Source organism: Bufo bufo, chromosome 4 (assembly GCF_905171765.1).
Source record: "Bufo bufo chromosome 4, aBufBuf1.1, whole genome shotgun sequence".
NCBI classification, from domain to species: Eukaryota; Metazoa; Chordata; class Amphibia; order Anura; family Bufonidae; genus Bufo; species Bufo bufo.
The window spans coordinates 126,580,243-126,724,421 of NC_053392.1; the positions used below are offsets into that span (position 1 = coordinate 126,580,243).

Here is a 144,179-nt window from a genome sequence, read left to right on the forward strand (position 1 = left end):
CTTTATGTGTTTCACGCTGCTCATACCTGGATACGGCTGAACCCCAGGCCTTGGCTCCGAAGCAATAAATAGGGGGAATAATTGAGGGATTTGAGAGAAAGATTGAGTCCAGACCTTGTATGTAGTTGAACAGCACACAAGTGTCCCTGCTAAGCACTTGCCAGCCCTGCACAGCCAGGAGTGCCAGTCACAGAAGGAAAGCACCTCTGATACAATCATGGTGCTTTAGGACCCAGACAGCAGCACAGACTTCAGGCATGGACGAGGTTGCTCATCCATGGCACGTGCAGGGATGGACCAGACAGGCAGCTGTGAGAGCAGGACAGGAGGGGGCGTGGCTGCCAATAGCAGGAAAACCAGGCAGATCTTCTTAAGAAAATATATTACTAAGTATAATGTCTCTCTACTTTATTTATAGTTTTAATAAGTGCTAACAGAGTGGCCAACCCCTTTAAATTAATTAAAATATTTTTTTACGATTTTAAAACTGATTGGTGGGGGTCCGACACCTGGGAGCCCCGCCTATCAGCCATTTGAGAAGGCACCTGCACCCCTGCCTTCTCGTTGCTTTCCAAGCACAGCGCCGTACATTGCAATAGCGGCTGTGCTTGGTATCTCAGCGGCGCCCCTTTCACTTGAATGAGGCTGAGCTGCTCCTAGGCCACGTGACCGATGAACGTGTTGTCGCTGGCCCAGTGGCGGATCCAGAACCTGGTCTCGGGAGGGCACTTCCAGATTGTTTTGTGGCAGCGGACAGAAAATAATGTGGTGCTTATAGAACAGACTATTTTATTTAACCTATCATACAGCTCAAACCTTATTTAAAAACAGTCACACTGTTATGGGCATCTGTGGGGATGACACTATTATGGGCATCTGTGGGGATGACACTGTTATGGGCATCTGTGGGAATGACACTGTTTTGGGCATCTGTGGGGATGACACTGTTATGGGCATCTGTGGGGATGACACTGTTATGGGCATCTGTGGGGATGACTCTGTTATGGGGGGGAACAGGGGGAGGAAAGAGAAGAACTTGTGGAGGGGCCAGGGGTGTCTTGGAGGGGCCAGGGGGTGTACTGGAGCCAGCCAGTCCCCCTTTCACACAGTATTTATTAACCCCTTTCAGCAGTCCCCCGAGGGGTTAATAAATACTGTGAATGGGGGACTGCTGAAAGGGGTTAATAACTACTGTGATGGGCCTTTCACAATAGTCATTAACCCCTCTCAGCAGTCCCCCATTCACAGTATTTATTAACCCCTTTCAGCAAATGTCTGTGAAGGTTCTCATTTATCCAGGTCATGGTATACCTGTAAAGAATAAATCAAGGCAACTGGACTTACTGTAGATTTCTTGAAAACGTTTCACTCGTTCTTCCAACGAGCTTTCTCAATTCTGAGTGACTGTACAAGAATTCTCTGGGAATAAATATGTGACTGAATCAACATCTGGTAATTATACCCAACATGGGGTCAGAGGTCAGAGAATTCTTGTACAGTCACTCAGAATTGAGAAAGCTCGTTGGAAGAACGAGTGAAATGTTTTCAAGAAATCTACAGTAAGTCCAGTTGTCTTTATTCTTTACAGATATACCCTTTCAGCAACCCCAGGCAGCACAGACCAGTTAGTAGTACCTAATTTCCACCCTACACTAGTTATTACAGTCAGTCCCCCACTACTCCCCCCATGAACAAACTCCCCCCCGGCCCTTTCAGTTTCAGCAATCCCCATTCCCCGGTCACAGCAAAGTCTTCAGTCTTAGTCTCAGTCCAAGTTGACAGTGACACTACCTCAGCGCAGCTGTGCTCCTGAGAGTCCTGAGACTGAGTTTGTTCCTCTTGCTCAGAGCTGCTCCTTCCTTCCACTTCCCACCGGGTCGCGCGCCTGCAAACCAGAATTGACTGGTCTGGGGCGAATCTGCAGGCAGCGTGTGACGTTAGTGCACTCTGTGTAGTGACTTGATTCGGATAATCGGATCATGTGAGTATATGGGCGATCGGAAACTCTCTCTCTCTCACAATATTCTCTGGGGTGGGGGGGCAATTGACCCGTTGACCCCCTACCCCCTAGATCCGCCAGTGCGCTGGCCTAGGAAAAGCTGAGAGAAGGCCTATCCTCTTTTTCAGCTTTATGAAAACCATGATATTTTTATTTTTCCAACAATGGCACTATTTTGGGGGACATAAGATTTACTCTACTTATTTTTTTATTTTAATTTATTAGCTTTCCTAAGGGGAAAAAAAATGTGCCATTGATTTATTTTTTTTGTTATAAAATGTCTCATACTGTACATGTATTATCAATTTTGCACCATTCACTGTGCAGCATAAGTAACATATTGCTTTTATTATTTTAGTATGATTACGGCAATACCAAATGTTTAGCTTTTTGAGGGTTTACTTCTTTTGCTCAATAAAAGCATATTTCATTAGAAAAAAATATCATATTCCTGTAGACTCATTCCAAGAGCCATAACGTAACTGTGATGTGGTGAAAATATGACTCTCATCATGCACACTTGCTTGCCTGTTCTCACAGAACTCTTATAGAAGTGAATAAAGCATGCTTTGATAAGCTCAAAATACCAATAGTATTATCATGTCTCAGTAAAACCTTACATGCCCTTGGCATGGCCAAATAAGCAGATGTCCATGGAAGGCCTGGGTCATTTGCTAGGCCTTCACTTGTCATGGCAACTATCTGTACCCTCTAATCAAGGTCGTGGGTGCACATTGGGACAGAGGAATTCCCTTCCCTGTCACGGTTACTATTGACTGTAGCATCTAAGGGGTTTAAAACTGCAGGTATCAGAGGCAGCTGACACCTGCTACTAATGGTGTAGGCTGCGCTCCTAAGCCTGCACTATTCACATGACGTTATGGTACACCCATTTATAGTAAAACACTTGCAATCTGGACCTACAGGTATGTATTTTTGCGCATTGTAACGCATTGTTTTGTGCATTTGCCTCAAGTGTGAATAAAACACAGAAGTTTTGTGTTAAGAACTTGTCTTTTGCCTCTGTACTGCGTCTGCTTACCCTATCTACCAGAGTAAAACCCCACAGTACCTACAGTACTGTCTGTTACAACTGTGTGATGAGGGAAGTGCTATGTATGCAAATTGTACGTGCACTAATGATTCACAAGGAATATAATAATGCACACTACTCAAAACAATGTCATCATACAGTACAGACCAAACGTTTGGACACACCTTCTCATTCAAAGAGTTTTCTTTATTTTCATGACTATGAAGGCATTAAAACTATGAATTAACACATGTGGAATTATATACATAACAAACAAGTGTGAAACAACTGAAAATATGTAATATTCTAGGTTCTTCAAAGTAGCCACCTTTTGCTTATATTACTGCTTTGCACACTCTTGGCATTCTCTTGATGAGCTTCAAGAGGTAGTCCCCTGAAATGGTCTTCCAACAGTCTTGAAGGAGTTCCCAGAGATGCTTAGCACTTGTTGGCCCCTCTGCGGTCCAGCTCACCCCAAACCATCTCGATTGGGTTCAGGTCCGGTGACTGTGGAGGCCAGGTCATCTGGCGCAGCACCCCATCACTCTCCTTCATGGTCAAATAGCCCTTACTTTCAAAGTTTTCCCAATTTTTCGGCTGACTGACTGACCTTCATTTCTTAAAGTAATGATGGCCACTTGTTTTTCTTTACTTAGCTGCTTTTTTCTTGCCATAATACAAATTCTAACAGTCTATTCAGTAGGACTATCAGCTGTGTATCCACCTGAATTCTCCTCAACGCAACTGATGGTCCCAACCCCATTTATAAGGCAAGAAATCCCACTTATTAAACCTGACAGGGCACACCTGTGAAGTGAAAACCATTTCAGGGGACTACCGTATTTTTCGCTTTATAAGACGCACCTGATGATAAGACGCACCTAGGTTTTTGAGGAGGAAAATAGGAAAAAAATATTTTGAACCAAAAGGCGTGCTTTTGAACTAATGGTGGTCTGTGGATGACACTGTTTTGAGGGGTCTGTGGATGACGCACTGTTATGGGGGGATCTGTGGATGACGCACTGTTATGGGGGGATCTGTGGATGACGCACTGTTATGGGGGGATCTGTGGATGACGCACTGTTATGGGGATCTGTGGATGACGCACTGTTATGGGGGGATCTGTGGATGACGCACTGTTGGGGGATCTGTGGATGACGCACTGTTATGGGGGGATCTGTGGATGACACTGATGGGGGGATCTGTGGATGACGCACTGTTATGGGGGGATCTGTGGATGACACTGATGGGGGGATCTGTGGATGACACTGATGGGGGGATCTGTGGATGACACTGATGGGGGGATCTGTGGATGACACTGATGGGGGGATCTGTGGATGACACTGATGGGGGGATCTGTGGATGACACTGATGGGGGGATCTGTGCATTACACTGAGGGGGGATCTGTGCATTACACTGAGGGGGGATCTGTGCATGACACTTATGGGGCTCTGTGGATGACACTTATGTCATCCACAGATCCCCATAAGTGTCATCTACAGATCCCCCATCAGATGCATCAGTGTGGAGGGAGGAGGCGGGGCCCGGTGTAGTGACTCTACTCTAATACACCGGGCCCCGCAACTGTAAACATTCAATCTGATAGTATATGCTCTGTACGGGCGGCTCTTACTTTAGTACCGTAAGTATAGCGCAGACCGGCATCTCCATCGGTCATGCGCCACCTGCCGCAGCTCCTTCTGTCATGCGCCGTCTGCCCCAGCTCCCTCCTCATGCGCCGCCTCACTTTATGAATGAACAGGCAGGCGGCGCATGGCAGAGGGAGCTGGAGCAGACGGCGCATGACAGAGGGAGCTGGAGCAGACGGCGCATGAGGAAGGAGGTGCGGCAAGCGGCGCATGACCGAGGCAGATGCCGGTCTGCGCTATACTTACGGTACTATAGTAAGAGCCGCCCGTACAGAGCATATACTATCAGATTGAATGTTTAACAGTTGCGGGGCCCGGTGTATTAGAGTAGAGTCACTGCACCGGGCCCCGCCTCCTCCCTTCACACTGATGCATCTGATGGGGGATCTGTACTGATACTTCGCTGGCCGCGATGTGCAGGATAGCGGCCAGCGAAGTATTCGCTTTATAAGACGCACGGCCATTTTCCCCCCACTTTTGGGGGGAAAAAAGTGCGTCTTATAAAGCGAAAAATACGGTACCTCTTGAAGCTCATCAAGAGAATGCCAAGAGTGTGCAAAGCAGTAATCAAAGCAAAAGGTGGCTACTTTGAAGAACCTAGAATATGACATATTTTCAGTTGTTTCACACTTGTTTGTTATGTAGATAATTCCACATGTGTTAATTCATAGTTTTGATGCTTTCAGTGTGAATCTACAATTTTCATAGTCATGAAAATAAAGAAAACTCTTTGAATGAGAAGGTGTGTCCAAACTTTTGGTCTGTACTGTATATCATATAAAACAGAGCAATTGCACAACCATGAACTCTGAAACCTTTGCCCTTGTTTTCAGAAATGTTTATCAGACATTATTCCTGTTCAAAGTTCCTGTGTTCAAAGACACTGTGTTCATGAGCTAATCAGCTCTCATGTATAAGCTGGACTGTTTGTTTCATCCCTTGAGAAATTGATCTGTATACTGTCGCTCTTGGTAGGTCTCTCTAGCGTGCTGCAACCTGTAAAAGAGCTATAATTTGTTTGTTTGCTTGTGTACTGACTTCTGCCTGATTCCTGGATCCTTACTGTGTGCCGTCTGACCTGACCTGTGCATGTTCACTGTACTGATCCAGTGCTTCATGCCCTGACCTCAGACTATTTCACAGATTTGCACGCATCTCATCTATTATTGACTTTGAGTTTACCAGTTTACTTGGTGCCATACACTATTGTCTGATTCCCTTGGGTCAACAGCCAACCAAACTGGGACTATATTCCAAGAGGTAGGGGCCTGGTGATTTCTCTGCAATGAAGGCCAGATCACTGTATAGGGAATAAAGGGTGAAAACTAAGATAACGACCTTAGGAATAATCCAAAGTCAAACCGGTTGGTTGGCACGATGGGTCCACACTCACTCCTCGTAACAATTTGAGTATCCTATTCTATATAACATCTGCATCTGTGTGGTAACATCAATCATCTGTGCTCAAGGGTTATCCATTCCTGCCTATGTTCTATATGTGATCATACATTCTGTATTTTGAAAAGTCAGAATCGCATAACTGGATTCAGTTTCACTTACACAATATACAGTACAGACCAAAAGTTTGGACACACCTTCTCATTCAAAGAGTTTTCTTTATTTTCATGACTATGAAAATTGTAGATTCACACTGAAGGCATCAAAACTATGAATTAACACATGTGGAATTATATACATAACAAACAAATGTGAAACAACTGAAAATATGTCATATTCTAGGTTCTTCAAAGTAGCCACCTTTTTCTTGGATTACTGCTTTGCACACTCTTGGCATTCTCTTGATGAGCTTCAAGAGGTAGTCCCCTGAAATGGTTTTCACTTCACAGGTGTGCCCTGTCAGGTTTAATAAGTGGGGTATTCTTGCCTTATAAATGGGGTTGGGACCATCAGTTGCATTGAGGAGAAGTCAGGTGGATACACAGCTGATAGTCCTACTGAATAGACTGTTAGAATTTGTATTATGGCAAGAAAAAAGCAGCTAAGTAAAGAAAAACGAGTGGCCATCATTATTTTAAGAATTTAAGGTCAGTCAGTCAGCCGAAAAATTGGGAAAACTTTGAAAGTAAGGGCTATTTGACCATGAAGGAGAGTGATGGGGTGCTGCGCCAGATGACCTGGCCTCCACAGTCACCGGACCTGAACCCAATCGAGATGGTTTGGTGTGAGCTGGACCGCAGAGTGAAGGCAAAAGGTCCAACAAGTGCTAAGCATCTCTGGGAACTCCTTCAAGACTGTTGGAAGACCATTTCAGGGGACTACCTCTTGAAGCTCATCAAGAGAATGCCAAGAGCGTGCAAGGCAGTAATCAAAGCAAAAGGTGGCTACTTTGAAGAACCTAGAATATGACATATTTTCAGTTGTTTCACACTTGTTTGTTATGTATATAATTCCACATGTGTTAATTCATAGTTTTGATGCCTTCATAGTCATGAAAATAAAGAAAACTCTTTGAATGAGAAGGTGTGTCCAAACTTTTGGTCTGTACTGTACATACTCTAGTTTGGGGGTGTTTTGGAGCTGACAGATCCCCTTTAAAGTGACTCTGCAGTCCATCCCTAAAATTTTACTATACAATACAAATGTATAGTTATCATACCTGGATCAGGGAGATGTTTCGAACTGACAGATTCCCTTTAAGGTTTTTAAGGTCATTTTAAACTTTTCGAGTTTGTATCATGCAGCTTTTAGTGGCAAACAGTCAGGGGTGCACCGCCAATGAGGCGAGGTGAGGTGATTGCCTCAGGCAGCACAAGGTAGGGGCAAGAGAGGGCAGTGGAAGGTCCATTCCATTGTGGAAATGTTCATCTCTACATATTCAACTGCATCCCTGTACTCAGGACAGTAATACAATTGAATGCTGTGACGGGGAACCGGAGCGATTTCTCCACCGTTTCTTCTAACAGGCTTTAGTCCTAGTTCCTGTAGTTTTTCAGAGGCTGGTGTCATCATTATCGCGCTGCCTGACCCAGTCTCCATAGAGCTCAGGGCACAGACTAGAAGAGGTCTGTGTCTTGCATTATTTTTTTTGTTGGCCCACAGTGGGATGGAGATCATTATTTTTTAACTGGAGAAAGTACTATGGGGACATTGCGGCTGTAAAAAGGAACATTTTTGTACTGGCACACATTATAAGGGGACCACTATGGGGGCATCCGTTCTACTGGGGGCACTAAAAGGGAGTTGTTTTTGTACTGACAAATGTTATAACAGAGCATTTTTGTACTTAGCGTACATTATAAGGGAGCAGTTTTTTATTGGCACACATTCTAAGGTGGCCACTATGGGGACATTTGTATTGACATGCACAAGGGAGTAGTTTTGTACTGCCACACATTACAAGGGAGCATTTTTGTACTGACACACATTATAAGGGGTTATTTTCTGTACAGAAACACATTAGAGGGGGAATGATTAATACTGCGGGCATTATGGGGGCATTATTACTTCTGGAGTAAAATGAGGGACATTGTTACTATTGGGTGCACTGTTACCACATAGTGCTTTCTGGCAGAGAATTATTACTATTGGTGGGACTTTTGGGAGGACTGTTACATTGGGAGGCACCCTGGCACAGTATCAACTTAGCAAAATAAATTTTTGAGGACACTGTTTACGTCACTATAAGTTCCAGGGACACTATTTGCTTGGCACAGTTATTTTTTAGTGCACTGTGTGCCAGTAATTATTGAAGGGGAACTATCTGTGTGGTACTTATATTTTCAGGAGGAATATCTGTTTCTGCAGTATAGTATTGGGAAGCAAAGAGGTGGCAGGATGGGGTGTTAAGACGGTGGGGAGGAGGATGAAAAATTAGGAAACTAACTGTTTGTCAAACTGCAGAGAAAAGAGATGGGTGAAAAAAAATCATCATGGCCGTCTGGTCTGAATGGAGAAGATAATGAAAGAGAACATCTACATCAGAGGACACATCACTGGATGCAAGAGGTATGTGGCGCTGTATTACCCTGTATGTTTTGTAGCTATGTATGTAATGTTTTCCAAGTGTGTCTTGGAGGGAAGGGGTTAGTTTAATAAACTGGCATTGGGTATGGCAGCATTTCATTTTTCGCCTCAGGCAGCAGAAAGGTTAGGTGCACCCCAGCATCCAGTAAATACAAAACTACAGAAGAATGTGGTCCTGCATGAAAAAAGTGAAAATACATTTTTCTTTCAGATTCAGTCTCAGAATATACTTTTAATAAAATGTAAACATATTCAAACTATATACACACACTGGAAAGTTAAACACTGCTGGGAAATAAATAAGCAAAAATACAGTAATAAATTAAAGATTAAAACATGCACATAAAACAGATTTGTTCTAGCCTTTAAACCTCACTGTACCTTTAAACCGCACAATTATGTCAAAAACATTCTTTATTTTGTTTAGTCCAATTAAAAACCTTTTAACCCCTTAAGGACCTCCCCCGTATATGTACGACGGAAGTCCGATCCCTAAACATGGCGCCCACTCGCACGTGCGGCGGGCGCCATAGCCGCCGGGTTTCTGCTATTTTAAATAACAGAGACCAACGGAACATGTATGCAATCAGCCATAAGGCTGATCGCATATATTTTACCCTTCAGATGCGGTGGTCAAATGTGACCACCGCATCTGATCAGTCTGGAGGCGGGAGCCACACGCTTCCGCTCTGGTAACATCGTTCTCCGAATCGAGTTTGCCTATTTCAGGAATATACCAATACAGGCCACTAGGTGGCAGCATTGTATTGTTATATTGCAAATGAAGTGTTCAATGATGGCTATATAGCCATCAATGAACACAATGGGGAATCTAATGATTGCCAGTTATTGTCACCCAAGGTTATAAAAAAAAAAAAAAGTTTTTTACAAATATAAAAAAAATAAAAAACCTAAAAGTTCAAATCACCCCCCTTTCCTTAAAATAAAAACAAAAATACTGAACCAATAAAAAAAATAAACATCATGGGCATCGCTATGTGCGAAAATGGCCATACAATTAAAATATAACAATATTAATGGCATACGGCAAATGGCATAACGGGGAAAAAAAATAAAAACAGGTAATTTTCCATTTTTTGTCACCTCAACTACCCAATCATTTTTTTATAAAAAGTGATCAAAAAGTCACACACACTTCGAATTGGTATCGCTGAAAAAAACAGATCGTCCTGCAAAAAATGAGACCTCACACAGCCCCGTACACGTAACTACAAAAAAGTTATAGGGGTTAGAATATGGTTATAAAAATATTTCTTTTCTCAAAGGTTTTAATTTTTTTTTCTGTATTAAAACACAAGAGAAATGATACAAGTGTGGTATCGTTGTAACCGTACTGACCTGGAGAATAAAGATAACAGGTCAATTTTACCGCATGGTGTACAGTGTAAAAAAAATAAAAAAATAAAAAACCTTTATCAGAATAGCGTTTTTTCCCAATTCTACCCCATTTGGAATTTTATTTCCGCTTCCTACTACATGGTATGCAACCGTAAGTGGTGCCATTAGAAAGTACAACTTGACCCGCAAAAAATAAGCCCTTAATAAGGCTATGTGAATGTAAAAACAAAAAAGTTAGGACTATGGGAAGGCGGGGGAGTGAAAAACAGAAACGCAAAAAAGGAAAATCTCAGGTTCCTTAAAGGGTTATATACACAGGCCTAGATTACAATCTCAACATAATTGTGCATTGATGTATGATGCATGGTGCATGGAACAGTCTATGACATAGTGTGTGCATGCAGAGAAGTATCTTGTGATATATGGTTTGTTAAAGCCATATAAAGGGGTTCTCTGGGAATAATGCCCGCAGCATGCCTCTGTAAAAAGAAGATTCAAACGTACCTGCTGCCCTCCACTCTGGTCCTCCAATCTGGCTCTCGCATGTTCATGTTCTGGTCCCCAGACTGCTTTCATCCTGCAGTGCACTGGCATGATCATATGCTCTGCTGCAGCCTATAACTGGCTTCAATGGTGATCTGCAGCTTTGGCCAAGGCACCACTGAAGCCAGTTTTTGGCTGCAGCAAAGTATGTGACAGTTCGGGGACCATAGTGCCAGGGAGCAGTTGAGTGTGAATCTTCTATTAAAAAATAAAGTATTTATTCTCAGGGAACACTTTTAAACCTTAGTCAGTATTCCAGACTACACCCAATCTATATACTAGATTCATGTGTTTGGTCCTGAATTAGTTGTTTTTTCCATTTTGGAAACAGTGAAGCATTTTCCCAGAATTCCTTTGCCACAAAGTAATAGCAGATGCTATCAAGGCAGCAATTTAGGTCACTTAGGCCTTGTGTGACATGTACAAAATCATTTATCCACTTCAAGAATCCGCATTCTAAACGTATGGATTCAAAGACAAACCTTACAATATTTCCAATACTAAGAGGCAGGAAGCAAAATAAAAAGATTGCCAGATTAGTTTTTACTATGCTGATGGTTTTCTCGATGTTCTTTTCTTCATTCATGCTCATTTTCGTCTTCTTTTTTAGGGTCCATATGATTTGTGTCGAGCAGAAAATTAATATGACCATTGGGATACAAGAGCCAAAAACAGTAAAATACAAAGTTCTCTTCAAAGGTTTTATTGACACTTTTCGGAAGCAAAATCTTGACTCTCTGAATCGTAAATCCGTCCCAAGCTCAAGGTAGAGACGAGTTGAGATAAAAAGTAGCCAGATAATCCCACAAGCCAGTGCTGCCTTCTTTGGAGTACGTAAGGTTCTTGCTCTCAATGGAAACTTGATAGCCACATATCTGTCTACGGATATTAAAGTGATGATAGCAATGCCCATGTATGTGTTCATAAAATAACAAAAACGAATAGCATCACATAATATATTGCTCAAATGCCATTCATACTGAGTGGTATATATACGGAAAGGGAGCGTGAACAGCAGGCAGCAATCACTAAATAGAAGGTTCATCATGAAGACTCTTGTCTCGGACCACTTCTTCATCTTACAGCAGAAAACCCAGACAGCAAACGAGTTAAATATTGTTCCAAAAATAAAGACACCTATAAGAAGGATCATCAAGAAAATTTCTACTTTTGGGTTCCTCGCCCTCATGATTGCATAGCAATTTGTGTCGTTGTAACTGGCTGCAATTAAACAAAGGTATATAGTTAGCACCATTGAAAGAGGACATTTCTGTGCAAGGTTCAAGCAGTAGAGGGTATAGGATGTAGCTAAGGAAAGTGGGAGGGATAACGCTGAAGAACTTTTTTTCTATTGCTTCAGAATAAAGCAAAAACCCCAGAGTGCACAAGTCTGTTTACCCAATAGTGGCAATAAGAATTCTACACATTTTCATACGTTTTGATGCTGTTTTTTTTCTCCTAAGAAATCAAATGCGCCTTTCTTGAAGGCACCAAATGTTACTACTAAAACTATTTCCTAATTTGACTATTTCACATTTTCCAAGGTGCCTGCTCACATCTGGAGACCAAATGTTTCTCTCTGCAGCAGGAGTTAGATCCTCCTTGTCTAATTATACAAATTTAGCGTGTCCTCCCTTCCAATGACCAAACAATTACTGGTGATGCTAGATATTACAAATGCAATATTAAGAATAGGCTGATCTCCCCTATATTAAAAGAAAATTTGTGCAAATGCTTTTTATTTCTATGTATCCCTTATTGTAGAAAGGAGGAGAAGGATGGGAAATAGGGTGAAGTAAAAAAATACTTTTGCATGTTCTCAGAATAAACATTTTGAGTCAGTTTGTAAGCATTTCGTTTTTCACTTTGCTCCTGCTAGACCATTATTTCTCAATAGCTTTGATGAAGCAGAAATGTTAATTAACCAGTGTTAGGCCTGCAGCCCATGTGTGGAAACAGCACCCGTCACCATGCCATTCGTTATCTTGGTCCTCGGTATCCTATCTATGTTGCTGCCTCCTTGATTCTGCCTCCTTCCTTAGGGCATGTATGCTAACCTGCGGCCTCTTACAAGGCCAGTGTACATGCTCCCAGATTCTTCCCCAGCCAATGGCTGAAGGTCCTCTCCAGGCAGAGGGTGCCTGAGCTTTAGGATCCCTGGTGACCAGCAAAAATAGTCTAGCATAGCCTAGCACCGATTGGTTGGCACAATGGGTTCACACTCACTGATCCATAACAACATGGATTCACGGGTTATTACATAAATAATGCTAATGATATGATTTAATCCTCCTTTAAAATCCTTTTTGCAAAGAAAAAACATTGCACTATAGTCCCAATCCCTGATTTGTTACTGTTTTGGATAAGATTGACGTAATGTTAGAACATGACATGAATTTTCCAGTATTTAGATATGGATGACCTATTCCTGGGATAGGAGATCAATATCAGATTGGTAGGGGTCCAGCTCCTAGCACCCCCACGATCAGCTGTTTCAGGCAGTCACCGGCAGCAGAATTTATATAGGAGAAAGTGCCAGAAGCAGAAGGTTTCATCCACTGTGTAGTGGCTATGAATGGGAGCTAAGCTCCGGTACGATGCAGCTAGAAGCTATTCAGTGGACAGAGCCTTCTGTCTATGGGCTCGTTCACATGAACGTATGAAGCCCGTGCCTGTGCTGTGGACCGCAAATTGCAGTCCGCAATGCACGGGCACCGTCCGTGGGGCAGGCGCATGGGGATCGCAGACCCATTCACTTGAATGGGTCCACGATCCTTCCATTCCGCAAAAAGATAGAGCAAGTTCTTTCTTTTTGCGGTGCGGAAGGACGGAACCCCAGAAAGCACTCCGTAGTGTCCCGTTCCGCACCATTCCGCATCTCCGGATTTGCGGACCCATTGAAATGAACTGGTCCGCATCCGTGATGCGGAATGGACACGGAACGGTGCCCATGTATTGCGGATCTGCAAATGTGGTCCACAATGGGTTCATTCAAGATGCCAACACCTAAACATTAGCAATTTGCTACATATAAATATAGAACCACTGTTATGAAGTAAATGCTTTATGGTAAACCCATACTACTATGTTATACTGTACATACACCATGCTGTATTAGGCTTAAACATCACTTGATATATAAGCTGGGAGATATACATTAAAGAACCAGTCCCATGGTTTTTTTTTTCTTTTAGAATAGCTTTTCAAATATATATTAAGCCTCTTTTACATTTTTAGATGCTTAGTTTATACAGAATTTCACATCTTCATTTTAATTTACGGCATCATGTGATGTAGGACTAATCATTCTGTCCTTAGCCAGTTTCTGCCCTTTCTGTGCAGATGGAAACTACAAGCAGATACTGAAGGAAGATTGGCATCTGCTGTATCTCCACCCCTCAGCAGCGCATCATTCCTCCCATTACACCTTTTGACATCACATGTTCATGTTACCAGATCAAGTGACATGGGTTACACGTAGCAGAAAAATGAAACAACCAGCAAATGCATGGTAGATATGTTAGCTATTCTATAAGCCCCTTTACATTAGGAAACTAAACATAAGAATATAATCAAATAAGTGTTTTGATGTTTGGAAGTCTGAAAACAGGTGTCACATGACCGAGTGACATCATAAGGTCCTGCAAGGACGATGAGAATACAGACTGCCAGGAGGCGGATCAGTGGGTGGAAATAACATTATGGAGGAAGCGCCCAGCCTCATTTACACTCCCCCTTAGGACAGCAGTATTCTCAGACTTGTAGGTAAGACTGCAGCAACATGGGAAGGAATTTTGACACTACAGCAGCAGCCATTTTTAATTAATATAGTAGAGAGAAAAGGCAGATATAAATGGCAGGAAAACCAGAAAAGAGACTTGTAGTAGGGATGAAGCAACAGTAAGAACTGTTTTGGCATACTTGTAGAGATATAGTTCAGAGAAAAAAACTGTTTGAGTGCTTCTTTAAAGGCTATGTACACCTTCAGAGGCAATTGTTGTTTATGATTGCATTTTACTCATTTTTGCCAAAAAATTCTATTTTGACTTGGCCTTTTTTAAATATATTGAGCCATTCTGTCACATAGGGTTAACTGTTTTTCTACCTGTGTGACTGGTCATCTAATAAACCTTATCTCTAAGCTACTAAGAGGCCATAAAAACTTAATAAAGCCAAATTCTTATCAGTAAGGTCCCTTTCACACCAGCAAGTTTTCAGCGCGGGTGCAATGCTTGACGTGAACTCATTGCACCCACCCTGGATCCTGACCCATTCATTTCAATGGGTCTGTGTACATAAGTGTTTTTTTTTTCACGCATCACTTCTGCGTTGCGTGAAAATCGCAGCATGTTCTATATTCTGCGTTTTTCATGCAGCCCTGGCCCCATAGAAGTGAATGGGGCTGTGTGATAAACGCATCGCATCCGCAAGCAAGTGTGGATGTGATGTGTTTTTCACTGATGGCTGCTAACAGATGTCGTTTGTAAACCTTCAGTTTTTTATCATGCGCGTGAAAAACGAATCAAAACGCATTGCACCCACGTGGAAAAAACTGAACGCAATCGCAGACAAAACTGACTGAACTCTTTAAATGGATGCCTAATAATAAAATATACTTAAATGCAGTATGAAGTGCCAACATGTTCCACAGCTCTTTACAATCAGAGGGTACATGTACAGACAAAATTAGACATTGCAGAATAACATAACAAACAACAATTAATCCAAATAGTAGGAATGTATTCTACAATGGTCCAACCACTTCTGTAAATAGGGGAGTGCATAGAAAGCTGTATGAGCCAGCCAACTTGCCTCAGTTGCAATGGTCACGTTGTAAAACAGCATTTACTTTTTATATATACTGTACTTTTTTTAACCAGATAAAATAGTATGGAATATTGTAGTCTATAACATTATTCCTTTTTTTTTTTATTCCACAATTTTTTTGTATACTAACATACCAGCCATACAGAGGCCAAACCAACACTCTTTTGCCCTCTACCTTGCATATGGACATGTTTAGCATGTATGCCAGGAATTATATGAACATAGCCTTACACTACACTGTACATATATTGTGCACTTTGAAATCTAGTGTAATTAAGTGTTCTTGCATGGCAAGACCACTTACTGTTATCTCACATATATATTATTATTATTATTACAGCCAAATTTACCACCCTAACTCCTCCCACAGTTTTTACACTACATAGACAGTAATGGTTCACGAAATATCAGCATTTTTGTGGCGGAATTGGTCCCATAGGAATGAATGGCGGAATGTTCAAAACTAGAGTGGGAGCTGAGAAATCAGGACATGATTTCTAAACTGCCACCACTCCCTCATTTTCAAGCCCACCTACACAAATCTTATATTAAGACGTTCAGCTATCCCTGCTGCCACTAAAAAGTCCACGGCTAAGCCATAGCCTGATAGTTTTCACAATATGACCATTTGTTTGCAACTCACGCCGCCCATTGACATTCATTAAAACTCCACACTAGCCAAATGTGAAGGGCAATTTCTAAACTGCGACTGTGCCTTCATTTTCAGAGACATACTATGCAACAACATGTAGGTCTGGGTCTTGTGATTCTCACAATATAAAGCTCTTCGCTGTAGGATTTATAACCGTTTGAAGATGGCAACCGCCAGTGAAGTGACCTCTCTTTACTGCTGGGACTGGGGTGGGCTTCCTATTGCTGTGTCTGTACAGAAGTCTGAGGGGCTCTTGTCTCTATAGGAACAGAGGTGGGCGGGGATGTCATGTGACTGCTCCTCTGAAGATGCTTGCTGCAATGCATGCTGGAATATTTACTTTCACTTTGCAGCTGCTCCGCCCACACAGCCTGTCTGAGGAAGCTCCTCAGGGGAACATGTCATGCGCTGACCTCGTCATGTGCAATGTGTGGAGGGAGGGAGAGAGCAGCCATCAGGTCCCCGAGCTGCTGTGACGGGGACCCGATGGCTGCCTTCCATGACAGCCTTTGAGATCCAACCCCCTGGATCTCACAGGCAAACAGGCTGTAAGTGTATTACAGTCTGTAATACACTTACAGCCAATGCATCACAATACAAAAGTATTGTGATGCATTGTAAAGGGAATCAGACCCCCAAAAGTTGAAGTCCCAGAGTGGTACAAAAAATAAAGGGAAAAAAGTGAAAAAATTTAGTTTTACCAAAAAATCGTCCTTTTCCCAAAATAAAGTAAAAAAAATAGGCAGAAAAAGAAAAGTAGACATATTAGGTATTGCCACGTCTGTATCGACCAGCTCTATAAAAATATCACATGATCTAGCCCCTCATGTGATTTTTTTTGTCACCTTACATCACTAAAAGTGCAACACCAAGCAATCAAAAAGGCATATGCCCCCCAAAATAGTACCAATCTAACTGCTAATCATCCTGCAAAAAATGATACCCTACCTAAGACAATCGCCCAAAAAATAAAAAAAACTATGGCTCTCAGACTATGGAGACACTAAAACATGATTTTTTTTGTTTCAAAATTCATATTATTGTGTAAAACAAATAAATAAAAAAAGTATACATATTAGGTATCGCCGCATCCGTAATAACCTGCTGTATAAAAATATCACACGGCCTAACCCCTCAGGTGAACACCGTAAAAAATAAAAATAAACCGGGGCATTCGCAGCATCAAACATTGCTATTAGGCGGATTTGTTCATCTCTTTGTTGTCTACTTCTGGGGTTAAGAAGAGACTCCCTTCTACATGCTAACGAATGTTGGTAAGCCGATGCCAAAACACTGTGGGGATAGCCACGCCTAAGTCCCTGGCCTTGGTATGAAAATCTGAGATGGAGAAGCAGTTGCGACGAACCCGAAGATATTGTCCCCTAGGTATTCCTTTTTACAAGGGAAGGAGATGACAGCTCTCCCAATGTAGGAGGCTGTTGGTCGCAGTTTTCTTACGATGTAAGCTAGTGTGTATCTGTCCCTCTGCTGTCTTGGAAATAAGATCCAAAAAAGTTATCTCTTTTGAATTGATCTCAGATGTGAAATAGAGACCATACTTGTTGATGTTTAAGGCCTTGACAATTTCACAGAATTCTAGCTCGGATCCTGTCCAAAAGATCAGGACATCGTCAATGAACCTTAACCACAACGAGACATGAGAGGACCACCTCACAAGTTCATCTTCGAATACCACCTCTCTTTCCCACCAGCCCAGGTATAAGTTGGCATAAGATGGTGCACATGAGCTTCCTATGGCCACACCCATGAGCTTGTGGTAAAAACGACGGTTGAAAAGAAAAATTTTATGATGTAGTATGAATTTTACAAGGCTGATCACAAATTCATTATGCGGCCAAAATTCTCTACCACGTTCCTGTAGAAAATAACGTACTGCATTGATGCCCCCCTCATAAGGGATGGAACTGTAAAGGGCCTCAACGTCAAAGCTGGCCAACAGGGTATTGCCATCAACCTGGAGGCCATTAAGTTTATTAACAATTTCCATTGAATCCCTAACATGCGAGGGCAAAGATAGAACAAAGGGTTTGAGGATAACCTCTACTTAATTACTAATCTGATGTGTCAAGCTATTCGTACCAGAAACAAATGGCCTGCCTTTAAGGGGATTCAACCCTTTATGCACCTTAGGCAAACTATAAAAGCAGGCCAATTGAGGATGTTTGGGTAGGAGTGCCTGAAATTCAGCCTTATCAATGAGATTGGAGGCAAGCGCAGGACTGAGGAGACTTTTTAGCTCAAGTAAATGTTGTTCCATGGGATTTCCCGATAATAAACCGTAGCAGTTTCTGTCCTTCAAAATGTCAAGGAACATGTTAAGATATTGATTTTGCCCCAACACTACAATGTTGCCACCTTTTTCAGCTGTCTTTATTACTATAGACGTGACCTTTTCAAGAGAAAACAAACCCTCTAATTCTTCCTTGGTTATGTTGATTCTGCATCTGGCTCCATATAGTTGTCTAAGCTCATCAATGACCAAATTCAGAAACACATCCACAGGGGTGGTATCATTAATTGGAGGGCTGGATAGGGAACGTTTTTTTTATTGAGGTAAATGGTCCCTCATTAGGAATTTTCTCATTCTCACACATAAGGTCCACCAGATTCCTCATATCCCCTAAGTCGGCAACATCAATGCCGAGCTCGGCACATTGGTGTCTATCATGGTTCATAAAGAACTTTTTCCATTTAAGTTTCCTAGCAAAAAGTTTTAGGTCTTTCACCCAGCTGAACAAATCAAATGCATGTATTGGGACAAACGATAGCCCCTTTTTAAAGATGTTAAATTCTGCTACAGAAAGTGTCCTATCCAATAAATTAATTATCTGTAATTCATCAGATGAAGCAACAGATGGAGTTGTTACTGGGCACATATTTAAGGGTCCTTTCTCTCCATCAACAAATACGTTAAGATGGTAGCTCCCTGGCCTAAAAAATCCCCTCTTGACCTTCCTTCTCTCCCTCGTCGTGTGTTACCCCTACTCTGACGACCCCTAGAAGATGAGGGGGATTTGGGGTGTCTGGGATTCCTAGATGATTCTGTATCGGTCTCCCCTTCTGAGGAGAAAGGTTCAGTCTCTGCCTCAAGTCCCTTTGCTGGTAGAGTATTGTAATCAAAGAGTCGGCCCTCTCTAAAATCTGTGGTATCTCTAAGATATTGATCGTGTTTCCTCTCTTTCAGCTGTGCTGTATATTTATTTACTGCTTGTTCCAGAATCTGCTCTTTATGAGCAAATTCTGTATGACTAAAGAATTTCTTAACAGCTTTGATTTGTTCCTGAAGGATCACCGTGCTCTTCTCATAAATGGATTTTTCTTCCTCTAAAAGGAGGCCCATTAAGCAGAGGGACGATTCGATGGATTCCGTCTCCCATCTCTTAATGATCTCAGCTGTGTTAGACTGTCCCCTGTATGGACTTTGCCTCCAGTCTGTGGTTAGGCTGCCTAATCCAGTCCCTATCTAATCTTTCTTCAAAACAAAGGGTGGGTGGCTTATCTTGTGACATCAGTGTGATGCCGGCGAGCTTTCGTGCGTTAGCTCCGCCTCGCTCGGCTCCCATTGGCCTCGCGCCTCTCCACCCCTCCTGGGGGTGTGTCAGGTCCCCCTACTTATATCAGCGCGTTGAGCGTTTGTGCCTAGCATCTCTGTCTGTAACAAATTGCTGCTCCTGATGATTCTAAGATGAAACATGTCGAGCACTAGATAGATGCTACATGAGGGAGAACTAGTCGTGTGGAACGATAGTCAGGGTAGTAACTGGGCTTGAGGGTCATTGGTATTGGCTACTATGCCCATTGACTCCTTTGATCTGATATAGTGGTCTGATTATATATATCAGCCAGAGGCATTATTGATCGCCCCATAGACCCTCAGTACTACCGTTCCTCCTGCTGTGTGCAAAGCATATATATGCCAATTGTTGGTAACTGACATTAACCTTCACAATTGGCATATACCGCACTACACCGTGCTGCTTGTCTGTGGCACAAATCGCCGTCTTCAGGGCTATAGCCTGAGTGATTGTGGTTCAATTGAGAGACACCACTGCCCCTCCATACATGCATTCACTCGGCTATTACTCTATATATGTTGTTTGAGAGTTTTAGTTATCACATTCCTCTAATTATCTTTTAATAGCAACTTACAAAAGTATAAGTTTTAGCGCCTCTATCCTCCCGTGATTCTCTGAAATATGGCAGGGTCCTTAAGGGGTTAATCTTATGAAGACTGGCAACATCTGGTTTGCTGCATCACAAAATAACTCACTTGGACAAGACAGCTGTGAAAGTGAATTCTAACAAGGGGAGGGTAAAGTTCATTTCAGTTTGTTCATGATATGTTTTTTTATTATTTAAAGCACACAATACTGTGCTGAAGTTAAGAGCTCATATTTTCTTTTATTTCCAGCTAAGATAACCATACAAGGGGTTGTCACACAGAGGCAATCGCTTTCTTTTATCAAGATATTGGAACTGCTTTCCTATGGCCCTTTTTACAGACACCAATGCACAGGCAATTATCACGAACAAAGCAAACATTCCTGATAATTGCCTGATCCTGATTGGAGGTGAGAACTTTATTTACATGGAGCAATCATCTCCTCTGTAAAGGGAAGAGCAACGTTATTTTAGACGGAATAAAAGTTCTCCAAGACTTTTTTCTGAATAAAATAAAAAACTTAAACTCCCAGTCCAAGAAAGAAGGTCAATGAAAGTGAAGGTGAAGGACAAGAAATGCTAAATACTTTGGTATTAATATGGTTGTTGAACATTTAGAATTTTACTCACAATGCACCAAACTTTCCGGGAGTGCAATATTGAAGGCCTACCCAAAAGATCATCAATATCTTATCACTGAGGGTCCAACTCACATTACCCTCACTGATCAGTTGCTTGAAGAGTCTGTGGTGCTCCATACATAGCCTACCAGCTAATCAGCAGTGGTGCTGGGTATCAGATATTGATGACTAGGGGCTTTTGAACACATTTCAGTCGTTACATCTCATTATTCCTGGCACAAAACTTGCAAACAAATAAAAGGGTTGTCTCTGACTTTTGCACAGTGCACAGTACTATCTGACTGTCTGTCAGTCTATCTCCTATACAATATCTTTAACCCGTTAAGGACCGGATCATTTTTCACTTTAAGGACTAGACTGATTTTTGCAATAACATCTGACATGTGTCACTTTATGTGGTGATAACTTTAAAACGCTTTTACTTATCCAAGCCATTCTGAGATTGTTTTCTCGTCACATATTGTACTTCATGACAGTGGTAAATTTTAATTAAAATATTTTATTTTTATTTATAAAAAAATACCAAATTTACCAAAAATTTCCAACAATTCGCAACTATACAAATTTCAATTTCTCTGCTTTTAAAATAGATAGGGATACCTCATATAATATTTATTACTTTACATTTACCATATGTCTACTTCCTGTTTAGATCATTTTGTGAATGCCATTTTATTTTTTGGGGACGTTAGAAGGCTAAGAAATTTAGAAGCAAATCTTGAAATGTTTCAGAAAATTTCCAAAACCCACTTTTTAAAGACCAGTTCAGGTCTGAAGTCACTTTGTGAGGCTTACATAATAGAAACCACCCTAAAATGACCCCATTTTAAAAACTATACCCCTCAAGGTAATAAAAACTGATTTTACAAATGTTGTTAACTCTTTAGGTGTTCCACAAAAATTAATGGAAAATGAAGACGAAATTTCAGAATTTCACTTTTTTGGCAGATTTTCCATTTTAATAATTTTTTTCCCCGCTAACAAAGCAAAGTTAATAGCCAAACAAAACTCAATATTTATTGCCCTGATTAGTTTACAGAAACACCCCATATGTGGTCGTAAACTGCTGTATGGCCACATGGCAGGGCGCAGAAGGAAAGGAACGCCATATGGTTTTTGGAAGGCAGATTTTGATGGACTGTTTTTTGACACCATGTCCCATTTGAAGCCCCCCCTGATGAACCCCTAGAGTAGAAACTCCAAAAAAGTTACCCCATTTTAGAAACTACACCCCTCCAGGTATTCAAAACTGATTTTACAAACTTTGTTATCCTTTAGGTGTTCCACAAGAATTAATTGAAAATGGATATGAAATTTCAGAATTTCACTTTTTTGGAAGATTTTCCATTTTAATCATTTTTTTCCGCTAACAACACAAGGATTAATAGCCAAACTAAACTCAATATTTATTGCCCTGATTCTGTAGTTTACAGAAACACCCCATATGTGGTCAAAAACTTCTGTATAGCCACATGGCATGGCGCAGAAGGAAAGAAATGCTATATGATTTTTGGAAGGCAGATTTTGATGGACTGGTTTTTTGACACCATGTCCCATTTGAAGCAACCCTGATGCACCCCTAGAGTAGAAACTCCAAAAAAAAGACCCCATTTTAGAAACTACACAAGCAAGGATTAACAGCCAAACTAAACTCAATATTCATTGCCCTGATTCTGTAGTTTACAGAAACGCCCCATATGTGGTCGTAAACTGCTGTACGGGACAAGGCAAGGCACAGAAGGAAAGGAACGCTATATGATTTTTAAACGGCATATTTCACTGGGATAATTTTAACTTGCCATTTCACATTTGAAGACCCCCTGATGCACCCCTAGAGTAGAAACTCCCAAAAAAGTGACCCCATTTTGGAAACTACAGGATAAGGTGGCAGTTTTGTTGGTACTATTTTAGGGTACAGATGATTTTTGGTTGCTCTATATTACACTTTTTGTGAGGCAAGGTAACAAAAAAATGGCTGTTTTGGCACTGTTTTTATTTTTTGCTATTTACAATCTTCATCTGACAGGTTAGATCATGAGCTATTTTTATAGAGCAGGTTGTTACGAACACGGCAATACCAAATATTGGTTGTTTGTTTGAGTTTTAAATAATAAAGCATTTTTGAAAAAAATTATTTTTTTGTGTCTCCATATACTGAAAGCCATAGTTTTATTTTTTAGGCAACTGTCTTATGTAGGGGCTCATTTTTTTCTGTATGAAATGATGGTTTGATTGGTGATGTGGGGTGCGTATGACTGTTTGATCGCTTGCTGTTACACTTTTTGTGATGTAAAGTGACAAAATGGCTTTTTGATACCATTTTTATTTTATTCACCTGAGGGGTTAAGTCATGTGATATTTTTATAGAGCAGGTCATTACGGACGTGGCAATAGCTAATATGTATACTTTTTTTTATTTATTTAAGTTTTACACAATAACAGCATTTTTGAAACAAAAAAAAATCATGTTTTAGTGTCTCCATATTCTGAGAGCCAATTTATTTTTTGGGCAATTGTCTTAGTTAGGGGCTCGTTTTTTGCAGGATGAGATGATGGTTTGATTGGTACAATTTTGGGGTGTATATGACTTTTTGATTGCTTGCTATTACACTTTTTGTGATGTAAAATGACAAAATGGCTTTTTGATACCATTTTTTTTTTTTTTATAATGGTGTTCACCTGGGGGGTTAAATCATGTGATATTTTTATAGAGCAGGTCATTAAGGACGTGGCGATAGCTAATATGTATACTTTTTTATTTATTTAAGTTTTATACACTAATATCTTTTTTGAAACAAAAACAAAATCATGCTTTAGTGTCTCCATAGTCTGAGAGCCATCTTTTTTTTATTTTTTGGGCGATTGTCTTAGGTAGATTATTATTTTTGCGGGATGAGATGACGGTTTGATAGTACAATTTTGGGGTGTACAGTATATGACTTTTTGATTGCTTGCTATTACAATTTTTGTGATGTAAGGTGACAAAATGGCTTTTTGACACCATATTATTATTTTTTTTTTACGGTGTTCATCTGAGGGGTTAAATCATGTGATATTTTTATAGAGAAGGTTGTTATGGACGCGAAGATTCCTAATATGTATACTTTTTTTTATTTATTTAAGTTTTATACACTAATATCTTTAAAAAAAAAAAAATAATAATCATATTTTAGTGTCTCCATAGTCTGAGAGTCATAGATTTTTTTAAATTTTTTTGGGCGATTATCTTAGGTAGGGTATCATTTTTGCAGTATGAGATGACGATTTGATTGGTACAATTTTGGGGTGCGTATGACTTTTTGATCGCTTGCTATTACACTTTTTGTGATGTAAGGTGACAAAAAAATGGCTTTTTTGACACAGTTTTTTTTTGTTCACGGTGTTCACCTGAGGGATTAGGTCATGTGGTATTTTTATAGAGCAGGTTGTTACGGAGGCGGCAATACTTAATATGTATACTTTTTTTTTTTTTTTTTACATTTAACACAATAAAAGCATTTTTGAAACCAAAAAATTATGTTTTAGTGTCTCCATCGTCTGACAGCCATAGTTTTATTTTTTATTGACGGGGTGGATCATGTTATATATTTATAGAGTCAGTCGTTACGGATGCAATATCTAATATGTGTGTTTTTTCTTTTTTTTCTATTTTTTATTAGAAAATCAGGGGAAATGGTCATTTTTTTCTTTTTTTAACTTTAAACTTTATTGAAATGTATTTATTTTTTATTAAAAACACTTTTTTTTAACTTTTTTTTTCAAACTTTATTTCTGTCCCACTCTGGGACTTCAACTTTTGGGGGTCTTAACCCCTGCAGTGATCGTGCGTGCGCAGCTCCTGCACCCGCCCGATCAGCCCGCCGTGCATGTACGGCGGAATGCATTCTGACAATGCATTCCCCGTCATACATGCACGGTGTTTTGCATTAAGGGGTTAATCAGAGCGTAGTTCTGACACTGAACTGCAAGATAATCTAAAATCTAAATAAAAACAAACCAGAAGACTCGAGAAGACTAGTCTACTTTCACACTCTCATTTTTGCTTTCCATTTGTGAGATCCGTTCAGGACTCTTACAAGAGGTCCAAAACGGATAAGTTTTACCCTAATGCATTCTGAATGGAAAACGATCCGCTCTCAGAAGGCATCAGTTTGCTTCAGTCTCCATTCCGCTTTGGAGACGGACATCAAAACGCTGCTTGCAGCGTTTTGGTGTCAGTCTTATGAAACTGAGCCAAACGGATCCATCCTGGCACACAATGCAAGTCAATGGGGACGGATCCGTTTTCACTGACACAATCTGGCACAATAGAAAACGGATCCGTCCTCCATTGACTTTTAATGGTGTTCAAGACGGATCCATCTTGGCTATGTTAAATAAAGATAATACAAATTGATCCATTCTGAACGGATGCAGACGGTTGTATTATCTGAACAGATCCGTCCATGACGGATCCGCACAAAACTCGAGTGCGAAAGTAGCCTTAAACAGAACTTCTTACTTCGCTGAGGTGATACTACAGGGGTTTTCTGCGATTTTTATACTGATGACTAGTGTTGGGCGAAGAGAAGCTCGAAGTAGAATTCGATCTGAAGGCTACGTCATCTGTATAAAAATCTTGGAAAACCCATTTAATGGTGTTCCCAGAAATGTTAGTCATTCAGTGATACGTAATCAGATGACAGGTTGTCTGTATAGTGTTCACGCCTGTGCTTCCCTATATCTACATGTAATACACATACAGTTAGGCCTCTTTCACACGGGCATCGAGTGTGAGGGCCGGATAGGATGCGGGTGCGTTGCGGGAAAATGCACGATTTTTCCACGCTAGTGCAAAGCGTTTTAATGCGTTTTGCACGCGCGTAAGAAAAATCGGCATGTTTGGTACCCAGACCCGAACCCGGACTTCTTCACAGAAGTTCGGGTTTGGGTTAGGTGTTGTGTAGATTTTATTACTTTCCCTTATAACATGGTTATAAGGGAAAATAATAGCATTCTTAATACAGAAGTAAATTAGGGATGGAGGGGTTAAGAAATAAAAAAAAATATTTAAACTCACCTCATCCACTTGTTCGCACAGCCCGGCTCATCTTCTTTCTTCTTCTTTGATGACCTGGGAGGAAAAGGACCTTTGGTGACGTCACTGCGCTCATCACATGGTCCGTCACATGGTACATCACCATGGTGGTGGACCATGTGATGAGCGCAGTGACGTCACCAAAGGTCCTTTTCCTCCCAGGTCATCAAAGAAGAAGAAAGAAGATGAGCCGGGCTGTGCAAACAAGTGGATGAGGTGAGTTTAAATATTATTTTTTATTTTTTAACCCCTCCATCCCTAATTTACTTAGCATTCTGTATTAAGAATGCTTTTATTTTCCCTTATAACCATGTTATAAGGGAAAATAATAATGATCAGGTCCCCATCCCGATCGTCACCTAGAAACCATGCGTGAAAATCGTACCACATCCGCACTTGCTTGCGGATGCTATGTTATTTCCACTCAGCCCCATTCACTTCTATAGGGCCAGCGTTGCGTGAAAAACGCATAATATAGAGCATGACACAACGCACAAGTGATGTGTGAAAGTCACCGCTCATGTGCACAGCCCCATAGAATTGAATGGGTCCAGATTCAGTGTGGGTGCAATGCGTTCACCTCACGCATTGCAACTCGCCCGTGTGAAAGGGGCCTTAGGGATAGCAGTGCCCTAATGACTAGTGGATGATACATTTTGTTGAAAAACATTTATAAAAAAGAGGCCCTTTTGCCCCAGCAGACATCTCAAAAAAGCTAAAAAATAAAAAAAACAGAAAGGCAAAAATAACAAATACCTCACCTTCTCACCCCAATTAAGGCCTGTTTCACATTTGTGTTGTTGTTTTCTGGTACTGAGAACCGGCAGAGGATCTCAATACCGGAAAAAGAAAACATTTCCGTTTAGTCCTCATGCATTCTGAATGGAAAGAGATCCTCTCAGGATGCATATGGGGAAAAAAACGGATCCGGCACTGAAAACATTGTAAGTCAATCGTAACTGATCAATTTTTTTTAGAAGTCATCTGGATCCTCTGCTGGATCTCAATACCGGAATTAACAACGCAAGTGTATAAGAAGTAGTCCCCCCCCCCAAATCTGACTTAGGCCTACTCTCTGCACTGATGAGGGGCAATCACCTGAAACAGCTGTCTGCAGATGAGGCGCTGGCTTATTTGATATCCAAGTCATGTCTCAAAGCTTATTTAAAGGGTCAAACAATGAGTTATAGGATATCTGCCTTACATCTGGTGGCATCAGAGGCAGAGCTTGTTAAGAGCTCATTTGCATCCCTTTCAGTGCCTCACCTGAAATGATCACATTCTTTCTAGTTCATGATTCTTATACGCCCAAGTCACTCTCACTATATATCAAACCACATACACATCATCCAAAAACAAAAATTACAAAAAGTTTAGTATTTTCTGTATTTGTCTGTCCATTTTTATCTGTTCTTACCCTAAACAGTACAAGCCACAAAAAAGCAGTTTTCATATGTGATTTCGGGGATGGAGATACCATTAATTTAAAATGGAGACCATTGTTCTCATGCCTTTTAGATATGTCAGATATTACAGGTCAGTGTAATTGATGTTACATTTCAGAATTGGTTGATTCTTTTTGGGATGGGGGGGATCTGCTTAACCCCTTCAGCCACTGTGATGTACCGGTACGTCATGGTGGCTGAGGTAAGTCATGGAGCGGGATGCTGCAGTGAGCACGCGGCGGGTGCCGGCTGTATATTACAGCAGACACCTGGCTGCTATGACTGGGAAAGGCGATTACGCCGAACGCCATCATTTAACCCCTCAGATACTGTAATCAACACCGATTGTGTCATCTGTTAGCTAAGACAGAGGAATGCGGCTCCCTCTGCCTTCTGATTGGAGCTCCCGCAGTGAAATCACAGGGCTCCAATCAGTTATCATGGCCGTTTTTTAGTCTCCTTTCCTCCCCCACAAAAAAACTAAAGTTTGTATCGCAAAAATCAAGCCCTCATACAGCTCTGTGGACAGAAATATGAAAAAAGTTATGGCTGACAGAAAATGGCGATGCAAAGACAATTTTGAGTTTTACAAAGGTTTTTTTTTTTAGAACTAGCAAAACAAAAAATAAATAAATAGATATTTCATATTGCCAGATTTGTATTGAGCAGCAGAATAAGGACATCATGCTATTTTTAGCACACAGTGAACACCGCAATGTCACAACCACCCCAAAAACCTTAGTGGAATTGTGTTTTTTTATTTTTTATTTAACCCCACAAGGATTTTTTTTTCCCATTTTCCAATAACAGACATGGTACAATAAATGGTGCCCTTAAAAAAATACAACTTATCCCACAAAAAACAAGTCTAGAGAAAAAAAGACAATGCAACAGCACCCTGCAAATCAGATAAAGTACAATAATGCCATAGTCACAAAAATTATAGTGCTAATGCTACGCTTATTTATAAAGTGAGATGCTTGGCAAGCATCTCACTTTATAAATAAGCGTAGCATTAGCACTATAATTTTTGTGACTATGGCATTATTGTACTTTATCTGATTTGCAGGGTGCTGTTGCATTGTCTTTTTTTCTCTAGGTTTTTTGCAAAGTGCTGACTAACCCCCTTTTCTTTGCGCAAAAAACAAGTCCTCATATGGCTATATAAATGGAAAATTAAAAAAGAGTTATGGCTATTGGAACGCGGGGAAGAAAAGATGAAAAAATGCAAAAGCAAAAATGGGCTCGGTACTTAAGGGGTTAAGACAAATTGCATAAGACTCTCTGTATTCTTTGAGGATAGTACACATTGACCAATCTACACCACACCGATATCTATGCAGAAAAAGCTCTGTGTGAACTCACCCCAAGAATACATTATTCCAAAAAGTAAGGGTTTGCCTTGATCACAAAGGAGTTAAAATAACACTGGACTTAGGGTACTTTCACACTAGCGTTATTCTTTTCTGGCACTGAGTTCCGTTCAAGGGGATCAATACCGGAAAAGAACTGATCAGTTTTATCCTAATGCTTTCTGAATGGAGAGCAATCCGTTCAGGATGCATCAGGATGTCTTCAGTTCAGTCTTTTTGACTTTTCAGGACGGAGATAATACCGCAGCATGCTGCGGTTTTAACTCCGTCCAAAATTTCGGAACACTTGCCGGAATGCCGGATCCGGAATTTTCTTCCATTGAAATGAGTGTTCCGGCAAAACGGATCCAGCATTGCGGTCTGTGCAAGCTCAGACTGCCAAAAATGTGAAAAAAAATAAATGCCGGATCCGTTTTTCCGGAGAGAGGATCCGGCATTTCAATGCATTCGTCAGACGGATCAGGATCCTGATCCGTCTGACAAATGCTATCAGTTTGCATACGGTTTGACGGAACTGCCTGCCGGAATCCTCTGCCGCAAGTGTGAAAGTACCCTTGTATGGTTTCTCCTTGGTTGTCGTGGGCTTGTCAGTACTAAGATTATTAATCTCCAGGGGCGTAGCATGGGGGAAGGGGTCCAGGGGGGCCATTGCCCCGGGCGCCAAATTGTAGGGGGCGCCAGGCAGAAGGCAGTAAAATGAGGGTGATGGAAGCCTATGGCTCCCATCCCCTCCGTTCCGCCTGGCCTGAAGCTTTAAGACGCAGTAGAGCGGCGCAGGAGCCCAGGAGATTGCGATTATATCACCGTGACCTCCTGCACCGGGTCTCGCGAGATGACGTGATGACGCGGCACAGGAGGGCAGGGTGATGTGTTCCTGACTGCCTGCGCCGGGACGCCCAAGCAAAGACTACAAGAGGTGATGAAGATAGGTGAGTATTTTCTTTTTTTTATGTAAGTACTGGGGGCACTATGGAGGTGGGCAGATGAGATACAAAGGAGGCCAGTATATTTAGAAAGAATGGGCACCGTTTTATATTATACAGAGGGGCCATGATATATTATACAGGGGGCCATTATATATTATAGTTATACAGTGGGGCCATAATATATAATAATTATGCAAGGGGGGCATTATATATTAGAATTATACAGAGGGCCCATTATTAATAGCCTCTCTTTATAATTATAATATATAATGGCCCCTATGTATAATATACTGTATAATGGCTCCTTGTATAATTATTATATTTAATGGCCTCTCTGTATAATATATAATGGCCCCTTTGTATAATTATTATTTATTATGGCCCCTCTGTATAACTATAATATATAATGGCCCCCCTGTATAATATATAATGGCCCCTCTGTATAACTATAATATATAATGGCCCCCCTGTATATTATATATAGTGACCCATCTGTAATATTAGGATATAAAATGCCCCTCTGTATAATTCTCATATATAATGACCCCTCTGTAATATTAGGATATATCATGGACCCTCTGTATAATTACTATATATAATGACCCCCCTGTATTATTATAATATATAATGGCCCCCTCTGTATTATTAGGATATATAATGGCCCATTATATATCCTAATATTACAGAGAGGCCATTATACAGAGGGGGCCATTATATATATTATAATAATAATAATAATAATAATAACTAATAATAATAAAACTCTGCAGAGATGAGACGCGGCTAAAAGAAGGTGTCATGGCGGTCTTATCTCCGAATGAAGACGCTGAGGAAAGTCTACATCACAGGAGATGTCACTGGATGGATGAGGTATGTGGCGCTGTATTATACTGTTTATTTTGTAGTGATGTATGTAATATCCAAACACATATTTGTTTCACTGTAGGGTTGGGGGGTGGATTGAGAATTTGGCCCACCCTGCCACATCCTGGCCCCAGACTTCAGGTCACACTGTGTGTGTGTTCTGAATTCTGGGGCCTTACGCCCATCTACTACATCATCTGTACTTAGAGAGTTATCACCATGTTATCTGTGGTGTTATATGGGATGGTTGTCTCACCGTTTAATTATAGAGGGGGGGGGGAGTTTAGGGTTGTTGGTGTATTAATATTAGATCCAGTGTAAAGTCTGATCTCCAAATATGAAAAATAAAAGAAAAAAAAATGTATGAGTGTGTAGCAGGAAAACAAAAATGCAATATATTGTATTATGTAAACATGTACATGCTGATGTATACTGATATATTTATGATTCCAATGCTGTACTCTCAATAAAAAATTACACTGAAAATAAAATCTGTGGTGTTATATAGGACTACTACATTATCTGTAAAAGGGCCGTGTCCACAGGTTGGGGGGGGGGGGGGGGGGGGGGGGCGCAGAACATGGCTCGCCCCGGGTGCTGGCAACCCACGCTACGCCACTGTTAATCTCTAACACATTTACATGGAAATAAGTCATATTTTATATTTTTTTCCCATTGCCCTTGACCTATTGTACTCTGAGAATATACAAAGCTCTTACCGGTGGTAGTTGAGAGCTTCAGGATCTGTGTGGTCATAGCCACCGAAGCATTGACCGGGGTGTTCCTGTAAAGAGTTGCAAAAGGTTACCCGTAACATTTTGAAATATGCATATAAAAAGCAGAGAGTAAGTCTTATGTACAGTCAACTCACCTTCGATCCATGATCTGTCTCTACATCCAGCAATGACCAGGAATGATCTCAGCCGTGTGGGATGATGCAGTCTCTTTGAGTTTAGGGAAATTCAGAACAGCTGTATGGTTTGAAATGCACAAGATTCAATCTTCACATTCTTCCTGTCTGTAGTATTTCTTAAACCTACCCCCTGTGCAAACAACTTGGTGTGTTTCCCCCCCCCCCCCCCCCCCCCTTTACTTCTAAACTGAACTTGTGAAAAGAGTCTCTGTGTACTGGAAGCTCTATAGGTTTCACTAACATTTCAGGGCAGTTTATTGCACAAGTGTCTTGTGACTCGCCCATGAATCAGATACGCAAAGCATAAAGGTAGTAGCAGAAGCTGGAAACGTGTCAACATTCTGATGCTATAGGCATAGGAAATACAAACAGAAAGCAGATGCAAGATTCAGAGCTAAAATGATTATTTCTCCCTCCCACTCAAACAAACTGCAGCTGGAAATCTAGTTGAAATTCATTAGGCATAACCTGGTTTAGTTGGCACAATCACGTCATATTTATTAAACTATCTATCAGATTTTTATGATATGTGTGATTTGTCTGCCAGTTTTTTATTATTTGGGGAATTAGGGCAGTAATCATTTACAATGAAATACTATCAAAGGGGTATTCAGAGCATTTAATATTGATGGCCTATCCTCAGGATTGGTCATCAATATCTAATCGGTGGGGTCCAACTCCCGACACACCCGCGATCTGTTGTTTGAAGAGGCCATGGTGCTCCGGTGAGCACTGTGGCCTCTTCCTAGGTGACGTCATGTTCATTAGTCCCATGGCCTCAAGTGAATGGGCCTGGGCTGCAATACCAATTATAACCACTATACAATGTACGGCGCTGTGCTTGGTAAGCTGCAAGGAGGTCGCAGCACTCGCCGGAGCCTTCTGAAACATCTCATCAGCGGGGGTGCTGGGAGTTGCACCCTCACTTATCTGATATTGACGACTTGATTGAGCCTAGGCCATCAATATTGAACATCTGGAAAACCCCTTTAACTACATTGGTCTTAGGAAAATAGTTTTTATATCCATAAATAAGCACTATAAACTCTGTGGGGTGGATTTACTAATGCTGTATAAAAGCAAGACAGTATAAAAGTAGGCTACATTTACATGAAAGAGAAAAAAAACGGCCTTTAACAATGGATAAACTCTCAGTTTTTTCACAGCCATTTTGCATCCGTGTGTGCATCCATTTCCTGGTCGTCAGTTTTTTCTGTCCATTTTGAATCCATTTTGCATAACAGCCTTTAAAAATGTCTGAATTTCATTGGCTTTTTTTAACCCCAACCTCCGCAGTGCCCTCAGTACATATTATGCCCCCACAGTGCCCCCAGTATAAATAGTGCCCCTCTGTAGTGCCCCCGAGACATACAATGACCCCCATAGTGCCCCCAGTTATATAATACCTCCTCCTCACCCCACCCCCAGACATGTGCACTGAAAACAAGCCCATTGATTTCAGTGGGGTCCATCTAGATATCAAAACAACCACAAATATGAAATCCTATTTTTGGACGTTGGTTATTCAAGGGCCATTAAAAAAATGGTGATGTGAATAGCCCCATAGACTCAATGGTTTGGAAAATGCGGTTTTTCATTGTGACACGAATACAGCAGATTTATAAAACAGTCCAAATGAAAAATTGACTTTATTGCCCATAGCAACCAATCACAGCACAGCTTTCATTTCTAATAGTGCATCTGAAAAATTAAAGCTGAAAGCTGGGCTGATTCACACAACCGTACGGTTGCTATGCCCATGTTGCGGACCGCCATGTGCACAGGCACCGGCCATGTGAATCCAGCATTGCGGTGCAGACCCATTGACATTGTCTGAGATCGGGGCAAGGTTGAAGTATTAAGGGCAAGGTGTTAAGGTAAGAAAAATATCTAAAACACTTATAAACACAGTGAAAAGCAGCAAAAATCGAGCAATTTTAATAGTAAATCTGCCCCTCGCGTTTACTCGACAACCTTTTACCTCTCCTAACATGTCTATTTAAGTAAACACTCATATTCCCATTAAAATAACAGTAATGGAGCATCTTCTGTTATAACTCTTTATAGTGCTGTTCCTCTTTTATTCCACCTAGAAACTCAGGAATAAATTTACAACTGGGTGTTACCATTTCCCTTGCCAAAATCTGTCAAAAAACTGTGAGAGAGTTTGCAGGGACACCCCCTCTACCAATCTGGTAACATCCAGGTGACAATTTATTAATAAATTTGTGGTAGCAATGTTAAAGCACAGTTATTAGGATTAGAATTACTATATTATAGGGAACACAATTATTTACTAGAACAGATATGTCATTTTAAAGGGGTTTTCCAGGAATAAAATATACCGTATATACTCGAGTATAAGACGAGTTTTTTGGCACATATTTTTGTGCTCAAAAAGCCCCCTCGTCTTATACTCGAGTCTAGGTCTGTATTATGGCAACTTACATTGCCATAATACAGACCAACAGTGGCGTAGCTATAAGGGTCGCAGCGGTCGCAATTTCGACCGGGCCCCTAAGTCATGGGGGCCCCCCAGGAGATAATGAGTAAAGCCCTGGATTATTTATTTGGCTATCTTACTTTGTTTTAGCTCCGGTAATAGCAGGCAGTGCGGGGGGCGGCGCTCACTCACTGACGTCACGCTCCTGCGCCGCCTAGTGGGAGAAGCAGGCGCGTGACGTCAGTGAGTGAGCGCCGCCCGCCCGCACTGCCTGCTATTACCGGAGCTAAAACAAAGTAAGATATCCAAATAATCAGAGTAAAGAGCTCAGCAATGAGCAATGATTAAAGTTAAAGTAGTTACTGATTAGTTTATAAATATACTGCTGTGAGTGTCGGGGAGGGGGATCTGTGGATGGCACTGTAGGGGGATCTGTGGATGGCAGTGCCATCCACAGATCTCCCCCCTAAACAGTGCCATCCACAGATCCCCCCTAAACAGTGCCATCCACAGATCCCTCCTAAACAGTGCCATCCACAGATCCCCCCTCCCCTAAACAGTGCCATCATGGCACTGTTTAGGGGAGGGGGGATCTGTGGATGGCACTGTTTAGGGGGGATCTGTGGATGGCACTGTTTAGGGGGGATCTGTGGATGGCACTGTTTAGGGGGGATCTGTGGATGGCACTGTTTAGGGGGGAGATCTGTGGATGGCACTGTTTAGGGGGGAGATCTGTGGATGGCACTGTTTAGGGGGGAGATCTGTGGATGGCTCCCTGTATTTAATGCAGAGTGTGTGTGTATATAATGCACACACTCTGCATTAAATACAGGGAGTCAGAGTCAGACTCCCATCAATCTGAGTCACCCTCTTGCAGATGTGTGTATATAATGTAGAGTGTGTGCATAATACAGGGAGTGCAGAATTATTAGGCAAGTTGTATTTTTGAGGATTAATTTTATTATTGAACAACAACCATGTTCTCAATGAACCCAAAAAACTCATTAATATCAAAGCTGAATATTTTTGGAAGTAGTTTTTAGTTTGTTTTTAGTTTTAGCTATTTTAGGGGGATATCTGTGTGTGCAGGTGACTATTACTGTGCATAATTATTAGGCAACTTAACAAAAAACTAATATATACCCATTTCAATTACTTATTTTTACCAGTGAAACCAATATAACATCTCAACATTCCCAAATATACATTTCTGACATTCAAAAACAAAACAAAAACAAATCAGTGACCAATATAGCCACCTTTCTTTGCAAGGACACTCAAAAGTCTGCCATCCATGGATTCTGTCAGTGTTTTGATCTGTTCACCATCAACATTGCGTGCAGCAGCAACCACAGCCTCCCAGACACTGTTCAGAGAGGTGTACTGTTTTCCCTCCTTGTAAATCTCACATTTGATGATGGACCACAGGTTCTCAATGGGGTTCAGATCAGGTGAACAAGGAGGCCATGTCATTAGATTTTCTTCTTTTATACCCTTTCTTGCCAGTCACGCTGTGGAGTACTTGGACGCGTGTGATAGAGCATTGTCCTGCATGAAAATCATGTTTTTCTTGAAGGATGCAGACTTCTTCCTGTACCACTGCTTGAAGAAGGTGTCTTCCAGAAACTGGCAGTAGGACTGGGAGTTGAGCTTGACTCCATCCTCAACCCGAAAAGGCCCCACAAGCTCATCTTTGATGATACCAGCCCAAACCAGTACTCCACCTCCACCTTGCTGGCGTCTGAGTCGGACTGGAGCTCTCTGCCCTTTACCAATCCAGCCACGGGCCCATCCATCTGGCCCATCAAGACTCACTCTCATTTCATCAGTCCATAAAACCTTAGAAAAATCAGTCTTGAGATATTTCTTGGCCCAGTCTTGACGTTTCAGCTTGTGTGTCTTGGTGGTCGTCTTTCAGCCTTTCTTACCTTGGCCATGTCTCTGAGTATTGCACACCTTGTGCTTTTGGGCACTCCAGTGATGTTGCAGCTCTGAAATATGGCCAAACTGGTGGCAAGTGGCATCTTGGCAGCTGCACGCTTGACTTTTCTCAGTTCATGGGCAGTTATTTTGCGCCTTGGTTTTTCCACACGCTTCTTGCGACCCTGTTGACTATTTTGAATGAAACGCTTGATTGTTCGATGATCACGCTTCAGAAGCTTTGCAATTTTAAGAGTGCTGCATCCCTCTGCAAGATATCTCACTATTTTTGACTTTTCTGAGCCTGTCAAGTCCTTCTTTTGACCCATTTTGCCAAAGGAAAGGAAGTTGCCTAATAATTATGCACACCTAATATAGGGTGTTGATGTCATTAGACCACACCCCTTCTCATTACAGAGATGCACATGACCTAATATGCTTAATTGGTAGTAGGCTTTCGAGCCTATACAGCTTGGAGTAAGACGACATGCATAAAGAGGATGATGTGGTCAAAATACTCATTTGCCTAATAATTCTGCACGCAGTGTATACACATACACTCTGCATTATAGCTGCATTTCCCACCCTAGTCTTATACTCGAGTGAATAATTTTTCCCATTTTTTTGGGGTAAAATTAGGGGCCTCGGCTTATACTCGGGTCGGCTTATACTCGAGTATATACGATATATGGCCAATCCTCTTATGAGCGCTACGGCCTCTTCCTAGACCAGTAATGTCATGTTTATTGGTCACATGGCCTATGTATAGCTCAGTCCCATTCGAGTGAAGGGGCCTGAGCTGTAATACCGAGCACAGCCGCTGTACAATGTTCTGCGCTGTGCTTGCTATGCTTTGTTCGGAAGGAGTGTCAGGAGTCGGATCCCCACCGATCAGATATTGACCTACCCTGAGTATAGATAATCAATATTGAACCCCCAGGAAACCACTTATAACAAGGACCTGTCCTGAAATGTCTTTTTTAGTGACTACTTACATTCCCCGTTTAATACCGATTCTGGAGCATAGTTTCATATAACTCTATGTTGTTCGGTTTCTCAGTTATTGCAACTAGAAGCTTGATAATAAATCTGCAACTGGGTGTTACCAGTGAGTGGTGTGTCCCTGCAAAGTCTTAAACTGGCAGCACTGATTGGACAGTGTCAGATTGTGCGGCCCCCCTACCCCCAACTGGTAACACCCAGTTGCAAATTCATTAGTAAACTTCTAGTAGCAGTAACTGAAGAAAGGAAATGTAACCCATGCAAATTAAGTGGTTTTTGTTCAGAAAATCCCTTTTAAACCAAGACAGATACATTGAGTTAAAGTAAAACAAGATGCCAAAAGAAACTTTGATTAAAAAAATAATAATAAAAAAAAAATATATATATATATATATATATATATATATATATATACCATTTAAATGAGTGGCGAAAAAACCAGGCAGGTCTGAGGGGCTGACAAACAAGGGAAGGGAAAAAAAGACCATTCTATTACACATGAAGGCAAATAATTGAGGCACACCATGCCACAGCTGTGAGGACTATGGGACGGGAGTGGGGGGTGGTGGGGGAGGTGGAGTAAATCCTTCTGCTTCCCGATGTAAAAATTAAAGCAGGTCTAAAGGGGATCTGATCTGAGGTCTGACATGGGAGTATAACATGGAGGTCTGATAGGGGTCTTATCTGAGGTTTTATGTAGGGATCTGATCTGAGGAATGATATGGAGGTCTTATCTGATGATCTGATATGGGGGTCTGATTTGTGGTCTAGTATGGGGGTCTGCACTGATCTGAGGTTTGATATGGGGGTCTGATGAAAAATATTTTTTTCTTACTTTCCTCCTCTAAAACCTAAGTGCGTCTTATCATCAGGTGTGTCTTATAAAGCAAAAAATATGGTAAACTTATGCGTTTAGGGGCAACAGTAAATTTTGCTATAGGGCCCTATGATTTCTGTGTTTGCCAGTGGCAAAGCCCATGTATGCACCCATAGCTAAAGCTTTTTGCAGAGTAGATTACTTTCAGCTTCATTGATGCCATCTATTACAGCATCTCATTCTTGACTGTTTCCAGGTGTTGGCTATATTGCCAGCCAAGACAGAATATGATTTTGCTATGTGATGACACTATATCCCAATACACTTCACAGATCTTGACTTGAAGGAGCTCAAGAATAAAGTTATTGGGGTGTTTCCTGAGCAGGAAAATAAATTAGGCGGTCATTTATTAAGACCGGTGTTTTAGATGTCGGTCTTAATAACCCCATGCACTGACGGTAGAACGGGCGCCATCCTCTACATTTTCTATGCGTAAGACAAGTTTAGAAAATGATGATTGAGGTGGGTCTGCTGGCCCGTCCGCCCACACCACGCACCCTTTTTTAGACCTGGCATATATCTGATAGTAAATAACCCCCTTAGTCTGGTAGATTTTTTAATGGTTGAATCATATGAAAAAGTATTGTTGAGTCATCTGACTCATCTGTCTGATTAGATGGAGTTCCCAAAACTCTACAACGTATGATTTTCAGGAAGTGATGATGAACTGTCACAGAAAATCTCAACTCTGTTGCACTGGCATAACATTTGATTATGCCCTGTACTCCAAACTACACATATTGCAACCTACAACCATCTCAAACTAAAAAACATTTCTTGTAACAATTCCTTCCTCAGCCCCGACTCAACAAAAATGCTAGGGCATGCCCTTATAATTTGCTGTCTAGACTACAACATCCTTCTCTGCTGCCTAGTTAATAGTCCTCTCCCCTTGTTTCTCCTCCTCTCCCCTCCCCCAACCCCTTCACTGGTTCCCCATTAACCAGTGCATTCACTTCAAAATACTAACAACGAAGTACAAGGCCATCTACAATTTCAGTGCCCCACTGGATCACTGCAAGGGATAATTTCATGTTATCAAGTTAAATGTTGTGACGTAAGGCAGTCTTTATGCACTATAGGTCACATTTATTAAGACTGGCGTTTTAGACAATTTTCTATACCTATAACAGGCGTAGAAAATGATGAATGAGATGGGCCTACCAGCCTATCCCCTTCCCCGCCCACGTCATGGCCACAATTTTAGACCTGGCCTAAGCCAGATAGCGACTCAACTAACCTAATTTATTTCAGAATAGTAAATGACCCCATATGTATCCCAAATGGTTATTATGGGTACCATGGCAGTCTTGTAGTTAGTTGCTAAGAGATGGGCTGTTTCCACCTCCTGAGGAGTGTCTAGTCTTTAAAGCTAGACATGGATGTGTGAGCTCCCGCTAACTAGGCTCAGAGTGCAGTCTCCTCCAGAAAATACCATTCCTGCGACTGAAAAGCTGTCAGTGTACACTAAGTAAGAGAACGGACAACCATAAAGACTGTGCAAGATGTAGACACAGTAAGGTACTGCTCATTCATGGCAAAAGACTTTACTGCTGTGGAACTAGTATACTGCTGAAATAGCCTGTCCATCAAGATCTTCGGTCTGCACCCCTCAGTCTGGAAATTACATAAAGAGTTAATAAGAACAGAATTGCATGCCTATGGTTATTTAGAGAGACTGCAAAGTGTACTTCAAGAGAGATGGGGACTACTACTATCATCATTGCTGCCTATACACAGCTATTGCAAAAATACCAATCTTCCTACTAATATCTTCTCATAGACGACCATATTGGATCAGCCAAATGCCTCACCAGCATGAGAGCAGTTTATTCTTATTAGTATTCTATTACTCAAAGTCAGGCTATACTTTTATTGGGCACTTTTTATGATTACATTACTGTTTTTCTCTGTTATCAGCCACATCAGATAATTGTATATAGAGGATGCATATGATATATATATATATATATATATATATATATATAATACACAAATAGTGCAGCAGCACAGTCAGACACGGTGTACCGGGTGTAACTCCCCACAGAGGCCGGCTATTCCTCCACAAAATATATCAAACGAATGACGAGGCAGCACTTCCAGCATAGAGTGAACGGGTGAGGACCCCAAACTTTATTCCAAGTAAAGTTTGGGGTCCTCACCCGTTCACTCTATGCTGGAAGTGCTGCATCGTCATTCGTTTGATATATATATATATATATATATATATACAGTACAGACCAAAAGTTTGGACACACCTTCTCATTCAAAGAGTTTTCTTTATTTTCATGACTATGAAGGCATCAAAACTATGAATTAACACATGTGGAATTATATACATAGCAAACAAGTGTGAAACAACTGAAAATATGTCATATTCTAGGTTCTTCAAAGTAGCCACCTTTTGCTTTGATTACTGCTTTGCACACTCTTGGCATTCTCTTGATGAGCTTCAAGAGGTAGTCCCCTGAAATGGTCTTGCAACAGTCTTGAAGGAGTTCCCAGAGATGCTTAGCACTTGTTGGCCCTTTTGCCTTCACTCTGCGGTCCAGCTCACCCCAAACCATCACTGGGTTCAGGTCCGGTGACTGTGGAGGCCAGGTCATCTGGCGCAGCACCCCATCACTCTCTTTCATGGTCAAATAGCCCTTACTTTCAAAGTTTTCCCAATTTTTCGGCTGACTGACTGAACTTCATTTCTTAAAGTAATGATGGTCACTCGTTTTTCTTTACTTAGCTGCTTTTTTCTTGCCATAATACAAATTCTAACAGTCTATTCAGTAGGACTATCAGCTGTGTAGCCACCTGACTTCTCCTCAACGCCACTGATGGACCCCAATCCCATTTATAAGGCAAGAAATCCCACTTATTAAACCTGACAGGGCACACCTGTGAAGTGAAAATCATTTCAGGGGACTACCTCTTGAAGCTCATCAAGAGAATGCCAAGAGTGTGCAAAGCAGTAATCAAAGCAAAAGGTGGCTACTTTGAAGAACCTAGAATATGACATATTTTCAGTTGTTTCACACTTGTTTGTTATGTATATAATTCCACATGTGTTAATTCATAGTTTTGATGCCTTCAGTGTGAAGCTACAATTTTCATAGTCATGAAAATAAAGAAAACTCTTTGAATGAGAAGGTGTGTCCAAACTTTTGGTCTGTACTGTATATTAGATAGATAGATAGATAGATAGATAGATAGATAGATAGATATTGTAACACTAGTGTAACACTGTGGGAAAGTACTGGAGAGGGTGTATATCTCACCCAGAATGTTGAGATAGCTGATGTAATGTGGGTGTGTCACAGAGTCCTACCTCAAACCATCGCTCCCTGGGGTTCTGTGCAGTGAAAAAGGTTATGATGAAAAGAACCAGGCAGAGACGGTTGAACAAATAACATCTTCCTTTACTGAGTGCATTAACAGATAGTAGCACTTTCATCGGCAGCTTGAACATAGTTCACTTTTTCTCCTCCCAGATGATGGGTATGGTGCCTGGCAAAGATGGCACTTGCTAGATGATGCTGTCTCTATGTTTGGATGCCTTTCACTATGGCTGTACTCTGGCACCTGTGATTGTAAGTGTCCACTGAATCTAGCATCTACCTATGCCTGGCCTGGACTTTCATGGTGGTGTCATAACATGTTTCCCACCACTTTGCAGTGGAGTCTTGATAGCTTGCAATTCCCCTGTAGCCTAGGACCCTCAGTGAGCAGACTCTGTAGTCCACCTTGGGCAATTATTTACACAGGCACACAACCACAGTTTTGGTCCGCATCCGATCTGCATTTTTTGAAGATCGGATGCGGACCCATTGATTTAAATGGGGCTGCAAAAGATGTGGATAGCACATTGTGTGCTGTATGCATATGTATGTCTGTTCTGCGGCCCTACAAAAAAAAAATAGAACATGTCCTATTCTTGTCTGTTCTGCTACGCTTCTGCTCTAATGGCCTGGACCGGCAAGAGCGCCAATCCAGGCCATTTAACCCCTTAAATGCTGTGGGCAATAACGCCCATGGCATGTATGCAGTTGGAGAGGTCACGGGGTGCCAATGTGCATGCAGGCTGGGACCCTTTGAATGCCCGAGACCTGCTTCCAGTGTTTCCCAGCTCACTGCACCTCTCTGGTGCAGCCTGCTGAGATATGTCATTATAGCAATGACATTAAAATACAGGGTGGCCCACAAAAAAGTAGCCCGCCTTCAGCGATAGTATAAGATGAACGAGCAAGTGGATTGTTTTTTTTTTAATTACCCACAAGTTACAAAAGATGCTGAAAGTGGTCCCCATTCACGTCTATGCATCTTTGGGCATGTCAAATTATGTTGGCTTATACTTCAGCAATGATGCTGCGGATAGTGTTTGTGATGTTCTCTTTGAGCTCATCCAGGGGATGTGGATTTTAAATTTCCCACAGATAAAAATTGTGGAACATTTTTTCTTCTGGTGTTAGTTGGTTGTAAAACTGTTCAAAGATATCCAGATAAATGGTGTTATTCATAGTTAATTTGAAGAAAATTGGGCCCACTATTCATATTCCTGACCCTGCACACCAAACGCCAATTTTCTGGTTGTGAAGTGGTATTTCATTAGTCAAATGGGGATTTTCAGCAAACCAGCACCTCGTATTCTGGGGATTTATTTGACCTGATAAATGAAACCAAGCTTCGTCCATCATGAAGTACCGCAGTGGGTCCAAATGTCTGTCAGCAATCAGTCAGAAACCAAGTCCAGTAATTTATATGTTTTGCTTTGTCAGACTCTTTCAGTTCCTGCACACACGTTATTTGGTACGGTTTCAGGTTCGGAGATTTCAGCACTCGCTGACACGTCGTTCATGATACACCAACTGGCTGAGACAGTCTTTGAGATGATTTTTGGGGGCTACTGGAATGGGTGGACTACAGTACCCTGAAAGATTATCAAAATTAGGGTTATTCACTTTAGAAAAAAGACGACTGAGGGGAGATCTAATAACTATGTATAAATATATCAGGGGTCAGTACAGAGATCTATCCCATCATCTATTTATCCCCAGGACTGTGACTGTGACGAGGGGACATCCTCTGCGTCTGCAGGAAAGAAGGTTTGTACACAAACATAGAAGAGGATTCTTTGCGGTAAGAGCAGTGAGACTATGGAACTCTCTGCCTGAGGAGGTGGTGATGGTGAGTACAATAAAGGAATTCAAGAGGGGCCTGGATGTGTTTCTAGAGCGTAATAATATTACAGGCTATAGCTACTAGAGAGGGGTCGTTGATCCAGGGAGTTATTCTGATTGCATGATTGGAGTCGGGAAGGAATTTTTGATTCCCCTAAAGTGAGGAAAATTGGCTTCTACCTCACAGGGTTTTTTTTTTTTTTTTGCCTTCCTCTGGATCAACTTGCAAGATTACAGGCCGAACTGGATGGACAAATGTCTTTTTTCGGCCTTATATACTATGTTACTATGTTACTTGCAATCTGCTGCTGAATTTCATGCACAACTTCAGCCGTCCTGATCAATGGAGGCCTCAGATTCTTCATGTTTGCAACAGAGCCAGTTTGATGTCATACAACTTTTAGCTGGTGGTTTTGTTCTTGGGTACTTGTTGACAAAGGTCTCTTGCATTTCTTTAATCGATCTGCTTCGCACATTGCCTTCCACAATCACTATTCGCAGTTCCAGGGAGACCACCATCTTTCTGGCACAATAGGCCACTTTTATCAAACTGAATCATAAATTAGTCATAGGCTACTTTCACACCAGCGTTTTCCCTTTCCGCTATTGAGATCCGTCATAGGGTCTCAATAGCAGAGGAAAACGCTTCAGTTTTGTCACCATTCATTGTCAATGGGGACAAAACTGAACTGAAGGAAACGGAGTTCACCAGAATGCATTCCGTTCCATTTCATGGCGTCCCCATGACGGACACAAAAGCGCAGCAAGCTTCCTGGGATGCAGAGCAAGACGGATCCGTCATAACTTACAATGTAAGTCAATGGTGATGGATCTGTTTTCTCTGACACAAAATAAAACAGATCCGTCCCCCATTGACTTACAATGGTTATAGAGACGGATCCGTCATTGCTATGCTAAAGATAATACAACCAGATCCATTCATAACGGATGCAGCCGGTTGTATTATCATGATGGAAGCGTTTTTGCTGATCCATGATGGATCCAGCAAAAACGCAGATGTGAAAGTAGCCTTAGTTGCCCACAGAAACCAATCAGAGCTCAGCTTTCAGTTCCTACAGGACTCTGAAAAAAATGAAAGCCGCTATCTGATTGGTTGCTATGGACAACAAAGACAGATTTACAATTAGACAGTTTGATTTGGAAATATTGGAGGCGGGCTACTTTTTCATGGACCACTCAGTCCGATGCACTATAATAATAGTGTATTATATTTTAAAAGCGACCAAAATATCGCCTGTTGTAGTCTCCTTGTGGGAGTATTAAATCGTTAAAAAAAAATAAACTAAAAAAAAATTCCAATTAAAATAATGAAACAAATTGCAAAAATAAAATTTACATATAGTTGGTAGCACTGTGTCCATAATGATCCTCACTAAGCAAATAGCATGTCATTTATCCCATACGGTGAACGTCGTAAAAAAAAAAAAAAAACAACCCCAAAAAAATTTAAATTTATCAAAAAGTGTTATGTATCCTAAAAGAATACCAATGAAAACTACAAGGCATCTCACAAAAATCAAGACCTCACACAGCTCTCTAGAAAGAAAAATAAAAAAGTTCTGGGTCTTGGTATACTGCGATGCAAAAACATTTTCTTCTCTTTAAAAAAAGTTTTTTTTATTGCACAAAAGTAAAAACAAAACTATATGTATTTGGTATTGCTGCAATTATACTGATCCAGAGAATAAAGTTATTTATGCCAACAAATGAATGTTGCTAAATTTATAACGTAAAAACTCAGTGGCAGTATTGCTGTTTTTTCTTAGGCTACTTTCACACTCGTGTGTATCTGCACAGACGGATCCGCACCGATAATGCAAACGCTTGTTTCCGTTCATAATGGATCTGTTTGCATTATTCATTAAAGAAAAAGTCTAAGTCAAAACGGATCCGTCTTGACTTATATTGAAATTCAATGGGGGACGGATCCGTTTTCAATTGCACCATATTGTGTCAGTGAAAAACAGATCCGTCCCCATTGACTTACATTGTAAGTCAGGACGGATCCATTTGCCTCTGCATCGTCAGACGATCACCAAAACGCAACGGAGAACAAACGTAGCCAAATTGATGCATTCTGAACGGATCCTTATACATTTCAGAATGCATTGGGGCTGAATTGATCCGTTTTGGGCCGCTTGTGAGAACCCTGAAACGGATCTCACAAGTGGACCCAGAAACGCCAGTGTGAAAGTAGCCGTATCCCTCTCCCAATAAAAGTTAATAAAAATTAATCAGTAAGTTATGTGTACCCCAAAATGGCACCATTAAAAACTAAAACTAGTCCCAGATAAAATGAGCCCTCATAGATAGAAAAATGAAAACGTTATACACTAAGGGTCCATTTACACGTCCGCAATTTCATTCCGCATTTTGCGGAACGGAATTGTGGACCCATTCATTTCTATGGGGCAGCACGATGTGCTGCCCGGATCCGGAATTGCGGATCCGCACTTCCAGGCCCACAATTCCGATCCCGAAAAAAATAGAACATGTCCTATTGTCCGCAATTGCGGACAAGAATAGGCATTTTCTATTAAGTGCCGGCAATGTGCGGTCTGCAAAATGGGGAACGCACATCACCGATGTCCGTGTTTTGCGGATCCATGGATCCGTAGATCCGCAAAACACACACGGACGTGTGAGTGGACCCTAACTCTTGGAAAGTGACAATGAAAAAATTACAAAAATCTCTTGATCAGTAAGGCCCAAAACAGGTTGGTCATGTCAGCATTAGTGAGCATAGTTAATAAATAATTTCTGAAGGGCTGTAGAGTCACCAGAGCACCCCAAAACAGTAATGTTCCCTAACATAGCCATTCATTTTAAAGAGGTTATCCCATGACTAATGTAAAAAATTTAAATCAGACATTATATAGTACCTGACAACCTCTTTCTAACAAAGAATGGATCCAGAGATCTCCCCATCCAATGCTCTGCTAGATTTATATCGAGCTGACAGCTCAAGGGGAGTGTCTTTTCTGCTGCAGATAAGGGGGCGTGTCTCAGCTCTCCCTATCACAGCTCAGGGGGCGTGTCTCAGCTCTCCCTATCACAGCTCAGGGGGCGTGTCTCAGCTCTCCATATCACAGCTCAGGGGGCGTGTCTCAGCTCTTCCTATCACATCTCTGGAGGCAGTTGAAGGATGAAACTGAGCATGTGCGGCCATGGGCAATTACATGCAATTACAAAAGCATTTAGATCCAGATGCTGGTTTGAAAACTGTAAAATATTTTTCGTGGGACAACCCCTTTAAAAAAAACTGCTTACAATGATTGGATATATCAGTGTAACAGGGAGCTGGCGATGCGCTTCCCCTTCACAGTGCCGCCGGCATCCAGTGCATGTAGTGGAGCAGGGACGCAGCCGGCGTCCTCGTCTCCACAGTAATCAGAGCCTTCTGATCAATGACCCCCTATATCTTTATCTGGTATGCTTAGAGTATTTTATTTGCAAGTCTTAAAGCCGGCAGTTTATTACTGGCAGTGCTACTATAGTTTTATTGGGTTTGTGGTTTTGTAGATATTGCAAGAGAGGCATCTGTGAGCTCAGCATATTGCAGATAAATGCAATAGGCGTCCTCTCCCTAGGGCCCTCTATGTAACGCGTCCCAGGTGTAGGAATTGCCGAGTGGTATGTTGCAGCCTAAAATGTCTCTTTATGTGTGTCACGGTGCTCCTACCTGGATACCGCTGAACCCCAGGCTTTGGCTCCGAATAAATAAATAGGGAGAATAAATGAGGAATAAAAAAGTAACTTGAGTCCAGAACTTGAGATGAAGTTCAATGGCAACTTTACTTGAATGGCTTAGGGTTCTCTGGCTGCCGTGAGCACATCCAGCAGAGACATGCCCCTGCACACCTGTCCCCTAGCAGGGGGTAAGCTAGACTAACTGGAACTTCTGCCCCACCCTTCCTGCAGGGAGTAGGACTTACCCACTTTTCTCCAGAGGGGGGTAAGAATGGAATGGAAAGCTCTCTCTAAGTACAGCTCTGCTGTGTTTGCTGCCACCTGATGGTGAACCAGGTACATTACATATGAACAGTTACATAACCAAATTGGAATGCGCATTGTGGAAGACCTAGAATAAATGCATAAGATGACATGAGGTTAGACCAATAAAGACCGTAGCAAAATAATGGGTTAATCCTCATATTGAATGGTGGGCCATCTGATCACAGAACACAGAGTCATAAGTTTTAATATGGGGGAGAACCCATCAAATGTTTAACCTGTTCGATACCAGCTCCGTACTTGTACTTGTAAACATGGCGCTCGCTCGCACATGCAACGGGCACCATGGCTGGCAGGTCTCGGCTGTTTCATACAGCAGAGACCTGCAGCTAATTACAGTGACCGGAAATGCCGATCACAGTAATTAAAGGCTTTAGATGCCGTGATCAAATGAGATCACGGCATCTAAATGCGCAAAAACCCAGAAACTCGCTTTTCCGGGCTTCCTACCGATGCCCCGTATGGCCAATGTGGGCATCGGCAGTTGCGCTGAACACTGTAAGCCTCGCTGATGAGGCTTTAAGTGTTCATGCTGCAATTCTTATTTTGGCCACCAGATGGCAGGCTAGGATAAGAAATGGAAGTAAATAACAGGAATAGCTCACTCCTAAGCAATCAGGACCAGGTGCTCTAAGCCAAAAACTGTATCACCCATACAGGAGAAAATTTAATTGAGTAAATGGACTAGGCTGGCACTCTGTATGTGTGAAGTAATATGGATAAATACAATAAGATGAATAATATGAAGAGTAATAAGAATAAAATGAATAAAATCAATGTAAAGTGATCACACAATTTAATTCAAGTAACAATCATAAAATCACCAAAAATACATGGCTAAAAATGAACGCTGCGCGGCAAAATAAGACACTGCAATAACAATCATAAAATAATCATAGAAAATGTTCCCATAGAAAGTCTTTAAAATCGATAGTATTCGATAATATTCCTATATGTGTGGGTCTGATGATAGAAAAAATGAATGAAAAAATGCAGATAATATGTCCTTCCTTTCAGATGCTGTATAGAGAGGAATGCCGCATTGGGTGTGCGGTAATAAATTATGTCTGTATTTTGAAGAGGACTTTTTAAAAAAAGCAGGTTCCCAAAATAACTTGATAAATTGATTCTAGTCCAATTCAATGTGCCGATGAAATGCTGTATGCTCTAAGGTAACAATAGATCTTACCTTGGCCCAGATGATATTCAAAGTAGGTGTAGATACCGCATACCTGATTGTGCACGGTCTTGTATCATATGTGAGGACAAACGCTGGAGTAGCGTGGTCTGTGGCGTGCTCCTGGCTTAGTCCGCAGCAGAGTATCGTAAAGACTGATGACCGGACTGTTGGTATCCCAGGACGCCGCCTCTCACGTGATCTCTGACGTGTCTCTAGTCCGTGACTATGTCCGGGTATCACGAGAACTATGCTCGGCGGTTTCTGTATAGAAGGATTTTCGTGCTGGAGCGCTCCAATTTTTAAGAAAAGATCACAGACTTTGTGTCATCTGAATCATCTGTAGAAAGGCCTTTAGGTGAAATGGGAGCAATCAGCTGGTTACGCCAAACGCGTTTCGGGGACCTCTTCCCCTTCTTCAGTGGCAGCTGATCTCCCAATCCTAAGTTAGCTTTATATAGGTCCATCAGAGAGATCCAAAAACTGGCCTGGATTTACAATTTCCAAATAACCAGTTATTTGTGGGAAATTTTGTATGCGGTTTCGATGCGTTATTTCCACTACTTTTGCGTTTTTCTAATATAACATACATAATGTTTAATCTGGTTCACCCAATAAAAAATAAATAAATAAGAAATAAATATTGCAGCTCATATGTTTTAATAAAATTACACAAATAATAACTAAAACAATGGATATATGTGATAAAACTTCATATTAAAATATAAATAGATAAAACATATTTATAGATACATTTATTCGATGCAATGCATAGTAATAAGATATTCTGTGATAATAGAGAGTATTGCTGGATGGTAAAATGTTGTGTGATGATAAAGGGATAAGAATGGAATGGAAAGCTCTCTCTAAGTACAGCTCTGCTGTGTTTGCTGCCACCTGATGGTGAACCAGGTACATTACATATGAACAGTTACATGTTCTGTGACTGGGATGAACAGGTCGTCTCTTCCCGGCTCTTTGGTGAGGGATTTCCAGGGTGACTCAGGGTCTCTAGGAATCCAGAGTATGAGCCGTCCTACCATCGGGGTCCACTCATACGGTGAGGAGTCAGGAAGAGGATTAGGGACGCTGTAGGAGGTGACCTGCTCTCTTATTACTCCTTCTGGTCAGGCTGATCCCCCTTTACCCTTTGACACCCACACCCCACCGTGACAGTATGACCACAAAGGCTCCTTGCTTGGTGCCTTCGGAAGAGGGCCCAGCATGTCTCGCCTACCATTTTCTGGCGCACATGCTTATCCTCCGGAGGGAGGGTGAAAGGTGAAATGCTGTTAACAGTTCAGGTCCCTGTGACAGTTGGTTGCAGTTGGTGTGAACCGTCACTGGTGTTTGCGTTTCTCCTCGTCCATTTTTTTGTGGTTCAGGTGCTTGTGTTGTGTGCTGGATGCATTCCTTTGGTGTACTGGCTGTGTGCTGGTTGGGGATGCATGCTGGCAGCGACCTGGTGTGAACCGCGTCGGAGGTGGACGCAGCGTTCAGTGCGGTTTCTCTGGGCTGTTTGGTGGCTGGTGCCCTGGTTCTTGTGTGTTGTTCCAGTGGCTGGCGGCAGTCTTAGAGAGACATCCTTGCTCTGACGCTGAATCTTCTTACTTCCCCTTGTCCATGTCTCAGTGGTTTTGTCACTTGTGTTGTGTGCTGGCTGCATTCCTGTGGTGTGCTGGTTGAGAATGCTTGCTGGCAGCGACCTTGTGTGAATTGGGTCTGAGGTGGACACAGTGTTCAGTGCGGTCTCTCTGAGCTGTATGGTGGCTGGCTGCCTGGTTTCTAGGTGGTTCCGGGGGCTGTCAGCAGTCTTTTAGAGACTTCTTTGCACTGACGCTGATCCTGTTACTTTCCCCTACCCCCCCCCGCCCTGTTGTTTTTTGGGTTTTCTGTTTAGTTCCCCTTTTTTTGTTGGGGGGGGGCTTTGAGAGGTGGGAGTGTCACGGCCTTTGGTTTGCGCTGTGACACTGTTGCCACACTTGCTGTTGCCCGTGGCAACGTGTTGCTGTGAGAGAATGCGGTGGCAGTGTCTCTGCCTTCTGGGTGATTGCCGTGATATGGTTGCCACGCATACTGTTGCCGGTGGTAACGTGTGGTTTGGTATGCTTGTGTGTGCACTTCCCCATTAAGTGGCTTCCTTTCTCTGTCTGGTGTTGGAAGGGTTAACTCTCTTCCTAGTGTTTTGTGAACACTGGGTTTGTGTGTGTGGGTGTGGCTGCTTGGGTTATTTAGCCTCTGCTGGATGCCTGAAGCTCAGTGTTCCTCCAGCCTTGGTGTATGCTGGTGGTTCACTGTTCCTGGCTTTTACCATCTGTCCAGTGAGGGCCACCCTTGTGGTCATTGATGTTATTATGGTGTCTCTTTCCCTTCTTATCTTTTGGTTTGTGTGGGTTATGTTCAGGGTGTTGTATGTCTTGTGTTGTGTTACATGGCTGGTGATGTTTGGTGTACAGCATATTTGCTAGACATTCCCCTGTCTCACGTTTATTGCAGCTATGAGTGTCCTAGGTTCCTGTGTGGTTGTGGTTTGTGCTGTGTCCTTAATGTTGGTGTGGACAGTGCACGGGTTCCAGTCAGTGTGTCTGTGGCAGGTAAGTGTGTTATGGGTTTCGCTTACCTACCAACTCCATATGCTGTATATGTTAACCTCTCCTTGCAGCCTGGCCTCAGCTAGAGACTCCTGTTCCTCCATGACTGGGATGAACAGGTCGTCTCTTCCCGGCTCCTTGGTGAGGGCTTTCCAGGGCGACTCAGGATCTCTAGGAATCCAGAGTATGAGCCGTTTTACCATTGGGGTCCGCTCATACGGTGAGGAGTCAGGGAGAGGATTAGGGACGCTATAGGAGGTGACCTGCTCCCTTATTACTCCTCCTGGCCAGCCTGATCCCCTTTTACTGTTTGAAACCGCACGGTGGGGGGTTTCCCCCACTCCCCAACGTGACACATCTATTTTACTATGATGTTTTGTTTAGCTTCACCTAACCTTTCTCAAGAGTCACTCACATTTGTACATCCCCATTCCTGTTGGCAAGAAGGGTAGCCACACCATACAAAAAAAACCAGTCTCTGCAGAAACACTTCAACAATTAGCAGTAGCCCAGGGTTTGTCCGTCAGAAGTCCCTCCAAAATCTTACACTGCCAAAGCTGTCTGGTAGCCTCCTTTTGTCTTTGTCTCCAACACCATAGTTCTCCAGTAACTGACTGCACTAGAGCTCACAAGTGCTCATGTCATACACTCTCTCTCTCATCTAATCTATCTATCTATCTAATCTATCTATCTAGTCTATCTATCCATCTCTCTTTACACCCATGGTGAACATCAGCACGTGGCAAGGTCATGCAAATGCCAGGACCTACTGATAAGGTCTATCAATGTTGGCACCAACTAGAGAAGAAGAGGACCACTGCTGCTTTCTGCATAGTAAAAATTGCTGAAAAATAAAAATAAAAGATACTATACCTCATCAATCTCCTGTCACTCCTGTTCTGATACTCCCTTTCTGATCAGGTCTTCTCTGGTTATTACTTCCTGGTCCCGAATGGCCAGCATGTTTAGTAATAGTAGTGTTTAGGTCTCTCTGTCATTTCTGTCATTCTCTCATTTATTTTGTAACTGTTTTGCTTGTTTTATGTCATCTTATTTTGTATTACTGCAACCTATGTACTTTTTATATTAAAGCTTCAAATATTAGTCCATAGCCTATCTTAGAGTGTTTAGAGTAGTGTGTTGTTGGGTACCTATTGGCCCAGAGTTCAGTATGTGGTGGCAACAAGTTGTGTAATTGGAGTGTGTAGACTATATTGGATTGGGGTGTAATTTAGTTTAATTTGTAACATGAGTGAAAGGTGAATTCAAAAGCAGAAAGAGATTAACTCCTTGTACCAACATCATATCCTGGGAAAGGGAGAATAGTACATGACACCTACAGTATGTTTCCCGGATCTCAATATGGTGTAAGAGGTTAACAGAAAACAACTACTTCACTTTTTTAGTATATACGGGAGTATTAAACATGACGTAAGAGCCTAATGCACACAAAAAAAAAACAGTTCACTTTTTCAATTCCTCTATATTTTGGCATTTACACAATGACTTTCACTTCACTGTTACAGTTTGCTATTAGATTGATGTAGTGTTTGTCTACATTTCACACCCTCAGCATTATTGTCCTATGAAGAAACTAAATACAAAGGCTCCTGTATAAAGGTTAGCAGGTAGCTTGATGAAATGAAATGATTATGGATTAACAGTTGATTTTTTTTTGTTAAAATGAAATGTAGCTGATCCCTTCCTTTCTTTACCTTTTCTGTCACTTATATGATATAATACACCACCACTGCCACATTTATATATGACACAATATAAATGTGACAGTAAATATGGTAGTAAAAACAAATACAGTAGTATGGTTGAAGCAAACTTTAAATTGACAAAAACACAAAAAGTATTAAAAACTTTTGATAGCTATAATGGCTGGAACAATTGTGGTTAACAACCCTGCATTCAATTTTAGCTTAGAGAGTTCCTCATGTCCAAAGATCTTTAATTTAAAGGCTAGGGACTAGAGTTGAGCGAACACCTGGATGTTCGGGTTCGAGAAGTTCGGCCGAACTTCCCGGAAATGTTCGGGTTCGGGATCCGAACCCGATCCGAACTTCGTCCCGAACCCGAACCCCATTGAAGTCAATGGGGACCCGAACTTTTGGGCACTAAAAAGGCTGTAAAACAGCTTAGGAAAGAGCTAGAGGGCTGCAAAAGGCAGCAACATGTAGGTAAATCCCCTGCAAACAAATGTGGATAGGGAAATGAATTAAAATAAAAATTAAAAAAATAAAAATGAACCAATATCAATTGGACAGAGGTCCCATAGCAGAGAATCTGGCTTCACGTCAGCAGAGAATCAGTCTCTTCATGCCATAGCAAAGAATCTGGCTTCATGTCAGCAGAGAATCAGTCTCTTCATGCCATAGCAGAGAATCTGGCTTCATGTCAGCGCAGAATCAGTCTTCATGTCATAGCAGAGAATCAGGCTTCACGTCACCCACCACTGGAACAGGCCACTGTCACACATTTAGGCCCAGGCACCCAGGCAGAGGAGAGAGGTCCCGTAACAGAGAATCTGGCCTGATGTCAGCACAGAATCTGTCTTCATGTCATAGCAGAGAATCAGGCTTCACGTCACCCACCACTGGAACAGGCCACTGTCACACATTTAGGCCCCGGCACCCAGACAGAGGAGAGCGGTCCCGTAACAGAGAATCTGGCCTTATGTCAGCGCAGAATCTGTCTTCATGTCATAGCAGAGAATCAGGCTTCACGTCACCCACCACTGGAACAGGCCACTGTCACACATTTAGGCCCAGGCACCCAGGCAGAGGAGAGAGGTCCCGTATATCACGGTCGGCGTGGCTATCACATACGTGACACAGAGGGAGGGAACAAGGAAGGCCCTGCCCAAGTGAGAGGGAAGATGGTGACCCCTGACTCACCTGGCGGCTGGCACCTGGCTGCCCTGACGTCCCTAGACGGGTTCCTCACCCGTACGCCGATCACGTGCCTAAAGCCCTGGCTTTCCCTGAGCTGAGCCCTAGGTAGTGAACAGGGCGATGGGAACACTAGTCCGCACCACTAGCTCTAAGGGAAAACACCAAGGGAAGGACAGACAACACAGACTCAACATATAATCCCAGGTGGGCGACAACAGGAGACAACAATAAGCCCAACAGGGATCCGGAGGGTAGCACACAGGAACAACAACCAGGATTAACCACTCCAGTGGGTCAGTATAGATGTCCAGGCAGGAAGCTCTATAACTGGCAACTAGAGAAGTGTGAGGGGAGAATATAAGGAGGTAGGGAGTGGCAGACACGAAACAGCTGAGGAGGAGAAGCTACGGATCCCTGAGAGAGACAAAAAGGATAGCAAGGCAAACACAGAAAACAATAACTACCCGCTGCGACTTCCTGACCCCGGGTATAACGGAGTCAGACGTGGCTCTTGATACCCTCGTGACAGTACCCCCCCTTTCACGAGGGGCCTCCGGACACTCAGGACCAGGTCTCTCCGGATGAGAGGCATGGAAAGTCTGAATTAACCTGTTGGCGTTTACCTCTGACGCTGGAACCCACATTCTTTCCTCGGGACCGTAACCCCTCCAATGCACAAGATACTGAAGAGAGCGGCGGACCCGACGAGAATCAACAATTCTGGCTATTTGAAACTCCAGATTACCATCCACAATAACAGGAGGAGGTGGCAGCGGCGATGGTTCTAGAGGTGGAACATACTTCTTGAGTAACGATTTATGGAAAACGTTATGGATCTTAAAAGTCTGAGGTAGCTCCAGGCGAAAAGCCACAGGGTTAATGACGGTTACTATTTTATAGGGACCAATGAACCTAGGACCCAGTTTCCAAGAAGGAACCTTCAACTTAATATTCCTAGTAGACAACCACACATAGTCATTCACTCCTAGGTCCGGACCTGGCGACCGTTTCTTATCGGCCATGCATTTATATTTACCACTCATCTTTTTCAAGTTAACTTGCACCTTCTGCCATACCGATGAAAGAGATGAAGAAAACCTTTCCTCTTCGGGAACCCCAGAAGACCCCCCCTCTTTGAAAGTACAAAATTGGGGATGAAAACCGTATGCACCAAGGAATGGTGACCTGCCGGTGGACTCCTGATAATGATTATTTATGGCAAACTCAGCTAACGGTAAGTATGATGACCACAACTCTTGGTTTTCAGACACAAAACACCTTAAATATGTTTCTAGGTTTTGGTTGGTACGCTCAGTCTGTCCATTCGACTGAGGATGGAAAGCTGAGGAAAAGGACAAGTGAACCCCCAAACGGGAACAAAAAGCTTTCCAAAACTTAGAAATAAACTGGGTTCCCCGATCCGAAACCACATCGGAAGGGACCCCGTGAAGCTTCACGATTTCACTGATAAACACCTGAGCGAGAGTTTTAGCATTAGGAAGTGCGGGTAGCGCAATAAAGTGTACCATTTTGCTAAACCTGTCTACTACTACCAAGATAACTGTTTTACCCGCCGACAACGGTAAGTCAGTGATCAACAGATGTGTCCATGGCCTATTGGGAATGAAAAGTGGCAATAAAGACCCTGCTGGACGTGTATGAGAGACTTTCGCGCGTGCACAAGTAGAACAAGTAGACACGAAATCCATTACATCATGACGCAACCTTGGCCACCAAAAACGACGAGATAAAAGCTCCAAGGTTGCTTTACTACCCGGGTGTCCAGCAAGTGCCGAATTATGATGTTCTTTTAATAATTCAAGACGCAGGTTTAACGGTACAAACAATTTCTCTGAGGGGCAAGAGGCCGGGGTGTCCCCCTGAGCCTCTAACACCTTTCCCTCTAGAACAGAGTGTACAGCAGAGACAACCACTCCTCTTTGTAAAATAGGTACCGGATCACAAACATTACCCCCTCCAGGGAAACTACGAGATAATGCGTCTGCCTTGGTATTTTTTGCCCCAGGACGATAGGTGATTACAAAGTTAAATCTGGTAAAGAATAGCGACCACCTAGCTTGTCTAGGGGTGAGACGTTTAGCCGATTCTAGGTACAGAAGGTTCTTGTGATCCGTAATCACCGTGACGGGGTGGACTGCTCCCTCTAAGAAGTGACGCCACTCTTCAAGCGCCAGTTTAATCGCCAACAGTTCCCTATTTCCAATATCATAATTCTTCTCTGCAGAAGATAATTTTTTGGAAAAGAAAGCGCAAGGACGCCATTTGCCAGGAGACGGACCCTGAGACAATACAGCTCCCACTCCCACCTCTGACGCATCTACCTCGACAATAAAAGGCTGGGAGACATCAGGTTGAATTAGAACAGGTGCCGAGGTAAACCTCTCCTTTAGAGAGGAAAATGCATCTTTAGCGGCGTCAGACCATTTGGAAAAATCCGTCCCCTTCCTAGTCATGTCGGTAAGGGGTTTAACGATCACTGAATAATTTTTAATGAACTTTCTATAGAAATTAGCGAAACCCAAAAACCGTTGTAGGGCTTTAAGGTTCTCAGGAAGATCCCAATCTAAAATTGCTTGGACCTTCCCAGGATCCATGCGGAAACCTGAAGCAGATAATAGATATCCCAGGAACTGTAATTCCTGAACAGCGAGGACACATTTTTCAATTTTCGCATATAATTTATTCGTCCGTAGGACCTGCAGTACTTGCCTGACATGCACCTCATGTGTTTTCAGATCAGCTGAATAAATTAAGATATCATCTAGGTATATGACTACAAACCTGCCGATGAGATGACTAAAAATATCATTAACGAAATGTTGGAAGACAGCAGGGGCATTGGTCAGACCGAAAGGCATAACAAGATTTTCATAATGCCCCTCAGGGGTGTTAAAAGCTGTCTTCCACTCATCCCCTTCCCTGATACGAATCAGATTGTAGGCCCCCCTAAGATCAAGTTTGGAGAACCACTTAGCACCCGCAATCTGATTAAAAAGGTCAGGAATGAGAGGAAGAGGGTATGGGTCACGGATGGTTATCTGGTTTAACTCACGGAAATCTAAGGAAGGACGCAGGCCCCATCTTTCTTTTTAACAAAGAAAAACCCTGCAGCCACGGGTGAAGAAGAGGGTCTGATGTGTCCCTTAGCCAGACTCTCGGAGATATAATCTTTCATGGCTTGTCTCTCGGGACCCGAAAGATTATACAACCTGGACTTGGGTAATTTTGCCCCGGGAATCAGGTTAACCGGGCAATCATAAGGACAATGAGGTGGTAGTTTCTGACAACCCTTTTCAGAAAAAACGTCCTCAAAGTCCGAAATAAATGTAGGTAGGGAAGCTATGGAGGCGATTAAGCAATTGTTATTTAAGCAATTCTCTCTGCAATGCTCACTCCACTCCAATATCTCCCTGGCCTGCCAATCCACCACTGGATTGTGCGCTACCAACCAGGGAAGACCCAATACCACCGGAGAGGGAAGGCCCTCCAGAACGTAACATGAAAGACACTCATTATGGTGGTCCCCTACCCGAAGGTGTAAATTACGAACAATGTGGGTGAGGTTTCTCTGAGACAGAGGAGCAGAATCTATAGCGAATACGGGAATAGGTCTCTGCAGCGTACAGAGAGACAAACCCATAGTGCGGGCAAAATGGGCATCAATCAAGTTTACCCCTGCTCCACTGTCTAGAAAAACAGAAATAGACTCCGTCTTAACACCAAAAACAATGACCGCTGGTAACACAAATTGAGATGTTCGTATGGAGGAAACGTATACCCCCCGGCTGACATCCTCCGCACAGCCCGGGGTTAGTAGTTTTCCGACGGTCTTTTGTTTTTGAGAAAGGAGGGACAGACATTAATGAAATGACCCCTCCCCCCACAGAAAAAACAAGCCCCCCCCCTACGGCGAATCTCGGGAGGACGGACCTGACGAGAAGTTCCGCCTAGCTGCATAGGCTCATCTAAGTCAGTACAGGCTGACTGTTGCTTGGGAGAGGTAACCAATTGCTCCGGAATTTTCGATCTCTCCCTAAGACGTCTATCTATTCTGATAGAGAGGGACATAACAGCATCAAGGGAAAGGGGGGTCTCATACAGCGCCAGTGCATCCTTAACCCTTTCAGATAACCCAGAGCAGAACTGACTCCTGAGAGCCGGGTCGTTCCACTGAGTATCCGTAGCCCACCTACGGAACTCTGAGCAATATTCCTCTGCTGACCGATCTCCCTGTAGGAGTCTCCGTAACTTCGACTCAGCCAGGGCGACTCGGTCAGGGTCATCATATATGAGACCCAAAGCCCCAAAAAATCCCTCCACTGACCGAAGAGCCTGAGAACCAGGGGGTAACGAGAACGCCCAGGATTGCGGATCCCCCTGAAGCAGGGAAATGACAATCCCAACCCGCTGTTCTTCATGACCTGAGGAGTAAGGGCGCAACTTAAAATATAATTTGCAGGCCTCACGGAACGTTGGAAATTTGTCCCTTCCCCCAGAAAATCTGTCGGGAAGAGCAACCTTGGGTTCAGTGACAACCTGGTTACCCATAGCAACCGCTGGGGGTGCGGTCTGCTGCATTTGCTGCTGTTGTTGGAGAACAGACGCCTTCAATCCTGCCACCTCCAAAGACAGGCTTTGAAGCTGTTCTGCCAAGGCATCAATAGGATCCATATTGGATTCTAAGTAGAGAAAAAAAAACAACAAATAAAAAATTATATAATTTTTTTATTTATTTATTTTTCTCAAAAAGTAATGGCCAGTTATAATATCACGGTCGGCGTGGCTATCACATACGTGACACAGAGGGAGGGAACAAGGAAGGCCCTGCCCAAGTGAGAGGGAAGATGGTGACCCCTGACTCACCTGGCGGCTGGCACCTGGCTGCCCTGACGTCCCTAGACGGGTTCCTCACCCGTACGCCGATCACGTGCCTAAAGCCCTGGCTTTCCCTGAGCTGAGCCCTAGGTAGTGAACAGGGCGATGGGAACACTAGTCCGCACCACTAGCTCTAAGGGAAAACACCAAGGGAAGGACAGACAACACAGACTCAACATATAATCCCAGGTGGGCGACAACAGGAGACAACAATAAGCCCAACAGGGATCCGGAGGGTAGCACACAGGAACAACAACCAGGATTAACCACTCCAGTGGGTCAGTATAGATGTCCAGGCAGGAAGCTCTATAACTGGCAACTAGAGAAGTTTGAGGGGAGAATATAAGGAGGTAGGGAGTGGCAGACACGAAACAGCTGAGGAGGAGAAGCTACGGATCCCTGAGAGAGACAAAAAGGATAGCAAGGCAAACACAGAAAACAATAACTAAGAAACACCATGATCTTTAGCTATAGAGCGCGCAGCCACCCGCTGCGACTTCCTGACCCCGGGTATAACGGAGTCAGACGTGGCTCTTGATACCCTCGTGACACCGTAACAGAGAATCTGGCCTTATGTCAGCGCAGAATCTGTATTCATGTCATAGCAGAGAATCAGGCTTCACGTCACCCACCACTGGAACAGGCCACTGTCACACATTTAGGCCCCGGCACCCAGACAGAGGAGAGCGGTCCCGTAACAGAGAATCTGGCCTTATGTCAGCGCAGAATCTGTATTCATGTCATAGCAGAGAATCAGGCTTCACGTCACCCACCACTGGAACAGGCCACTGTCACACATTTAGGCCCAGGCACCCAGGCAGAGGAGAGAGGTCCCGTAACAGAGAATCTGGCCTTATGTCAGCGCAGAATCTGTATTCATGTCATAGCAGAGAATCAGGCTTCACGTCACCCACCACTGGAACAGGCCACTGTCACACATTTAGGCCCAGGCACCCAGGCAGAGGAGAGAGGTCCCGTAACAGAGAATCTGGCCTTATGTCAGCGCAGAATCTGTCTTCATGTCATAGCAGAGAATCAGGCTTCACGTCACCCACCACTGGAACAGGCCACTGTCACACATTTAGGCCCCGGCACCCAGACAGAGGAGAGGTTCATTCAACTTTGGGTTGCCCCGCAATATAATGGTAAAATGAAATTAAAAATAGTATTGAATGAGGAAGTGCCCTGGAGTAGAATAATATATTGTTAAGGGGAGGTAGTTAATATCTAATCTGCACAAGGGATGGACAGGTCCTGTGGGATCCATGCCTGGTTCATTTTTATGAACGTCAGCTTGTCCACATTGGCTGTAGACAGGTGGCTGCGTTTGTCTGTAATGACGCCCAATGCCGTGCTGAATACACGTTCAGACAAAACGCTGGCCGCCGGGCAGGCCAGCACCTGCAAGGCATAAAAGGCTAGCTCTGGCCACGTGGACAATTTGGAGACCCAGAAGTTGAATGGGGCCGAACCATCAGTCAGTACGTGGAGGGGTGTGCACAGGTACTGTTCCACCATGTTAGTGAAATGTTGCCTCCTGCTAACACGTTCCGTATCAGGTGGTGGTGCAGTTAGCTGTGGCGTGGTGACAAAACTTTTCCACATCTCTGCCATGCTAACCCTGCCCTCAGAGGAGCTGGCCATGACACAGCTGCGTTGGCGACCTCTTGCTCCTCCTCTGCCTTCGCCTTGGGCTTCCACTGGTTCCCCTGTGACATTTGGGAATGCTCTCAGTAGCGCGTCTACCAACGTGCGCTTGTACTCACGCATCTTCCTATCACGCTCCAGTGTAGGAAGTAAGGTGGGCACATTGTCTTTGTACCGGGGATCCAGCAGGGTGGCAACCCAGTAGTCCGCACACGTTAAAATGTGGGCAACTCTGCTGTCGTTGCGCAGGCACTGCAGCATGTAGTCGCTCATGTGTGCCAGGCTGCCCAGAGGTAAGGACAAGCTGTCCTCTGTGGGAGGCGTATCGTCATCGTCCTGTGTTTCCCCCCAGCCACGCACCAGTGATGGGCCCGAGCTGCTTTGGGTGCCACCCCGCTGTGAACATGCTTCATCCTCATCCTCCTCCACCTCCTCCTCATCCTCGTCCTCCTCGTCCTCCAGTAGTGGGCCCTGTCTGGCCACATTTGTGCCTGGCCTCTGGTGTTGCAAAAAACCTCCCTCTGAGTCACTTCGAAGAGACTGGCCTGAAAGTGCTAAAAATGACCCCTCTTCCTCCTCTTCCTCCTGGGCCACCTCCTCTTCCATCATCGCCCTAAGTGTTTTCTCAAGGAGACATAGAAGTGGTATTGTAACGCTCATAACGGCGTCATCGCCACTGGCCATGTTGGTGGAGTACTCGAAACAACGCAACAGGGCACACAGGTCTCGCATGGAGGCCCAGTCATTGGTGGTGAAGTGTGTCTGATCCACAGTGCGACTGACCTGTGCGTGCTGCAGCTGAAACTCCACTATGGCCTGCTGCTGCTCGCACAGTCTGTCCAGCATATGCAAGGTGGAGTTCCACCTGGTGGGCACGTCGCATATGAGGCGGTGAGCGGGAAGGCCGAAGTTACGCTGTAGCGCAGACAGGCGAGCAGCGGCAGGGTGTGAACGCCGGAAGCGCGAACAGACGGCCCGCACTTTATGCAGCAGCTCTGACATGTCGGGGTAGTTGCGAATGAACTTCTGCACCACCAAATTCAGCACATGCGCCAGGCAAGGGATGTGCGTCAAACCGGCTAGTCCCAGAGCTGCAACGAGATTTCGCCCATTATCGCACACCACCAGGCCGGGCTTGAGGCTCACCGGCAGCAACCACTCGTCGGTCTGTTGTTCTATACCCCGCCACAACTCCTGTGCGGTGTGGGGCCTGTCCCCCAAACATATGAGTTTCAGAATGGCCTGCTGACGTTTACCCCGTGCTGTGCTGAAGTTGGTGGTGAAGGTGTGTGGATGACTGGATGAGCAGGTGGAAGAAGAGGAGGAGGAAGCTGAGTAGAAGGAGGAGGAGACAGGAGGCAAAGAATGTTGCCCTGCGATCCTTGGCGGCGGAAGGACGTGCGCCAAACAGCTCTCCGCCTGGGGCCCAGCCGCCACTACATTTACCCAGTGTGCAGTTAGGGAGATATAGCGTCCCTGGCCGTGCTTACTGGTCCACCTATCTGTGGTTAGGTGGACCTTGCCACAGATGGCGTTGCGCAGTGCACACTTGATTTTATCGGACACTTGTCTGTGCAGGGAAGGCACGGCTCTCTTGGAGAAGTAGTGGCGGCTGGGAACAACATACTGTGGGACAGCAAGTGACATGAGCTGTTTGAAGCTGTGTGTGTCCACCAGCCTAAATGACAGCATTTCATAGGCCAGTAGTTTAGAAATGCTGGCATTCAGGGCCAGGGATCGAGGGTGGCTAGGTTGGAATTTACGCTTTCTCTCAAATGTTTGTGAGATGGAGAGCTGAACGCTGCCGTGTGACATGGTTGAGATGCTTGGTGACGCAGGTGGTGGTGTTGGTGGTACATCCCATGTTTGCTGGGCGGCAGGTGCCAACGTTCCTCCAGAGGCGGAGGAAGAGGCCGAGGCGGCGGCAGCAGCAGAAGAGGCCGAGGCAGCAGCAGCAGAAGAGGTAGCAGGGGGAGCCTGAGTGACTTCTTTGTTTTTAAGGTGTTTACTCCACTGCAGTTCATGCTTTGCATGCAGGTGCCTGGTCATGCAGGTTGTGCTAAGGTTCAGAACGTTAATGCCTCGCTTCAGGCTCTGATGGCACAGCGTGCAAACCACTCGGGTCAGCACATTGTTTGAAGAAGTGCCATGCCAGGGAACTCCTTGAAGCTGCCTTTGGGGTGCTCGGTCCCAGATGGCGGCGGTCAGTAGCAGGCGGAGTCTCTTGCCGGCGGGTGTTCTGATTTTTCCCACTGCTCCCTCTTTTGCTAGTCTGTTGGCTCGGTCTCACCACTGCCTCTTCCTCCGAACTGTGAAAGTCAGTGGCACGACCTTCATTTCATGTGGGGTCTAGGACCTCATCGTCCCCTGCATCGTCTTCCACCCAGTCTTGATCCCTGACCTCCTGTTCAGTCTGCACACTGCAGAAAGACGCAGCAGTTCGCACCTGTGTTTCGTCATCATCAGAGACGTGCTGAGGTGGTATTCCCATGTCCTCATCATCAAGAAAAATAAGTGGTTGTGCGTTAGTGCATTCTATCTCTTCCACCCCTGGGGAAGGGCTAGGTGGATGGCCTTGGGAAACCCTGGCAGCAGAGTCTTCAAACAGCATAAGAGACTGCTGCATAACTTGAGGCTCAGACAGTTTCCCTGATATGCATGGGGGTGATGTGACAGACCGATGGGCTTGGTTTTCATGCGCCATCTGTGTGCTTTCTGCAGAAGACTGGGTGGGAGATAATGTGAACGTGCTGGATCCACTGTCGGCCACCCAATTGACTAATGCCTGCACCTGCTCAGGCCTTACCATCCTTAGAACGGCATTGGGCCCCACCAAATATCGCTGTAAATTCTGCTGGCTACTGGGACCTGAGGTAGTTGGTTCACTAGGACGTGTGGCTGTGGCAGAACGGCCACGTCCTCTCCCAGCACCAGAGGGTCCCTTATTAGATGTTTTCCTCATTGTTCCCGTTCACCACAATTTTGAGAATGGCAAATTTAAGAATGGTTTTTCAACCCAGAAAAAAAAGTGTGCTTTTACGGTCACTACAAATAACTTGACCAGCTAAAACAGTAGAGATTTGGTTAAATAGAGATGTGAGGCCTGTTTTTTTTTGCGCTGTGTGACAGGTATAGGTTTAATCACAGAATCAGATTTCTATCAGCACGCTAGCGTGTGTCTTAGGTTTTTCTGAATGACACTATCACTAGCTTCAATGTAAGATATTCTTTTTGGGATAGATTTCAAGTAGGCCTCAAATACCAGAAACTAGTTATTTTGAGAATGGCAAATTTGGGAATGGTTTTTCAACCCAGAAAAAAAAGTGTGCTTTTACGGTCACTACAAATAACTTGACCAGCTAAAACAGTAGAGTTTTGGTTAAATAGAGATGTGAGGCCTGTTTTTTTTTGCGCTGTGTGACAGGTATAGGTTTAATCACAGAATCAGATTTCTATCAGCACGCTAGCGTGTGTCTTAGGTTTTTCTGAATGACACTATCACTAGCTTCAATGTAAGATATTCTTTTTGGGATAGATTTCAAGTAGGCCTCAGATACCAGAAACTAGTTATTTTGAGAATGGCAAATTTGGGAATGGTTTTTCAACCCAGAAAAAAAAGTGTGCTTTTACGGTCACTACAAATAACTTGACCAGCTAAAACAGTAGAGATTTGGTTAAATAGAGATGTGAGGCCTGTTTTTTTTTGCGCTGTGTGAGAGGTATAGGTTTAATCACAGAATCAGATTTCTATCAGCACGCTAGCATGTGTCTTAGGTTTTTATGAATGACACTATCACTAGCTTCAATGTAAGATATTCTTTTTGGGATAGATTTCAAGTAGGCCTCAAATACCAGAAACTAGTTATTTTGAGAATGGCAAATTTGGGAATGCTTTTTCAACCCAGAACAAAAAGTCTGCTTTTACGGTCACTACAAATAACTTGACCAGCTAAAACAGTAGAGATTTGGTTAAATAGAGATGTGAGGCCTGTTTTTTTTTGCGCTGTGTGACAGGTATAGGTTTAATCACAGAATCAGATTTCTATCAGCACGCTAGCGTGTGTCTTAGGTTTTTCTGAATGACACTATCACTAGCTTCAATGTAAGATATTCTTTTTGGGATAGATTTCAAGTAGGCCTCAAATACCAGAAACTAGTTATTTTGAGAATGGCAAATTTGGGAATGGTTTTTCAACCCAGAAAAAAAAGTGTGCTTTTACGGTCACTACAAATAACTTGACCAGCTAAAACAGTAGAGATTTGGTTAAATAGAGATGTGAGGCCTGTTTTTTTTTGCGCTGTGTGACAGGTATAGGTTTAATCACAGAATCAGATTTCTATCAGCACGCTAGCGTGTGTCTTAGGTTTTTCTGAATGACACTATCACTAGCTTCAATGTAAGATATTCTTTTTGGGATAGATTTCAAGTAGGCCTCAAATACCAGAAACTAGTTATTTTGAGAATGGCAAATTTGGGAATGCTTTTTCAACCCAGAACAAAAAGTCTGCTTTTACGGTCACTACAAATAACTTGACCAGCTAAAACAGTGCAGATTTGGTTGAATAGAGATGTGAGACCTGTTTTTTTTTGCGCTGTGTGACAGGTATAGGTTTAATCACAGAATCACACTTCTATCAGCACGCTAGCGTGTGTCTTAGGTTTTTCTGAATGACACTATCAATACCTTCAATGTAAAATTTTCTTTTTGGGATAGATTTCAAGTAGGCCTCAAATACCAGAAACTAGTTATTTTGAGAATGGCAAATTTGGGAATGCTTTTTCAACACAGAACAAAAAGTCTGCTTTTACGGTCACTACAAATAACTTGACCAGCTAAAACAGTGCAGATTTGGTTGAGTAGAGATGTGAGACCTGTTTTTTTTTTGCGCTGTGTGACAGGTATAGGTTTAATCACAGAATCACACTTCTATCAGCACGCTAGCGTGTGTCTTAGGTTTTTCTGAATGACACTATCAATACCTTCAATGTAAGATTTTCTTTTTGGGATAGATTTCAAGTAGGCCTCAAATACCAGAAACTAGTTATTTTGAGAATGGCAAATTTGGGAATGGTTTTTCAACCCAGAAAAAAAAGTGTGCTTTTACGGTCACTACAAATAACTTGACCAGCTAAAACAGTAGAGATTTGGTTAAATAGAGATGTGAGGCCTGTTTTTTTTTGCGCTGTGTGACAGGTATAGGTTTAATCACAGAATCAGATTTCTATCAGCACGCTAGCGTGTGTCTTAGGTTTTTCTGAATGACACTATCACTAGCTTCAATGTAAGATATTCTTTTTGGGATAGATTTCAAGTAGGCCTCAAATACCAGAAACTAGTTATTTTGAGAATGGCAAATTTGGGAATGGTTTTTCAACCCAGATTAAAAAGTGTGCTTTTACGGTCACTACAAATAACTTGACCAGCTAAAACAGTAGAGTTTTGGTTAAATAGAGATGTGAGGCCTGTTTCTTTTTGCGCTGTGTGACAGGTATAGGTTTAATCACAGAATCAGATTTCTATCAGCACGCTAGCGTGTGTCTTAGGTTTTTCTGAATGACACTATCACTAGCTTCAATGTAAGATATTCTTTTTGGGATAGATTTCAAGTAGGCCTCAAATACCAGAAACTAGTTATTTTGAGAATGGCAAATTTGGGAATGGTTTTTCAACCCAGAAAAAAAAGTGTGCTTTTACGGTCACTACAAATAACTTGACCAGCTAAAACAGTAGAGTTTTGGTTAAATAGAGATGTGAGGCCTGTTTTTTTTTGCGCTGTGTGACAGGTATAGGTTTAATCACAGAATCAGATTTCTATCAGCACGCTAGCGTGTATCTTAGGTTTTTCTGAATGACACTATCACTAGCTTCAATGTAAGATATTCTTTTTGGGATAGATTTCAAGTAGGCCTCAGATACCAGAAACTAGTTATTTTGAGAATGGCAAATTTGGGAATGGTTTTTCAACCCAGAAAAAAAAGTGTGCTTTTACGGTCACTACAAATAACTTGACCAGCTAAAACAGTAGAGATTTGGTTAAATAGAGATGTGAGGCCTGTTTTTTTTTGCGCTGTGTGAGAGGTATAGGTTTAATCACAGAATCAGATTTCTATCAGCACGCTAGCATGTGTCTTAGGTTTTTATGAATGACACTATCACTAGCTTCAATGTAAGATATTCTTTTTGGGATAGATTTCAAGTAGGCCTCAAATACCAGAAACTAGTTATTTTGAGAATGGCAAATTTGGGAATGCTTTTTCAACCCAGAACAAAAAGTCTGCTTTTACGGTCACTACAAATAACTTGACCAGCTAAAACAGTAGAGATTTGGTTAAATAGAGAAGTGAGGCCTGTTTTTTTTTGCGCTGTGTGACAGGTATAGGTTTAATCACAGAATCAGATTTCTATCAGCACGCTAGCGTGTGTCTTAGGTTTTTCTGAATGACACTATCACTAGCTTCAATGTAAGATATTCTTTTTGGGATAGATTTCAAGTAGGCCTCAAATACCAGAAACTAGTTATTTTGAGAATGGCAAATTTGGGAATGGTTTTTCAACCCAGAAAAAAAAGTGTGCTTTTACGGTCACTACAAATAACTTGACCAGCTAAAACAGTAGAGATTTGGTTAAATAGAGATGTGAGGCCTGTTTTTTTTTGCGCTGTGTGACAGGTATAGGTTTAATCACAGAATCAGATTTCTATCAGCACGCTAGCGTGTGTCTTAGGTTTTTCTGAATGACACTATCACTAGCTTCAATGTAAGATATTCTTTTTGGGATAGATTTCAAGTAGGCCTCAAATACCAGAAACTAGTTATTTTGAGAATGGCAAATTTGGGAATGCTTTTTCAACCCAGAACAAAAAGTCTGCTTTTACGGTCACTACAAATAACTTGACCAGCTAAAACAGTGCAGATTTGGTTGAATAGAGATGTGAGACCTGTTTTTTTTTGCGCTGTGTGACAGGTATAGGTTTAATCACAGAATCACACTTCTATCAGCACGCTAGCGTGTGTCTTAGGTTTTTCTGAATGACACTATCAATACCTTCAATGTAAAATTTTCTTTTTGGGATAGATTTCAAGTAGGCCTCAAATACCAGAAACTAGTTATTTTGAGAATGGCAAATTTGGGAATGCTTTTTCAACCCAGAACAAAAAGTCTGCTTTTACGGTCACTACAAATAACTTGACCAGCTAAAACAGTGCAGATTTGGTTGAGTAGAGATGTGAGACCTGTTTTTTTTTTTGCGCTGTGTGACAGGTATAGGTTTAATCACAGAATCACACTTCTATCAGCACGCTAGCGTGTGTCTTAGGTTTTTCTGAATGACACTATCAATACCTTCAATGTAAGATTTTCTTTTTAGGATAGATTTCAAGTAGGCCTCAAATACCAGAAACTAGTTATTTTGAGAATGGCAAATTTGGGAATGGTTTTTCAACCCAGAAAAAAAAGTGTGCTTTTACGGTCACTACAAATAACTTGACCAGCTAAAACAGTAGAGATTTGGTTAAATAGAGATGTGAGGCCTGTTTTTTTTTGCGCTGTGTGACAGGTATAGGTTTAATCACAGAATCAGATTTCTATCAGCACGCTAGCGTGTGTCTTAGGTTTTTCTGAATGACACTATCACTAGCTTCAATGTAAGATATTCTTTTTGGGATAGATTTCAAGTAGGCCTCAAATACCAGAAACTAGTTATTTTGAGAATGGCAAATTTGGGAATGGTTTTTCAACCCAGAAAAAAAAGTGTGCTTTTACGGTCACTACAAATAACTTGACCAGCTAAAACAGTAGAGTTTTGGTTAAATAGAGATGTGAGGCCTGTTTTTTTTTGCGCTGTGTGACAGGTATAGGTTTAATCACAGAATCAGATTTCTATCAGCACGCTAGCGTGTGTCTTAGGTTTTTCTGAATGACACTATCACTAGCTTCAATGTAAGATATTCTTTTTGGGATAGATTTCAAGTAGGCCTCAAATACCAGAAACTAGTTATTTTGAGAATGGCAAATTTGGGAATGGTTTTTCAACCCAGAAAAAAAAGTGTGCTTTTACGGTCACTACAAATAACTTGACCAGCTAAAACAGTAGAGATTTGGTTAAATAGAGATGTGAGGCCTGTTTTTTTTTGCGCTGTGTGACAGGTATAGGTTTAATCACAGAATCAGATTTCTATCAGCACGCTAGCGTGTGTCTTAGGTTTTTCTGAATGACACTATCACTAGCTTCAATGTAAGATATTCTTTTTGGGATAGATTTCAAGTAGGCCTTAAATACCAGAAACTAGTTATTTTGAGAATGGCAAATTTGGGAATGGTTTTTCAACCCAGAAAAAAAAGTGTGCTTTTACGGTCACTACAAATAACTTGACCAGCTAAAACAGTAGAGATTTGGTTAAATAGAGATGTGAGGCCTGTTTTTTTTTTGCGCTGTGTGACAGGTATAGGTTTAATCACAGAATCAGATTTCTATCAGCACGCTAGCGTGTGTCTTAGGTTTTTCTGAATGACACTATCACTAGCTTCAATGTAAGATATTCTTTTTGGGATAGATTTCAAGTAGGCCTCAGATACCAGAAACTAGTTATTTTGAGAATGGCAAATTTGGGAATGGTTTTTCAACCCAGAAAAAAAAGTGTGCTTTTACGGTCACTACAAATAACTTGACCAGCTAAAACAGTAGAGATTTGGTTAAATAGAGATGTGAGGCCTGTTTTTTTTTGCGCTGTGTAAGAGGTATAGGTTTAATCACAGAATCAGATTTCTATCAGCACGCTAGCGTGTGTCTTAGGTTTTTATGAATGACACTATCACTAGCTTCAATGTAAGATATTCTTTTTGGGATAGATTTCAAGTAGGCCTCAAATACCAGAAACTAGTTATTTTGAGAATGGCAAATTTGGGAATGCTTTTTCAACCCAGAACAAAAAGTCTGCTTTTACGGTCACTACAAATAACTTGACCAGCTAAAACAGTAGAGATTTGGTTAAATAGAGATGTGAGGCCTGTTTTTTTTTGCGCTGTGTGACAGGTATAGGTTTAATCACAGAATCAGATTTCTATCAGCACGCTAGCGTGTGTCTTAGGTTTTTCTGAATGACACTATCACTAGCTTCAATGTAAGATATTCTTTTTGGGATAGATTTCAAGTAGGCCTCAAATACCAGAAACTAGTTATTTTGAGAATGGCAAATTTGGGAATGCTTTTTCAACCCAGAACAAAAAGTCTGCTTTTACGGTCACTACAAATAACTTGACCAGCTAAAACAGTAGAGATTTGGTTAAATAGAGATGTGAGGCCTGTTTTTTTTTGCGCTGTGTGACAGGTATAGGTTTAATCACAGAATCAGATTTCTATCAGCACGCTAGCGTGTGTCTTAGGTTTTTCTGAATGACACTATCACTAGCTTCAATGTAAGATATTCTTTTTGGGATAGATTTCAAGTAGGCCTCAAATACCAGAAACTAGTTATTTTGAGAATGGCAAATTTGGGAATGGTTTTTCAACCCAGAAAAAAAAGTGTGCTTTTACGGTCACTACAAATAACTTGACCAGCTAAAACAGTAGAGATTTGGTTAAATAGAGATGTGAGGCCTGTTTTTTTTTGCGCTGTGTGACAGGTATAGGTTTAATCACAGAATCAGATTTCTATCAGCACGCTAGCGTGTGTCTTAGGTTTTTCTGAATGACACTATCACTAGCTTCAATGTAAGATATTCTTTTTGGGATAGATTTCAAGTAGGCCTCAGATACCAGAAACTAGTTATTTTGAGAATGGCAAATTTGGGAATGGTTTTTCAACCCAGAAAAAAAAGTGTGCTTTTACGGTCACTACAAATAACTTGACCAGCTAAAACAGTAGAGATTTGGTTAAATAGAGATGTGAGGCCTGTTTTTTTTTGCGCTGTGTGAGAGGTATAGGTTTAATCACAGAATCAGATTTCTATCAGCACGCTAGCGTGTGTCTTAGGTTTTTCTGAATGACACTATCACTAGCTTCAATGTAAGATATTCTTTTTGGGATAGATTTCAAGTAGGCCTCAAATACCAGAAACTAGTTATTTTGAGAATGGCAAATTTGGGAATGGTTTTTCAACCCAGAAAAAAAAGTGTGCTTTTACGGTCACTACAAATAACTTGACCAGCTAAAACAGTAGAGATTTGGTTAAATAGAGATGTGAGGCCTGTTTTTTTTTGCGCTGTGTGACAGGTATAGGTTTAATCACAGAATCAGATTTCTATCAGCACGCTAGCGTGTGTCTTAGGTTTTTCTGAATGACACTATCACTAGCTTCAATGTAAGATATTCTTTTTGGGATAGATTTCAAGTAGGCCTCAGATACCAGAAACTAGTTATTTTGAGAATGGCAAATTTGGGAATGGTTTTTCAACCCAGAAAAAAAAAGTGTGCTTTTACGGTCACTACAAATAACTTGACCAGCTAAAACAGTAGAGATTTGGTTAAATAGAGATGTGAGGCCTGTTTTTTTTTGCGCTGTGTGAGAGGTATAGGTTTAATCACAGAATCAGATTTCTATCAGCACGCTAGCGTGTGTCTTAGGTTTTTCTGAATGACACTATCACTAGCTTCAATGTAAGATATTCTTTTTGGGATAGATTTCAAGTAGGCCTCAAATACCAGAAACTAGTTATTTTGAGAATGGCAAATTTGGGAATGCTTTTTCAACCCAGAACAAAAAGTCTGCTTTTACGGTCACTACAAATAACTTGACCAGCTAAAACAGTGCAGATTTGGTTGAATAGAGATGTGAGACCTGTTTTTTTTTGCGCTGTGTGACAGGTATAGGTTTAATCACAGAATCACACTTCTATCAGCACGCTAGCGTGTGTCTTAGGTTTTTATGAATGACACTATCAATACCTTCAATGTAAGATTTTCTTTTTGGGATAGATTTCAAGTAGGCCTCAAATACCAGAAACTAGTTATTTTGAGAATGGCAAATTTGGGAATGCTTTTTCAACCCAGAACAAAAAAGTCTGCTTTTACGGTCACTACAAATAATTTGACCAGCTAAAACAGTGCAGATTTGGTTGAATAGAGATGTGAGACCTGTTTTTTTTTGCGCTGTGTGACAGGTATAGGTTTAATCACAGAATCACACTTCTATCAGCACGCTAGCGTGTGTCTTAGGTTTTTCTGAATGACACTATCAATACCTTCAATGTAAAATTTTCTTTTTGGGATAGATTTCAAGTAGGCCTCAAATACCAGAAACTAGTTATTTTGAGAATGGCAAACTTGGGAATGCTTTTTCAACCCAGAACAAAAAGTCTGCTTTTACGGTCACTACAAATAACTTGACCAGCTAAAACAGTGCAGATTTGGTTGAGTAGAGATGTGAGACCTGGTTTTTTTTTGCGCTGTGTGACAGGTATAGGTTTAATCACAGAATCACACTTCTATCAGCACGCTAGCGTGTGTCTTAGGTTTTTCTGAATGACACTATCAATACCTTCAATGTAAGATTTTCTTTTTGGGATAGATTTCAAGTAGGCCTCAAATACCAGAAACTAGTTATTTTGAGAATGGCAAATTTGGGAATGCTTTTTCAACCAAAAAAAAAAAGTGTGCTTTTACGGTCAATACAAATAACTTGACCAGCTAAAACAGTACAGATTTGGTTGAATAGAAATGTCAGGTCTATTTTTTAGGCGCTGGGTGACAGGCTCAACTTGCCCCTGATGTAATATATGGCCAAAAAATAACCACACTGTTGATGGTTAAATGCACTTGGGTGACACAGGCTCAGCCTGCACCAGATGTAGTATATGGCCAAAAAATAATCAGACTGTTGATGGTTAAATGCACTTGGGTGACACAGGCTCAGCCTGCACCAGATGTAGTATATGGCCAAAAAATAATCAGACTGTTGATGGTTAAATGCACTTGGGTGACACAGGCTCAGCCTGCAGCTGATGTAGGATATAGCACAAAATAACCACACTATCGATGGTTAAATACACTTGGGTGACACAGGCTCAGCCTGCAGCTGATGTAGTATATAGCCAAAAAATAATCAGACTTTTGATGGTTAAATGCACTTGGGTGACACAGGCTCAGCCTGCAGCTGATGTAGTATATGGCCAAAAAATAACCAGACTGTTGATGGTTAAATGCACTTCGGTGACACAGGCTCAGCCTGCAGCTGATGTAGGATATAGCACAAAATAACCACACTATCGATGGTTAAATACACTTGGTGATAGCTCGTGCTGGCGCACCACAAGTCACAAAATGGCCGCCGATCACCCCAGAAAAAAAGTGATCTAAAAACGCTCTGGGCAGCCTCAAAAAAGTGAGCAAGTCAATAATAGCACTTCAATGATCCACAGCTGCAGATCGATCACAGAATGAAGTCTTTTGGAGGAGTTAATCTGCCTAATCTCGCCCTAACGTCGCAGCTGCAACCTCTCCCTATACTGATCATAGCAGAGTGACGTGCGGCGCTACGTGACTCCAGCTTAAATAGAGGCTGGGTCACATGCTGCACTGGCCAATCACAGCCATGCCAATAGTAGGCATGGCTGTGATGGCCTCTTGGGGCAAGTAGTATGACGCTTGTTGATTGGCTGCTTTGCAGCCTTTCAAAAAGCGCCAAGAAAGAGCCGAACACCGAACCCGAACCCGGACTTTTACGAAAATGTTCGGGTTCGGGTCCGTGTCACGGACACCCCAAAATTCGGTACGAACCCGAACTATACAGTTCGGGTTCGCTCATCCCTACTAGGGACATCTTCAGGAGCATTTATTTTTTTTTTTGCATTTTACTCAGGCTAAAATTCATTTTTTTTCAATTGGTCTTTATTAAATATGTTCAGCCATTTCTGAGTAAGAAAGGTTAAAGATCAATCTGTTTGCAAGCTGTCACAGTCTGTTTTTTTTTTTTTTTCATCCAGTCATCTGTGTAGTTCTTATCTCTGATCTCCTGACCTCATAAACATATAAGCCATATCATTATCAGTTTGATAAGAATTGAGCTATAATAAATGTTTATGAGGTCAGATCAGAGATAAGAGCTACATGAGCTGTCAGATGATGAAATTCAAAGAAAAAAGACTGTGACAGCTTGCAAAACAGACAGATTTTCCAATATGCAATCATAGGTGTCCCTAGGCTTTAAATATTGAAGGTGTTCTCATAAACTTTACTTCTAACATGAAAAGCTGACTTTTCAAAATCTAATAACTCTAGTACACTAGAAGTACAATTTAAGGGGCTCATTTATTAAGACCAGCTTTTTAGATACCCCATGGTGCCGGCCTCTACATAACTTCGGCATATAAACCACCTGTCTAAATCTACTCCAGCTTCCTTGCTGGCATAGATTTAGACAATTTTCCATGCTTAAAACAGGCATAGAAAATGATAAATGAGACGGGTCTACCAGCCCGCCCATATCATGTTCCCTTTTTTAGACCTGGTGTGAGCAAGGAAAAGTTGCAGATTGTGGCATAAATAACCTTTGTGCCACAATCTGCGACAGATATATGCCAAAAATTGGCATATATCTGATAATAAATTACCCATTAAGTCTTTACAGAATATTGTTGGAATTACAGTACCAAATATTATAATAGTGTTGCTTATTTTTAAAAACTATTGCTACAGTTACTAATGTGAGTGCACAGAGAACATAAACTGCACCCAAATTTGGTACAATTTGGTGCATTTCTGGCAAAATTTTTGTTGCATCTAACACGTTCATGGGGCGTGACTTATCAGGAAAGGGGCAATGGCTTGGCAGGAAAGGAGGTATTGTCTCACATTTTGCTCCAAAATTGCACTACAATTCTTGCATAAAGGCTGGTATAAAGTTATACAAAAGCATCTGTACCTGCACAACATTTATCATCCAGCCTGAGCCGCTGTGATAAATCTGGTGCAGGTCTAGACAGCTTGACTAAATTTACATCATCTGTAGGATGAGTAACACTGCCCCTATGTCTTCACTGTTCTTAGGAATATTAGAAATTCCTCTCTGCTTGTTGCCAAATAATTAGTCAGATGCACTAGTACGATGGAAGGTTTTATAACCTTGTATGGTAGGCTCAGAATGCATTGCATTTATAAAGACTGTAGAGAAAGGTTTTGTAGTTACACATGATAGCATCACTCATTAATGTTACTGTTCCGATAAAAAATCATTAAAAAAAAAAACTCTTCCCCCTCTTTGGACATTATATTGAGTTACAATATTAAAGGGCATCTGTCAGAAGATTTGTACCTATGAAACTGGCTGTTACGTGTGCACTTGGCAGCTGAAGTCATCTGTTTTGGCCCTATGTTCATTTGTTCCTACATTGCTGATAAAAATCATGCCATTAATCTTACAGGCTCCGCTCAATTGCATATATTAAAGCATCATTTATCTCAGCAATGCGGGCACATATGAACATGGGACCAACACAGATGCCTTCAGCTGCCAAGCGCACATGTAACAGATCAGCGTTTCACAGGTACAAATCTGCTGACAGGTGCCCTTTAAATTGCTCTGGCTTTTGTGACATTTATCAAGATCTACATTCATTACAGTTATTAAATTCATTACCAGTTATTTTTAGTAAAAAGTTCTGAAAATGTATCAGCCAGGGGATAAATAGGTTAAAGAGTAACTAAACTTTCAGACAATTTTCTTTGAAACTGTTCAAAATATCCCCAAAATATTTTTTGCAATATACGTTATTAATTAACCCCTGAGTGACCATCCTGTTTTGGGCCTCACTGTCCAAGAGTTTTGCTTCCTTTTTTCATCGTCGCCTTCCAAGAGCTAGAACTTTTTTCCGACTATGTAGCTGTATGAGGGCTTGTTTTCTTACAGGACAAGTTGTAGTTTTTAATGGTGTCAACATAACTTTCTGATTAACTTTTAACTGTTTCTGGGAGTTATGGCTCATGCACACAAACACATTTTCTTTCCGTATCTGTTTCTTTTTTTTTGTGCGGACCGTATACGGAACCATTCATTTCAATGGGTCCGCAAAAAAAATGGAAGTTATTCCGTGTGTCCGTATGTCCGTATTTCCATTCTGCAAAAAAATAGAACATGTCCTATTATTGTCCATATTACGGACAAGTATAGTACTGTTTTATTAGGGGCCAGCTGTTCCCTTCCGCAAAATACGGAATGCACACAGATGTCAGTATCTGTTTTTTTTGCAGACCGTAAAGTACATACGGTCGTGTGCATGAGCCCTTAGATGGAAAAAAAACTGCAATGCTGACACTGAGTTTTTACATTATAAATTTTACAGCATTCTTTTTTTTTTGATAAATAACATGATATATTTATTCTCTGGGTCAGTATGATGACAGCAATACATTTTTTGATCGCTTGTTATTACGTTTTTTCGGTGGCAACTAAGAATAAATTAGCAAGTTTGCCCTTTTTTATGGCGTTCACTGTAGGGTATAATTTACATTATATTTGTGTAGTGTGGGTTGTTACGGATGCGGCAATACCAACATGTGGGGGAGATTTTATTTTTGCTATTTTTTTAATCGAAAAGAGTATTTTCAATTGGAAAAAAACATATTTATTTTTAGTTATTGGAATTTTTTAATTTTTTTTAACTTTTTAATAATAATTAATAGTCCCACAAGGGAACTACAGTACAGACCAAAAGTTTGGACACACCTTCTCATTCAAAGAGTTTTCTTTATTTTCATGACTATGAAAATTGTAGATTCACACTGAAGGCATCAAAGCTATGAATTAACACATGTGGCATTATATACATAACAAACAAGTGTGAAACAACTGAAAATATGTCATATTCTAGGTTCTTCAAAGTAGCCACCTTTTGCTTTGATTACTGCTTTGCACACTCTTGGCATTCTCTTGATGAGCTTCAAGAGGTAGTCCCCTGAAATGGTTTTCACTTCACAGGTGTGCCCTGTCAGGTTTAATAAGTGGGATTTCTTGCCTTATAAATGGGGTTGGGACCATCAGTTGCATTGAGGAGAAGTCAGGTGGATACACAGCTGATAGTCCTACTGAATAGACTGTTAGAATTTGTATTATGGTAAGAAAAAAGCAGCTAAGTAAAGAAAAACGAGTGGTCATCATTACTTTAAGAAATGAAGGTCAGTCATTCAGCCGAAAAATTGGGAAAACTTTGAAAGTAAGGGCTATTTGACCATGAAGGAGAGTGATGGGGTGCTGCGCCAGATGACCTGGCCTCCACAGTCACCGGACCTGAACCCAATCGAGATGGTTTGGGGTGAGCTGGACTGCAGAGTGAAGGCAAAAGGGCCAACAAGTGCTAAGCATCTCTGGGAACTCCTTCAAGACTGTTGGAAGACCATTTCAGGGGACTACCTCTTGAAGCTCATCAAGAGAATGCCAAGAGTGTGCAAAGCAGTAATCAAAGCAAAAGGTGGCTACTTTGAAGAACCTAGAATATGACATATTTTCAGTTGTTTCACACTTGTTTGTTATGTATATAATTCCACATGTGTTAATTCATAGTTTTGATGCGTTCATAGTCATGAAAATAAAGAAAACTCTTTGAATGAGAAGGTGTGTCCAAACTTTTGGTCTGTACTGTATAACAGGCAGTTTTTGATTGCTTTTGAAATACAGTGCACTATCCCTATAGTGCATTGCATTTTAATGTCAGTGCTATACTGACACGGGCTTGAGAAAACACTCAAGGCTGGCTTGGGGCCTATACCAGGCCCCAGTCATTACACACATTGACACCCTGCAATCCCATTTGTGGGGTGTAGATGGGAGACAGAGGGAGTCCGCTCCCTCTGTTACAGCTTACATGCGACAGACGCCATTGCCAGCGACATGTAAGGCGTTAAACAACCCGAATCGGCACTCCTGCCGTTCCAGGCTGTTAGAGCAGGAGAGAGCCAAGCCCCCGCTCTCTGCTGAACAATTAATTGTTCTGCACGCATGTCCTGAAGTAAGCTTTGGTGAATGTGGAACAGACATCTGAGGAAAGATGCCCTATTAGGAGAAATAAGGTAGGCTCCTGTTGAGTGTACTGCTATTAAGGAGAATATGGTATGCCCCTGTGATGAGATAAGAGCCCTTGAGCTAGATGGAAGATCTAGAGTATAACATTTATTTTATATATTTTTATAGTGGATGCTTTAACTTGCAAGAAGTTTAAAAGAAGTAGTTGAGGAAAGAGAGTGTTTTGAAAAGAAACTTGGAGGATGGTAAATTGCATGATATATGTGTTTTTATGAATGGTAGATGGATAAGTATTTAAATATTTATAATTGCAATGTATATTTTTATTGTTGGAAGTTGAAACAAATATGTGTGAGTTGTTTTATGGATAGGTAATGTATCAAAGCCAAATCCCATTGAGACAGGGGGTTGGGAGAACATGTGATTGGTGGGACGGATAATAAATACCGCCCCAAGGAATGTTAAATCAGGACGCACCAGACGAAGCTGGTAGCGAAACCCGGGTCGGGCAGAGATGCACAAAAACTTTGTATATGTGATGTGGCAAGAAATGGTCTTGTAAGTATAATAAAAGCATGGTGAACCTGTTTCTTTGCGGCTCTGTACTATATATTATTTTTCTTTTGAAGGAAGAAAAGGTTTCTGTTGCCGGTCGGTTCAGGAGTAAGCAGAGACGGCTCTAGGAGAGTGACTGCTTGTGAACATTCCACTAGGGGAAAACAATTAGCGCGGACCCATACCTATGTGCTCTATCCAGAGGATAGGTCATCAATATTAAAAGCCTGGACAACCCCTTTAAGCCAAGCTTGAGTGGAGCACAGGCAGGAGCAGCGATGTGTGCTCCTTCCTGTGCAGCATTTTCCGCAGCAGCCAGTTAAGGCTAAGTTCACACGAACGTGTGTGATCTGTGGCCGTATTGCGGCCCGTAAATCGCGGGCTGCAATACACGGCCACAGTTCCGTGTGAATTCCGCATCACAGATGCGGACCCATTCACTTCAATGGGTCCGCTAATCCGGAATCGCGGAACGGCCGCACGGGACGGGACCCCTCGGAAGCACTATGGAGTGCCTCCGTGGGGTTACGTCCCGTACTTCCGTTCCGCTAAAAGATAGAACAAGTCCTATCTTTTAGCGGAACGGCCGGATCGCGGACCCATTAAAGTGAATGGGTCCACGATCCGATGCGGCTGACCTACGGCCGGCGATCGTGCATTACGGCCCGCTATTTGCGGGCCGCTGCACAGGCACGGGTCACACACGTTCGTGTGAACCCGGCCTAAATCTGTACACCAGTACAGCGCTGACAAGCCAGCAATTTTTGGTTTACGGCTTTACCTGTACAAGTATTTAATGCAGGTCTCTATGAGCAGCCAGAGTCTTCAGGTAGAGCTGCCATTATTTCTATAAAAGTGAAACAGTTATCTATTGTCATCTCCTAACCAGGTTTCAAGGAACCCAACATTTTCAGGAGACCCTGGGAGGAGATCACTATGTCCCAAATTAAGCTTTTTTTACCTTATTTTCCTTTGGTCAGTCCAGACTTCTGTACAGCCAACAGAGACGTATCCAGACAGACTGAAGGGTAGATTTGTCTCAGAAGGCGCCTCTGTGAAATGCTGACTGAAGGGTGTGAGTAGTATCTTGTGTTTAATGATTGGTATAAATGTAACTCATTTGTTTTCACTTTCAACCGGAAGTCTTTTTTTTATTTTACAGTGCTGAAAGGCAAATAAAATTCGCTCTGATTAAATATTTAACATGTTTAGACATTTTTAGACTACTTCACAAAAAACCTGTCCAAACGTATTCTTACTTTATATCACCAGAGCACATGACACTTAGACATTAAAACTTTAAAAAGGTCAAGTAATCTACATATATCTTATCAACGTCCTTAAAGGGGTTATTCCCTCTAAAAGAGCAGCCTGTCACACATGCACATGGTCGCTCCATTCATTTCTGTGGGAGTTCTGGAGATAGCCGAGTACAGCTCTCACCTATCTCCGGGATTACCTTAGAAATGAATGGAGCGACCACACACATGTGCGACAAGCCGCTCCGTTCATTTCAGGGTCGCTGCAGGGGGTACAGGGCCCCCGTTCTCGTGATCGGTGGAGGTCCCAGTGGTAGGACCCCCACCGATCTAATAGTTATCCCCTATCCTGTGGATAGGGGATAACTTGTAACAATCGGAATACCACTTTAACTTCTGATAATAGAAAATGTGTGAACTGTATATCAGTTGAGACTAGTGATCAGTAAGGGACTTTTCCATTCAGTCGTAACAGAGACAGACTAAAACTCCCACTCACCTTAAGGTACTGGTGCAGCAGACAGCTGAAGTTTATTTTCAACCAAGAGAGAACGTAGATAAAAAACACAAGGGGGTGAGGAGGAGTTTATGAAGACTGGCATTTTATACATCAGTGTTTGAGAAAAGTACAATAAGTAACATGCACCAAATTTATCAAAAGGCGCAGACCTCTTCCTTTTTAGGGACTTACATATTAATGACCTCAAGATAAGTCGTCAATATCAGATCGGTGGGGCACCCAATTAGGTGTTTTGGGCGGCTTCTGATGCAGGAAAGTATACAGTGGATGACGCTGGAAGCAGAAGGCTTTATCAACAGGCGCCTGATATTACAGTGGACAGAGCCTTCTGTTTCCATCTCCATTCACTGCCTTAAGCAACTGATCGTGGGGGTGCCAGGTGTCAGACCCCCACCAATCTGATATTGAGGATAGGTCATCGATATCCAAGTTCTGGAGAACCCCTTTAAAAAATTTGGATTATCTTCTGGCAGTCTTTCTGCATATGACGGAGCATATGGAATCTAGAAAAACATTTTGGAAGCCTCTGAATTCTGACACATATAACAGCTCTGTACAACTAAAATCACGTTACTGCATTTTACATGTGGGTTTTCCCAGCGTTCTTCAGAAGTATTCATCGTGCCATAGAAACTGTCACTCCCTGACTTTTACTACAGTTTTCCTACAGTGACATAAATACTGAACACTGGCCATATTGTACCAGAATAGGATTTGCTCTTCATATACTATCCTGTATATGTCTGCTGGTGCTACTCATGCGATATACGAGCACAGGTTCTTATGGGCTGCTGGCGGTCTTTTACCAATGTGAAATCCTTTTGTTTATATTAATCGGTGTCTATATCTAAAATAATCTAACAACAATACTTTTAAGTGTGAATATAACCTTAGAATTATCAACCGTACAGTTTGTCCTACATTCTACGATTGAAAGTACAGTACAGTATATAAGGCCATACCCATAATGTAAATCTCATATATGTTAGTCCTGGTACAGTACCTCTAAACAAGAAGTAGACATAATCATATTTCCCTATGACACCTTTAGACTTTGACTTGGTGTATAAACAGTTAAAATTATAACTATATTTTATTATGTGAGGATTACTCATAAAGCAGGCAACAATGTAGAAAGAGGAAACTTGGAGCTCAGTTTCTGGTTTCTTGTACATATCATCTACGAACCAAAGTGAACTTTGATCTGAGCAGATTAAGGGCAAACGAAGATATATTATCGCAGAGGGTGGTGGCTTTGTGATTGGCAGCAGGTAATAAGTGCATCCAGTAATTCTGTAAAGTTACTCTGACCTGTACTTAACTCCTAAATGAATATGTGAGTGATGTAAGTCCTGCTGGGTGCTAATCCTGAAAATACTGCTGCTGTCACTTTGCTCTGAAACGTTTTGTCTCTCCACCCCGGAAGGTTTACTCAGATATTTAATCCAGCACATTAGAAGGGGTTTCTCTCTCCCCCGAAATCAGAACTCATTGCTATGAAAAACATTATTTAGGCATGTATATTATCCTTGCTGTGGTCGCTGCAGTGGAAAGGTAGCATGCCATTGATTCAAATGAATGGTGCAGCAGTGATGGCCAGTTCGCATTGTTCGCCCGCGGGCTGCCATCTTTTTTCACAAGTCCGGAGAGGCACAGGTAAGCCCTTACCTGTGCCTGTGCCGTGAGCCGGTCTGAAAACAAGTGCGATCACCGGGAGCAGGCAGTTCCGAGAACAGGCCTATGAAGGCCCCCGGTGGCTGTTCTCGGAACTGCCTGCTCCCGCTGACCGCACTTGTTTTCAGACCGGCTCGCGCACAAGTAAGGACTTACCTGTGCCTTGCCGGACTTGTGAAAAAAGATGGCAGCCCGCATATGTTCGCGGGCGAACAATGCGAACTGGCCATCACTGCGGTGCAGGTGTAGAGAGCTGCAGGGGAGGCCCAGGGCAGAGAACATGGGAGTGGTAGGCAGTCCTGGGCTGTGCAGTGAATGGAGTGTGCACCCTTTCTACCTATGGGGCACACCCTGGTATTGGGGCACTTGCCTGTTGGTAATTGGGGTGCCCTTGATGATAGATGGTTTGGCTGGCTCCAAGGCAGGAGTGTGGATGCAGAAGTTGACAGATGAATGGTAGTCAATAAATGGAACCATTGGTTGCAATAAACAAAGTCTGATGATAGGAGTAGTAGTACATACAGACACAAAGGCATATTCCAAGGTATATCACAGTGTACAAATGATGGTAGTTGAAGTACTCCTTTACTCTCTCTCTAAAGGGCACTACATTTTCTCAGCAGAACCACAGCCATGCAGTTAGGTTCATATTGACTTATTATGCAGTTCCTGGACTGAGCAGTGCAGAACTTAGATACGGGTGGCTAATTTGTGTCAAAGTGTGGGGCATGCTTTTGTAATATTCCCTCTCACAGCAGCAAAGTCTTTCTGCCTTAAACAAGTGTGATACTGTGTTGTCTGAATAAAATGCACAGTCTGGATAAGGTTCTGGACCTTCTTATCTTCTTCTCTTATAGGGATGGACGAACATCTGCAGGGACAGTGTGCGAACGAGATCGCGCAAACGCGATCAAATGCTCGCGAACCGCAAGTTTGCAGCGGGTCCCATTCATTTTAATGGCAGGCGAACCTGAAAAACCTTCAGCTCATATTTGCAGCCAAGAAATAATTACTAGAAGTGCACAAATAGTCCCACAACATGGACAGTGACATACCAGATGTATTATTCTAAATTTTCGATTTCCATTCATAATTTTTTTCAATAAGAAATATTGGCAATATAATTTTCGCGTATGCGCATGCGCACACCAGTTATAATTATTTTTTCCAATACCATTTGTCACTGTGTGTAGCAGAGGGAACGCAGCAAAACAGCAAACAAATGCTGCACTACCCAAATGCACTATATAGAAAGTATATAATTGGTATATAACACCCCGCTTCTATCAGTTTTGTGGGGGGCGACTGGTATATCACACCAGTTATAATTATTTTTTCTAATTGCGTTTGGCACTCTGTGTGTGGCTGCAGTATCGCTGCAGAACCGCTCACCACTGCTGCACAATACAAATCCACTATAATATGCTTTCTATGTTAGAAAGTATCTTATAAGTGTATTCAGGGCCGCTGATAGAAATCATGGGGCCCCGTACAGCATACATGACGGGGCCCCCTTCAGCTCCACCCCCTGATCCCTCCTTCAGCCACACCCCTGGCCCCGCCCTTGGCCCCTCCCCAGACGCCGCATTGAAACAACATGCAGATTTGTCTACAAGTGATATTTATGGCGCTGGGGGGTCGTCTGTGAATGGCGCTGTTATGGAGGGGATCTGTGAATGGCACTGTTATGGAGGGGATCTGTGAATGGCACTTTTATGGAGGGGATCTGTGGATGGCACTGTTATGGAGGGGATCTGTGGATGGCACTGTTATGGAGGGGATCTGTGGATGGCACTGTTATGGAGGGGATCTGTGGATGGCACTGTTATGGAGGGGATCTGTGGATGGCACTGTTATGGAGGGGATCTGTGGATGGCACTGTTATGGAGGGGATCTGTGGATGGCACTGTTATGGAGGGGATCTGTGGATGGCACTGTTATGGAGAGGATCTGTGGATGGCACTGTTATGGAGGGGATCTGTGGATGGCACTGTTATGGGGGGATCTGTGGATGGCACTGTTATAGAGGGGGATCTGTGGATGACACATACCGTATATAGCATCTTATGCTATGTGTCATCCACAGATACCCCTCCATAACAGTGCCATTCACAGATACCCTCCATAACAGTGCCATCCACAGATCCCCCCCATAACAGTCATCCACAGATCCCCCCATAACAGTGTCATCCACAGATCCCCCCATAACAGTGTCATCCACAGATCCCCCCCATAACAGTGTCATCCACAGATCCCCCTCCATAATGGTGCCATCCACAGATCCCCCCCATAAGTGTCATCCACAGACCCCCCGGCCCCCCCCATAAGTGTCATCCACATGACAGACCCCCCCCCCATAACAGTGCCATCCACGGATCCCCCGCCCTCCCTATAACAGTGCCGTCATGACGTCATCCATATAGATCCCCCCCCGCCACTCACAGTAGTATACATTAATAAATCGGTGCAGCCGTGCAGGCTGCAGACAGTAACTTTAATTTTAGCACAGGCACAGCGCTCATCTCTTTACTAAAATACTACCTTACATTCAGCTCCTGCCTCCTCCCTCCACCCTCCAGCCTCCAGTAACAAGTGCGGGCGGCAGCGCTCACTCACTGACGTCACGCGCCTGCGCCGCCTAGTGGGAGGAGCAGGCGTGTGACGTCAGTGAGTGAGCGCCGCCCCCACACTGCCTGCTGTTACTGGAGCCAGCCCACTGACAGCAAAAAAATTAAAATGGCTCGGGAGTCGGCAGCCCGGGCCCCCCTGCCAGCCGGGCCCGGTACAACTGGGCCAGCTGTACTGGCCTATCAGCGGCCCTGAGTGTATTATACCCCTCTGTACTGCACACCTATCAATAGTACACCTGTACCAGTCCTTAAAAGGACTTTTGTGGACCTATTTGATAGCGTTTTTTTGTCCCTAACAGTCTGTCCCTGCTCCACACAGCAACCTCTCCCTACACTGACAATAGACTGAATGTAAAATGGCGGCCAGATCTGGTCTATTTATAAGGTAGGGGGTATGTCCATGTGCTGAAACGTCTCAATTGGCTGTCCTGTACCACCTGATGGATGTGTCATGGGTCAAAGTTCTTCACAATGTAAAAGAATATGGCGGGCGCGAATATCACCATATGTTCCCATGTTCGGCGAATCGCGAACTAGCAAAGTTCGCCGCGAACCAACCGCCGGGCAAACTGCAAGGCCATCACTATTCTCTTAGGGGTTCTCTGGTAGTAGTGTTGCTTCCTTGGCAGCTGAAGTCTCAGAGACAGAGGTTCTATGAACTTGGACCTAGCTGTCAGGAGCTAACACATGCAGGTCTTGTCTCATGCTCTGCTCAGAATACACTGACCAAGTAACCAGGGGGCGGACCAGGTCCATCACTCTGGTAACCTAAACAGTCTGACAATTTGTTAAATGTTTGATTGCCTATTGAGTACATAAGCATAATAAATCATTACATTTAATGCCATAACATTCCCAGAATATAAGAGGTGCTGTATAAGAGCAGCCAGCTTTCTGGCAGTACCTCAGAGGGACTATTGCAAAGGGTTAATTACTGCTGATAGAGTCACCCATTATGCTAGGGAGGCTCGTCCCCGTCATGGCCTGCTTTTGGCTGCTCCCCCAGTCGCCGGATGTTTTGATTCACACGATTGGGAGATGTAACGGCGGCCGTGCGGACATCAGGAGCTACGCAGGTGCAGGGGAGTGGAGTAAGTATTACCTGTATGCTGTGCCCTGGCATTTTAGCTGGGTAGTATAGGTTGGATAACCGATTTAAGGTAACTGTGGAAAATTACTAGCTTCTCATTATTAGCTAGAAAGTCCCAAAAGTCTCTGTGTTCATTAACCCTTTTCACAGTGCTGTGCAAATACAGTGCAAATGAGCAGGATATATACATTATGACAACATATGTATAAAATGCTGTCACACAGTATTAAACAGTATAAGTCAATGTAAGTTAACCCTTTAAAGTGAAATAAAGTAAGGAGTTGATTACTTTATGTAGGGAAAACAGGCAAATGTCCACAAATGTTCAGACTTCAAAGTACCCCTGCTACAGGGCACTACATGTGGCTGGTAGAAAGAAAGTGGAAAGCAAAGCTGAGTCCAATGCTATTTACACATAACAATGAATAAATGTATTGTTCAGGTCAGAGCCAGTTGGCACAAAGACAACATGGAAGCATCCTGTAGTAAAAGGAGTTTTCTGTGGAAAAAAAAAATGTGATGGGCTTTCTGTCAGGATTCAGGAGTTCACACAGCCAAGATACTGTTCGTTGCTGTGATGGAAAGGTTGCCATGCTGACTAGCCAAGCCCTGGCTTGTCAACCTGTCAGCGAGGCTGGAGACTGAGCGAATTAGGTTCCTGGCCCTGTGTCCAATTCCAGAACTAGGTGGGCATTTAAAGGGTAACTGTCATATTTTTTTTTATTTGCTAGTTTATTAGAGCTAGGCATGTATACCTGAGTTAGTCTGTCAATGATTGTCAAAAGATCTGTACCTTATAAGAACAGCTTTCATTAATGTCCTCTGTCCCTTTCCACTGCTCCCTTAAAAGACCATTGTTAAAGGGGTTTTCCCATCTCAGACAATGGGGGCATATCGCTAGGATATGATCCCATGGTCTGATAGGTGCGGGTCCCACCGCTGGGACCCGCAGCTATATCGAGAACGGAGCCTCGATAGTGAAGGAGGGCGCACTGCGCATGCGCAGCCGCCCTCCATTCATTTCTATGGGGCCCTGGCTCGGATATTTTCGTCGGCCTCATAGAAATGAATGGGAGCATGGGCCGCGCATGCACGGTGAGCTCCCATTCACTTCTATGGGAGAGGCGGGGATTAGCGCTTGGTGGTAGATGGACCCTGGGAAATCTGGGGTCCTCCAGCCACAGCGCTCTCTGCTCCGTTCTCGATATAAGTGCAGGTCCCAGCGATGGAAACCGCACCTATCAGGCAATAGGGGCATATGCTAGCAATATGCCCCCATTGTCTATGATGGGAATACCCCTTTAAGGCTTGTCTGTCTTCCTTTTAGTATAAACAGAAGACAGAGGCGCGGTCTTCCACACTGCATGCCTGCATTAGGCTTCAGAGTGAGAAGGGGTCTCTCTCAGTAATCCAATTTGATTGGCGGGCAGGGAGCTGCTGGCTACAGCAAGTGTGTATGGGAAGTGAGGGAAAGCAGTTTTGGCCTCAGAGAACTGGCAGAGGAGCCATCTTGAGAAGGTCCTCATATTGTAAATGTTTAAACAGCGTAACTAAGGGAAAAACTCAAGGAAAACAGTGGTATGTGAAGAAACTAAAGATTGCTTTATGCATAATGCTCCTGCAGCAGTAACATATGCTAACATAGATTTTTTGATGGAAACATGACAGTTACCCTTTTGGATTGTGATTTTTCTCTCTGGCTGCTTTGTTTTGTGCTACTCACTTCTACTGCATTTGGACTCCTGATATCTGACTGTAGCTTGCGTTGTGGATTAACCCCTCGTCTGCTGAATTAGCTTCTACTGATTTTTCTTGTATTCTGACTGTGGCTAACATATGGATCAACCTCTCATCTGCTTTTTCAGTTCTATCCTTCTGTCTGGGTTTTGACCATGCTTGTCTACTACTCTTTGCACCCCCGGTCATTCTGGTAGGTCTGCTTCTAGCGAACTTACACCAGTTTTCTTACTCTGAAAATGTAACCAGGGTCTGTAGCACCCAAGTGCATCTGGCCTCACAATATGATCTAGTGAAACAACCTTAGCTTCCTACCAACTGGAGTGGTTAAGGATGAAGGATAACAGTTGCTGAGTTTGCTAGCTGTGGTTATAGATGGTGACTGTAGTATTTCCTTACACTTTCCTTAGGGTAGATTGGCCATCAGTATGTAATTTGTTAGGAAACCCCACTAATCAACAGTGAAAAGGGGTCACAGTACTCCAGTGGGTACATTTATCCAGACACAGCTGCTTATTTATATATATGTAACTCAGTCCCATTCAACTGATCCGGAAGGGGATCCACACATTGATTACCTATTCTAAGGATTAAATATACATTTTTTTTTTCTCCAGGAATTTTAACTAGTATGGAACCCATATACCATATAATGTTTCTCACTGGAAATGTAAATTCTCTTAGCCACAGTCAGTTTCTTGATGACTAGACTGGTGTGCATAGTCTAAGGAATCTCCCTGTTCGTTTTTAACTTCTCCAAAGTAGTATGCACTTCTCCAGTCTGATTCCAAGGTTGTGGTCCCCAGAATAGTTTGATTGGTGGCAGCAGCTCCTACAAAGCAGAAGCATAGTAAGGACATGAGCTTGGGTGTTCTACCGAGCACCTGAGCACAATGGAAGTCAATAGGAGAACCCCAGGCACCCCCTGCTCTGAAGAGGGGATGGTGTCGGGACTCTAGTTTGGCTTAGGAGTCCCTGCTCTGACTCCATATATAGCTATGTCCATATATGGAGTCAGTGCTTGGGGACACACCAATGTATTTAAATCTAATTTAGACTTGTATTTCAGAAAAGTTTCTGCTGGGATTCAAACTCACAACCTTCTGTATTACTAAACAAAAATAAATAAAAAATTATGAGACTTTTACTGTACTGTACTTCCACTGAGACCTATACAGTAGAAGTCTCTTTTTTTTTTTTTAAAGTGACTGGCTATGCAGCTATATATAGTGTAGTGGTTAAAGTTCTGGGCTATGATGCAGAAGCTGTGAGTCCCAGCACAAACTTTTTCAGAAATAGAGGTAAAATTAGATTTATATATATATTTCATTTTTTTTAGCAATTGTAAAACATGTATGGCACAAAATAAATGTGTAATTACAATATATATATATATATATATATATATATATATATATATATACAGTACAGACCATAAGTTTGGACACACCTTCTCATTCAAAGAGTTTTCTTTATTTTCATGACTATGAAAATTGTAGATTCACACTGAAGGCATCAAAACTATGAATTAACACATGTGGAATTATATACATAACAAACAAGTGTGAAACAATTGAAAATATGTCATATTCTAGGTTCTTCAAAGTAGCCACCTTTTGCTTTGATTACTGCTTTGCACACTCTTGGCATTCTCTTGATGAGCTTCAAGAGGTAGTCCCCTGAAATAGTTTTCACTTCACAGGTGTGCCCTGTCAGGTTTAATAAGTGGGATTTCTTGCCTTATAAATGGGGTTGGGACCATCAGTTGTGTTGAGGAGAAGTCAGGTGGATACACAGCTGATAGTCCTACTGAATAGACTGTTAGAATTTGTATTATGGCAAGAAAAAAGCAGCTAAGTAAAGAAAAACGAGTGGCCATCATTACTTTAAGAAATGAAGGTCAGTCAGTCAGCCGAAAAATTGGGAAAACTTTGAAAGTAAGGGCTATTTGACCATGAAGGAGAGTGATGGGGTGCTGCGCCAGATGACCTGGCCTCCACAGTCACCGGACCTGAACCCAATCAAGATGGTTTGAGGTGAGCTGGACTGCAGAGTGAAGGCAAAAGGGCCAACAAGTGCTAAGCATCTCTGGGAACTCCTTCAAGACTGTTGGAAGACCATTTCAGGGGACTACCTCTTGAAGCTCATCAAGAGAATGCCAAGAGTGTGCAAAGCAGTAATCAAAGCAAAAGGTGGCTACTTTGAAGAACCTAGAATATGACATATTTTCAGTTGTTTCACACTTGTTTGTTATGTATATAATTCCACATGTGTTAATTCATAGTTTTGATGCCTTCATAGTCATGAAAATAAAGAAAACTCTTTGAATGAGAAGGTGTGTCCAACCTTTGGTCTGTACTGTATATATATATATAAATATGGTGTATGATTGGTGATATGATAATTTTGATTAACTAAGGTAGGAGTCCCTCTCTTGCTCTGTAATCCACTGAAGGGGTAGAGAGGCTCCACCTTTTTTTTATATATATATAAAAAACATAAAAATTCAAATCACCCCTCTTTTCTTCAAAATAGATACATAAAAAAAAAAAAATTCAACATCATGGGCATCACCGTGTGCAAAAACTCCCATACTATTAAAATACAAAAATATTTATTCCATATGGGGAAACAGAAAAAAAAAATGGCCGATTTGCTGTTTTTTTTGTTGTGTCACCTCCCTCAAAATTTAATAAAAAGTGATCAAAACGTTGCACTCCAAAAAGTAAAGATTGTCCCACAAAAAAATTAGCCCTCATACAGCTCTGTACATATAACTACCAAAAAGTTATTACAGGGTCAGAATTTGGAGATGGTAAGAAACATTTTTTTCAAGCTTTCTATTAATTTTTATTAATTTACGGTATCACCGTAATGACCTGGAGAATGAAGATAACTGATCAGTTTTACTACATAGGGAATGCCGAAAAAACAAAACCCATAAAACTGTGGTGGAATTCCTGTGTTAGCTCATCGTACCTTGTAACTTCGACTAGTTCTACCCATCTATAACACTGGTTTTGGCATATTATAAAACCACAAATTGAGGAAAATACAGCATGTGTATAATCATAATCCCAAGCAGATCAATACATCTCTGAATTTCTTGATCTATTACTTTGTTATGAATTCTGAGTTTTTGGTCTAAATTCTTAACTTTGTGTGATTATTTACAGGGCTTCCCGTTCCATCGACAAAATGACGAAGACCCAAAAGGCCTGTTGTGAAAGTGGTGCAGGTGTCGATGGGTGAAGAGTCAGAGGAGCAGTTGTAGGGAGAGCAGGCCGGACCCTCTTCAAATTTCTTGGCCCCTTCCCCCCCTGATGTCTGCAGTTCCCCCCCTGATGTCTGCAGTTCCCCCCCTGATGTCTGTAGTTCCCCTCCTGATGTCTGCAGTTCCCTCCCTGATGTCTGCAGTTCCCCCCCTGATGTCTGCGAGGAGCAGTCGGAGGGAGAGCAGGCCGGACCCTCTGCAAATGTCTTGGCCACTCCCCCCCCTTATGTATGCAGTTCCCCCCCGATGTCTGCAGTTTCCCCCCTGATGTCTACACTCCCCCCCCCCCCCCCCGATGTCTGCACTTCATTCTCTGATGTATGCACTTTCCCCCCGATGTATGCGCAGTTGAGGCGGAGGAGGCCGGACCTTCTCATCTACCAGAATCTAACCACCCAGGTCAAGAAGAAGAGGAGGAGGGAAAGGGGGTCTACACCCCCCACCAGGAGGATAAATATGTGCACACATCAAAATAATTCTGTATACATAAGATGTTCACATGCATCACATGATCCCCCCACCCCCATTTCAACTCTGGAGCAAAAATGCACATGTGTAAGAAATCTAAACTATAGCCGACCTTAGTTAACATGGCTGCCTGTTTACCTGAGCAGCCTTTGCACCCTGGTTAGCAAGCGACTACGCCTGGGGCCCGGGGGTTTGTTGTTACATAATAGTACGTCCCTGTGCGTCCAGTCACTTCCCGCTGCGGCTTACTAGTAAATTGGCCAGTTGGTAATTGTTTCTAAGTCCCTACAATGAGTGGGTCAACATAAACTACCTTACTATAAAGAAACAGAAATGCACCCTTCCATTAGGTCCACGACCGTTGTTTAGGTCCGCATTCGAGCCGCAGTTTTTACAGCCATTCAATTCCATGATGCCGAAAAAGATGCGGTCTTCAATCCATGTGCTGTCCACATCCGTAGCTCCGTTATGTGGTGCCTAGAAAAAATATTACCTGTCCTATTGTTGTCCATTTGCGAACAAGAATATGCAGTTATTGAAATAGCTGTCTGGGCAGTTACGCTAATTGTATAACGCACAGGGAAGCCTTACGAGTTTTTCAGATACACCATTTACGCGCCATGCAAAACACACAACGGTCGTGTGCATGTAGCCTAAGGCCCCTTGCACACGATCGTATGCCCTCCAAGACATACGATCCATGAGCATGCCATATGTCCCGGAGCGGCATACAACGTGCGCACGGGAGCGCCCAGCATCATAGGTTACCATGCCAATAATGTATATTAACCATAGGTTACTATTGATGCTGTGCACATTGGCCACCGAGGGGTCGATTGTCCTGCAATCATATGAACACAGAACTATAGTCCCATGGGCAGACGATGCGGAGAGTATCATAGTAACCTCTGCTGCTGTGCGCTCCCATGTGCACGATGTATGCTGCTTCGGGACATATGGCATGCTCATGGACCGTATGTCTCGAAGGGCATACGGTCGTGTGCAAGTGGCGTAAGTGTCTAGAGTAGCTAAAAAATATAAACTACCCAAAAAATATAACATTAAACTGTATCCGAACTATCTCTAAACCAAAAAACACTATAATGACCATAAACATGTGTAACTTCTGGATTTTGATGTAAATCTGAAGTGTTTATACACCTACTCCACACAATGCACTAATTGTCTGCTAAACTAAATTGCATTAATATTTTCTTTTCTTTTAAACATACAGTAATCTATAAATGCCATCAACGAATGGGCAAGTTCCAGAAGGAGGATCTAAAAGATCAATTGCCTATCTATAAGCTGCTGTGGTGGGTTTCAAAGAAGGTTCGGAGGATGGATAAGAGGAACCCGTCAAATAATGAAAGATATAGTTGCTTTCCATGAAAAAATAAAAAAAATAAGCCAGAAAGGACAGTTATTGTCAAAATGATGTAAATTGTTATTGTTAAAATGTTATTAAAAATATTTATCTGCCACAGACTTGATGTGCCCGATCTTGAAAGTTCTAGCAGTCGGAGGAACACGTTGTGTCGTGTGTAGCTAATTTTGTACTTCTTTTTCTTGTTTAAAAAACGAATTATTTATTGAAACTAAAATTTTAGAAAGTCAAATAGTGTATTTTTTTTTCATGTTAGCCCATTCCTTCTGTACACTTATAACATGATGTAGGTGTCTTCGTTTTTTTGTGGTGTTATCCTGGTCTGGTAGGGGCCCATTCCTGGGAACAAATTCCTGCTGCACACTTCGAACCTGCTGCTGGCTGTCGTGCTGAGTTAGGCCGAACTATGTGTAGGCCTTATACTGGACCCTTAACATCTACCTGCTGCCGATGCTGAAGTCTGTCCTGACCCTGATGACTTATGTGTGGGCCTTATACTCCACCGTTACCAATACTTGCTGTTGTAGGTCCTGACACTGCTGAGTTATGTAGGCCTTATACTCCACCATTACCGATACTTGCTGTTGTAGGTCCTGACACTGCTGAGTTATGTGTGGGCCTTATACTCCACCGTTACCGATACTTGCTGTTGTAGGTCCTGACACTGCTGAGTTATGTGTGGGCCGTATACTACAGTGTTACCATGTACCTAATGCTGTCTGTTCTGCTGTCTGTCCTGACCCTGGAATAAAGGGGCCTTACAACAAACATATAAAATTACACCGTAACATTACATTATAAAAAACAAAAGCACGCGTTATTAAACTGAAAAAAGGTATTTATAACAAAAATAAGAAAACATGCCTCTAGGGCAACTTTTTGAGCTCCAATAATATGTTGTCCATTTTTTGTAATTGGAGAAGGTGCTTTTCCTCCATTTCCCGCACCTTCTTATTGACGTGATGCTGCAATTTTTTGAGTTCCAAAACGTCATTTATGAACTCTCTTTTACTATCTTCTAAGTGCTTTATGCACTTGTTCACTACTGAAAAAAAATTTTTTTTAATTTCAATTAGGGTTACTTACAAGACAATTACAGCATTGTGTGTAGTATGTGTTTAAACACTGCCTATTTACATCTAAATACAATAACTATAGTTATTTACGTTAATTATATTTTGGTTTTCTTAGTGATAGTTTGGATAGAGTATAATGTTATTTATTTGGTAAGTTAATAGTTTTTCGGTAGTTTACAGAGTATGTTGCATTTTTTTTATTTTCCTATTACACTAGTTTTTGTTGTTCCCTCATTGTTGCCACTTTTAACCACTTCATGGCCGGCCATTAAGAGTAGGCCTGAGCAGGACGTGACTTGATGCAGAGGGACAGTCTATTACGGACCAACAGACACCCTGCCCCCAGGCATACAGTTGTGTTCCAAATTATTCAACCCCCAATGCTGTAAAGGGTTTTAGGGAATTTAGTGTACATTTGTAATTGTGTTCAGAATGAAATCTTACAAGGACTTTTTAAAAAACCAAATGCAACTAAAATGACATCAATTGTTTTTGTAATACAGTATTAAATGTTTTTTTTTTGTGATTTCTTCATTGACACAATTATTCAACCCCTTAAAGACTACCACTCTTAAGAACAGAGGTTCATTCAAGTGTTTTTGAACAGGTATTGAAAACACCTGTGGATGTCAAGGAGCAACAATCAAGCATAATAAGCACCAATTAGGCAGATTTAAAAGGACTGTGATACTCAGCTCCTTCTAGACATTTACTGGTGTGTTTACAAACATGGTGAAGTCAAGAGAATGGTCCAGGAAGACAAGAGAAGAGGTGATTTCTCTTCACAGGAAGGGCAATGGCTATAAGAAGATTACAAAGATGTTAAACATACCAAGAGACACCATAGGAAGCATCATTCGCAAATTCAAGGCAAAGGGCACTGTTGAAACGCTACCTGGTCGTGGCAGAAAGAAGATGCTGACTTCGACTGCTGTGCGCTACCTGAAGCGCAAAGTGGAGAAAAGTCCCCGTGTGACTGCTGAGGAACTGAAAAAAGATTTGTCAGATGTGGGTACTGAAGTTTCAGCTCAGACAATAAGGCGCACACTGCTTAATGAAGGCCTCCATGCCAGAACTCCCAGGCGCACCCCCTTGCTGTCTCCAAAGAAGTATGCCAAAAGTCATGTGGACAAACCACAAAAGTTTTGGGATAGTGTTCTGTGGACTGATGAAACAAAATTAGAACTGTTTGGGCCCATGGATCAACGCTATGTTTGGAGGAGGAAGAACAAGGCCTATGAAGAAAAGAACACCTTGCCTACTGTGAAGCATGGTGGGGGGTCAATCATGCTTTGGGGCTGTTTTGCTTCTACAGGGAAGCTTCAGCATGTGCAAGGTACCATGAATTCTCTTCAGTACCAGGAGATATTGGATGAAAATGTGATGCAGTCCGTCACAAACCTGAGGCTTGGGAGACGTTGGACCTTTCAACAGGACAATGATCCCAAGCATACCTCCAAGTCCACTAGAGCATGGTTGCAGATTAAAGGCTGGAACATTTTGAAGTGGCCATCGCAGTCACCAGACTTAAATCCGATTGAGAACCTCTGGTGGGACTTAAAGAAAGCAGTTGCAGCGCGCAAGCCTAAGAATGTGACTGAACTGGAGGCTTTTGCCCATGAAGAATGGGCGAAGATACCCGTAGATCGCTGCAAGACACTTGTGTCAAGCTATGCTTCACGTTTAAAAGCTGTTAGAACTGGAAAAGGATGTTGCACTAAGTACTAAGATTGAATGTCACTTGGGGGTTAAATAAGGCCTCTTGCACACTGACTTTTTTCCCCCCGTTTACTGGCTGTTTTTTGCGTTCCGTATACGGTCCGTATACGGTCCGTATACGGAACCATTCATTTCAATGGTTCCGCAAAAAAAACGGAATGTACTCCGTATGCATTCCATTTCCGTATTTCCGTTTTTCCGTTCCGTTTTAACATAGAACATGTCCTATTATTGCCCGCAAATCACAGTCCGTGGCTCCATTCAAGTCAATGGGTCCGCAAAAAAAAGGAACACATACGGAAATGCATCCGTATGTCTTCGGTTTCCGTTCCGTTTTTTGCTGAACCATCTATTGAAAATGTTATGCCCAGCCCAATTTTATCTATGTAATTACTGTATACTGTATATGCCATACGGAAAAACGGAACGGAAAAACGGAACAGAAACGGAAACACAACGGAAACAAAAACGGAACAACGGATCCGTGAAAAACGGACCGCAAAACACTGAAAAAGCCATACGGTCGTGTGCAATAGGCCTAAGGGTCCATTCACACGTCCGTTGTTTCTTTCCTGATCTGTTCCGTTTTTTGCGGAACAGATCTGGACCAGATCTGTACCCATTCATTTTCAATGGGTCCTGAAAAAAAATCAGACATTGAGCTGTCCGATTTTTTTCAGGACCCATTGAAAATGAATGGGTCCAGATCTGGTCCAGATCTGTTCCGCAAAAAACGGAACAGATCAGGAAAGAAACAACGGACGTGTGAATGGACATTTGTGGTTATTTCATTATAAATGTTATGTTATATTTGTCTGACTTACAAGTGCCTCTTTGATTTAATTGTAAACAAGATGACTGAAATGATCAAAATCAATGTCAAACTGGCCAAAACACTCAATTTCTGTGGGGGTTGAATAATTTTGAACACAACTGTATCTAGAGGAAAGGCAATCAGTAGTAAAGGATTGAACTGCATGTATGCCATAGTAGGATCTACTGTATATTACGTCCCATATCTAGTAGAGGAGGCCGAGCTGTAGGGTGTTGTGTGCTGAGACGGCCTTCTAATACCGTTATGAGCAGCTTGGATCATGGCTGATGCTGAATTTACTAGGCATTGTTTTGCACAAGGTGTACTTTAACCCCTTCAGTACTGAGCCACTTTTCACCTTAAATCCCAGGCCGATTTTTGTAAATCTGACGTGTCACTTTATAAATTATGAATGTAGCCTGTGTATATTTGTAGAGAAAACCACGCACACTCTTGAGGGTTTAGATATGCCAAGTGGATTTATTGTAAATCATACACTTCAAACTGTGAAGTAGGTGCCAGCAACATTTGCAGTAATAGGCAAGTAAATGATTCTGCTGGTAAAATTACAAGATACTGCCCCAGTCGGGCGTTAATTGCTCCGTTTTAATGAAAATAATGTTGCGCTGTGAGTCATGTGGAGAGTTGCGATGTTTCAGACGTTTCGGTCATATGAGACCTTTATCAGTAGATCGCAGATAGAGTTGCGGAGGGCGGGACGGCTGCACGGCAGAGTAGGCAGGGAGCCTGTAGCCTGAGCAGGGCAGTGATGGTTTCAGGTCCCTGGATTTTTGCGGCAAAAGCTGTAATAAACACAGACATTATTATAGTATACATATAGAGAGAGAGCAGTTATGTGCAGTGTGTGATGTCAGAATGTGCGGCTAGGAAGGCGATATTGTGTGTTTTATCTCTCTAAGATTGTAAGATCTATCACAACATCTGTAATAATGACTTAGATCTAAGGAGTGGATTTCTAATGTCATAGTGTTATACGTAAAGTGAAATATTACATACATGCAGTAGACGATGATGGCAAATCCTATCAGGAACACGAGGAGGACGAATAATGGAATAGCTTCTATCCATCCGAATTTCATGTTTTGGAGAAGTTCAGTACTTTGCTCGATGTCTAGCATCCACGTTGTTCCTAAGAATAACAGTAACAATAAGTCATATAACTAGGGATGCAGATTAGGACAAATTTATGAAATTGTCTTAAAGAAGAACTGCCTTTGCTGCCCAAACCAACCTTCATTTTTCACGAGCAGCTTAGAAACTGACAGCATAATGAGGGATTTCTGAGTGATCTGCGCTCTATATGATGAGCAAATTAAAATCAACAAAAGTTCTATTACAGGGAGTGCAGAATTATTAGGCAAGTTGTATTTTTGAGGATTAATTTTATTATTGAACAACAACCATGTTCTCAATGAACCCAAAAAAACTCATTAATATCAAAGCTGAATATTTTTGGAAGTAGTTTTTAGTTTGTTTTTAGTTTTAGCTATTTTAGGGGGATATCTGTGTGTGCAGGTGACTATTACTGTGCATAATTAGTAGGCAACTTAACAAAAACAAATATATACCCATTTCAATTATTTATTTTTACCAGTGAAACCAATATAACATCTCAACATTCACAAATATACATTTCTGACATTCAAAAACAAAACAAAAACAAATCAGTGACCAATATAGCCACCTTTCTTTGCAAGGACACTCAAAAGCCTGCCATCCATGGATTCTGTCAGTGTTTTGATCTGTTCACCATCAACATTGCGTGCAGCAGCAACCACAGCCTCCCAGACACTGTTCAGAGAGGTGTACTGTTTTCCCTCCTTGTAAATCTCACATTTGATGATGGACCACAGGTTCTCAATGGGGTTCAGATCAGGTGAACAAGGAGGCCATGTCATTAGATTTTCTTCTTTTATACCCTTTCTTGCCAGCCACGCTGTGGAGTACTTGGACGCGTGTGATGGAGCATTGTCCTGCATGAAAATCATGTTTTTCTTGAAGGATGCAGACTTCTTCCTGTACCACTGCTTGAAGAAGGTGTCTTCCAGAAACTGGCAGTAGGACTGGGAGTTGGGCTTGACTCCATCCTCAACCCGAAAAGGCCCCACAAGCTCATCTTTGATGATACCAGCCCAAACCAGTACTCCACCTCCACCTTGCTGGCGTCTGAGTCGGACTGGAGCTCTCTGCCCTTTACCAATCCAGCCACGGGCCCATCCATCTGGCCCATCAAGACTCACTCTCATTTCATCAGTCCATAAAACCTTAGAAAAATCAGTCTTGAGATATTTCTTGGCCCAGTCTTGACGTTTCAGCTTGTGTGTCTTGTTCAGTGGTGGTCGTCTTTCAGCCTTTCTTACCTTGGCCATGTCTCTGAGTATTGCACACCTTGTGCTTTTGGGCACTCCAGTGATGTTGCAGCTCTGAAATATGGCCAAACTGGTGGCAAGTGGCATCTTGGCAGCTGCACGCTTGACTTTTCTCAGTTCATGGGCAGTTATTTTGCGCCTTGGTTTTTCCACACGCTTCTTGCGACCCTGTTGACTATTTTGAATGAAACGCTTGATTGTTCGATGATCACGCTTCAGAAGCTTTGCAATTTTAAGAGTGCTGCATCCCTCTGCAAGATATCTCACTATTTTTGACTTTTCTGAGCCTGTCAAGTCCTTCTTTTGACCCATTTTGCCAAAGGAAAGGAAGTTGCCTAATAATTATGCACACCTAATATAGGGTGTTGATGTCATTAGACCACACCCCTTCTCATTACAGAGATGCACATCACCTAATATGCTTAATTGGTAGTAGGCTTTCGAGCCTATACAGCTTGGAGTAAGACAACATGCATAAAGAGGATGATGTGGTCAAAATACTCATTTGCCTAATAATTCTGCACGCAGTGTATTTTAGAAAGAAAACTAATCGCAGGTGAGCGACGTGTTCTCCTTCACCTTCCCTCACAATCACCTCTACATCTCCTGAACATTTGTCTAGAACCCGGTGATGTCGTAATAGTTATTTCATCACTTCTCGGTGACTTACAGCATATCACCTAACCGATTTTACTCAGTGTATTCCTATGAGTAGCAATTTCACAGTATTTTTTATTTTGTAGTGTGAGAGAAGAAATCTGGGGGATATTTATGATGACTGTCAGTTCCTATGCTGGTCTTAATAAGGAATGTGCTGGAGTAATATGTATTTAAGTAAAGGCCTCAAAATACATTTGGTGTGTTTTCTTGCTGTCCATGTACCAGTAAAGGGAAATGATCTGGCATAGATGTCTGCTATAATTTACTCCATATTTAGGCCACAAATCACAAAAATTTGCAAATTTTTGTACAAAATGTGGCTTGCAGAAAAACTAAGACTTTTGTATGCTGGAAAACTGGAGAACAGCCTTTAATAAATCCCCCTAGGTGTAGTCCGAGTCTTAGTCACACTGAACATAAAATCCGGATAATAATGCATATATTACTCTCATCTTATAAACGCCATACTATACACATGGAGGACACTTACTGGGTGACTCCTCCAGATCACTCTCCATTCCTGAAGGTAGTTCAAATTCCGAGAAAGTTAGTATTTTTTTCTGGTCTCCAATGTTGTCCACCTGAAGTGGAGGTAGTGGACGGCAGGATACATAGGCTGTCCAAATAAATAGCAGTAGTAGAATCCTCATTTTTCAGCAAGGAAACTATAGTCGCAGGGGAGTGATGTGTGCGCCTTCTCCTCTCTTCACAATCACACCTATGTCTCCTGAGCAGCCACCTTTTGTCTAGAACTCGGTGATGTCATAATAGCCGCTATGTCACCCCTCTGTGACGTCTGATCTTTCATACACTACTATGACATCACTACGTATATCTCCCCTCTGTGACTTCTGACCTTTCATCTAGCCCATTACTACACTATTAACCATTAATACCTGTGTGATAAATGTTATTCAGTGGGCACATTTACTGTAATATCAATATTAATGTTATGGAGGATAATTTACTGGTAATCTCAGTGAAACTGAATCCTCCATAACATTAATATTGATATTACAGTAAATGTGCCCACTGAATAACATTTATCACACAGGTATTAATGGTTAATAGTGTAGTAATGGGCTAGATGAAAGGTCAGAAGTCACAGAGGGGAGATATACGTAGTGATGTCATAGTAGTGTATGAAAGATCAGACGTCACAGAGGGGTGACATAGCGGCTATTATGACATCACCGAGTTCTAGACAAAAGGTGGCTGCTCAGGAGACATAGGTGTGATTGTGAAGAGAGGAGAAGGCGCACACATCACTCCCCTGCGACTATAGTTTCCTTGCTGAAAAATGAGGATTCTACTACTGCTATTTATTTGGACAGCCTATGTATCCTGCCGTCCACTACCTCCACTTCAGGTGGACAACATTGGAGACCAGAAAAAAGGTTACCAGTAAAGACCCAGTTTGCAGTCTGTTTTTTTTAATTTTTTTATTGTATTTTACTGACATGCTAAAAGCAGCGTCCACTTTGGTGAACCTGGGCCACCCAAATATTACATGGACAGACATACCTGGCCGCTTCATAATACTAAGTCTCCATTAATGGAATGTTATTCCAGCTGTTGCAGAGGGTATGACTGGCAACCCCCAGCAAAATCAGCTACTCGCCAGGGGTTGTAAGAGCTGCAGCAGCTCCTACCTGAATGAGACAACCCCTCCAGTTTACGGCTGGATGGTGACACTGGTCGGGGCCAGGATAGCAGAATAGCAGTGATCCCATAGAAATGAATGGGCTCTAAAAAAAAAAGAAAATGCATTTTTGCGACTCGTACAGCGATCCCTTTCACTTCTATGGGATTACTGCTACTCTGCTATCCTGGACCCGATTGTTTTCTCGCGACACATTGTACTTCATGTTATTATTTGAGCCAATATGTTTTACCATTGATTTATTAAAAAATCCAAAAATTAAGAGAACATTTGTAAAAATTCTCTATTTTCTAAATATGAATTTCTCTACTTTTATGGCAGATAGTGATTCCTCTCAAAAATTTTATTACTTTACATGTTCCATATGTCTACTTTATGTTTGCATCATTTTGTGAATGTCATTTTATTTTTTTTAGAACGTTGGAAGGCTTAGAATTTTAGAAGTAATTTTTAAAGTTTTCAACAAAATTTCCAAAAACACCAATTCTGTTATAAAGTGATTTTGAAGGGCTTACGTAATTGAAACCACCCATAAATGACCCCATTTTAGAAACTACAATCCAAAAATTGTTCAAATCTGCTGTTACAAACTTTGTTAACCCTTGAGGTGTTCCACAAGAATTATAGGATAATGGAGGTGAAATATTCAAATTTCTTTTTTTTTTTTTGTAGATTGTTTTTATGTTAATCATTCTTTTTTAGCAATCCTGGTAAGGGTTAACAGCAAAATAAACCTCAATATGCATTACTCTGATTCTGGAGTTTATAGAAATACCCCATATGTGGTAGTAAACTGCTGTCAGGGCACATAGCAGTGGTCAGAAGGAAAGGAGCACCATATGGTTTTTGGAGGCACGTTTTTCCAGAATGGTTTTTCGGCAACGTTCTGTATTTGAATAGACCCTGACGTACCCCTACAGTGGGAAACCTCAAAAAGTGACCCCATTTTGTAGCTTCACCTTTCAATGAATACATTAAGGGCTGTACTGAACACTTTGACCCCATAAGCGTTTTACGGAATTTGTAAACACTTGGCTGTGAAAATGAAAAGTTTCATTTCTTCCAATAAAATGTTGCTTTAGCCCCAAATTTTTCATTTTCACTAGGGGTAACAGGAGAAAAAGCAGCCATAATTTGTTACCCATTTTTTCCTAAATATGGCAACACCCGATATGTGGTGGTAAACTGCTGGGGGGGGGGGGGGGGGCACATAGCAGTATTCAGAACGGAAGGAGCACCATATGGCTTTTGCAGTGCAGATTTTGACAGAGTGGTTTATGTTTTCACCAATGCCAGTGCATACAGCCGGGGCACAGCTAATGGGAACAGCTGGTCTCCTGCTGCTGATCAGGCGGCACAGCTTCTGCTCCCACCCGATCAGCGTGCCGTAGCTGTACGGCGCTGGTATTTAAGTCACAGTCTCCAGCGCCGTACAGCTAGTAGAATGCAATACCGGTGAGTGAGGTCCGAGTGTCGACGCATCTGAGTGGTGACTTGTAAGCTGCCCCTGGATAAGACGTCAGCACTAAATTGTGTGTCTGATGGGTAAATTTTGGTTTGACGAATACCCGTTGAAAGTTGCCTATTGGAATTTCAGTGAACGGAACTATGCAGATTGGTGCAGGTCCTCTCCTGCCCCAGCATTACACTGCACTGTACACAGAGACAACCACCTCAGCTATATTACTGGCTCCAACCTCCACTTCTCCTCTTCCGCCGCCGCCTCCTCCACTTCCCCCTCCAGCAGCAGTCAGCTATCAGTCGCTAGCTGGAAGCAGTGTAGCACTGCTGTGGGTAAGCGTCAACAGGCCGTGCTGAAGTTGATCTGTTTAGGGGACAAACGGCACACTGCCGCAGAGCTGTGGCAAGGTATAAGGGACCAAACCGAGCTGTCGCTCTCGTCACTCAACCTACAACCAGGCATGGTTGTGTCTGAAAATGTCCATAACTTGGTGGCGGCTTTGGAGCTTCAACAACATGACACACATCCCATGCCTAGCTCACATCTTAAATTTAGTGGTTCAGCGGTTTATCAAAGCCTACCCCAATTTGCCAGAGCTACTAGTGAAGGCGCGTCGTGTGTGTGCCCATTTCCGCAAGTCATCCACAGCTTCAGCCGGTCTGTCAACGCTGCAGCAGCGATTGCGGCTTCCAGCTCACCGACTGTTGTGCGACGTGAGCACGCACTGGAACTCTACGTTCCACATGTTCGCCAGGCTTTGTGAGCAGCAGAGGGCAGTTGTGGAATACCAGCTGCAACATGGTTGTCGCCTTTCGAGTCAACTGCCACTATTCACAAGCGAGGAGTGGGCATTGATGTCAGACCTCTGTGAGGTTGTAGAAAACTTTGATGAATCCACATAGATGGTTAGTGGCGATAATGCTATTATCAGCGTAACCATCCCACTGCTGTGTCTACTCAAATGATCGCTGTTTACAATTAAGGACAACGCTCTGAATGTGACAGACGAGAAAATGAAGGAGGACATTACACAGGGTGATAGCCAGCCCACCCTCAGTTCTCCTTCTCAGCGTTAATTGGACCATGAAGAGGAGGAGGAGGAGGAGCTGGAGACAGTTGCCTCTGCTACAGAGGGTAGTACCCATGGAACTTTAATTCCATCTATACAGCATGGATGGGCAGAAGAGGAGGAGGATGAGGAGATGGAGAGTCACCCTGATGTCGACATCGACGTCTTGCCTGTTGGTATTCTGGCACACATAGCTGACTTAATGTTCGGCTGCCTTTCCAGCGACCCTCGCGTTATACGCATTTTAGATAACACGGATTACTGGGTGTTCACCCTTCCCGATCGCCGCTACAAAGAGAACTTCTCATCTCTCATTCCTGTGGTGGAGAGGACGAGGAAAATGGTGCAATACGAGAAGGTACTTGTTGAGAGATTGCTCCAAAATTTTCCATTTGACAACGCTGATGGCAGAGTCCGTACTTCCTTAGGCAACCAGGGAAGGGAGACAATGGGAACACACAGCAGTTCCAACAAAGGCAGGGCAACACTCTTCAAGGCATGGGACACTTTCATGACACCCCGCCAGCAACCTCACCCTGTGCGCGGCCAAGGATGGAAAAGTTATGCAAGATGGTGAAGGAATACACAGCGTCCTCAATGATCCTTCAGTGCCTTACAACCACTGGGTGTTCAAGCTGGACACGTGGCACGAACTTGCGCTCTACGCCTTGGAGGTGCTGGCCTGCCCTGCCGCCAGCGTTTTGTCTCAGCGTGTATTTAGTGCTGCTGGTGGCCAGGGCCGTCTTTGCCGCAGGGCAAAAGGGGCAGCTGCCCCGGGCCCAGTTGCTCCTGGGGGCCCAAGGCAGCTCAGTTTCCCGACTCCCACATTCACTTGCTGTCTATGCGAGCGAGCAGCGTGTGGCTCGCTGCTCGCATTAGAAGTGAAGGACTTGTCTGTCAATTACAATTACTTACTGCCAAGTCTGCCGGCGAGTGCCATGCTAGCTCCTCCTCCCTGCCCTTGCCTCCCTACGGTATGTACGCTCAGGCATAGTCATTTGTATTGCCGTCCTCAGGAGAGGGAGAGATGTGTCTGGGATTCGAACCCACAACCTTCTGTATCAGAGGCAAACCACATCTAACCACACAGCCATAAGAGCTGCATTACCACTGACTGAAAAAATATGAAACTTCTACTGTTATAGCTGGCTAAGTGTATATCTATACACATGACAGCTGCCCTAACACATCCAGCACTGCTATATCTCTATATGACAGCTGTCCCAGCAAACCCAGCTCTGCTACATCTATACACATGACAGCTGCCCAAACACACCCAGCTCTGCTACATCTATACACATGCCAGCTGCCCAAACACACCCAGCTCTGCTACATCTAATACACATGACAGCTGCCCAAACACACCCAGCTCTGCTACTTCTATACACATGACAGCTGCCCAAACACACCCAGCCCTGCTACATCTATACACATGACAGCTGCCCCAGCACACTCAGCTCTGCTATATCTCTATATATCTATCTACTGTATACCAATACTTAGAGATATATAGATGTAGCAGAGCTGGGTGTGCTGGGGCAGCTGTCATATATAGAGATATAGCAGTGCTGAGTGTGCTGGTGCAGCTTTCATGTGTATTAGATGTAGCAGAGCTGGGTGTGCTGGGGCAGCTATCATATATAGAGATATAGCAGACCTGAGTGTGCTGGGACAGCTGTCATATAGAGATATAGCAGTGCTGGGTGTATTAGGGCAGCTGTCATGTGTATAGATGTACACTTAGCCACCTATAACAGTAGAAGTCTCCTATTTTTTCAGTCAGTAGCAAGGCAGATCTTATGGTTGTGTGGGTAACTGCTTTGCCTCTGATACAGAAGGTCGTGGGTTCGAATCCCTGCAGAAACTTTTCTAAAATACAGGCTAAATTAGAATACACAAGCACTGACTCCATATATGGACATACAGGGTGGGACACAGGAAGAGGCTGCATGGCATCACTGATATGGAGGTAAGTATAATTTTTTTTTTTTTTAATACCCGACTGTTACTGCCATGGGAGAAGCGGGAGGCACTTGATACTGGCACATGGGGGGAGGGGGGTTGGCACCTGATACTGGCACAAGGGGGGGGGGGTTGGCACTATGATACTTGCACATGGGGAGGCACCTGATACTGGCACTTTGGGGGAAGGAGAGAGGCACTTGATACTGGCACTTTTAGGGGGAAGGGGGTGGCACTATAGTATGATACTGGGACATGGGGGGGAGGAGAGAGGCTCTTGATACTGGCACTTTTGGGGGGGGGGAAGATGGCACTATGATACTGGGACATAGGGGGGAGGAGAGAGGCTCTTGATACTGGCACTTTTTTTTTGGGGGGGGGGGGGGGGGAGATGGCACTATGATACTGGGACATGGGGGGAGGAGAGAGGCACTTGATACTGGCACTTTTGGGGGGAAGATGGCACTATGATACTGGGACATGGGGGAGGAGAGAGGCTCTTGATGCTGGCACTTTTGGGGGGGGGGAGATGGCACTATGATACTGGGACATGGGGGGGAGGAGAGAGGCACTTGATACTGGCACTTTGGGGGGGGGGGGGAAGATGGCACTATGATACTGGGACATAAGGGGGAGGAGAGAGGCACTTGATACTGGCACTTTTTTTGGGGGGGGGAGATGGCACTATGATACTGGGACATGGGGGGGGAGGAGAGAGGCTCTTGATACTGGCACTTTTTTTTGGGGGGGAGAGATGGCACTATGATACTGGGACATGGGGGGGAGGAGAGAGGCACTTGATACTGGCACATGGGGGGGCATCTATGAGGACACTTACTGGCACATTATTGGGGGGCATTATGGGGGACACTAGGCTGGCAGCCTATCAGAGGCCGGACACTGAGGGCATCTACTGGGGCACTATATATGGGGCATTTTATACTGGTACATTATGGGGGGCACTAGGAGGAAGGGGGGAGAGGAGCACTATGGGGGAATTTACTGGGGGCACTATATAGGGGTATTTTATACTGGGACATTATGGGGGCACTATGGGGACATTAGCTATACTGGGGGCATTACAAGGGGGCATTTTTTGCACTTTCACATTAAAAGGAGAATTATTTCTACTGGGGGCATTATAGTGGGCTTTATTACTCCCCCATGGTATGACCCCCTAGTAGCAGCACAAGCCTCTCCCTGCTCTGCTGTCCCTCTGCCCCTTCCCCAAATCCTTATTATGAAATCTTTCTCATTAGGATAAAACACAACATCAGCTCCACCGAGCCCCCGGCCAAGTGTGGAAGTGGTGTCCGAGATCCCCAAGGGCCAAGTCAAGTAATTGTAAGTTTTCATGTGAAATATGTTTATGTTATACACATATAGCATACACTGTGCCACACAATATACAGTATACCGCTACACTGTGTAGTCTGTTCTATAAGCACCATTGTTTTGTGGCGGTGGACAGAAAATAATCTGGAAGTGCCACTCCCGAGACCAGGCTCTGACTGCTAGCACTACTATAGCCCCCATATATGGCTAAAAATGATTGCTTCGGGGGGGATCTCTGACACCATTTTCAACCGCACTGGGTGACACCAGCCCTAGCAACGCCACTGGTACGCTGCCTGCCTCTGTGCCACATTCTGCCTCGGCCCTTAAGTTCCTCAACTTGCAAAGGCGGCCGCGTCACAGAGGAGACACCACCACCATCACTAGTCTAGACACTCAGTAACGGTTCGGTTACTCACCTGAGTCACGGTCACCTCTAGACTATCTGTAAGTAAGTCCCTTGTCGCTGGTGTGCACTGCAGGCTCGCTTTTCTAAAGGAAGTGGAACTGTCTGAATGGCTGTACAGTACAGTCAGAGTGGCATGTGAGTCTGTGACACATGATGTGGCAATAATAATGTGTCTGCTGCCTGGACCAGTATCTGTACACGTATGTATGGCATAATTAATAGGATAACACATCACATATGACATGACATGAGTGACACAGGTCTTTACCAGGCAGCCTGGTAACTCATGTCATGTTATGTGTGATGTGTCATTCCATTAATTATGCCATACATACGTGTGCAGATACTGGTCCTGTACTCCTGTGAGGCTGCAAGGCAGGGGTGTGGTGTGGACCACTCCTGAGACTGCATGTGCTTACAGTCCCTAAATAAATAATACTGCAGTGATTAGCAACCGTATGACAGGCGTTTATCACCGATTCTCAGGACGACCGTCGCTTGGAAGAGCTTAACCACCTCCCGACCGCCTAACGCACGGATGCGTCCGGAAGGTGGTTGATTCATTCCTCCTGGACGCATCCGTGCGTCATCTCGCGAGACGCGAGATTTCCTGTGAACGCGCGCACACAGGCGCGCGCGCTCACAGGAACGGAAGGTAAGAGAGTTGATCTCCAGCCTGCCAGCGGCGATCGTTCGCTGGCAGGCTGGAGATGTGTTTTTTTTAACCCCTAACAGGTATATTAGACGCTGTTTTGATAACAGCGTCTAATATACCTGCTACCTGGTCCTCTGGTGGTCCCCTTTGTTTGGATCGACCACCAGAGGACACAGGTAGCTCAGTAATATGTTGCACCAAGCACCACTACACTACACCCCCCCCCCATCACTTATTAACCCCTTATTCACCCTTGATCACCCCTGATCACCCCATATAGACTCCCTGATCACCCCCCTGTCATTGATTACCCCCCTGTCATTGATCAACCCCCTGTAAAGCTCCATTCAGATGTCCGCATGATTTTTACGGATCCACTGATAGATGGATCGGATCCGCAAAACGCATACGGACGTCTGAATGAAGCCTTACAGGGGCGTGATCAATGACTGTGGTTATCACCCCATATAGACTCCCTGATCACCCCCCTGTCATTGATTACACCCCTGTCATTGATCAACCCCCTGTAAAGCTCCATTCAGATGTCCGCATGATTTTTACGGATCCACTGATAGATGGATCGGATCCGCAAAACGCATACGGACGTCTGAATGAAGCCTTACAGGGGCGTGATCAATGACTGTGGTTATCACCCCATATAGACTCCCTGATCACCCCCCTGTCATTGATTACACCCCTGTCATTGATCAACCCCCTGTAAAGCTCCATTCAGATGTCCGCATGATTTTTACGGATCCACTGATAGATGGATCGGATCCGCAAAACGCATACGGACGTCTGAATGAAGCCTTACAGGGGCGTGATCAATGACTGTGGTTATCACCCCATATAGACTCCCTGATCACCCCCCTGTCATTGATTACACCCCTGTCATTGATCAACCCCCTGTAAAGCTCCATTCAGATGTCCGCATGATTTTTACGGATCCACTGATAGATGGATCGGATCCGCAAAACACATACAGGCGTCTCCCTGGAGCCTTCCAGGGGGGGTGATCACCCCATATAGACTCCCTGATCACCCCCCTGTCATTGATCACCCCCCCCTGTCATTGATCACCCCCCCCTGTCATGCTGCATTCAGATGTCCGTATGATTTTTACGGATCCACGGATACATGGATCGGATCCGCAAAACACATACGGACATCTGAATGGAGCCTTACAGGGGGGTGATCAATGACAGGGGGGTGATCACCCCATATAGACTCTCTGATCACCCCCCTGTCATTGATCACCACCCCTGTCATTGTTCACCCCCCTGTCATTGATCACCCTCTGTAAGGCTCCATTCAGACATTTTTTTGGCCCAAGTTAGCAGAATTTTTTTTTTTTTTCTTACAAAGTCTCATATTCCACTAACTTGTGTCAAAAAATTAAATCTCACATGAACTCACCATACCCCTCACGGAATCCAAATGCGTAAAATTTTTTTGACATTTATATTCCAGACTTCTTCTCACGCTTTAGGGCCCCTAGAATGCCAGGGCAGTATAAATACCCCACATGTGACCCCATTTCGGAAAGAAGACACCCCCAGGTATTCCGTGAGGGGCATATTGAGTCCATGAAAGATTGAAATTTTTGTCCCAAGTTAGCGGAAAGGGAGACTTTGTGAGAAAAAAAAAATATATATCAATTTCCGCTAACTTGTGCCAAAAAAAAAAAAAATTCTATGAACTCGCCATGCCCCTCATTGAATACCTTGGGGTGTCTTCTTTCCAAAATGGGGTCACATGTGGGGTATTTATACTGCCCTGGCATTCTAGGGGCCCCAAAGCGTGAGAAGAAGTCTGGTATCCAAATGTCTAAAAATGCCCTCCTAAAAGGAATTTGGGCACCTTTGCGCATCTAGGCTGCAAAAAAGTGTCACACATCTGGTATCGCCGTACTCAGGAGAAGTTGGGGAATGTGTTTTGGGGTGTCATTTTACATATACCCATGCTGGGTGAGAGAAATATCTTGGTCAAATGCCAACTTTGTATAAAAAAAATGGGAAAAGTTGTCTTTTGCCAAGATATTTCTCTCACCCAGCATGGGTATATGTAAAAAGACACCCCAAAACACATTCCCCAACTTCTCCTGAATACAGCGATACCACATGTGTGACACTTTTTTGCAGCCTAGGTGGGCAAAGGGGCCCATATTCCAAAGAGCACCTTTAGGATTTCACAGGTCATTTACCTACTTACCACACATTAGGGCCCCTGGAAAATGCCAGGGCAGTATAACTACCCCACAAGTGACCCCATTTTGGAAAGAAGACACCCCAAGGTATTCCGTGAGGGGCATGGCGAGTTCCTAGAATTTTTTATTTTTTGTCACAAGTTAGTGGAAAATGATGATTTTTTTTAATTTTTTTTTTTTCTTACAAAGTCTCATATTCCACTAACTTGTGACAAAAAATAAAAACTTCCATGAACTCACTATGCCCATCAGCGAATACCTTGGGGTGTCTTCTTTCCAAAATGGGGTCACTTGTGGGGTAGTTATACTGCCCTGGCATTCTAGGGGCCCAAATGTGTGGTAAGGAGTTTGAAATCAAATTCTGTAAAAAATGACCAGTGAAATCCGAAAGGTGCTCTTTGGAATGTGGGCCCCTTTGCCCACCTAGGCTGCAAAAAAGTGTCACACATGTGGTATCTCCGTATTCAGGAGAAGTTGGGGAATGTGTTTTGGGGTGTCATTTTACATATACCCATGCTGGGTGAGAGAAATATCTTGGCAAAAGACAACTTTTACCATTTTTTTTATACAAAGTTGTCTTTTGCCAAGATATTTCTCTCACCCAGCATGGGTATATGTAAAATGACACCCCAAAACACATTCCCCTACTTCTCCTGAGTACGGAGATACCACATGTGTGACACTTTTTTGCAGCCTAGGTGGGCAAAGGTGCCCATATTCCAAAGAGCACCTTTCGGATTTCACTGGTCATTTTTTACAGAATTTGATTTCAAACTCCTTACCACACATTTGGGCCCCTAGAATGCCAGAGCAGTATAACTACCCCACAAGTGACCCCATTTTGGAAAGAAGACATCCCAAGGTATTCGCTGATGGGCATAGTGAGTTCATGGAAGTTTTTATTTTTTGTTACAAGTTAGTGGAAAATTATGATTTATTTCTTTTTTTTTTTCCTTACAAAGTCTCATATTCCACTAACTTGTGACAAAAAATAAAAACTTCCATGAACTCACTATGCCCATCAGCGAATACCTTGGGGTCTCTTCTTTCCAAAATGGGGTCACTTGTGGGGTAGTTATACTGCCCTGGCATTCTAGGGGCCCAAATGTGTGGTAAGGAGTTTGAAATCAAATTCTGTAAAAAATGACCAGTGAAATCCGAAAGGTGCTCTTTGGATTATGGGCCCCTTTGCCCACCTAGGCTGCAAAAAAGTGTCACACATGTGGTATCTCCGTATTCAGGAGAAGTTGGGGAATGTGTTTTGGGGTGTCATTTTACATATACCCATGCTGGGTGAGAGAAATATCTTGGCAAAAGACAACTTTTACCATTTTTTTTATACAAAGTTGTCTTTTGCCAAGATATTTCTCTCACCCAGCATGGGTATATGTAAAATGACACCCCAAAACACATTCCCCTACTTCTCCTGAGTACGGAGATACCACATGTGTGACACTTTTTTGCAGCCTAGGTGGGCAAAGGGGCCCATATTCCAAAGAGCTACTTTCGGATTTCACCAGCCATTTTTTACAGAATTTGATTTCAAACTCCTTACCACACATTTGGGCCCCTAGAATGCCAGGGCAGTATAACTACCCCACAAGTGACCCCATTTTGGAAAGAAGACATCCCAAGGTATTCGCTGATGGGCATAGTGAGTTCATGGAAGTTTTTATTTTTTGTCACAAGTTAGTGGAATATGAGACTTTGTAAGAAAAAAAAAAAAAAAAAATCATCATTTTCCGCTAACTTGTGACAAAAAATAAAAAGTTCTATGAACTCACTATGCCCATCAGCGAATACCTTAGGGTGTCTACTTTCCGAAATGGGGTCATTTGTGGGGTGTTTGTACTGTCTGGGCATTGTAGAACCTCAGGAAACATGACAGGTGCTCAGAAAGTCAGAGCTGCTTCAAAAAGCGGAAATTCACATTTTTGTACCATAGTTTGTAAACGCTATAACTTTTACCCAAACCATTTTTTCTTTACCCAAACATTTTATTTTTATCAAAGACATGTAGAACAATAAATTTAGAGCAAAATTTATATATGGATGTCGTTTTTTTTTGCAAAATTTTACAACTGAAATTGAAAAATGTCATTTTTTTGCAAAAAAATCGTTAAATTTCGATTAATAACAAAAAAAGTAAAAATGTCAGCAGCAATGAAATACCACCAAATGAAAGCTCTATTAGTGAGAAGAAAAGGAGGTAAAATTAATTTGGGTGGTAAGTTGCATGACCGAGCAATAAACGGTGAAACTAGTGTAGGTCAGAAGTGTAAAAAGTGGCCTGGTCTTTCAGGGTGTTTAAGCCATGGGGGCTGAGGTGGTTAAAGTGTAACTGCCATTTCATTTTTTATTTTTTTCTAAAGTGTAGGGCAAGTGATTAGTAACATTTTTAGAATATAGTTTATTTAGCCAAAACTTTTAATTTTAGTAAAAAACTGTGGCTGAAATGGCCCTTAGCAGCGCTCTCTGAAATGAGCATTGCTAAGGGCCACCCGTCTTCCAGGGCCGGTACAAGGCAGGGGCCGAAGGAGCGGGTGCCCTGGGCGCTACCATTTGCGGACAGGAGGGGGGCGCAGCAGGGCCGGACTGGCCTGCCGGGATACCGGGAAATTTCCCGGTGGGCCGGCAAGCCTGAGTGCCGCAAGGCCGCGGCCCTGGTGACAAGTGGGGGCGGCCGCGGCCGGCGGCAGGGCAGAGCAGGAGATGAGCGCTTCCATTGCGGAAGCGCTCATCTCCATAGTCATCTGTATTGCCGTCCTCAGGACGGCAATACAGATGCCTGCGCTGCGGCAGAGGAGGGAGAGGTGTGTCCCCTCCTGTTCCTCTGATAGGCTGCCGGCCTAGTGCTGGCAGCCTATCAGAGGCCGGTGCAGGCGGCGCGATGACGTCATCGCGTCGCCTGACTGCCGTATAGCGAGGGACACAGACGGAAGAGGCGGCCTGCATCGCATCACATTGCTGGAGGTAAGTATAAGTTTTTTTTATTTATTTTTTTATTTATATAGGTACAATACTGGGCTGGGCTGGCACATAAGGGGGGGCTACTGGGCTGGCACATGATAAGGGGGGACTACTGGGCTGGGCTGGCACATAAGGGGGGCTACTGGGCTGGCACATGATAAGGGGGGACTACTGGGCTGGGCTGGCACATAAGGGGGGCTACTGGGCTGGCACATGATAAGGGGGGACTACTGGGCTGGCACATGATAAGGGGGGCTACTGGCACATGATAAGGGGGGCTACTGGCACATGATAAGGGGGGCTACTGGCACATGATAAGGGGGGCTACTGGCACATGATAAGGGGGGCTACTGGCCCATAAGGGGGCTACTGGCACATAAGGGGGGCTATTGGCACATAAGGGGGGCTACTGGCCCATAAGGGGGCTATTGGCAATAAGGGGGGCTACTGGCACATGATATGGGGGGCTACTGGCACATGATATGGGGGCACTCTGGCTACTGGCACATGATATGGGGGGGGGCTCTGGCTACTGGCACATGATATGGGGGCACTCTGGCTACTGGCACATGATATGGGGGCACTCTGGCTACTGGCACATGATATGGGGGGGGGCTCTGGCTACTGGCACATGATATGGGGGCATCTATGGGGGCACATCTTACTGCAGATTATTTAGGGGCATCTACTGAGGCTAAAAAGAAGATATTTTATATGGGGGGCTCTGTATAGGGGCATTTTATACTGGGACACATTATGGTGGGTACTATGGGGAAGGGGGGAGCACTATGGGGGTCATCTACGGGGGCACTGAGAAGGGGTATTTTATGTTGGCACATTATGGGAACATTAGCTCAACTGGGGGCATTACAAAGGGGTATGTTTTGCATATTATAAGGAGAATTATTACTACTGGGGGGGGCATTATGGTGGGCTTTATTACTCCCCCATGGTATGACCCCCTAGTAGCAGCACCAGCCTCTCCCTGCTCTGCTATTCCTCTGCCCCTTCTCCAAATCCTTATTATGAAATCTTTCTCATTAGGATAAAGCACAACATCAGCTCCGCCGAGCCCCCGGCCAAGTGTTGAAGTGGCGTCCGAGATCCCCAAGGGCCAAGTCAAGTAACTGTAAGTTTTTATGGGGGTTCTACAAAAGAGCTATCGTGGGGCAAAGTTCATATTCGTGTTTACACACGTGTTTTAAAATGAATGCTTTCTCCTATTCTAAACAAGTAAATAATGACGCAATGCTGTGGGGCTGGTGTGCAACTACACAGCCACTGTGCCAACACACGCAGCCACTGTGCCACTCGTCAATTTTCGCCACTTTGCCCATCAAACGCAGCCACTGTGCCGATCAAACGCAGCCACTCTGCTCATCAAACGCAGCCACTGTACCCATCAAACGCAGCCACTGTACCCATTAAACGCAGCCACTGTACCCATTAAACGCAGCCACTCTGCCCCTCAAACACAGCCACTGTGCCCATCAAACACAGCCACTGTGCCCATCAATTGTTGCCAGTTTGCCCCACTGTGCCCATCAATTGCCGCCAGCGTGCTGCCAGTTTGCCTGATCAATTGCCACCAGTATGCCGGGGGGGGGGGGGGCGCAGTTTGCCATCTTCGCCCTGGGCACCAAATGGCCTTGTCCCAGCCCTGCCGTCTTCTATTTGAAAAGGGGAGACCGGCTGTGCGGGAGCTGTGCTTCTGCCTCCTGTGCCCCCGCGGTGGCCACAGGCGTCTTAAAATCTAATGCTCGGGTACACTAACTAACCTGCCTTCCCTGCGATAATCACTCATGAAGACGGATGGACCTTAGCATTTCAGGGGGCCCAAGGAAATTCTTGCCCAGGGCCCAATCAATATTAAAGACGGCCCTGCTGGTGGCATTATAACAGATAAGCGTATCCGTTTGTCCACTGGCAATGCAGACAGGTTGAGTCCGATAAAAATGAACAAGGCCTGGATTGCCCCTGACTTCTAAACTCCACTAGAGGACAGCTGAGCTGATGATGAACATAAAGGCAATTTAAATCTATCATTTATAATGTACTTAATCTACTGTAGTGTATTCCCATGCACCTTTTACACCACAAAAAAGAATATATGGTTGAATCTTGTTTCCTCCTCCTCCTCCTCCTTATTCAGATTGTATATACTCCCTCCACTCCAATTATTTTAATAGGGTCAGCTCAACTGCAGGCCCTCAACTCAAATTTTTTGATAGGTTCAGCTCACCAGCAGGCCCTCGCCCCTAATGTTTTAGTTGGTCAGTTCAGCAGCAGGCCCTCACCCCCAAAGTTTTAGAGGGTCAGTTCAGCAGCAGGCCCTCACCCCTAATGTTTTAGAGGGTCAGCTCAGTAGCAGGCCCTCGCCCCTAATGTTTTAGAGGGTCAGCTCATCTGCAGGCCATTGAATAAAATGTTTTACAGGGTCGGCTCACCCGCAGGCACTAGCATATAATGTTTAACAGGGTCAGCTCACCAGCAGGCCCGAACATGAAATCTTTTACAGGGTCAGCTCACCTGCAACTCATGCTGCCTTGCTTTGAAGTAGTAGGCGTAGCTGTTTATCAGGCTCCTTCTCCGAAATCGAACAATGATTCCCCGAAACCGGTGGTCACTATGTTAGGCGCATAAAAGAACATTGAAAGTTGATAGGGAAGATATCCAAATGGATTGTGGACGTCATGAGGACGTGTGATCAGGCAGAAGTTATCTAGAGTCAATAAAGCAGCAGCAAGGCCTCTCCTGTCTAACGTTTCCTCATCCAAAATAGAGCAGTGAAATTCCCTGTAATTTTGTATTACTCATTCCAATAACATCTTAAGAGTCCTGTATTTTTATTTATCGTCATTTCCTCCTTTTAGATGGTCAGATCAGCAGGCCCTTGCTCTAATTGTTTTTGAGGTTCACCAGCAGGCCAATCATAATTTCTTAAGGGTGTGTATGATGCCCTCCTTTATGTGTAACAAAGGGTGTTTTGGAGTGCCGATTCCTTGTAATTTTTGGCAGCCCTTTCCTTTTTTTGGGGGTTTTGTGCGTATTGTTGTCAGTCTGTAAAAGTGGCATGTAATTTGGACATCATGGTTCCCAGCAGTGACCTGGGAGTCCAAGATGCATCCAGACATCGTCCCCATGGTGTTCCTGATCCATTTCGGTGGTGTTTCTGTCACTTTCTGACCTTTTCCAATGGACCACGCACCCTTCCCTCTTCAGAGCAGGGGGTGCCTGGTTGTCTCCTATTGACTTCCATTATACTCGGGTGCTTGGCCGAGCACACAAATATAGCAATGTGTTTGGGCAAAACACCCGAATACTTTGCTGCTCGATCATCTCTAGATATTCACTCTGGTTACTGATCGACTTATGGGTCTGAACATCAGACAAGGTATTAGGATTATTTCTCTATGTGATTTAGAATTTTATTAATAAAGTATTCTCTACAATGCTGTGCTACTATTCTTTATTTATTTTGATGTTTGTTAGAAGACCTTTGATGGTGTCCCATTTAGTGGCCATCACTAAGATTTGACCAAAATCCCCAAGACCACTCTGTTTTCAAATGAAATAAGTGTTAACTGTCTGTTGCTTGCTAATGGCTGAGGTTTATAGAGGACCTGTCACCAAATAATGCAATGCAATCTGATAGCCCCATGTTACAGAGAAGGAAGCTGAAGCAGAGCAGATTGATATGTATTTTTTGGGGAAAAGATTCAGTAAAACCAGTAATTTATATATTTATATCTTTGCATTTACCTTTTCCTGTGGACAGCTATCAGTACAGGAGGGAGGGGTTATCAGTGATTGACAGCACTGTGTGTATAAGTGTCCATACAGAGATAGCTGTTAGTCACTGATAACCCCTCCCCCTGTACCGATACCTGTTCACAGGGCTGCAGATATAAATGTAAAAATTACAAGTTTTACTAAATCTTGTCTAACAAAACTATATCTCAGCCTGCTGTGCTTGTCTTCATCTGTAAGATGCAGCCTGCATATTGCATAGCATTGTTTGGTGACAGGCTCTTTTTAACCCCTTCATGACGGATCAATCTTCCTTTTTTGCGATTTCGTTATTTGTAGTGTTGAGCGAACAGTTCGAGCATAGTTCGGGTCCGTACCGAATTTTGGGGTGTTCGTTACACGGACCCGAACCCGAACTTTTTCGTAAAAGTTCGGGTTCGGGTTCGTCGTTCGGCATGTATTTTGGCGCATTTTGAAATGCTGCAAAGCAGCCAATCAACATGCATCATACTACTTGCCCTAAGATGCCATCGCAGCTATGCCTACTATTGGCAAGGCTGTGATTGGCCAAGTGCAGCATGTGACTCAGCCTCTTTATAAGCTTGTGCGCACGTCGGGACGTGCTCACTCCCGATGTGAATAGAACAGGGATAGACGCAGCTGATGCTAGGGCGAGAATAGGCAGGGATAATTGAATAACTGGAAGCAAATTTCTCTCCTCCACCTGTGATTCATCTGAACAACTGCAGCTGAGCTGCTTTTTTGATAGGGATTGGCTATTTTTAGAGTGGCCAGAGTGATTTTTCCATCCACATGTACCTGGGCTGACCGCCGGCCGCCATTTTGCGACTTGTAGTGCTGCAGCAGAAGCTGCCACAGTGTGCATTCCAAAGCTCCAAACAAGTCAGACATCTACACCTGGGATTCAGACCAATAGCGATTTAGCAGCACAGTCCAAGGCTATTTTTTTTAAAGGTTGTGCAGACCATTTTGTGGCACATGTTACTGGGCTGATAGGCGGCGGCCATCTTGGGACTAGTGCTGCAGCACAATCTCTCCCAACGTCCATTAATCACTTGTAATAGTGGTCTGTGCCATAGAAATCCTACATCAGGGACTTGGGTGTGCTTGTGTCACCCCTACTAATACCAGTCCACCTGTAATCCATACAGTGAAAAGCCATAAAGTATTCCAGTGAGGGAATTTTTTTTTTATTTAAAAAAGGCCAAGTTAGTTTATCTGGCGTTCAATATACTAGATACAGTTAGGCCTGCGTTTCATACATCTGGAATTAGCAAACTAATGTGCTGGGGTTGGGAAAACATATATGTACCCATACTAGAATCTGTCAAAGAAAGCGGTACTCACATATAACAGTCATTCCATCTGTAATCCATACAGTCAAAAGACTGAAAGTATTCCAGTGAGGGAATTTTTTTTATTTAAAAAAGGCCAAGTTAGTTTATCTGGCGTTCAATATACTAGATACAGTTAGGCCTGCGTTTCATACATCTGGAATTAGCAAACTAATGTGCTGGGGTTGGGAAAACATATATGTACCCATACTAGAATCTGTCAAAGAAAGCGGTACTCACATATAACAGTCATTCCATCTGTAATCCATACAGTCAAAAGACTGAAAGTATTCCAGTGAGGGAATTTTTTTTATTTAAAAAAGGCCAAGTTAGTTTATCTGGCGTTCAATATACTAGATACAGTTAGGCCTGCGTTTCATACATCTGGAATTAGCAAACTAATGTGCTGGGGTTGGGAAAACATATATGTACCCATACTAGAATCTGTCAAAGAAAGCGGTACTCACATATAACAGTCATTCCATCTGTAATCCATACAGTCAAAAGACTGAAAGTATTCCAGTGAGGGAATTTTTTTTATTTAAAAAAGGCCAAGTTAGTTTATCTGGCGTTCAATATACTAGATACAGTTAGGCCTGCGTTTCATACATCTGGAATTAGCAAACTAATGTGCTGGGGTTGGGAAAACATATATGTACCCATACTAGAATCTGTCAAAGAAAGCGGTACTCACATATAACAGTCATTCCATCTGTAATCCATACAGTCAAAAGACTGAAAGTATTCCAGTGAGGGAATTTTTTTTATTTAAAAAAGGCCAAGTTAGTTTATCTGGCGTTCAATATACTAGATACAGTTAGGCCTGCGTTTCATACATCTGGAATTAGCAAACTAATGTGCTGGGGTTGGGAAAACATATATGTACCCATACTAGAATCTGTCAAAGAAAGCGGTACTCACATATAACAGTCATTCCATCTGTAATCCATACAGTCAAAAGACTGAAAGTATTCCAGTGAGGGAATTTTTTTTATTTAAAAAAGGCCAAGTTAGTTTATCTGGCGTTCAATATACTAGATACAGTTAGGCCTGCGTTTCATACATCTGGAATTAGCAAACTAATGTGCTGGGGTTGGGAAAACATATATGTACCCATACTAGAATCTGTCAAAGAAAGCGGTACTCACATATAACAGTCATTCCATCTGTAATCCATACAGTCAAAAGACTGAAAGTATTCCAGTGAGGGGATTTTTTTTATTTAAAAAAGGCCAAGTTAGTTTATCTGGCGTTCAATATACTAGATACAGTTAGGCCTGCGTTTCATACATCTGGAATTAGCAAACTAATGTGCTGGGGTTGGGAAAACATATATGTACCCATACTAGAATCTGTCAAAGAAAGCGGTACTCACATATAACAGTCATTCCATCTGTAATCCATACAGTCAAAAGACTGAAAGTATTCCAGTGAGGGAATTTTTTTTATTTAAAAAAGGCCAAGTTAGTTTATCTGGCGTTCAATATACTAGATACAGTTAGGCCTGCGTTTCATACATCTGGAATTAGCAAACTAATGTGCTGGGGTTGGGAAAACATATATGTACCCATACTAGAATCTGTCAAAGAAAGCGGTACTCACATATAACAGTCATTCCATCTGTAATCCATACAGTCAAAAGACTGAAAGTATTCCAGTGAGGGAATTTTTTTTATTTAAAAAAGGCCAAGTTAGTTTATCTGGCGTTCAATATACTAGATACAGTTAGGCCTGCGTTTCATACATCTGGAATTAGCAAACTAATGTGCTGGGGTTGGGAAAACATATATGTACCCATACTAGAATCTGTCAAAGAAAGCGGTACTCACATATAACAGTCATTCCATCTGTAATCCATACAGTCAAAAGACTGAAAGTATTCCAGAGAGGGAATTTTTTTTATTTAAAAAAGGCCAAGTTAGTTTATCTGGCGTTCAATATACTAGATACAGTTAGGCCTGCGTTTCATACATCTGGAATTAGCAAACTAATGTGCTGGGGTTGGGAAAACATATATGTACCCATACTAGAATCTGTCAAAGAAAGCGGTACTCACATATAACAGTCATTCCATCTGTAATCCATACAGTCAAAAGACTGAAAGTATTCCAGTGAGGGGATTTTGCTTATAAAAAATAATATATTTCATTGTGGTGCGAGTTGAATCGCAACAATGAAGAAAAATACTATTAAGGGACGAGGACGCGGTCGTGGTGGTGTCCGTGGAGCCTCTGTTGCTGGTAGAGGACGTGGCCGTTCGGCCCCAGGCGCACACAGTAGGGAACGAACTCCCTCAACTAGCCGGCAGAATGTACCGCAATATCTCGTGGGGCCCAATGACGCTCTTAGGATGGTAAGGCCTGAGCAGGTACAGGCATTAATCGATTGGGTGGCCGACAGTGCTTCCAGCACGTTCACCACATGGTCTTCCACCCAGTCTTCTGCGGAAAGCGCACAGGTGGCACCTGAAAACCAAGCCCATCAGTCTGTCACATCACCCCCAAGCATATCAGGGAAACGGTCTGAGCCACAAGTTATGCAGCAGTCTCTTCTTCTGTTTGAAGACTCTGCTTCCAGGGTTTCCCAGGGGCGTCCACCTAGCCCTTCCCCAGTGGAGGAAGACATACCATGCACTGACGCACAACCACTTATGTCTCCAGATGAAGAGGACATGGGAATACCACAACAGCAGAGTCACCGATTCTCTGATGATGACGAAACACAGGTGCCCACTGCCGCGTCTTTTTGCAGTGTGCAGACTGAACAGGAGGAGGTCAGGGAGGGAGACTGGGTGGAAGACGATGCAGAGGACGATGAGGTCTTAGACCCCACATGGACTGAAGGTCGTGGCGATGACTTTCACAGTTCAGAGGAAGAGGTAGTGGTGAGACCGAGACAACAGCGAAGCCAAAGAGGGAGCAGGGGGCCAAAGCAGACGAGCCGCCGCCCCCAGAGTTCGCCTGCTACTGGACATCGCCAACAGGGACCCAGCCCCACAAAGGCAGCTTCAAAGAGTTCCCTGGCATGGCACTTCTTTAAACAATGTCCTACCGACAAGACCCGAGTGACTTGCACGCTCTGCCATCAGAGCCTGAGGCGAGGCATTAACGTTCTGAACCTCAGCACAACCTGCATGACCAGGCATCTACATGCAAAGCATGAACTGCAGTGGGGTACACACCTTAAAAACCAGGCACTCGCTGAGGCTCCCCCTGCTCCCTCTACCGCTGCTGCCTCGGCTTCCGCCTCGAGAGGAATGTTGCCACCTGCCGAGCAGCAAACAGAGGATGTGCCACCGACACCACCACCACCGCCACCGTCAACTAGCGTCTCCACTATATCACACAGCAGCGTTCAGCTCTCAATATCTCAAACCTTAGAGAGGAAGCGCAAATTCCCCCCGAGTCACCCTCGAGCCCTTGGCCTGAACGCCAGCATTTCTAAACTGCTGGCCTTTGAAATGCTGTCATTCCGGCTGGTGGACACAGACAGCTTCAAACAGCTGATGGCCATGGCTGTCCCGCAGTATGTGGTTCCCAGCCGCCACTACTTCTCCAAGACAGCCGTGCCTTCCCTGCACATGCAAGTGTCCGATAAAATCAAGTGTGCACTGCGCAACGCCATTTGTGGCAAGGTCCACCTAACCACAGATACGTGGACCAGTAAGCACGGCCAGGGACGCTATATCTCACTAACTGCACACTGGATGAATGTAGTGGCGGCTGGGCCCCCGGCGGACAGTTCCTTGGCGCACGTCCTTCCGCCCCCTAGGATCGCAGGGCATCATTCTCTGCCTCCTGTAGCCTCCTCCTCCTACTCGGCTTCCTCCTCCACTGCTTCCACCAACTCATCCGGTCAGCCACACACCTTCACCACCAACTTCAGCACAGCCCGGGGTAAACGTCAGCAGGCCATTCTGAAACTCATATGTTTGGGGGACAGGCCCCACACCGCACAGGAGTTGTGGCGGGGTATTGAACAACAGACCGACGAGTGGTTTCTGCCGGTGGGCCTCAAGCCAGGCCTGGTGGTATGCGATAATGGGCGAAATCACGTGGCAGCTCTGGGACTAGCCGGTTTGACGCACATCCCTTGCCTGGCGCATGTGCTGAACTTGGTGGTGCAGAGGTTCATTCACCACTACCCCAACATGTCAGAGCTGCTGCATAAAGTGCGGGCCGTCTGTGCGCGCTTCCGCCGTTCACATCCTGCCGCTGCTCGCCTGTCTGCGCTACAGCGGAACTTCGGCCTTCCCGCTCACCGCCTCATATGCGACGTGCCCACCCGGTGGAACTCCACCTTGCACATGCTGGAGAGACTGTGCGAGCAGCAGCAGGCCATAGTGGAGTTTCAGCTGCAGCACGCTCGCGTCAGTCGTACTGCCGAACAGCACCACTTCACCACCAATGATTGGGCCTCCATGCGAGACCTGTGTGCCCTGCTGCGCTGTTTCGAGTACTCCACCAACATGGCCAGTGGCGATGACACTGTTATCAGCGTTACAATACCACTTCTATGTCTCCTTGAGAAAACACTTAGGGCAATGATGTTAGAGGAGGTGGCCCAGGTGGAGGAGGAGGAGGAGGATGAGGGCTCGTTTCTAACACTTTCGGGCCAGTCTGTTCGAAGTGGCTCAGAGGGAGGTTTGTTTAAGCAGCAGAGGACAGGTTCACAAGTCGCCAGCCAAGGCACTGTACTGGAGGACGAGGAGGAGGAGGAGGTGGAGGGGGACGAGGATGACGCAAGTTCACAGCGGGGTGGCAGCCCAGGCCCATCACTGGTGCGTGGCTGGGGGGATACGGTGGACGATGACGATACGCCTCCCACAGAGGACAGCTTGTCCTTACCCATGGGTAGCCTGGCCCACATGAGCGAATATATGCTCCAATGCCTGCGCAACGACAGCAGAGTTGCCCACGTTTTAACGTGTGCAGACTACTGGGTGGCCACCCTGCTGGATCCCCGGTATAAAGACAATGTGCCCACTTTAATTCCTGAACTGGAGCGCGACCGTAAGATGCGCGAGTACAAGCGCACGCTGATAGAGGCGCTCTTGAGAGCATTCCCACATGTCACAGGGGAACAGGTGGAAGGTGAAGGCAGAGGAGTGGCAAGAGGTCGCCAACGCAGCTGTGTCACGGCCAGCTCATCTGAGGGCAGGGTTAGCATGGCAGAAATTTGGAAAAGTTTTGTCTCCACGCCACAGCTATCTGCACCGACACCTGATACGGAACGTGTTAGCAGGAGGCAGCATTTCACTAACATGGTTGAACAGTATGTCTGCACACCCCTCCACATCCTGACGGATGGTTCGGCCCCATTCAACTACTGGGTTTCGAAATTGTCCACGTGGCCAGAGTTAGCATGTTATGCCTTGGAGGTGCTTTCCTGCCCGGCGGCCAGCGTTTTATCTGAACGCGTATTCAGCACGGCAGGGGGCGTCATTACTGACAAGCGCAGCCGCCTGTCCACAGCCAACGTGGACAAGCTGACCTTCATAAAGATGAACCAGGCATGGATCCCACAGGACCTGTCCCTCCCTTGTGCAGAGTAGTCCTTATTAACTGCCTAAAACATGTCTTGTTGTGCTACGGGCCACTTCTTTATTTGATACAAATTTTATGAAACCCACAGTTGAATGAAACTCTTCTCTGTCTGGGCGCCGGGGCCTAACCAGATGAAAGTGGCCGGTTAAACTAACGGGTGACATGAAGCCATAACCTCTGCCATGCTACCTCTGTCTTCTGTCTGGGTGCTGAGGCCTAAGTCAAATAAAGCGGTCTTCTGCTGTGCTGGGGGATATGAAGCTAATCTCTGACCTCTCTCCTCTGTCTGGGTCCAAAGGCCTAAATCACTGAAAGAGGCCTTCTCCTGTGGTGTGTGATATGATGCCTGAATATGTGCTGTGGTGCCTCTCTCCTCTTCCTGGGTGCGGGGGTCAAAGTAACTCAATGGTGGCTTCTCCTGTGGTGGCTGATATGATGCCAGAATATGTTCTGTGGTGCCTCTCTCCTCTTCCTGGGTGCGGGGGTCAAAGTAACTCAATGGTGGCTTCTCCTGTGGTGGCTGATATGATGCCAGAATATGTGCTGTGGGGCCTCTCTCCTCTTCCTGGGTGCAGGGGTCAAAGTAACTCAATGGTGGCTTCTCCTGTGGTGGTTAGTATGATGCCAGAATATGTGCTGTGGGGCCTCTCTCCTCTTCCTGGGTGCAGGGGTCAAAGTAACTCAATGGTGGCTTCTCCTGTGGTGGTTAGTATGATGCCAGAATATGTGCTGTGGGGCCTCTCTCCTCTTCCTGGGTGCAGGGGTCAAAGTAACTCAATGGTGGCTTCTCCTGTGGTGGCTGATATGATGCCAGAATATGTGCTGTGGTGCCTCTCTCCTCTGTCTGGGTCCAAAGGCCTAAATCACTGAAAGAGGCCTTCTCCTGTGGTGTGTGATATGATGCCTGAATATGTGCTGTGGTGCCTCTCTCCTCTTCCTGGGTGCGGGGGTCAAAGTAACTCAATGGTGGCTTCTCCTGTGGTGGCTGATATGATGCCAGAATATGTGCTGTGGTGCCTCTCTCCTCTTCCTGGGTGCGGGGGTCAAAGTAACTCAATGGTGGCTTCTCCTGTGGTGGCTGATATGATGCCAGAATATGTGCTGTGGTGCCTCTCTCCTCTGTCTGGGTCCAAAGGCCTAAATCACTGAAAGAGGCCTTCTCCTGTGGTGTGTGATATGATGCCTGAATATGTGCTGTGGTGCCTCTCTCCTCTTCCTGGGTGCGGGGGTCAAAGTAACTCAATGGTGGCTTCTCCTGTGGTGGCTGATATGATGCCAGAATATGTGCTGTGGTGCCTCTCTCCTCTTCCTGGGTGCGGGGGTCAAAGTAACTCAATGGTGGCTTCTCCTGTGGTGGCTGATATGATGCCAGAATATGTGCTGTGGGGCCTCTCTCCTCTTCCTGGGTGCAGGGGTCAAAGTAACTCAATGGTGGCTTCTCCTGTGGTGGTTAGTATGATGCCAGAATATGTGCTGTGGGGCCTCTCTCCTCTTCCTGGGTGCAGGGGTCAAAGTAACTCAATGGTGGCTTCTCCTGTGGTGGCTGATATGATGCCAGAATATGTGCTGTGGTGCCTCTCTCCTCTGTCTGGGTCCAAAGGCCTAAATCACTGAAAGAGGCCTTCTCCTGTGGTGTGTGATATGATGCCTGAATATGTGCTGTGGTGCCTCTCTCCTCTTCCTGGGTGCGGGGGTCAAAGTAACTCAATGGTGGCTTCTCCTGTGGTGGCTGATATGATGCCAGAATATGTGCTGTGGTGCCTCTCTCCTCTTCCTGGGTGCGGGGGTCAAAGTAACTCAATGGTGGCTTCTCCTGTGGTGGCTGATATAATGCCAGAATATGTGCTGTGGGGCCTCTCTCCTCTTCCTGGGTGCGGGGGTCAAAGTAACTCAATGGTGGCTTCTCCTGTGGTGGCTGATATGATGCCAGAATATGTGCTGTGGTGCCTCTCTCCTCTTCCTGGGTGCAGGGGTCAAAGTAACTAAATGGTGGCTTCTCCTGTGGTGGTTGATATGATGCCTGATTCTCTGCTGTGAAACCTCTCTCCTCCATCTGGGTGTAGGGGTCAAAGTCTTTCAAAGTCGCCTTCTCCTGTGCTGATTGATATAAAGCTGATGGTTGTGCCATCTGACATGGTTGCCAGGGTCTGATTCAATGGGGGCCTACTCCTGTGGTGGGTGATCTAAATGCCTGATTCTCTGCTGTGAAACCTCTCTCCTCCGTCTGGGTGTAGGGGTCAAAGTCTTTCAAAGTCGCCTTCTCCTGTGCTGATTGATATGAAGCTGATGGTTGTGCCATCTGACATGGTTGCCGGGGTCCCATTAAATTGGGGCCTACTCCTGTGGTGGGTGATCTAAATGCCTGATTCTCTGCTTTGAAACCTCTCTCCTCCGTCCGGGTGTAGGGGTCAAAGTCTGTCAAAGTCGCCTTCTCCTGTGCTGATTGATATAAAGCTTATGCTTGTGCCATCTGACATGGTTGCCGGGGTCTGATTCAATGGTGGCCTACTCTGTGGTGGGTGATCTAAATGCCTGATTCTCTGCTGTGTAACCTCTCTCCTCCGTCTGGGTGTAGGGGTCAAAGTAACTAAATGGTGGCCTACTCCTGTGGTGGGTGATATGATGCCTGGTTCTCTGCTGTGGGACCTCTCTCCTTTGTCTGGGTGCTGTGGTCAAAATAATAGTAAGTGACCTTCTCCATTGGTGGGTGACTTGAAGCCTGATTCTGTGCTATGGGACCTCACTCCAATTAATATTGTTTAATTTTTATTTATTTTATGTTAACTCATCATTTCCCTATCTACATTTGTTTGCAGGGGATTTAACTACATTTTGCTGCCTTTTGCAGCCCTCTAGCCCTTTCCGGGTGTGTTTTACAGCCTTTTTAGTGCCCAAAAGTTCGGGTCCCCATTGACTTCTATGGGGTTCGGGTTCGGGATGAAGTTCGGGTCGAGTTCGGATCCCGAACACGAACATTTTTCGAAAGTTCGGCCGAACTCGTCGAACCCGAACATCCAGGTGTTCGCTCAACTCTAGTTATTTGCTTTCTGCCTTCCCAGAGCCATAACTTTTTTCTTTTTTGCATTCATATACAGTATCTGTATGAGGACTTGTTTTTGAGTGGAACAAGTTATATTTTCTAATAGAACCACAGTTTTATGTTTTTTAGTTTTTTAGTTTTTTTTTATAGAATTCATTATGCTGCCTTTTGCTTTTCAAAAAGGCAGCATAATGAATTCTATCATCATATTCTGACCCCCCATAACTTTTTATAGTTTTTATAGCTTACGTAGCTATGTGAGGGTGATCTGTGCGGGACAATCTGAACTTTTTAATGATACTATTTTGAAGTGTGTATGGCTTTTCATTCAATTGTTCTTGGGAGGTGAAATAATGAAAAAGAGGTGAATCAGCTGTTTTTTTTGTTTTTTTTCTGTCATACCATTCATATGAGATTTTTTTAAAATATTTTAATAGTACAGGTGTTTTCACACAACGATGCCCATAAAGTTTATTTTTTATTTATTTAGCTTATTGCATGTTGGAGCCCCAAGTGAATCCCGACATGCATCATTAGATTACAATTTGTATAGCGTAATGGAATATTATCCATTACACTATACAAAGATCACTATATTACAATTCAATGCCTCCACCCGCTAGCCTGAATTGGAATATACAAATAATGAGCTGTGAGGCAGTGACAGGACTCACGGCTGCTAGGGGAGAGATATGGCAGGAGTTTCCATTTCTTCGCTGTCAATCAGCAGGTCAGAGGCCGCACCAGGTGGAACAATCAGTCTGGGATAAGAGCCCAGTCCAGACTGTTAGGAGGAGGAAGAGTCTGTGTGCAGCAGAGGCCTGGGAAGGCTCTGTACAAGTGGGCTTAGCCGAGCTGGCTGAGGGGCCACCGGGCTAGGTGTTAGCCTGAACTTTGGGGGACTCCGCGAGGTCTTGGAATCGACGGTCGCTAGGCCAGAGTCAGGAGGACTTCTGGGCCACAATCCCCCAAAAGGTACTGGACTTTTTTACAGCCTGGAAGTGCTGGATTGTTGGGCTGGGAAAAGTCGCATGTTCTTCCCGTGTGTGAACGGGGCTTTCAGTGAGGTAGGGAGTCCTCATGTTTAGTTAGAGCCCAGCCGGGCAGGTGTTTTATTTGTATTGGTTGTTTTGATTTTGCTGAGGTGTCAAATAAAAGCAACGTTTGGCCCCTAACCCTGTGGTCGATGAAGATCATTGTGAGTGTTCTGCCCATTTTGTGCATAATAAATGTGTGTAATGTGCTGTAAAGATTATACTGAAATGTTATGTTTGACGTTGCTGCCATCTAGTGGTCAAAGTTAGTTTCTACTTCGCCAGAACTTTACAGGAAGTGTATTGTTCTCTGAGTCAGAGGCAGTAACCTTTAACCTGGAACTGTATTTCCTCCATTTCATCACTGCTCCTGGATCTTGCAGGCTGCATGCAGAGGAGCTCTTGATCTATTCCTGGACTAATGATGGAATTGTCTGTGAGTACTCTCACTGATGGAATGAGGCTGCTGTATTATATGTAATGTACTGACACATATGTTTTGTTTATGTTTATATTGTAGCTTTACAAAGTTATTCAGAAAACAGAATACATACAGATGCTGATGTCTCACGTTTCTTGACTTCTGAATTATTGTTAAGCTGTCTGACTAGTGTTATACAACAGTTCAATAACGCGAAGCAGAACAGTAAAAAGACAACCCACGTGGCGGTCTGGAATAAACTGAGACGCCATTACTGCAGCATGAGTCTAAGATCAGGAACAAAGTACCAGGCTGATGCCACGCTACCTCCGACACAGCAAGGCAGGGAGAACATTCCCAGTGCCCAGCAAGACGATGCAAAGTCGCATGTGTCCAGAACTTCACGGGCTAGCAAGATGTCCTCAGCAAGTTCCTCAGCAGTTAGAGCTCGTGCCAAGGCAGAAGCTGCCCGCGTCCAGCTACAGTACGCAGAAAAACAAGCCATGATGATGCAGGAGTTAGCAGCAAAGAAAGCTGCCATAGCACAAGAAAGAGCTAAGGAAGCAGCTAAGGAAGCAGCTAGGGAAGCTGCCATAGCACAAGAAGAAGCGGTTTTAGAATCAAAATTGCTCATCCTGCAGCGACAGACTGCAGCTGCAGCTGCTGAAGCAGAGGCCTCCTTCTAATTATAAAGTTATCATGACAACTAAATCAACAGGGAGGGAGGGCGGCTTGGCAGACAGTATAAGGCTGGCAGCCACAAAAAAAAATACACCCAACATAACAAGAGAGAAATGGAATTTCAGATGACGGGAATTCAGATGGAATGTCCGACACTTAGCGTGGGTCAGCATACTAGAAAATAGGGAAAAACCTGTTACCATACAAATATAAACATTTACTACAGCCCAATTATAAAAAAAATGGGTATATAGTCCCATTAAGCCCCCTAAAATGATGCCACTGCTCAAAGAAAGGAGCCGAAACCAAAGCTCTCATTTAGTCCATTGGGGGTCAGGGTCTTGAGTCTAAATATCCATCTAGTCTCAATTTGGGCCAGAATTTTACTGTAATTTCCCCCCCTGATCCCCAAATGTATTTTATCAATGCCTCTGAACCGTAATCCACTAGGGTTACTAAAATGATGGATTCTGAAATGTTTAGGGAGAGCTTTTAAATCACTCAGGTCAGAAACATCTTTTGCTTTCTCAATATCCCTTACATGTTCCCGTATCCTTTTACGGAACTCCCTTGTGGTCAAACCAATGTAAATTTCGTCACATGGACACACAGCATAGTAAATAATCCCCGTTGTCATACAAGAAATATAATCCCTGATTTCATAGGATTGCGTTTTGTTGGTAAATTGAGTGGATCTATCTATGTTAGCGCAGGCCTTGCACGCTCCACACGGATATGATCCTTTCAAACCTGTTGAACGATCTAATTTGGCCCCAGGGACATAATGGCTACGAACCAATAAATCTTTCAGATTCTTGGAACGTCTTGCCGTTAGTTGTGGTCTTTCTGAGATACACTTACATAGTTTCTGATCGGTTTTAAGAATACTCCAGTGTCTTTTTAGAATCTCATGTAGATTTTTCCACTGATTATTGTAATTTGTAATAAATCTGATGTCCTGGTTAATGGCGGATGCTGTTTTCTCAATCTTATTTCCCTCATTTGGGCAAAGTAGTTTTTCCCTTTTGCGTGTTTTCACTGTTTGGATACCCCTCTTGACCTGCCTGTTACTGTATCCTCTTTCCTTAAATCGACTTTTTAATTTTTCGGATTCCTTAACAAAGGTCACTTCATTAGAGCAAATTCTCTTGAGTCTTATGAATTGACCCTTTGGAATTCTATCAATTGTGGATCTCGGATGTGCCGAGCTGGCATGTAGCAGTGAATTTACAGCGGTTGCTTTCCTGTAAATCTCAGTCTGCACTCTGCCCACCTCATCCACTTTGATCTTTAGAGCCAAAAAATCGATTTCCCGTCCTGCTTTAAAGGAGAGCTTGATGTTCAACCCATTATCATTCAATGCACTCATGAATCTATTGAGATGTTCCATGGTGCCCTCCCAGATGAACAGCACATCATCGATATACCTCATCCAATTATGGACTCGATCGACATGTACAGGGAGGGCACCATGGAAGATCTCCCTCTGCCAAGCACACAAGAACAGATTTGCGTATGATGGGGCACAAGTGGCCCCCATCGCCACGCCTTGCGTCTGCAGATAGAATCTGTCCCGGAATACAAAGAAGTTGTGATGCAGGATAAAATCCAACAATTGCAATAATAGCAGGTTCAAGGAGGGTTCCAAATTATTACTTTAAAAAAAATCTGAAGTAGCACGCAAGCCGTCTTCATGGCGTATACTTGTGTAAAGCGATTCTACATCCGCCGTCACCAGGATCATCTCATCAGAGAGCTGTATTCCCTCCAATCGATTTAAGACTGCAGTGGTATCCTGCACAAAAGATGGTAAATTAATTACCAACTGTTGTAGATAAAAATCTACAAACTTACAGATGTTCTCACTTAGACTTTCTTTACCTGCCACTATGGGTCTCCCTGGTGGATCCTTGTTGTTCTTATAAATTTTGGGGATTATGTAGAAGGTGGCAATTTTCGCATGCTGAGTCATCATGCCTTCTTTAATCTTTTTGGAAATGATGTCGTTTTCCACAGCTGTATTTAAAATTGTCTCCAGTTTGTTCTGAAAGCAGATTAGGGGGTTATCGGGTAAAGCCCTGTAGCAGGTCTTATCCTTTAGCAATTTAAATGCTTGACGTTCGTACATTTCTAAAGGCCAAACCACAATGTTTCCCCCCTTATCCACTGCTTTAATAACCACCCCCTCAATTTCTCTCAGCTCTTTCAAGGCCTTGAACTCCATCCTACTCAAATTTTTATCACCCTGTCTCTTTACGAGCCCGCTGAGGTCCTCACAGACCATTTTAACAAAAATGGCTATGGCTGGACAGAGATGGAAGGGGAGGAATCTTTGTGATTTTCTCATAATTCCCCTGGGCAGTGTACTCACCTCCTTACTCTCTTCTGCTTAATTTTCTTTCATTAATTCTTCCAAAATTTTTAATGCTTCTTTCTCTTGTTCCGTTACCAGCCAGTCTTCACATCGTGTATTGGAATGTAGTTTTCTTAAAAGTAATTTTCTGGCAAATAAGTGTGTGTCTTTTATTGCTGTGAAAACATCTATGTCCGTGGTGGGACAGAACGTTAGTCCCTTTTCTAAAACAGAAATTTGATCACCAGTTAATACAATTTTGGAGAGATTAATTACCTGCAGTGTATCTTCCCTTCCTTTTTTCAAGACCTTATTATCCGCCTTATCATATTTGCGTTTTCCATGTTGACTGTGGGATAGCCAATTGCCTCTTGTACGTCTCGTATAGGTATTAGGTTTTTCTCCCTTCTCAGAAACACTGAGGCACGTGGGACTAGGGGCGAGAATGATGACCCGTATTTGCAACCTATATTCAAACCCTTTTGCTTCGGTTAAAGTGAACGGACAATTCTCATCCCCGCTTCCGATATGGAAGGGTACGAGGCAGGGATGTCCCCTCTCCCCCTTGATCTTCATCCTCTGTTTAGAACCCTCATTAGGACGCATAAGAGCCAACCCCGATATAGCTGGGATCAAGATCCAAGACACTTCGCACAAAATGGCTGCTTACGCGGACGACCTTCTCTTCTTCCTGACCCGTCCTCGCATATTATTATCAAATCTCTTGAAAGAACTTAAAGCTTATTCATCATTATCTAATTTTAAGATAAACGTTCAAAAATCAGAAGCCATGAATATTACCCTTCCGACCAGTAGAGATGGCCCGAACTATCCGACGGCGAACAGTTCCCGGCGAACATAGCTTGTTCGCGTTCGCCTCTGCCGGGCGAACACATGCGATGTTCGGTCCGCCCCCTATACATCATCATTGAGCAAACTTTGACCCTGTACCTCACAGTCAGCAGACACATTCCAGCCAATCAGCAGCATACCCTCCCTCCCAGACCCTCCCACCTCCTGCACAGCATCCATTTTAGATTCATTCTGAAGCTGCAGTCTTAGTGAGAGGAGGGAGACTGTAACTGCTGCTGATTTAATTGGGAAATCGATAGCTAGGCTAGTGAATTCAGTGTCCACTCCAGTCCTGAAAGACTCATCTGATCTCTGCTGTAAGGACAGCGTCCTGACAGCACCCCAAAAAGCCCTTTTTAGGGCTGCAACATTAGTCTGCTTTTTTTTTTTCCTTTATATACATATTGCAGTTGCCTGGCCTGCCTGTGTGTGAGGAGCTGCAGGCCCACAGACTGTAGTGTGCCCACTGCCAGTGCCCACCCCTGTCATACCGAGTGGCACAGGACTTTGCTTAAAAAATAGGCACTTAATTTTTACACTTTAATCTAAGGTTAGTTGCCTGCCAGTGTGTGTCAGGCTGACTTCCACTGACTGTAGTGTGCCCACTGCCAGTGCCCACCACTCATACCGGCTGGCACAGGACTTTGCTTAAAAAAGGCATTTAATTTTTACACTTTAATGTAATTTCAGCTGCTTGCCTGCTGCTAGTGTGTGTCAGGCCGACTTCAACTGACTGTAGTGTGCCCACTGCCAGTGCCCACCCCTGTCATACCGAGTGGCACAGGACTTTGCTTAAAAAATAGGCACTTAATTTTTACACTTTAATCTAAGGTTAGTTGCCTGCCAGTGTGTGTCAGGCTGACTTCCACTGACTGTAGTGTGCCCACTGCCAGTGCCCACCACTCATACCGGCTGGCACAGGACTTTGCATAAAAAAGGCATTTAATTTTTACACTTTAGTGTAATTTCAGCTGCTTGCCTGCTGCTAGTGTGTGTCAGGCCGACTTCAACTGACTGTAGTGTGCCCACTGCCAGTGCCCACCCCTGTCATACCGAGTGGCACAGGACTTTGCTTAAAAAATAGGCACTTAATTTTTACACTTTAATCTAAGGTTAGTTGCCTGCCAGTGTGTGTCAGGCTGACTTCCACTGACTGTAGTGTGCCCACTGCCAGTGCCCACCACTCATACCGGCTGGCACAGGACTTTGCTTAAAAAAGGCATTTAATTTTTACACTTTAATGTAATTTCAGCTGCTTGCCTGCTGCTAGTGTGTGTCAGGCCGACTTCAACTGACTGTAGTGTGCCCACTGCCAGTGCCCACCCCTGTCATACCGAGTGGCACAGGACTTTGCTTAAAAAATAGGCACTTAATTTTTACACTTTAATCTAAGGTTAGTTGCCTGCCAGTGTGTGTCAGGCTGACTTCCACTGACTGTAGTGTGCCCACTGCCAGTGCCCACCACTCATACCGGCTGGCACAGGACTTTGCATAAAAAAGGCATTTAATTTTTACACTTTAGTGTAATTTCAGCTGCTTGCCTGCTGCTAGTGTGTGTCAGGCCGACTTCAACTGACTGTAGTGTGCCCACTGCCAGTGCCAACCACTGATACCGGGTGGCACAGTAGCTTGCCGATAAATAAGGCATTTAATTTTTAGACAGTAGTCTAAATTCAGTTGCTTGCCTGCTGCCAGTGTGTGTCAGGCCCGCTTCCACTGACTGTAGTGTGCCCACTGCCAGTGCCAACCACTGATACCGGGTGGCACAGTAGCTTGCCGATAAATAAGGCATTTAATTTTTAGACAGTAGTCTAAATTCAGTTGCTTGCCTGCTGCCAGTCAGTGTGTCAGGCCCTCTTCCACTGACTGTAGTGTGCCCACTGCCAGTGCCAACCACTCATACCGGGTGGCACAGTAGCTTGCCGATAAATAAGGCATTTAATTTTTACACTTTAGTGTAATTTCAGTTGCTTGCCTGCTGCCAGTGTGTGTCAGGCCCGCTTCTACTGACTGTAGTGTGCCCACTGCCAGTGCCAACCACTGATACCGGGTGGCACAGTAGCTTGCCGATAAATAAGGCATTTAATTTTTACACTTTAGTGTAATTTCAGTTGCTTGCCTGCTGCCAGTGTGTGTCAGGCCCGCTTCCACTGACTGTAGTGTGCCCACTGCCAGTGCCAACCACTGATACCGGGTGGCACAGTAGCTTGCCGATAAATAAGGCATTTAATTTTTAGACAGTAGTCTAAATTCAGTTGCTTGCCTGCTGCCAGTGTGTGTCAGGCCCACTTCCACAGACTGTAGTGTGCCCACTGCCAGTGCCAACCACTCATACTGCAAAAACAAACCAAAAAAAAAAGGCACATACAAGTGTCAATTCACATACAAGTGTCAATTCCCCTTCGTGATCGTTACCTTGTTGTGGTGAAGGGGCTTGCGTATCACAATGAAGCAATCATCATCACCTCTATAAAAGTGTGTTGGCAATGTTGCCACACCCCAGATGATAAGGCCGTTGCTTCATTATGGTCAGACCAAAAGCGATCGGGTGGCCACGCTACTAGACCCCCGGTATAAGCAGAAAGTGGCAGAAATGTTACCAAATTACCAAAAGTCGGAAAGGATGCAGCAGTTCAAAACCAAACTAAAAAATATGCTTTACACAGCTTATAAGGGGGATGTCAATGGGGGATTCGACAATGGTTAATCAATTCGACCGGATAGGGTCCGTAACAGGGATTAAACTGATAGCAATAGTACTAGTTAAGACACCACTCATATAGGGTGTCACAGCACATTGCTCTGTGCACGCGCAGTGCCCCAATTTGGGAGTAAGAGGACCGACCAAGCTGCTTTTTCCATCTCCCGGTTCCTGAAATCAATTCAGTTTAGTGTATGAGAGTTTGGTCTGTCACTGTGAAGGCAGTCGAAGGTACCCGGCCTAAATTTTTTTTCATAAAAGGCAATTCCTGATATGGGACGTAACAGGGATTAAACTGATGAGAATAATACTACAGAAAATACCACTCATATCGGTGGAGGGAGCCAGCGTTTTTTTAACCATCTCCCCGTTCAAAAAATCTATTTAATAAATGGCCCCCAGATTGGGGATGTTAGAGGGATTAAACTGATGAGAATAGTACTACAGAAAATACCACTCATATCGGGTGTGACAGTAAATTGCACGGCGCAGATGCAGTCACCGTGGTTTAAAACAGAGTGGAGGGAGCCAGCGTTTTTTTAACCATCTCCCCGTTCGAAAAATCTATTCAATAAATGGCACCCAGATTGGGGACGTTAGAGGGATTAAACTGATGAGAATAGTACTACAGAAAATACCACTCATATCGGGTGTGACAGTAAATTGCACGGCGCAGACGCAGTCACCGTGGTTTAAAACAGAGTGGAGGGAGCCAGTTTTTTTTTAACCATCTCCCCGTTCGAAAAATCTATTCAATAAATGGCACCCAGATTGGGGACGTTAGAGGGATTAAACTGATGAGAATAGTACTACAGAAAATACCACTCATATCGGGTGTGACAGTAAATTGCACGGCGCAGACGCAGTCACCGTGGATTAAAACAGAGTGGAGGGAGCCAGCGTTTTTTTAACCATCTCCCCGTCCGAAAAATCTGTTTAATAAATGGCCCCCAGATTGGGGAGTCGGGGACGTTAGAGGGATTAAACTGATGAGAATAGTACTACAGAAAATACCACTCATATCGGGTGTGACAGTAAATTGCACGGCGCAGACGCAGTCACCGTGGATAAAAACAAAGGGGAGGGAGCCAGCGTTTTTTTAACCATCTCCCCGTTCGAAAAATCAATTCAATTGACCTTTCGGGGACCCTTGGTGTTGTACGTGGCTGGGTGGAGGAAGAAACCTTCAATGACATCACCGGGACGTGGCTAGCTTGGTATCCAACCTTGTGCAAATGGGGAGTTTGCGGTTGTGCAAATGAACTGTTTGCGGTGCATTAAAAGGGGAGTTTGGTCTGTCAATGTCTGTGATGCGGGCGTAACCCTTACACTACCTGATCGATACAACATCATACCTGATCGTATACACACACTGGATGTTTTAAAGCACGTTATTCCAAACAATTTAGGAATGTTAGTTGATTTATGCCCTTTATGGATTAAAACCCGACTCTGCGTCCACTACGTAATTTTCCATGGGAGTTTTGCCATAGATCCCCCTCCGGCATGCCACAGTCCAGGTGTTAGACCCCTTGAAACAACTTTCTCATCACTATTGTGGCCAGAAAGAGTCCCTGTGGGTTTTAAAATTCGCCTGTCTATTGAAGTCTATGGCGGTTCGCCCGGTTCGCCAGTTCGCGAACATTTGCGGAAGTTCGCGTTCGCTGTTCGCGAACTGAAAATTTTATGTTCGCGACATCACTACCGACCAGTCTAACTGCAGAATTAGCAGATAACATCCCATTTAAGTGGTCCAGGTCCTCGTTAAAATATCTAGGAATACAGTTCACCTCGAATTTATCGGATCTCTACTCCGCAAATTATCCTCCCCTCTTACAGGCCATAAAAACGGATCTTGACTGTTGGAACAAAGGCTTAGTCTCCTGGTATGGTCGGATCGCCATTTTCAAAATGAATGTTCTCCCTAGGATATTGTACTTTTTACAAGCCATCCCCAGGTTATTTTTTCATACATTATTATCCATCCTTACACAATTCATTTGGGTGAGAACACAATCGGGGACAGTCAGAGTTCAGGCTTCAATCAAGCTTATTGCCAGGGAGAGTGAAGGGAAAGGCTAGAATTACAAAGAAGAAAAAGAATTGTGTGTATAGAATAGGGAGGCAGGGAAGCTGTCAGCCAGGGAGTGAGAAGAGATGAGCTGTGGCTGTGCCTCCTAGCAGAACTACAGCTGGTGCAAACTTCAAAAGCAGCTACCTGCAAGAAAATACTTAATTTTTTTTCCATGTTCACAGAAATCCTTATAAGCTAAAACTGTACCAACACGTGTTCTACTATCAATCTAGCATAGCATATAGAATACTAGCATTAACTCTGTCTCAGGTCAACACAAATGTTTAGCTTTATAAGACGCACTTTTTTTCCTCCAAAAGTAGGGGGAAATGGCCATGGGTCTTATAAAGTGAATACTAGTGAGCGCATCCATTATGGAAGAGCTCACTAGTATTCATTAGGTGCCGGGAGCGGGGAAGAAGCACTGCAAGTGCTTCCGATGCTCACCCTCACTGGTCTTCTTGCTATGGCCTGGTGGGTAGACTTGGTAGAGTGAGTTCCCAGTCCACACCCTTCCAGTACGGGTTGTCCTTTCTACCTGAGGTGATCGCAGGTGAGGCCTGCTGTAATCAGGCTTGCATAAAGCGCCTCAGAGTAGGTCAGTCTGAGGAGGGAGAAGTGTCTGTGATACTGGAGCAGAGGCTCTGTGTGTGGTCTCAGTCAGGAAGACTGAGGGGCTACAAGGCTATGCGAAGCCTGATCTCTCCCCTGTGTGGACTGATGCTTGATGAGTGGAACCTGCTAAGGCTTGGAGCCTGAGACCCTGACACTAAGCGGTACTTAGCAGTACGGTTTGTTTACGCGTACGTGCCGCAATAAAACACAGTTTTGGCCCTTAAATCCTGGTGTCTGTGAAGATGTCTGTGAGTGTGATCCCCTGAAAGAGAGACGATCCCTTACATATGGTGTCGGATGCGGGCAAGTTGTCCATGAGAGAAGGGCAACAGTCGGTTGCTAGGGGCAACAACAAGAGAAAGAGCAGGTGCTGCTGAATCCTGCTGTGCTGGAGTTTAAAGAGCCGGAAGCCTGTTTATTCGGTGGAGCAGGGGCTGCTCATGCTATTGTGAACTATTTTTGCTGTGGTGCAGAAATTTAAAGGGCCAGAAGCCCAGAAAAGAGACTGACCTGTTTGAAAAAAATAAAAAATGCTCGAGAGGACTATCTGTTGCTATGGGGTGGATGGAGGATTTCACCAAGCAGCTGATGCGGGCCAATCTGAAGGCTAGCCAAAGGCAAATGATGTGGCAACAGGAGCAGGAAAAGCTCATGTGCGGGTTGGACAAACCAAGAGACGTCCTAACCCAAGGCGTTTCCCATGGTAACCGCTGTGCGGAGGAACTGGGCAGTGACCTCATGACTAGGAGCCAAGAACTGCAGGTTCTCTGGATGCGGTTGGATGCAGAGGTGGTGTATGCCGTTGCCAAGGGCAACCGACGGGAAGAGAGTGAGATGGAGAGCAGTGTGGCTCTCAAGAGTTCTAGTGTTTTCTGCCAAGGTGTACAGAGTCCTAGAGAGGATGTGCGAAGATGCCGTAATGCTGTTGCTAAGAGCAACCAACCTCGACAGCATGCAGCTGTCCGGCAACATAGAGAGTGCTGCTGGAGATGTTGCCAAGTGTGAAGGTGTGCACCTTGTTGTCCTATGACCAAGAATCCAACATGGGAGGTTCCCAACATCCTGGAAAAGAATGTCTACTGTGGAGATGGACGTATCGCACGTGAGAGGGACGAACCCGAGGCGACAATGGGTAAGATCGTTCCTGTAATTGCTGGTGTAGCAGACCACGTGACAGTGAGCACTGCTCTGGAGGTTGGGCATGTGACTGACCGGGGTCCTGGTACATCAGAGACCGTGAACTGTGGTGTGAGCTGGCGGCAGTTGCTATATGCTGGGCCAGGAGGTGTTGAGACACTGGGACTAGAGACTGCGCCGAAAATGTGCAACATTGTGGTGAATGGCAGTTCAGTCCAGGCGTTGTTGGACGCAAGGTGCCAGATGAGCCTGGTACATGCCAGCTTGGTAGCTGGGGACTATGTGCGGAACAATCATGCGGATAGTAGGGACTATCCGGTGGCTCTCACTGAGTGTGAGACTCCAGTGGGAACTGGGACTTATGCGTTTGGGGTTGCAAACAAGCTTGCGCATGATGTCGTTTTGGGCCGTGATTTCCCTTTGTTTTGGCAGTTGTGGAGTAATGGAGACACTTCTGCAGAGAGTGCAAAAACTCCTGCAGAACTTGTACCTGTCCCTTTAAGTGAACGTGTAAGGGAAATGACCATTGAAAACAGTGATGTAGTTGAAGTGAAAAATGAAAATGTGAGTTCATGTGAAGTATATGATGATGACATGCCTTTTCCCTTTCAGAATGTGATCAGGAGAGAAGTGCCCCTTCCTGCTAAAAATATATGTGATACAAAAATGCTGGTTAATGTTGTGAGCCCAGAGGGTGTACCACACATACCAGAGGTGGATATGCAGTACCCACAGGGTTTTATGGTTGCTGGGGAAGTGTCCAATGTGGGGATTAGGGCATCAGTGCCCCTAGAGGTCAGAACTGATAATGATGACACAAGTAATATAGGTGACGCATGTGCCGTGGCCGATAGCAACTCAGAGAAAGAAGCAACCCGGTCAAGGTCTTGCGAAATTAAAGTAGTTGCTAGTAGTGACCAGACAATAGCTATACCTGACGTGACGAGAGTTAAGTGGGGAGAAGTCAGCCTAGTGAGACCTATACCCAGGCAGTGGTAGATGACCAGACGTGTCAGTACAGCTGCAATCAGAAAGAGATGAGTGAGCTGAAGGATCTACTGCCTGATATCCCGGTGAAGAGTAAAGGCTCCAAAGAAGCACAGAAAACTGCGGTAGACATGGACAATGTGCTTAAAGAGACTCTGGGTAGAACCCCCACAGGGTGTCCAAAAGAGAATGGTGGTACTCCTACATCTGCTGCTGCAGCAGAGCAAAGCAGGGAGCAGCTGGAATAGGAGGCCAAAGAGCGGGGCGCTTCCATTACGTTTGTGTACAAAACCAAGAACAAACTTCAGCGAGAATTGGATGATCTGATGGTGGACCTGGACCACCAGAGACAAATTATGTCTCATATAGAGAAATACGGCTTGGCCCGATATGCCGAACAACGTGACCGAGCTGAGGCTGATGTTCGGGAGAAGGAGACCAAGGCCCTCTCCTTGGTTAGAGCCCTTGAAGACGCGCTTGAGGAGCGAGGTGAATGTGAGAGGCTGAATAAGCAACCCAGAGCAGAGATGGAGGATCTCATGAGCTCAAACGATGACGTCGGGAAGAACGTCTATGAGTTGGAGAAGACTAAGCTTGATGGGTTAGAGGCAAGAGCTTCTCGAGATGACAGGTTGGCTCAATCAAAGGAAAATGAGAAACCTGAAGAGGAGCAGCCTTTGAAAGATGCCAAGAAGTCAGAGCCTGTTAAGAATAGGCCTGAAGATGGTGGCACTGCACTGCCGACTGAGGCAGAGAAGATGGAAGAAGTTTCTTCTGAACAAGTTGATGAAGCTGATGTGGAGGCAGAAGTCAAGAGACTCATGGCAGTGAGTAGCCAGGACCGGGTCATGAAAGATGTCCCCTCTACCGTCAATGCCTTCCAGAAAGCCAGAGGTCTGCTGGGCAAGAAATATAAGGAGACAGATGGCCAGTATACAGATGTTGTCTACTACTGTGAGATGGCTCTCCTAGCGCCTGCCCGAAAGATGAAGAGAAGATGAAGAGTCTGATGAGGACCCTGGTGTCTCCAGTACCTCCAACCTTGATGAGAAAGAGGAGGAGGGGTTAAGAATGCAAGTATATGTCGTGTCCGAGAAAGATGAGAAGGTCAACAAAGGGAATGAAGACTCCAAAGGAGACTCAAAGGCTGAAGAAGCTAAGGCCGATGAGTTGGAGTGGGAGAAATTCTCAGATGTACCACAGACCAAAGATAAGGCTGAAGAAGAGTCTGCCGAAGTGGGCAGAGCTACTGAAGAAGCAGAAGACTCTGAAACTGAATCCAAACCTGAGCTAAACCCTGTGAGGAGTAAAGAAAAAAGAGAAGTGTTATCTGTTGATAGAAGAGAGAAACAAAGCGAGTGTGAACACCAGGTGACACCAGAGCGGCTAAAGGGTGGTATAAAACTGACCAGCCGGATCTCCAACAAAAGGAGGAGGCGGGAGCTCCTCATGGAAAACACGGCTGTAAAGATTGCGGAAGTTAGAGGTCGTGGACTTAAGAAGAAATTTGGAAAAGGAGCAAGCCAGAAAGCTAAGAAAAAGTTCTCCATCAAAGAGGAGAAGGAGGACTCCCTTAGACACTGTCTGCTAGGTAGAAAGTCCGTGTTTATGAAATACCAAGCTCTGCTAGCCTGGGGGTGGCAGAATAGAGAGAAATATGTGACACTGACCACATCTTCCAGAGGGCATGGTACAATGTGGGAAAATCCCCAGACCTCCAGTCTGAAGAAGAGGGGGGGGGGGATATGTGGTAATGTGAACAGTGCTGGAAGGTGTGTTGTTTCACTTCAGGTGCCTCAGATGGGTGAGACAGATAAAATCCAGAGAGTGGCAGTAGTCTCAGCAAAGCATAGTTTGCTGAGACATTTCTGTATACATTTGTTGGCCTGGATTTTACTTGGACTGGTGGCTAGACTTGGTAGAGTGAGTTCCCAGTCACACCCTTCCAGTACGGGTTGTCCTTTCTACCTGAGGTGATCGCAGGTGAGGCCTGCTGTAATCAGGCTTGCATAAAGCGCCTCAGATTAGGTCAGTCTGAGGAGGGAGAAGTGTCTGTGTGTGGTCTCAGTCAGGAAGACTGAGGGGCTACAAGGCTATGCGAAGCCTGATCTCTCCCCTGTGTGGACTGATGCTTGATGAGTGGAACCTGCTAAGGCTTGGAGCCTGAGACCCTGACACTAAGCGGTACTTAGAGGTGTGTCAGGGAAACCTATGTGTTTAGGTAGAGCCCAGACGTCCAGGAGTTTATTTTGTACAACTGTTTGTTTACGCGGACGTGCCGCAATAAAACACAGTTTTGGGCCTTAAATCCTGGTGTCTGTGAAAATGTCTGTGAGTGTGACCCCCTGAAAGAGATACGATCCCTTACAGCACGGGTGTCAAACACAAGGCCTGGCGGGCCGAATCCGGCCCGCCAGACCTTGTCATGTGGCCCGCGCAGCCGCCGCCGATATGCGGCAGGCGAGTGAGCTGGCGGCGGCTGCTTGGCACAGGGAGATGAGCGCTTCCATTGTGGAAGCGCTCATCTCCAGTCATCTGTATCGCCGTCCTCAGGACAGCGATACAGATGCCTGCCTGTGCTGCGGTAGGGGAGGGAGAGGCGTGTCCCTTTCCCTTCCTCTGATAGGCTGCCGGCCTAGTGTCTGCAGCCTATCAGAGGCCGGCGCAGGCGGTGCAATGACGTCATCGCGCTGCCTGAGTTATACAGCGTGGGACACAGGCCAGAAGAGGCCTGCATCGCATCACTGACATGGAGGTAAGTATGTGTTTTTTTAAATTATTTTTATTATGTACAATACTTTTACTGGCGGGGGCTGTTATTACTGGCAAAGGGGGGGCTGTTTGTTATTACTGGAAAAGGGGGGGCTGTTATTACTGGCGGGGGCTGTTATTACTGGCAAAGGGGGGGCTGTTATTACTGGCGGGGGCTGTTATTACTGGCAAAGGGGGGGCTGTTATTACTGGCAAAGGGGGGGCTGTTATTACTGGCGGGGGCTGTTATTACTGGCAAAGTGGGGGGCTGTTATTACTGGCAAAGGGGGGGCTGTTATTACTGGCGGGGGCTGTTATTACTGGCGGGGGCTGTTATTACTGGCAAAGCGGGGGCTGTTATTACTGGCAAAGGGGGGGCTGTTATTACTGGCAAAAGGGGCTGTTATTACTGGCAAAGGGGGGGCTGTTTGTTATTACTGGCAAAGGGGGGGCTGTTATTACTGGCAAAGGGGGCTGTTATTACTGGCGGGGGCTGTTATTACTGGGGGCTGTTATTACTGGCAAAGGGGGGGCTGTTATTACTGGCAAAGGGGGGGCTGTTATTACTGGCGGGGGCTGTTATTACTGGCAAAGGGGGGGGGCTGTTATTACTGGCGGGGGCTGTTATTACTGGCAAAGGGGGGGCTGTTTGTTATTACTGGCAAAGGGGGGGGCTGTTATTACTGGCAAAGGGGGCTGTTATTACTGGTGGAGGCTGTTATTACTGGGGGCTGTTATTACTGGCAAAGGGGGGGCTGTTATTACTGGCAAAGGGGGCCGTTATTACTGGCAAATGGGGGGCTGTTTGTTATTACTGGCAAAGGGGGGCTGTTATTACTGGCAAAGGGGGCTGTTATTACTGGCGGGGGCTGTTATTACTGGCACAGAGGGGCTCTTATTACTGGGGGCTGTTATTACTGGCACAGAGGGGCTGTTATTACTGGGGGGCTGTTATTACTGGCACAGAGGGGCTGTTATTACTGACACAGAGGGGCTCTTATTACTGGGGGCTGTTATTACTGGGGGCTGCTATTACTGGCAAAGGGGGGGCTGCTATTACTGGCAAAGGGGGGGCTGTTATTACTGGCAAAGGGGGGGCTGTTATTACTGGCAAAGGGGGCTGTTATTACTGGCAAAGGGGGCTGTTATTACTGGCACAGAGGGGCTGTTATTACAGGGGGCTGTTATTACTGGGGGCTGTTATTACTGGGGGCTGCTATTATCTCCAAATACTTATTATGAAATCTTTCTCATTAGGATAAAACACCTCATCAGCTCCACCGAGCCCCCGGCCAAAGTGTGGAAGTGGCGTCCGAGATCCCCAAGGGCCAAGCCAAGTAAATGTAAGTTTTCCGGCCCTTTGAGGGTGACCAAACTGCTGATGCGGCCCCCGATGAATTTGAGTTTGACACCCCTGCCTTACAGGGTCTAAAATTAAAGGGCTGATCTGAGGTCTGATGGGGTCTAAAAGAAAAGGGCTGATCTGAGGTTTGATGGAGGTCTAAAAGAAAAGGGCAGATCTGAGGTCTGATAGGGGTCTGAAAGAAAAGGGCTGATGGGGGTCTGAAAGAAAAGGGCTGCTCTGAGGTCTGATAGGGGTCTAAAAGAAAAGGGCTGATCTGAGGTCTGATGGAGGTCTAAAAGAAAAGGGATGATCTGAGGTCTGATGGAGGTCTAAAAGAAAAGGGCTGATCTGAGGTCTGATGGGGGTCTGAAAGAAATAGGCAGATCTGAGGTCTGATAGGAGTCTGAAAGAAAAGGGCTGATCTGAGGTATGATGGGGGTCTGAAATAAAAGGGCTAATCTGAGGTCTGATGGGGGTCGGAAAGAAAAGGGATGATCTGAGGTCTAATGGGGTCTAAAAGAAAAGGGCTGATCTGAGGTCTGATAGGGGGTCTAAAAGAAATGGGCAGATATGAGGTCTGATGGGGGTCTGAAAGAAAAGGGCTGATCTGAGGTCTGGTGGGGGTCTGAAAGAAATGGGCAGATCTGAGGTCTGATAGGAGTCTGAAAGAAAAGGGCTGATCTGAGGTATGATGGGGGTCTGAAATAAAAGGGTTAATCTGAGGTCTGATGGGGGTCTGAAAGAAAAGGGCAGATCTGAGGTCTGATAGGGGTCTGAAAGAAAAGGGCTGGTGGGGGTCTAAAAGAAAAGGGCTGATCTGAGGTCTGATGGAGGTCTAAAAGAAAAGGGATGATCCGAGGTCTGATGGGGGTCTGAAAGAAAAGGGCTGATCTGAGGTATGATGGGGGTCTAAAAAAAAGGGCTGATCTGAGGTCTGATGGGGGTCTGAAAAAAAAAGGGCTAATCTGAGGTCTGATGGGGTCTGAAAGAAAAGGGCAGATCTGAGGTCTGATAGGGGTCTGAAAGAAAAGGGCTGATGGGGGTCTGAAAGAAAAGGGCTGCTCTGAGGTTCTGATAGGGGTCTAAAAGAAAAGGGCTGATCTGAGGTCTGATTGAGGTCTAAAAGAAATGGGGATGATCTGAGGTCTGATGGGGGTCTGAAAGAAAAGGGCTGATCTGAGTTATGATGGGGGTCTAAAAAAAAGGGCTGATCTGAGGTCTGATTGAGGTCTAAAAGAAAAGGGATTATCTGAGGTCTGATGGGGGTCTGAAAGAAAAGGGCTGATCTGAGGTATGATGGGGGTCTATAAAAAAGGTCTGATCTGAGGTCTGATGGGGGTCTGAAAGAAAAGGGCTAATCTGAGGTCTGATGGGGTCTGAAAGAAAAGGGCAGATCTGAGGTCTGATAGGGGTCTGAAAGAAAAGGGCAGATGGGGGTCTGAAAGAAAAGGGCTGCTCTGAGGTCTGATAGGAGTCT

At 43.8% G+C, this 144,179-nt stretch overlaps 1 protein-coding gene across 2 annotated transcripts; it reads right to left on the reverse strand.

The window, feature by feature from the left end:
- Window positions 1-10,245: 10,245 nt before the first annotated feature.
- Window positions 10,246-78,795, reverse strand: LOC120997654 (G-protein coupled receptor 35-like). Of its 2 annotated transcripts, XM_040427847.1 has the most exons (4): window positions 78,593-78,795; window positions 31,427-31,526; window positions 31,275-31,339; window positions 10,246-11,789 (listed from the first exon to the last, which is right to left on the reverse strand). In XM_040427847.1, exons 2-4 carry the CDS (start codon window positions 31,435-31,437, stop codon window positions 10,840-10,842), a joined length of 1,026 nt encoding a protein of 341 aa, XP_040283781.1. In that variant the 5' UTR covers window positions 31,438-31,526; window positions 78,593-78,795; the 3' UTR covers window positions 10,246-10,839. The 2 variants fall into 2 exon arrangements, with proteins under 2 accessions (XP_040283781.1, XP_040283782.1); XM_040427848.1 differs by lacking the exon at window positions 78,593-78,795 and having other exon boundaries at window positions 31,427-31,685.
- Between the last annotated feature and the right edge of the window lie 65,384 nt (window positions 78,796-144,179).

Bases quoted from the DNA above. Each gene is read 5' to 3' on its own strand.
- LOC120997654 (XM_040427847.1), bottom strand. The intron at 11,790-31,274 runs GTAAGAGCTTTG...GTTTAATTGCAG, and splicing joins GAAGCTCTCAACTACCACCG to CCAGTTACAACGACACAAAT.